The sequence below is a fragment of the Lepidothrix coronata genome, unplaced genomic scaffold (genome assembly GCF_001604755.1).
Source record: "Lepidothrix coronata isolate B3197 unplaced genomic scaffold, Lepidothrix_coronata-1.0 Scaffold126, whole genome shotgun sequence".
In the NCBI taxonomy this organism is placed as follows: Eukaryota; Metazoa; Chordata; class Aves; order Passeriformes; family Pipridae; genus Lepidothrix; species Lepidothrix coronata.
In genome coordinates this window covers 2,509,254-2,637,750 of record NW_016690306.1, presented here as the reverse complement: position 1 = coordinate 2,637,750, position 128,497 = coordinate 2,509,254, and the positions used below count along the sequence as shown (strand labels likewise).

At 42.5% G+C, this 128,497-nt stretch overlaps 5 protein-coding genes across 10 annotated transcripts in view; 4 read left to right on the top strand and 1 right to left on the bottom strand.

Moving 5' to 3' along the window:
- FBXO32 (F-box protein 32) overlaps positions 1-21,644 on the top strand; it is a 24,761-nt gene extending 3,117 nt beyond the window's left edge. Inside the window, exons 2-9 of the mRNA XM_017826427.1 lie at positions 226-338; positions 2,044-2,093; positions 2,754-2,846; positions 9,754-9,847; positions 10,713-10,897; positions 14,383-14,565; positions 15,677-15,820; positions 16,511-21,644. Coding sequence (XP_017681916.1) covers positions 226-338; positions 2,044-2,093; positions 2,754-2,846; positions 9,754-9,847; positions 10,713-10,897; positions 14,383-14,565; positions 15,677-15,820; positions 16,511-16,600 — 952 coding nt within the window. The 3' untranslated portion in view covers positions 16,601-21,644. The remainder of the gene's footprint in view (positions 1-225; positions 339-2,043; positions 2,094-2,753; positions 2,847-9,753; positions 9,848-10,712; positions 10,898-14,382; positions 14,566-15,676; positions 15,821-16,510) is intronic.
- A 12,316-nt stretch (positions 21,645-33,960) lies between these two features.
- Positions 33,961-46,123, bottom strand: WDYHV1 (WDYHV motif containing 1). Its single transcript, XM_017826453.1, has 6 exons — positions 46,050-46,123; positions 45,766-45,865; positions 45,028-45,078; positions 42,876-43,024; positions 42,432-42,556; positions 33,961-34,267 (listed from the first exon to the last, which is right to left on the bottom strand). The coding sequence occupies exons 1-6, from the start codon at positions 46,121-46,123 to the stop codon at positions 34,134-34,136; spliced, it is 633 nt and encodes a 210-aa protein (XP_017681942.1). The 3' UTR covers positions 33,961-34,133.
- A 265-nt stretch (positions 46,124-46,388) lies between these two features.
- ATAD2 (ATPase family, AAA domain containing 2) lies at positions 46,389-77,010 on the top strand. Its single transcript, XM_017826448.1, has 28 exons — positions 46,389-46,712; positions 49,986-50,125; positions 50,641-50,681; positions 52,074-52,227; positions 53,270-53,366; positions 54,173-54,221; positions 54,556-54,666; positions 55,151-55,232; positions 55,953-56,045; positions 56,959-57,067; positions 57,285-57,400; positions 58,175-58,349; positions 59,143-59,231; positions 59,493-59,652; positions 61,062-61,152; positions 61,563-61,877; positions 63,093-63,198; positions 64,544-64,727; positions 66,232-66,417; positions 67,635-67,770; positions 67,885-68,081; positions 69,847-70,006; positions 70,218-70,340; positions 70,437-70,577; positions 71,696-72,046; positions 72,736-72,857; positions 74,518-74,646; positions 76,112-77,010. The coding sequence occupies exons 1-28, from the start codon at positions 46,515-46,517 to the stop codon at positions 76,148-76,150; spliced, it is 3,894 nt and encodes a 1,297-aa protein (XP_017681937.1). The 5' UTR covers positions 46,389-46,514; the 3' UTR covers positions 76,151-77,010.
- A 1,373-nt stretch (positions 77,011-78,383) lies between these two features.
- On the top strand, positions 78,384-106,630 carry ZHX1 (zinc fingers and homeoboxes 1). Of its 6 annotated transcripts, none has more exons than XM_017826423.1 (4): positions 78,384-78,431; positions 79,245-79,350; positions 96,041-98,388; positions 106,263-106,630. In XM_017826423.1, the coding sequence occupies exons 3-4, from the start codon at positions 96,268-96,270 to the stop codon at positions 106,311-106,313; spliced, it is 2,172 nt and encodes a 723-aa protein (XP_017681912.1). In that variant the 5' UTR covers positions 78,384-78,431; positions 79,245-79,350; positions 96,041-96,267; the 3' UTR covers positions 106,314-106,630. The 6 variants fall into 6 exon arrangements, with proteins under 6 accessions (XP_017681912.1, XP_017681911.1, XP_017681914.1 ...); XM_017826422.1 differs by having other exon boundaries at positions 105,764-106,630; XM_017826425.1 differs by having other exon boundaries at positions 102,908-106,630.
- A 7,425-nt stretch (positions 106,631-114,055) lies between these two features.
- CUNH8orf76 (chromosome unknown C8orf76 homolog) lies at positions 114,056-122,597 on the top strand. The gene is made up of 6 exons (XM_017826426.1): positions 114,056-114,197; positions 114,290-114,388; positions 116,716-116,859; positions 117,648-118,165; positions 121,062-121,194; positions 122,315-122,597. Exons 1-6 carry the CDS (start codon positions 114,090-114,092, stop codon positions 122,465-122,467), a joined length of 1,155 nt encoding a protein of 384 aa, XP_017681915.1. The 5' UTR covers positions 114,056-114,089; the 3' UTR covers positions 122,468-122,597.
- Positions 122,598-128,497: the final 5,900 nt, after the last annotated feature.

Here is a 128,497-nt window from a genome sequence, read left to right as displayed (position 1 = left end):
TCTGTTATGGGTATCTTGGCTAGCCCAGAAATGAGGCACCAGAGATTCATTTAAAAATACCATTACTGGATGCAAAAAACTGTGTGCAGACTTCTCACGGGCAGCCTGCTAGGAGGCAGCTTTGGAGCTCACAGTGAAAACCTGTGTATTTTCTCTCCTTGCAGGAAACATAGTGTTCAGCAGACTGCAGAAATAAACAGAATCCTTGCTTTGTGTCATTCACAGCTTTTGTAAAAAGGATGATCACAACAAAGAGAATCTCTTCAACAGCCTAAACTATGATGTTGCTGCCAAGAAGAGAAAAAAAGACCTGCTGAATAACAAAGCCAAGACGCAATGTAAGATGTATTTTTGTGCCTTCTTTCTTTAAACAAAAGTTGATGCAGAAGAATGGAAAATGGTTCATATCTATGGCTTTTGCACAATGCATGAAGACTCTTCTAGAGTCTTGAAGGGCTTTGCACCCATGTTTGACCTAAGCAGAGAACTTGGATACAGTTTAATGTGAAGATTTATGCCCCTGTTAGTAATCCCTGTTCTGAGGAGCTGTGCTTGTTGTGTTCAAATTTTTGTCATTTGTGTTTGTCAGAAGGAGGGTAATTTTTTCCTATGGTACATTCAAATGAACCAGTTCCAGGGTTTTTTTCCCCTGTAGACTTCCTTGTGCACAACGGACTAAATTTATTCTTCCTTCCATATGCATTTTGAGCACTAATCTACATTACTGGAGGCTACAGTCCTGAATGTAAGCTTTGATCCTATCTCTGTGTGCGGAGTGCATGAAAAATGAAATAAGATTTCAGCTCACTCGAAACAATAGAAGTCTTGAAATCTTTCTGTAGGCACAGTGAGCAGCCGGGGTCTCAGTGCACTGTGGGAGGACTCGGGGGAGCCTGCAGGGACAGCAAGGTCTGTGTTGGGCTGATTGCAAGATAGGTACTGGAGTTACATGTGAAGGCTACAAATGTAAACAGACACAGAGGAAATGAGTTACAATTCCCACACTACTATTAGCTCATTGTGCATCCCCCAGGATTTTGGAAACCGATGCCAAAAGTTGGCCCCTTAGTGTATTCGGTTCTCTGAACAAACAAATGTTACCATGACAGTTTTTGGCTGGATTCTTCTGTGACTTGCCATTAAAAAGGGCTTGATGCAGGGTCAGCGTGCCTGTAACTGAGACTGGGTCTGTCCTTGGGTTCACAGTACCAGGCAGTAGCCTCAGTTCGTCGGTTCACAGGTTGCTTCAGGAGGACAATATTTACTTTAAGGAAAGGAGTCTAGCAGGGTGAGGAGGAGAACTTTTTTTACCCTAGCTGTTGAATTGCCAGTGTGTGGAGGAAGTAGGGTCAAAAGCCCGTGTGAGAATAGAGTGGGAGAATGAGCAGCATAACTGCTTATAGTACAGGCTCTTCTGCAAACTGGGTTAGCAGCATGTGGTGGGTACAGGGAAGTTATTTTGGGGAGTGGATGGGACAACTCCCATTCTGAGGGAAGGGAGGGGCAATTAGAAATAGGAAAATTTTGGTCCCAAATAGTTTTTTCTTTTTTAGCAAGTTAGCTGCAAGCACAAGCATGTTCCTCTGAGCCTGACCTCACTGCTAAAAGCTCTCTCCTACATGCCTGGTGTCTCATGACATTTTTGCTCAACTTCAAATTTGACATACAATCCCAAGCCTGTAACCAAGGTAATGAATAGTTAATAAAATCAATAACAACAAAACCTGGCTGTCAGCCACACTTACTGTCTGGGACCAAAGAAGAGGAGGTGCCATGGTATATCTGTGGCTGGCAGATTAAACATTTACAGTCCTGAGCTGTGTCAATGAAACAGAAGCCCTTTCCAAGGCTCAGGGCCGCAGTCTCAAATGAAGCTATATGGAAACAAAGCAGCTCAGCAAGTTGCTAGATTTGGTTTCAAGTGTGGTGGTGTAAACAAAATAACTTCATTTGTACTAAAAGACAGTGAATATTATGAGCAGAACAGAGATCCAGCCCTCTGATGTGGAAGATTAACTGAGCAAAATGTCTTTGTCCAAACAGATTTCCACCAGGAGAAGTGGATCTATGTTCACAAGGGAAGCACAAAAGAGGTGAGTACCTTCATAGGTTCTTTGTTCTCTTTTCTACTGGTTTTTACAAGCAGTGGAAGATCCTGTGCTGATATAAATCAGCAGAAGCTCTTAAGAGATAAGTGGAAGATCTGGCTTGTGGTTGGAATTTCAGTAATGATTTTAAGCCCCTATCAGGGGATCCAGGGCTTGCTGTACAAGGCTTTGTACATGTGTTTAAAATATGACTTGTTTGCTTCCCTCAGTTAAAAAACCCAGCCATTTGCAGGCCAAGCCATAATACTGTTCTTGGCTTTCACCCAGTACAGTCCTAACATGGAAAATCATTGGAATTCATCACAATGGCTCACTTGCACTCATGGAGAGAAGCAGCTGTAGGAGACTGCTCTGAACTCACACTATATATTGAACCCTAGGAATGTGTGGCTCATTTTCACCCATAAACTCATGGGTCATGAGCAGAGCTTGGGTCACTCTTGGGAAACTACCATAGTCTCCATTGAACCTTGCTCACTCTTGATGTCAGTAAGTGCGGCTCAGTGGGAGACAGGCCTGGCTCCTCTGGCTGTCAGCTGCTCCCATGTTTGTGCAGCTCAATTTGAGTTGCCTTGGGTCGTGTCTACCTGGTTCTGTCTCGACTCAAGTCTGCCAAAACATGACCCAGGCTTTTTTCCTTCTCAGCGCCATGGTTACTGCACCTTGGGAGAAGCCTTCAACCGTCTTGACTTCTCCAGTGCTATCCTGGACTCCAGGCGATTCAACTACGTCGTGAGGGTGAGTGAAAGGCCAGGGTTTCTTTTGCTGTGAGGCTGGTGGAGGCTCTGAACTGAGCACCAGTTGGATAATGGGAAGCACTGGCAAAGAAGAGATGTCTGAACATGCAAGTGCATGTGTTGGGCTTTGCTGCATGAAATAATTCATGGAAGTTGAATGGATAGGTGCCTAAAACCTTGTCTTTGATCTGTTAAAATGAAGGTGAGGGGAAGTGGTGATAACGTAGATAAGCTGTCTAGCATTCCTACTACTTTTCAATTGTGTAATTCATTTCTAAAACCCAGAAAGCTTGGCTTCTGAGTATGATTCTGTAGCCCCAAAAGGGCTGTCTGCAGAGGCCATAGGGCACTGGAGACTTCTTTGCACAGGAAGCTTCAGTCTGAGGGCTGTGGGGTTTTGTTTCTGTTATAGTGACACAAGAGTCTCAGAGGAGCTGAGCATTTTGGGAATGAGGGAATGGGCTGAACCTCTTGGAGGCACTGATCTAAATTTCTTTGTTAAGGATCATGGTTGCTCTTAATCCTGTGTGACTGTCAGTGGTTTCAGTGGGTGAAGCTTTTGGTTAGCCCTGACACCATTAGTTGGTAGGAAGGAGTCATCAGCCTCAGATTCCCCATGCTTGGCTTTGCATAACAGGTCAGGGCTTCTGTTTTGGCCTGGGATGGCCAAGGAGGAGGTCATGGTTGGGGGAGCTCCCGTCCCGAGGGCTGTGGGTGCTTGTATGTTTATCTGCATGTGATCTGCAAATTGATCTTGAGTTTCAGAATGCTTAGCAAGATTTGGAATTCAATAAGCTTTAAAAAAATCTGTTATTAACTTGAGGCTGTTTATAAACAGCTCCTTTTCGCATCTCATGAGCAGCTGATCACTGGTGAGGCAACAGCTGTTCAGGTTTTAGGTTCTGGAGCAGGCAGCATTGGTATTGCTTTCCCTTTGAGTCAAATGTCATGAAAAGTGTCTAAGGAAGAAGTGATCTGAGCAGGTTCACCTCGGTTTGTTCAGCTGTTGTCTAGGTGACGAGTCACCTGTGAAAACTTCTGTCACCCTGGGAAAGGGTACAGGCATTGGGGGTGATGACCCACCTGCTGTGCAGGAAGGGCAATCATTAGATATTCCACTGCAGAGGTGGTGGCAGGGAGTGGGGATGCTGAGGGAGGTAAAGCATGATCTAAGTCCATGTGAACTCAGGCTGCCATAGCTCTGCTGATCTTGGGACAACTTGTTTTCCTGCACCTTATGCAGAGGTGATCAGCAGTGCTGAGGTACTCGGTGTTTCCTCATACTGGAGATATATATATAGATATAGATATCTATATATATATATATATACATACACACACACACAGTTGTGCCATCTTCAGGTGGATTATTGTGGAAGAAACAATTCATGCCAAGGCCATAACCATTTAGTCAAATATGAAGAAGAAACATAAAATAAAACTTGCTTTTGGTGCTGCAGGTATCTCTTTGGCAGACTTTGTCTTATGGCAGTGAAGAACTCCAAAGACTCTACTAAGCCTGGCCTCAGGTCATGCTGTGCCACATGACCTCTTCTGCTGCTCAGCCCAATGTGATGGGTGTCTCCTGTGGGACTGCAATGGCTGAGCAGAAGTCCCATTGTTTTTTGGAAGAAAAAACTCAGATTTCAGTGAGGTCAGTGTGGTTTGGTGGGGGAGCTCAGGCTGATCTTGATATGAGGATTTGATACACAGCAGATCTGGGATCCTTTTATCCAAAATAAGTGTTCTGTTATGGAAATTGACGTGTCCTTGTTTCTACAAATCACCTTTCTTCTGAGCTTTTAAGAGTAGCTTCCCCCCCAGTAGTTTTACAGATACAGCACTACTGAGAAGTACGAAACTTTCTAATTGAGGCTGACTTGCGGTTTGGCGGTTTAAAGAACATATTAAATCTGGTACAATGGATCAAATATAAAACTGACTTCTTAAAATGAAAGGCTTGTATCAGCCAAGTCTCCAGTGGATAGTAGCTCATAAAACGCCTTATGCCAGATTTACTCATGAAAAGCTCTGCCTAGATGTGGATCATGTTTATGGTCCTCTGCAAGTCACAGGCCTCCTAGATCACATAGATGAGCAATCTGTCACATGGAAAATGCCTTGAACTTTGGCAGGCAAAACATTTTTCCCTTCCCTCCCTCGTTCTCTTTGGTTCCACCCATTGCTCGGTGTATCTGATTAATGTCACACTACTTAATTCATCAAGCAAATGCTTTTCAAGGAGGGAAGTTCAGAGTTAGAGGCTCAGAAAGAATATGGGGATGTCTGTAGGGAAAGAAAGGAGAGAAACAGCTGCAGGCTTCAGGTTCTGCTGGCTACACCCAAGCTTGTCCTATAGAGCTGCATCACTTGCTGATAGCAAAATGGGCTTTCAGGCTTAACATCAACTTGCCTTTTTCAAACCATTCTTAATTTCTCTGAACTTAAGTGCTACAGTGTCTTCAGTGCTGACTTCCTTGTCACAGAAGTGTCTGCTTCAGATACAATCAAAGTACACTCATAAAATGGGCACCTCCTTCAAGTGAGGAGGAGTTGTGAGCTGCAAGAAGCTTGGCGGGTATGTTTCATGGGCAAATACCATCAGCCGGAGCCAGTGAGTTCACTTAATTGAAGTGAAAGAAATTTTCCTCCAACATTAATCTTGTCTTAATTGTCTGCTGATATAGTGCTGGAAGTGCCAAGAATTGGTGCCATAACTTGGTCCTTGCTGATCTTTCAAACTTGTGCATCTGCCTGTGTGTTACAGGACAATGTGTTCCCTTTTCAGGGCTAGTAAGGAAGTGTGTGGTTGACCCAGAGGACCCAAACTGTTGTTGGTCTTTGAAGCAGCCCTGGTTTCTCTGGTCTTACAGATTTAATGAAAAGACTGGAAGCATTCTGTAAGCATAATTAATGGGAGCAGAGACAAATTGCCTGCAGCCCAGAAGTTGTTGGTTTTCCTTCAGGAACACTCTGTTCAGATGGCAGGTTTTGCACGCTGTTTCCTTCAGAAAGACTTCTCATGTGGTGGTTGTATAGTCTCAAGGGAAGGTGCTGCTTCTGATCATAAAAGCTTAGGTCAGGTTAAGCTGCATGGGCACAGCTCTTCTGGAATAACATGATCTAGGTTGTGCGCAGCCTTCTAGAGTAGTCTCTTAAATTTGTTTCTTAAGTTTTAATAGCAGTTAGCTCCAGGTGTTCTGGATTTATGCTGCCCTGAAAGAATATCAGCTGGATGCTATCTCATGGAGATCTGTCAGCTCCTGCACTGTAAATCGTTATAACTCGCCTTGCTCTTGCTCTACCTCTCAGTTGATGGTCAATGTGACATTTCAGCTACAGAAAGTGAAGGGCTGGGAGAGTAAGGTGGGGCTGGAGAAGGAATTTTTCATTGTGATACTTTTCTCTAAGCAGTCCAGATGTGAGGAGCCACATCCCCAATCCCTGGGACCTTATGGATCCCCACAGTGCAGTCCAGCTTCCCTATAGCTGGTTTGGGGTATTCAAAGGGGGATTTACACTTCAGTAGTTTGAGACTTGTGATTTTAATCACTACACAGCATTTCCCTTTTTGAGTCAAGGTTGCACCCTGCTCAGTGCAGCAGGACTGCTGAGAATTTTTTGGCTCTATATGCTATAAACCTCTAGCAGTGGTTATTTGGGGTGTGAATTGCCTGCACACCCCTGTGTTGAACCAAGACAGTGGCCAAAGTGCCATCTGGCTGTAGCAGATCTAAGCAATGCTGCACACACTAGTCATGGGTGCACAGCAGTGTGCTTTCATGGCCCTGAAATGGGGGCCCTTGTTCCCTGCCACATGCATGGCACTGTTTGCTGTTTTCTTCCTTGTGCTTATGGGAGAAGGACAACATGCTCTGCTCCTGAAGCTGAGAAGCTCGTTGTACCAACTGCTCCAGACCAACTGCTGGTGTGGTTTGAGCAGGAGCCTCATCACACTCATGGGGAAGTGAGCGAGTTATTGCCCTGCTGTGGAAGATGCTGCCTCCTGCCAGCTCTTCAGGGGCTCTGGGATAGCCCACTGCATCTCTTGCCTTTTCTCTGTAGTTTTGGCACACCTCTGATGGCAAACAAAATAGGGGCAAGGGTGTAGGAAGATTTTTTTTTCTTCTTCTTTTTAAGGAAACTACCAGGTCATCCTTTTTTCAACTTCTGAGGAGTTGAAAGAATGAATTGGGATCTAATGCCCTGTTTTCCAGAGGTGTTGTAGACTTCCCAGCTCCAGTTAAAATCAGTTGGAATGCAATTACTTCGTGTTTTTGAAAAGCAGACCTTTTAAAATTGCTCTTAACCTTTCCCTGTGCACTCTCTCCTACCATCTGTCCTTCTCAGTTGAGCGTGGGCTGGACTTAATGCAACTGCATCATAACACATGCTTGCAGCTCTCCAGCCTTTTTACCCTACTCAGCATTAATCTGAATTCATCAGTCTGCTTTTAGTCTGTATTATGCAAGTGGCAGCACTGATTTAGTTTTTTTATAATGCTATAGACCCCAATTTGGCAGTCCATTAACTGAGACCATACTCCAGGCCTGTGCCAACACTAAAAGACCCCCAGTGCACTGGAGCATGTGTTGCACAGATGGACTGAATTGCTTACCTGTTTTTTGTATATGAGTACAGAAGAATAAAGAATGTCTTTTGCTGTGGAGAGCTAGCTAGTCGCTTCAGCCAGCGGTCCCTGGGGAGTGGAGTAGTCCTAGAAGTATTCACAACATAGTTTTCATATGGAATTTCATCCTGTGTTTATTGCTGCAGGAGAAGGGAGGTGACACATGATATCTGAGCTGGTTCACTGAACATAAATTGAACCTTGATAAACACAGACAAGGCAAATTTGAATCTGTTCCTTTGGCTAAATTAATTTTGTACCAATTTAGCACTCTTCAAGGAACTGAGATTTTTATCCTCATTCTTGAGAGGAATGGCCCTGGAGTCTAACCCTTATGGTATTACATTACATGATGCTTATCATTGCATGCATTTTGGTGTTTTTAGTAATGGGCACAATATTGCTAACACTCAGCCTGGAGAAAGCTGTCTCTGTGCCAGTTCTAGAACAGTGCAATCTGGAGACAGCAGTTGTTTGTGCACAGAAGAGCTGATCTGGGTGCATGTGTGGCTAATGTACAGATGGAGTCTGGCAAATTGATCACTATAATCAAAGGTCTGAAGGCTAAACAGTTTAGTGTAAGCAGAGTATTACAGACTATTATGGGACACTGGTGGTTTTTTTTCCTACTTACTCATCCAGTATTTCAAAGAATGAAGACGTTTTATAAACTTTTCAAACATCTTCCAAGCTGCCTTGTTTTTAAGAGTATTTAGTTATTGTGGTCTCATTTAGCTGATATAGCAAGAAGATTCACTGATGCCTGTGCACCAAATATTACGCAACTCTTCTGCATCTCTTGTTTCCTCCAAAACAAGCAGCCTGCCCTTCACAGGAGTTAGCACAGGTCTTTTTTCATCTTGGGATTTTTTTTGATCATGTGAGGTGCAAGATATTAATAGAATGTAAACTCAAAGCCATCTGATGATGGTGTTGGCCTGGATATTAAACAGAAGAAGAGATCGGTCACTCTAGGCGACTTCACTGCTCCTAAGTGGCAGTCACATGCCAGTGCCCCAGATGAGCAGAGCAGGCGAGTGGCTGCAGTGATACCTCTCCCTGAGCTCCCCGCTTCATGGCAAGCTGCCGGTGACTTTTTGGATACGTTCCTGTCATTCTTGCAGCAGGGCAAACAGTTCAGCTCATGACTTATCAAGTCTTGTCAAAAGCCATCTTAGTTACTTGACACAAGTAGTTGCACCTTCTCTGGACTCTCTGTGGTGCCAGCAGTGGGATACTGGAGCTGCAGATGATAAAGGATTAATAAGCCAGTCATGCGGTAATGTGTTGATTGATTTGTAGCATAAAAGGTTTTTCCTTTCCTTTCTAAATTAAAACAGAAGGCTGTGTACATCCAAAACAAATGGACTGACACGTGGACAGTCTGTGCATTTATATAATGCTGGGGGGAAGGGAGGAGGGCTTCTAAGATCCCAGGCCACATGTTCTGCAGAGTATGATCCATAGGAAACTTCCACAGCTGTTCTTGAGGCAGAGGGATGGGGAGGAGAGGGCATCCTTTCCCATGGGAATGCTTCCTTTAGCAACTGCAGCCCAAATTCAGTATTCAGCTTGTACATGAGTCAGGAGGTCAATGAGTCAATCCTAATCAAAAGTAAAAGCAAGATTTCCATTAGAGGGAGGTTAACAAGTAAATAGGACACACAGGGAAAGGTGGTTTGGTGTTGCAGCTGTAATAGCTGAATAGGGGAGGAAATGTTGAGGGAGTAGGGGCTTGTTGCAGGGAGAGTTTGGTTTTCCTACAGTACTTAACCTTTCTGTCATGGTGACAGCATTCTGACAAAACCCATGCAACCCTGGAGTTGACGTAAATTGTGGAGTCTGATTCTCATTAATGCTCCATCAATAATGTCCCCATCCAAACAGGCATTTGCTCGTGTTCCCTTATGACACTGCTTGTTTATGCCCCAGTGAAAGATGGTGACGTTGGCTGTTTGTTCCCTTGGTGTGAATAGCAGCTGTCAGTCTGACCACTGCTCTGTGGTTTCTCTGCATCTCTGAACCATGAAATCAAGTTTCCCCACCCCCCCAAAGATAATTAAAATGCCTCTTCTTTTCCCCCACCTCTTTTGATGTGAGTTTAATTATTTGACCTCTGCTCTCCTCCCGCTTTGTGTTACTTTGCTCTGTGGTTGTGTCTTTATATTCAAGCAGCAAACAAGTCTCTGGACTGTTTTGCTGTGTCATGTGACCAGGAGTCAAGATTAGAAAGGTATCTCTGTGCTCTAAGGCTTGCAACTTCTATTTTTATCCACAGCTGTTGGAGCTGATAGCAAAGTCTCAGCTGACGTCACTGAGTGGCATTGCCCAGAAAAACTACATGAACATTTTGGAAAAAGTGGTGCAGAAAGGTAAGAAACGGAAACAGTGAGGGGGAGTCTGATTTAATCTGATGTATTTTGTGTGAACCACATCCTTGAGAATAGTCAGGCAATGCAAGATGGGTGAAGAGGGGCACCACTGCTTATTTCTGTAGTGCAGTTCTGCTTTCTTTTCCCTCAATGAAGGACTTGAGGGGAGTGGAAAGAAATGTCTGTAGGTATCTGAGAGGTGATTCCTCCTTCTCCAGCTTTCCTCGCTACCACCCCTTCTGCATCCTACTGAGTCCTGTTTCTGTCTGCAGAAGAGCTGGCTGCTCCTGCCCCCGGCTGGGCATATCTGCAGTCTCTGCTGCCGCCTTGTTACCAGCTTGCTGTCTCTAGTGCTCCCACTGCTATGGAGGAAAGGACAGCTTGAGGTGTATCCTCACCTGTTTGGGGGAATGAATTGTGGCTGAGATGTGGCACTTCCCTCATGGAATTTTAGCTCTGGCTGAGGTCTGGGAGTTGAGCGCACCCTGTTAGTACACATAATGAGAGAGAAGGTTCTGAGCTGTCTCCCAGCACATCAGCTGGGGTAGATGGGGAAGAGGTGCACATAGATAACCTCTCGCACAATGTTGGAGGGGAAGACTGGCTGGTTGCCAGTGGCTGGAAATGGGAAGTGCTGCAGAAATGGCAGATCTCATCTGCTTATCCTGGGAGGATCTCTTTCCATCTGCTGTCTAACCTGCTATGCCTGGCTAATGTTTAACTGCTTTCCTCTATAAAGAAAAGCACAGGCTGGCTCTCTTGGCCTGTGAGGTTAAAGCAAATAACTTGGCTTGCCTGAGAAACATGTAGATTCAGGGAAGGATTTTCACAGTTCCCAATTTTAACCTTTCCTGTTCTTCCAAAGTCCTTGAAGATCAACAGAACATCAGGCTAATACGGGAATTGCTGCAGACCCTCTACACATCCCTCTGCACGTTAGTTCAACGGGTTGGCAAGTCTGTCCTGGTTGGAAACATCAACATGTGGGTACACAGGATGGAGAGCATTCTCCACTGGCAGCAGCAACTGAACAACATTCAGATCACCAGGGTAAGCACAAATCCTGAAAGCTAAAAATATTGTGACTCCTTCATGAAACCTTCTCGCGTAGCAGTTCTTGTTTGGGTGACTGCTTCCCACTGTACTCCCAGTGCAAGCACAGAGTGGAAGGACCTCGAGTTGCCAAAATAACTGAATGCATTCCTAGCATTATTTGCGTCTCTTAATTCAAACTCAATGTACATAACCCGGGATCATGCTCGAGGTTACTGGTCACAGACTGTGGCTTGACTCTGTACTGGCCGTGAAGTGCTGTGTGAACAGAGCTGGGCAGGAAACCACCTCCCCCTCTTCAGTCTTCAGAGACAGGGCCTCAGTATGAAGAGTCAACTCAGTCTTTTTCGAATTGAGAAATTGACTTCAAAACTTGTTTATCAGATAGTTGAGGTTTTTAGATTTGTTTAATCTGTAAATTAAATGCAAATTTCTAAATAGCTGCATAACTTCATGCTTCCTGGCTGAAAATATCAATTATTCTTCCAATAGTCTGGAGCTACCTGTTCCAGCTGGACGAGTCCTGCTTTCACAACATGTGTTTTTTCAGCAGCATCTGTGGGGATGGGAAGGATGTGTTAGATAAATTCCTAACCTGGCTTTGCATGGGAATCAAATTTGAACTTGCTCCATATCACAGAAGGTTTGATCTTGGGATAGACCATCTGGTCCAACCTCCTTTCTGAAGCAGGGACACCAATAACATGTTGCCCAGGACTACATCTAGACTTTTTTTTTCCACCTCAAATGGATGCCTGGTGAGCACTGAAATGCTAAAGCTTTTCCTCAGTGCTGATACCTGTGTTGGTGTTCCCTTTTGTAGGACTCTTCTGCAGTGAACTGAACTGTGAAATTCCCATTTAGGGAGACCAAGGCATAGCCCGAGGGAATATAAAAATCACCTCTTTCCCTGGTGGCTCAACCAGAAAGGCATTCGCAAAGGAATAAGCAAAGGGCCTGCTTTCAAAATTTTACATGATTGTGTTCTCTGGGAACACCAGGAAACAATCTTCAGTCCTTCAGTTAGAGTAATGCAGGGAATAAGGTGTAGAAGGTGAACTGTGAGACGTCCCCAGGGAGTTTGAGGAGCTGCAAAAGTAGCAGTGCATTATCTGATGGTGGTCTCTGCCCCACCTCTGCTGTGTCTCCTGGAGTCCCTCTCTTGAAAAGGGCTGCAGCTCCTTTGCCTTGCAGGGGAACCACTGGCCTGTGGTGGGGTGGCTCCTAGGGCTGTGAGCTGGGGAGCCATGCAGTGCCTGGGCACTGCCAGGGGCATTTTCACCCAAGTATCTGCTGCCCTGAGGGCAGCAGAGGTCAGGACCTACCTCCTGCTGCTCAGCTCAGTAGTACAATGTGGGGTTTTCCCTCTTGGGATTCAAAACACAGACAAGCATGCCAAAGAACTCTGCCTATCCAGACAAAAGTGTGTCAAAATATTGCTCGTGAAAGAAACAGCCTTTTATGCATACTTACTTATATATAGGTTTAGAGACACTCTTCAAAAATAAAATAGATGTAGAGCTTGGAAAAAAAAAATTCACGTGTCTGAAGATAACTTCAGGTCAAGCTAGAACAAAACCAGCTGCGTTCAGAGAAAGGACGAACAAGCTCAGCTCTGTGCAGCCAGTTACTTACAGTGCACTGAGTGCTTGTGGTGTTTCTGGATGGGGGAAATGTCTTGCAACACCCAAGACCTAAACCATTTTAAAAAAGAAAAATTTGCAAAATATTGTGTGTGCTAGAGCTGCTTTAAAAAAAAAAAAAAGACAAACCTCTGTACAGAAAGTGACAGCATACCAATCTGTTCTGATCTAATCTGTGTTCTTTCTCCAAAAAAAATAATGTTTGAAAAGTTCTGCAATGGAACTGTGAGAGAAAAGAAGTAGCCGATAAGTTTTTGGCCCTGACTCAGAAAACCTGTAAGGATTTGTTTGAATCATACAGGTTTCCTCAGAAAAAAGGCAGAAGCATGAGCTTTGGGGTTTTTCTGACCCAAGAGTTCCTGAGGTTATTCTTGCCTGTTGTGCCCTAGCAAAGCTTATATGTGGAGAGAGTGCAGGAGAAAGCAAAATACAGGCTGGCAAGGAAGATTACTGGGAGGTGGACATCAAGGATCCAGCGCATTCTTCCCACCTCAAAAAATGACCCAGGCTGTCATGGGAGGAAGTGTCCTCTGGAGATGGTGAAGACAGTTCACTCCTTCTGGAAGGGTTGTTTCAGATCTGCCTTGCTGGTGGAGATGGCCAGAATTGATGTCTTGGTTGAAAAGCTGTGGTCCTTGCAGGCACTGGGCCGTGCTGTGTGGTCCAGGCAGGAGGGAGCTGCTGGTGTACAGGCATACTTGTTGTTCCTATGGAGTCTCACATGCAGTGGGATGGCTGGAGACAGAACTGTATGATTAAAAGCAGCCTCATGCAGTGTTCCCCTGATGATGGCAGTCTGTGTGCTGCTTGTTTGAAACAGTTAATAGCTCTGCCAAAGGCGAGGTGGGTGCTGTGACTCTGCAACTTAAAATAGCAGCATTTCTGTGCAGGGTAGATGATGAACTTGGCACATCTATCTAACATTGTTTCTTTGTTGGGGCCCAATCCTAGAAGCTGCTGTTTGCCTTAATAAGGCTGGAGCTGGTTTTGAAGCAGCTGGAGCCTGTGTTATGGCCCTTGCTGATGCCTCACTCCTCTGTATGCCTTGGATTTCTGCTGAGTGCAGGACCTGCAGATCCATTTTGGTCAATTTTTCCTGGAACTGTGCCCCTTGTGGGCTTGTAAAACAATCCTGTGTAGACCAAGCAAAGGTGGATGGGAGTGGCTTTTGTCTCTTAAGGCTAGGATGTGCTTTGGTGTGGCTGAACAGCATGGAAAACCAGGGCTGCAGCTGATGGGAAGGGGGCAGGTCCTTCAAGTGTTCCCAGAGGAAAAGTTAGCCTTGCCAGCAGTGACCTGAGAAGCCATGCAGGGAAAAATCCTGCTGTGGGTACTCACCAGCCACTGCTGTGGTTACAGCAGGATCCTGTGATGACAAGCTAAAACACGTCAGAAAAGTATGAGATTCCCAGCAATGTGTGTAACTGGAGCTGGACTTGAGAAGTAATTCTCATCTCCCTCACAGTGGAGAGATCTGGATGGTCAGTAGCTGATACCATGATGTCCTGCTGTAGTGAAAGCTGATGGTGGTGCTTCTGGGAGCAGAATTTCATGAGTAGGGAGGTGGGGTGGACAAAAAGGAGTGAAGGAGGCTTGGACTGTAACTCTGCTTCTAACTATTGTAATACAATTATGTGTCCTATTCCTTAAAGATCTCAAACTGTTCTGGGGTGGAAGGTCAAATGTTTTTGTATAAAATGCCTTCTATATTCAGAAAAAGGAACTGCTGCTTTGTTCTTTGTGTGAAGAATAGTGCTTAAAAAGCAGTAACTCTACTGCAAGCTAGGATTTCTTGGTTTTTCAGCTTCCTGGTAACTCAATTTTGTCTGTCTCTTCCAGCCTGCCTTTAAAGGAACCACTTTCACCGACCTGCCATTGTGTTTACAATTGAACATCATGCAGCGACTGAGTGATGGGAGGGACCTGGTTAGCCTTGGTCAGGTGGCTCCTGACCTGCAAGTCCTCAGTGAAGACCGGCTGCTATGGAAGAAACTCTGCCAGTACCACTTCACGGACAGACAGGTACAAGGAGGGATGCATCAGGTCCTTGTTGTACCCCACTAGCAACCAAACACACAGGGGAAGGACACTCTTACTTGACTATCTCTTGGATCTAAGGACTGTGTTGATAATACAAGCTGGCGTGGGAATGGCTGTGAAGATGATTTATATAGAGGATTTTACATGCCACAACAATGATTCCTGAAATAGGAGCTTGAGGAATTAATCTTACAGGAACTTCACCTAATCCAGGTGGCAAAAACTGCAAGTCATGCAGTGGCTCCTCACCCCACGTGTGCAGGGAAAACACGCAGGCAAGCTCCAGCAATCACCCTGATGTCCCAGGGACTGACACCTCACAGAGGGTGGGTGAGGTCCATGAGCTCTTTTGCCCTTTAGAGCAAGAAATCCCCTCTGAGCTGTTTTGTGAGTGACGGAATGGTATGTGGAAAACAGCCCTGCTGCTACCCACGTTGTACCTGTGTAAACATCTCTGGCCCTTTGCAGGCTGGTAATCGTGTGGGTTTGTCTAAACTTAAAAACAAACAAAAATCTCTGTTTATGGGTGAATGTCTGGGGTGTTTATGGGAGATCTCTGCACTTCAGGGGCTATGTGCCAGATTTCTTTACTGACTCGGCTTTATTTACTCACTCTGGATCTGACTTTGACTTTGGGGAAGTTATTCCTATTAACAAGCAAATTCAAATCCAGCCTCTGCAACTAATGAACCCTAAAAGAAAGATGGGTATCTCCTAAGCTAATGTAATAAATCACTGACTCTTAGAGTCAATGAAGAAGCAAAATACTTCAACTTCTGAAACTGTTAAATGCAACTGTATTTGCTGTCCTGCCAGCCAGAAACAGTGGCCAAAGTAGTATGAAATAGCTCCCAGGGTTTCAGGCTTCCTACAGTAAAGTTCATGAAATGGGAACAGACCCTCATAATGGTATGTTCCCATCAGGAAGGTGCTTATAGCTGGATATTCAAAGAGTGAGCTTTCTTGGTGTTACAAGGGAACTGTTATGGGACTGGTGAGGATGACATGTGAGGGAAAGGGGAATGTCATAAGCTGGAAAGAACAAATCATTATTTTTTTGACCTGCTACAATTATGATTATCTTTGCTTTAAGATTCGCAAACGGCTGATCTTGTCTGACAAAGGACAGCTGGATTGGAAAAAGATGTACTTCAAGCTTATAAGGTGTTACCCACGGAAGGAGCAGTATGGTGACACACTGCAGCTGTGCAGGCACTGCCACATCCTCTCATGGAAGGTAAGAGGTGCTGGTGGGACAGACTCAACTGGGATAGGAGCCATGGGGCACCCAGTGCTTCCTCTGATTGCAGCTGATTTAGGGTCCTGCAGTTCCTTTGCCTGCATAGCCTAGTGAATTGTAACATCTTAGTCCTCCCTCAGCTATTAAGACCCTTTCTCTTTTGGGCCTCACAGGGATCCCATCTCTATCTTGAACAAGAGTAGTGTCCATTGGGGCTGGAGGGGAGGGAGTTGGGCATGCTGTGGGGCTACCTGCAAGAAATCATTTTGGCATTGCTAGCAGCTTTCTCCACCCATTACATGGAGGTCTTGGCAACAGGATCAGCTGGAGTGAAAGCTGATGGCTACAAAATGGCCCAGGACAAAAATCTGCTGGCCTCTGTGGTAATATCCAAGGCATGTCTCTAGAGTTAAACTCCTGTAGCTGATGGCAAGCTCTAGCCTCTCTTCCCTCAGAAGAGAGGAAAAGAATGAATTGGATCTTTGCTGATTTCTTTTTTTTTTTTTTTTTCCCCCACGACTTGCCAGTAGCCCCTAAAATATGAAGCCCAGTTCTGAGCTGTCTGTTATTCTGGGCTCTACTCTGTTTGCACATGGGATGTCTGGCAGAGGGGCAGTGCTAAGCTGACTGATCCTTTGGCACCCTTTCTGCAGTCTCTCTAAATGGAATTGTTTTCTCCTTTCCCAGGGTACTGATCACCCCTGCACAGCCAACAACCCAGAAACCTGCTCCACCTCTCTTTCACCACAGGAGTTTATCAACTTGTTCAGGTTCTGAACTTGGGTCACTGCAGCTTATGTGATTCTTACAGGACACTTTATGCCACTGAGCTTGGACACTCCATTTGTAAATAGTGTAAATATTCGTGTTTGTTGGAAGCTCCTGAGTCAAGGAACAAGAAGATCTTGGAGGTGAAAGGTGAAATTGCTCACTGACATGCAGCACTTAAGGAATACAGACTTCCATAGGACTGGTGTATAAATACAGTGTGTTGTACAGAGTCCCTTTTTTATCATCAGAGTACAATATACAGGGCAAAAAACTTCATTTTTTTGTCTTTTAGAAGTTAAAAATGAATTTGCCCCACAACCATTTGAGAACTCTTGGTTTGTTTCTAATAGAGAGAAAGCAATATGAGGCTAGGACTGTTGAACTGTTCCTCCATCTGGTTTTATTTAGCATACATATTTATAAATATGACGTTTTAAAAATATTTATGAAAAATATCCCTGTGACAAGTTTAATAATACTTTTATGCTTTTAAAAGGACACATTCTGAAATACTTAGGATAGAACTCTAGCCTACTTGCAAGACAGAATCGCAACATACCACTTTCTACCTCTAACAGATTGAGTACCTTTCAAACAAAAATCCAGTGTACAATGTGAACTTTTGTATTTTGTACAATGATTTAAAGGGAAATGTTTGTGATAGTAAGCATCTTTTCTTGTACTAGTGCTTACCTCTTTACATTAGTTTTCTCGCTCTACTCAGTGCTTGAATGCCTAGATGATAGGCACCATATAAATACCTAAGACTTTACTCCATCCTCTTTAAATTTGTTGGCTTTATGAAAGACTAAGTAAAAGGGAAAGGAGAAACCACAAGGATGACTATTATCTATAAGGGAGGAAGTTCTATTATAGGGGAAACAAAGGACTGGATTTAATCTCACAAGGTAGATTTGTATCAGCTCCACTGGGCGAATTGCACTGGTTTAAATCCCAAGTAAAGTTAGAGTCTGTTTTTTTTAAGCCTGTGTTTTCCAGCATAAACACTGCTCTGTATTCCCACTGCTGTCAAGTGAATTCAGTCATCTGGGAGCTGGTAAAATATAGGGAGAACTGGGCCATTGAATCTTGTGAAATGATGCGGTTTTTAGTCACTGGAAGACTGGCAGCAACATGTTTATTTTCAGACTATTGGAGTTTAGGGAGTGATTATTTAGTAGTCAGGACTGGGGTCAGCAAGGGATTTCCAACAGGGCGCTTGACACATCTTTGGTTACTTCTTCATGCTAGTGGCAAAGACCCAAAGACCCTAATCCCTTCTGCTTCCAGTGCTGAGCTGCTTTATGGGATCTTCTAACCCTAAACTAGAGCTAAATTTTCAGTCCTACGGAGTAAGTGGCCACTTTGCTGTGGCTGTGATCTGGCTCACTGTCTCCTCTGCATACGATGCTTCACTTTTCCCTACAGTGGAGCTTGAAGCGTCCAGCTCATACAGAGCAATTTGAAAACCTGCAGTGGAAAGTTTTTGCTGTTTGCCAGTAGATGTCCTGTATAGCACTTTCTCTGTGCATGATGTAAGCAGGATACCTCGGAAGGGTAAATATTTAGTGGGTTGTGTGTGATTATGTACAAAGAATTGTGAGGAAGAGGAGTACTCAGGACAATTCAGGAAGAACTACTTGAGTTAATTACTGTTAAATATTCTGTTCCTTTTTTTACATTTTTATAACTGACTTTCAACACTTTTCTGCAACTGTTTGTATTTAAAAATTATAGTATTTGCATTTTTGCAAACTAAATCACTTTGCATACTCTTGGAAGAGACACAGAAAGGGAAAAAAAGCTGCCTCTAGATGGAGCAGTGGGGAACAGGGGAGGAAAACAAGGAAAATGCTGACAAGAACTTCCCTTCTCCTGCCACCTAACAGCAAATCCAAGTTTTTACTCTTCCAGAGCCTGTGCCACCCTTAGCCATGGCCCAGAGCTCAGCAGTCTCCAGAGATAAGGAGAAAACATGTGCAGGATAGGGAGCTTTATCTTAGTGTCGATGCCCCCTCCATCAGTTTGACTGCTGGTAGAAAGCATAAGCCTGCTGATCATACTCATGTCAACTGAAAGTGATTTAAAAGCTGTTACCTTGGAAAAATAAACTTGTGCTTGTCTGGGGGAATGTTTGTGAGTGAAGGAGGCCAGTTTCTGTTTTCATTACTGCATTGATGGTGAGTAGACAAGGCTGAAATCTGGCTTGCTGAGTGAGGACACTAAGAACAGAAACTTGCAAGTGAAGTGAGTGAAGCATTGCCACTGAATTGAATTTGAAGGGTCCTGTAGCTCCTTTTTTCAGCAGTGAGAGGATCTGTCCCTCTTGGCATCTTCTGTTTCCAGCTCTGACTTGGGATTGGTTTGTTTCATAGTTTTGTGTCTGCCACCCATCGTGAGCCAACCTGTTGTGATGGGGAGGCAGGAGTATTTTGGTATGAAATGTTGGGGGGTTATGCCCAGTCTGCACCTGTGCTTAGCAGATGACACCCACTGTGAGATGGTGACACTGAATGAATGTTAAACTCAGGTTTGAATCTGGCCTAGTGCATTGCCTGTACAGCAAGACAGAAAATCTCAGCATTGAGCTGCGATTGGGGAATGTCTCAGGTGTAGCCATCGCCTCTATCAACTCTTCACTTGCCTTGAGCAAAGAGTTTATTCTGTCTTCTGCCCAGAGAGTGTGGGTCGTGCTGACATGTGCAACTGAGGCTCCTATTTATAAAGCTTACCTCAATTAGTGTGTTTTTTACTTCCTAACACTGGAAGGGTCAGAGTGCTGAAGATGATTTGTTAATACATAGACACTTGTGTGTTGCTTGTGTGAGGTCTTAAGATATTGCTGTCAGTGTCCAAACCAGCAGAACACCAAGCAACTACTGTACTGGAGAACAAAACAGGCTAAACAAAAAGAAACAGAATAAGCCTTATTCAGTTACTGCCTCAGTCATTACCCTTCTGCTGCAGTAACTGTCAAAGACGACCTTGGTCTCTTTGGAGACTCATTGTTTCTCAAGTGGCTGGTACAGGGAGATGTTGTGGTGAATTCAGTCCTCTTAGTTTGTATTTAAAACAAAATGCTGTTGCATCCAAATACCTTACTCTAACCATTTATAAACAAAGCAATCAATATTTTAGCAGTGCAAAGGCATCTGCTTGGCTGAGGATGGCAGAGTAACAAAACTGACAGTGATAACAGGGGTTCCAGGCAGAATGGTTTTAAGGCTGCTCTCATGCAAAAAGGACCTCTTTATTTTAAGACAATTGTGGCAAGGCTGTTGTTGAAGGGAAAACAGACTTTTTCTTGTATTTTGGAAATAATAGAATGTTCTTTACAAATGACATTTCACCTTCCAGTTAGTTGATGCATTCCCATTAGACATGGATCAGTTCTTATACTAGAAAAGGAGAGTTTTTCCTCTCTTCGGGGTTTTCTCTTGCCAGCATATCCAGAGAAATCTCATTGTCTTCAGAGGATGTGTTAACTAGTACAACAGCATAGAACATGGTGCTGTGAAGAGAAAAAAATAGATCCATGCAAGGGAGGAGGCTTAGGAAGAGAGAGATCCCAGGGATCTGTTTCAGCTTTCTAGAGGAGGCAGGTGTTTGGAGTTGGTTTTGGTGTGATGGCTATTTCAAGAGGCACAATTTCAGCTGTACATACCTTAAGCCATTTATACTAACTATGGTATGCTAAAGTTTGATCATAAAATGTGTGTACCTCCTCTTATGTTTTTTGGGTTTTGGGGTTTTTTTGTTTTTTTTTTAACTGTGGGAGTTTCTACATCCTTTTATTATGTAAAGTGATTAGGAAAATATGTATTGCTCTGGAGACATTGCTTTGTATGTAAACATTTAATTGCACCCTGCCACTTTCTGTATATGGGAATATATTTTTTATTATTTGTCTTTGCCCCTGGGTTTTAAACTGTTTGTATTCCCATATCTGTTTGACTTCAGTTACTCTTGTGAATCTGTCACCTTCTAGAACATATGCAGGTACTAAACCAGCTTTTCTTGCCCAGAAAATTCCTTGGCCTTCAGTAGCTCAAATTTCATTTAGAGCAGGAACATTTCAAATTCTGTTGTGTAGCAAACAAATCAGGTGTGCTGTTTCACACTGATCTCCTGGTCGGTACAGCAAACCAGCATTGTCCTCCTTTGTTTTTACAAACCTGTTGCACGGCTTCCCTGTAGATCAGCACCTTGCCAAAAAGACATAGCTTTAAATTAAAATGCCCTTCTTTCTAGCTGGCCTGTTTACACAAGCCCTGTGGAGCTAATGGCTGATCAGGTTGGTATAGACTGCCTTGTACAAGGTTTGGGACTCTGGTGTTCTGCTTGTACTGCTTTTCTCAGCTCACTGGTTATAATGATGCTGGTTAAAGGCTCTGAAGCCATGGTCAGCCATTCACACAGCTGTCAGCACGTGGCTGCTGGGCTCTATGAGTGTCTTTACCAGCACCTAATTTCTATTCTGTATCTTCCTCCAGTGATTTCACTGATGACAAATTGGCTTTGCAGGATCTGGCCCTAGGGAGAACAAATCCATCTTGTCCTTGACACATGCAGTCTCTATTACATAAATAGCCTGAACCCCCTCTATTGACCAAGTGCTGCTGCTTCTCCTCCTGAGAGGGCAACTGAGGGTAGAACTTGCATTTGTTTAGCCATCATGTGCTGCACAGAATGCTAACAGGTCTGCTACCAAGAGAGCATTTTAATTCGAAATAGTAAATATGCTCATCTTTAGGAACTAATCTACAGTAATTATAAATATGTACTTATATATGGAAGAGAGCGTGTGTTGTTTTTTTTTCTTAAAGTTGTAACTAGAGATGATATGAAGTGAAAGGCATCCCTTATATAAGACTTCTGTTTAATATTATTGTGTGGTTAAATCCTTCCATTATAAATTTGCACACTTTTTTCCTCTTCCCTTGCATGTTCAACTCTGATTTTTACAGCTGTTCTGTGCAGACAGTAATGTATTTTTGTAAAACATTTTTGACACTGAATTGCAATAAATGTTCAAACAATGTGAACCACAGAATTTGTTGTCTCATTGCTTCCAAGTTGGTGACCTTATCAGCCTTGAGCTTTTGGTGACTGTAAGCAAAGACTTCTGCAGGAACATCCAGAACTTGGCTTGTTGTTGCAGCAGATAGAGCTGTTGCTTCATCATGCCTCAAAGGGAAATGAGCCTTCGTGTCTTAACAAAAACTATGCTCACATGCAGCTTGTCCTTGTGAGTCTGTACTCACCCAAAGCACAGGAGTGATTGCTGGTCCAGAAGAGATTGCCAGTGCTCACACTGATCTGAGACCTTCAGCTCCAACTTCTGGCTTACAAAATGTTTTTTTATGGACATGTTATTCAAGTAACTTTGATTTTTATTTTCCTTTAATCTTTTTTTTTCAGGTGCAATTGCATCTCGTTAGTGTCAGGACTGCAAACAGTCTGACTCAGGCTCTTGCTCAGAAGGAATGTGAGTAGGAGCCCACTGAAGCAACTGCTAGTAAATTGTGGAAAAGCAGTTGAAAAGGCAAATGATGCATGTCTCTATTTGAAACAGGAGAAGTTATGATGGTAAAACAGGATTACTTGCCTTGTGAAAGCTATGCCAGCTATGAAAATAAGTACAAAATGCAGATGTTTTGTTTTCAATCTCATTTGCACTGTCAAGTAAGGTATGCTTGAGTGCTTCCCTAAGTCTTTCTGCAGTTATGCTGTGACTCGGGTCTACAGTTGCCCTCCCCAGTCAAAAGTCTCTGGAAACATGGGATGGCACAGTTGACAAGATCACCAGAGCCTTTTAAACAAGGGGATGAGAAAGCTGTTGTCAAGATACTCAAACTTTCTTGAAAATATTGAATTCTACTTATTTTAATAGACTAAATGTACAAAGACTAAATCCTTTATGGAGAATATGGGATCTTAGGAATATGTTGGGTCACTGAGGTCTGATTATAATTCTTCCCATTTTCATATTAGTGCTGTTAACACCTCCACCCTTTTAAGAATACTCAGGGATAGATGGAGAGGCAGCCTGAAGCATGGATGAGGTCCTGCCCTGATCAATGGTAACAAGTCACCCTGTATAATTCCTTGGAGTGCCCTCACTTTCTGGCTTAGAGCCTAACAAAGAAGTACAGTTAGGGCAAAAAGCATTTTGAAAACTACACAATGAATATTAAAATTATGACTTTGCTTTGCCCTACCTTTCCCTAATCTTCATTTCTGTTTCTCTGCTTTACAAGGTGGGTGGAGTGAACCCCAGTGAACCATGTAGGGGGTTGATTGATTTATTTTTGACAAAACCAGAGCTGCTTCTGTGATCCAAATTGCAGACATTGGAGAGAGCTGTTTTCTAAAAGGCTCTATAAATAACTCATGTGGGTTCAAAGGCCTTCCCTAAGCTGGAAGGACACCAGTTCACCCCTCACCATTCTTGATGTGTAGTATACTGCACTTTCTAGTTGAAAACAAACTAATGTCTTTTTAATATGTTTTCCTTGGATAGTTTCAGTCGTGGTCAGAACAGGCCTTGAATGCAGAAGGCAGCACCCACCAGTTTGTGACCAAGGTGGCAGGTCCATCCCAGCCCCCCACAGAGGTGCTGCTGCTTCCATGCAACAGCTGGAAGTGGGTGGCAGGACGGAAAGACAACCACTCCAAGCTTCAGGGGATAAATAAACAAACCACCCCACAGGGTTTGCGTTCATAGACAGAGAAACGCAGTCAGCACAGGAAATGTGAGTTCTTCCTTGTTACAGCACACCAGGAATTTGGACTTAGTTTAACAGGGCTTTTGAGGATTGGGTTAAGCTAATTCTTACCAGCATTTATTTTTGTTCTTGAAGTGCATAAAAAATTATGTCTCTGTGGGTAATCTCTGATGTGAATGGTGCGTGTGATAAACTGTCAGTCAAGGAGGTGCCTCACTCCCTGTCTGTGCCCTGCACCAGGCCAGGGTGGGCTGCAGTTTTGTTTTCTGCTTGCTTTGCCTCCACAGGCAAAACTCACACTTTTGTGAGGCGTTTAGCTCATGTTCCAAATCAGAAATCTCTTTCTCTCCTTCCTCCCACTTGCTGTGGCAGCCCAGCTGGCGAGAAGTGTCAGAGGAGGATACACACCCACAGGGGGCAATTGCCTGGCTTAACCTGGGGCCAGCCTCCAGCCCAACCACGACCCAGCCTAAGCTGATGGGAGCCCCTTTGGATCTGGTCATGACTGTACAAGCATTTAAATGCTGTCCTAGGCTGGGACCCAACATGCTGTGGCCTTGCCTTCCCAGCATGAGGTGCTTCTTGGTATCACAGCCATGGCTTTTTCTTTGGGGTTTGGGGCACATTTTGTCCATGGGTCTCCCACCAGTATCTGACCATGGTTTTCAACATGGGTTCTCTCTTAAATGACTTTCTCTCGATCTTTTTATAGCTCTCTCACTGAAGTGGAATTTATTCTTTCTTTTTTTAATATAGCAGGAGGTGTAAATCCAGATAAATATAACTCCTGAGGGGGGGATCAACCTGTCCGTGCCGTGGCTCAGCAGCGCCTGTGTTGCTGCTGGTGTATATAAAGCAACCAGCAGCCTTTTTAAACTTCTGAAATTGAAGTAATTTTTATTTTTTTACTTATAGAAAATTAAATGGTTCTCATTTAAAAGAGCTGGCTCCTGGTGGTAGGTAGAAACCTACAATCTTACCACACACTTTTATATTTAAAGCCTCTATTTTTAACCCAATGGTGGGATTCAGGGTTAATGCTCGTTAGATCTGTGTCTAGACAGTTGTGAAAAACAGGAAATGAATTACATTATAGTACGAAAGGAGAATTTAACCTTTTCTCTCCTCACTAACACATGTGACTGGGGAAAATATGTTACAGCAGAGTATTTTGGAAAGTTTAAGGAAGTAGAAAAATGAGAAGGAAAAAAAAAAAAAGCTGTGTTTCCACAAGGCCTCATGGGAATTATTTCACAGAAAATAATGCGCCAGACTCTGCCCTCATCTACACTCGGGCAGTAATTTGTTTCCTCTGGTCCCTGTGGAAAAATTGCATTTTATTATTCCCTGCTTATGCTAAGCATTCAGAAGGAGGAAAAGCCAAGTGAGCCAGTTTCACACACATGCATGAGCACGTGAGGCAGCTGCCAGAGAGCAGCCACCGCACACCACCCGTCCTGGGCACAGGGAACCAGGCTGAGAGCTTTATAACACCTCTGGCCATAACAGCACCTTGCACCCATTCTCCTCAGGCTGCCTAAGGCCTCCAGGCTCTTTAAAAATATTTACAAAGTTATTTATACTTTATTTGAACTACAGACTGCAAAAATGCAAAATTCCCTTGCTTAGCCCTTCAGGAAAGTAAGAGCCTGAAGGCTCATTGGCCTCAAGGCAGCAGCACAGTGATACTGCTTCTGGCTGCTGACCTCCAGGGTAAGACCCCAGCTTTAAAGGGCTGTTGCAATGAACCCAGAGTGTGAATTAAGCCTGAACCGGTGTGGACAGCTGGCCTGCTCATAAAGAGCTGGAAAGCAAAGGTCTGGGTGCTCTTTACCCACTTATCCTCCATTCCCTGCAAAATGGCTGTTGTTTGGACTGCAAGCATCTTCCATACTGCTTCTGAGCTCTTTCCTCAGCCCCCAGTGTGCCCCCAGTAGTGTATTTTTAAGGCATTCTCAATAGTCCCCAGGCCCCAGGAGGCGGCAGAGGCACCAGGCAAGTGCCTGCTCCATTGCAAAATCACTGGCCTCCCCTGGATCCTACATCTCCCTCTGTGCCCACTTTTCCCCAGGGATGCTGCAGGCCCTCACACACAATCCCACTCCCATCTGCCACAGACAGCGCTTGCCCAGTCGGCTGCCACCACAGGGGCAGCCATGATAGCACATTTCTTGTGCCCGACTTGCCTCCCTTGTCTGCAACTCTTTGCTGGAGGCAAATGTTTACGCTCACCATACACACTGTCAACTGGCCAGAAACATTAATATCCGCATGGCAGAGCAACAAAGCCTTCCCAAGGATCCTTCGCGCCGCTCAGCCTGGGCTTTCCCACCCCTGCCCTCCTGGGACACCCACTGGCTTCAGAGCTGCTGGGAGCATAGAGAAAAGGGATTAGGTCCTCCTGAGGACTGTTTATTTGCTTAGTTTTATCATGATTTCTTTTAATTTTGAAGGCACATGAATATGAAGTGTACAAATCACTGGGATAATACTGCAGCTAATTTTATGGCGTCTTTAGCACCATCCAAAATGAAAAAAAACCCCAACCAAGAAAGAGCCCTCCCCACAATGGTGCAATCTAAATAAAGCTTTTTAAGCAATACAATATTTGCTTGTATAGTTGTCAATGTTTCCACTGCCAGTTTGTCTTCCTAACAGGAACCAAGCTTTGGCACAGCTTATATCAGAGAAAAATAACATCTTTAAGTGTTTCCAGAGGTATATGTGATGAGGGGGAATTATGGGAGTTAAAATCACAAGAAGTGTGGTAAAATGTTGGACTAAGAGCCCCAGAAATGAAAGAGCCTTGATTTCTCCAGATTTACTTGCCCATGCTTGTGCCAGGGTGGGAGGGAGCGTAGCAGGACCTCTCACAGCATTTGCACCTGAGCAGGTGCCAGCAGCCAAGGTGTGGGTCCTCCTCAGGAAGAGCCAACTGATAACAGGATATAATTTAATGTTCCCATTGCTAACGCCAAAGTGAGCTTAGCAAGCATGGGAACTGATACCCACTGCAAAGCGTGCTGCTGTGGAAGGAGCCATCTATATCCATACACATGGAGAGGCCCACGGACACACGCGTGCCGAGAGACAGACACCCCATAAAAGCTGCCTTTCAGAAGTCTTGCTCTGGAGTGTAAGGAAGGTCGATAACTTTCTTGTCAGCAGCAGGTCTGCTTGAAGGAGAGGCTTTAGAACATGGCTCATCCGGTGGTAGGGAGGGAATGTTTCTGCATTAACCACTAATCTCTTTTCTGTTTTTTCATTAATATCTTCTGCCTGATGCCAGTAGAACCTGCTTGACAGTCTAACACAGCCAGGAATGGTATTTGATTTACAGAAGATGTGGAAAGCAGACTAGAATAGGATTCAGATATTCCAAGGATCCTCATCTTGGTCTCTCTCCATGACCACACATATCACCCCTGAGGTCTCTTGGCTCTGGAAACTGATGGAGGAACCCCAAAGCTCCTCTTGCTGGCCAGGATGGGTTCCCGTAGTACCCTCTCAGGTGTCTCAGGGAGCCACTTTTACCTCCATCCCATCTTCAGGTTACTAGATGAACTGCATCAGCTGAGATCTTGCATCCCACTTAATATTTAATCACTCTTTGCCCTCATTTTCTTAAGGAGTCAGTGAAACCCTAGCCAGGCTGTGTGCCCCAGCACAGCGGTATTTTGTTACAGAAAGCTCAAAAGAAAGCTTCCAATTGCTAATCCAGCCATACCAATGGCTGTGCCACTGGAGCTCCATAGATCATTCTCCCAATGGCATTAAGCAGCAGTTACAGTGTTATTTGGGAGCAGGTTCTCCTTCTCTATGCAGGCTGGGCAGAGGACCTTACAGTGAGATACAGCGATGCCAGCTCAGAGAAGACCAGGTGTCGGTGAAGATGGTAAGGCCCTTTTTGGACCCCACACGTGTGCTTTTGTCACTTGTTGGGCCTCAGATGTCCTCAGTGCTGGGCAATCTCCACGTGTGTTTTTTTGCCATGGACTCCACCTGCTAAACCAGGGCCTTTGCTCATTAAATGACCACAAATAATCCCCATTTCTGAGGATTTCTGTAAGCCCAGCAAGCATCCCTGCTGGGTTGGATGGGGCTCTTAGCAACCTGGTCTAGTGGATGGTGTCCCTGCCCATGGCAGAGGAGCTAGAATATAGATGATCCTTATTTAAGGTCCATTCCAACCCAAGCCATTCCATAATTCCATGATCCTATGATCCTGAGTGGGGTGGTAATGTCCTGCCACCTCCACCATCTGCATTGTCCCTGCAGAGAGCCAGCAGTGGGGATACCATGGTCCCTGGCAAGAGCTGAGGACCTGTACCCATGCAGCCGGGGTTGGGCTGAGCCATTCCTCAGCTGTGCCTTTCCACAGCAGTTCAAACAGCAAGGCCAGAGAGAACACTGGCAGAAAGGTTCCCTTCAGGCTCTGCATCCTGAGGAGGGCAACTGCTTTGCCCCTGCTCACATAGCCCTTGGCCTCAGCTTGGAGGAAACTGGGGCTTTGCCTCTGCACAGATCCGACCTCCATGCACAGTGTGAGCATAGAGAGGCTGGTGAGCAGAGGCTGCTGAGACTGTGCCCCTAACCTGACCTTTCAGATATCGAAAATACCCAACCTGTTTTTTTATTTCATAATTATCAAATAAATGAGAATGACAATTAAATTAACAACCCACCTAGCAAAGCATCTCTGACAAATGTCACAGAATCACAGAATATGCTGAGTTGGAAGGGACCCACAAGGATCATCAAGTCCAACTCAGTCCTGCACAAACATGGCAGGTAGGGCATTGCAAATCCCCTCTGAGTCCCTTCTTTCCAACTTACTGCTGGAAACAAAGCAGGGGGAGCACCTTGCCAGTGACCCCAGCCAGGAGCAAGGCTGGATGCCACAGCACTGGCTAGTTTGCATCTCAGGGCTCAGCTGTTTGAGCTCCTCTTACTTTGTAGCAACTCTTTGGAGGATGCATTTGAAAACAACTCCTGGCCAGACACATACCTTAGCACATTAAAAGGTATTTTTAGTATCTCTGGCAAAGCAGATCAAACTCTGCTTTTGCTGTACTAAGACAACTCCATGGACTTTGCTGGCAGCCCTGCATATTCATACCGAGGTAGCAGCTGGTAGAGGTTACTTGACTAAATAGTTGCATTTACTTCATGCAAGACAAAAACACAAGTGCAGATAAACACTGGTGGGATTCCTGAGTTACAGTGGGCTGTATTTTCTTCCTAGGAGAGTGACTCTGCCTGATAAATGTTTGAATTGCCAAAGAAAGAACATCACATAGCAAGAAAAAATTACTCTGAATGTTGCCTCCTCGATTTGTGATGACTTTGTTTTTGTACTGGTATAAATATAACTGTGACCATTTCATACAGCAAAGTGCTCTGTGATGAGTACAGTATAAATAGTCAAACTGATTACACTCGCTATAAACAAGGACTGGCAACCCTTGCTTCACTCCAGCAGTTAGAAACGGTGGAGGCGGCAGGAGCTTTACAGCTAAATGGTTAAAAGCCACAGCAGAACATTTTCTCGGGATGGCTCCAAGCTGGTGCTCTGCCATTTCAGCAGCCAAGCTGAGACGGGGGGAAGCACGCCACCACAATTGCATACTAAAAAGAAGGGAAGGCTGAGATAACTACCATCTTCTTACTGTGTAGGCTGTTTGAGAAAAAAAAACCATATAATGATTCCTGCCTTATTGCAGTGTTTGGGTTCCAGATATAGCCTTGCATGGGAAGGCCAGTATGACGCTGAACCAGGCCAAATGAGCATTTCCTGCTTTTAAGTAATATAATGTCAGGAATCCAGCTCATTGGAAACACCCTGCTCATCTCCCTCTGTGCCAGCCAGACATTTGTCACGAGTTTCAGGTGAATAATGCTGCTTCACTTGGACTTTGTCAGTGACAGTTCACAGCTCAGGCCCTTAATGCTTGTTTTTATTACTATAAAATGAAGCTTGGTACACCTCATGCCAAGGAAGTGGCTTAACTTGCTCAGAAACTCAGGGACTTGCCAGAGGCCTTAGATAACTAAGTAAGATTTGTTTTAACTGCCCTCAGTATCCAAGGTATTTCCTACTGTAAGTATAAGGAAACACTGAGGATACTTAAGCAACCATATTTGTTTATCTTAGGTCAAACTGAAGAGATTTTCCAGAACCCTTACTGCAGCTGCACTTAACTTATTGAAAGACTGCATATGTACAGAATGCTTTACTTCTGACTCCAGGATCACAAATGAAAACCTTTCCAGAGACCAGAGCTCCATAGGGAAGTGGGCACAAACCTGGGCAGAAGTTTCCAGACAGTCCCTCTTTGGGTACACTTCATTAACCTTGGCCTCAACTGGGCCAACTCCTGCATGAGGAGGAGAGAGAAGGGAGTAGAAAATCCTGCCAGAAGGGAGAAGAAAATCACCAGCATTCCCTCCCTCAAATCTCTGAGTAGGTAATTACCTGAATGTGTGTTTTACATCCAGACAGGTTTCGCCTCAAGAGGAGATGAGATTCTCCAAGCCTGTGAATCCAAGGTGTCATATGAGGGCAGCCCCACCAGACCTAGAGCCATCTGCTCTGCCAGGTGATGCGTGAACTGATGCTCTGCAGGTCCTCCCCTCCAGCAGCGTGGCTCGTGCCAGGCACAGGGGACAGCCACCCCCTGGGTCATCGACAGCGTCTCGGTATTGGTTCTGCAAGGCACTTGGTGGGAGGTAACTGTGACTACTGTACAGACAGACACAGTGGGACTTTCACACCTCATTCCCATTCCCTGGTACAGCTTTCTCAGGTCATTCAGTCTACAACCCTTGTTTCCTGAAAAGATGGGTGAAAAAAACCATGAAAAATGAGAAAACTTGTACCAAAGGCGTTCTAACAAAAAACGTCAAACAACCAGACCCTAGAGATAGCCATTTTACTGTAGATGCTTGGAGATCAATGGTGCTTCAGAGCACACATGAGGCTCTAGCTGGACAATGAGGGTATGAGGAGGCCATATAGGTCAAAATGTCCCGATCAGGGACACCCGGGTGTCCCTTTGCCTCCTCAACAGTCCAGATCAGTTTGCAGCATCCCAGGTACCCAAGTTTAGCCTCCAAAGTCCATAAATTGATAGCAAAGCAATTGGTCAGACATTCTAAGGTGTCATACACCCATTTTGGTAGGGATTGTGAATGTCCCCCAAAAACTGGCAGGTGGTTTGGAAGCTGGCATATAGCCCTTGATGCGCAGGAAGGACTTGCACTGACCTTACAGGTTCAGGCAGGCAAGGGCAACAGGTAACCCGTCATCCACAACATTGTGAGATACAAATCACCTCTGCAATGCTGTCAGAATTATTTTTTTTAACTGTAACAGCTACTGGCAAGGCTGAGTGTGCAGGAGATCACCTCTGTCCTGACCTGCCCATCCACTGAATGCTGACTGCTCTCTCTGCTGGCCAACTGAGAAATGGGATTTTCTCAAGACAGACCTGGTCACATACAAGTTTGCAAAAATGCATTGACCAAGCAAATGCATGCCAGGAAAAAGCAGCCTTTCTTTTTCTAAAGTCTCAAACAGGCAAATAAAAGAGGTTAGTTACCAAATAAACTAAATTCTTAAGTAAAAAGCAGCAGCAAAGAAGAGGAAGAAGACAGGAGAGATGTGGGTGTTCCATCTCATGCTGCAGTTTACTGCTGCAATAGCCTGATGGAGACCTGTGAGATAGGATGTGCCCCCCATTATAAGGCTAGCAGGGTCTTGCCCTATGACGTCTAGAAGCACAGGTGTTGAAGAATTTCCAGCAGCCAGATGAGATGCGTGGATGAACTGAATCCAGAAACTGGGAGACCATGGGATTGAGAGTAACTGACGTAAAGGCAGAAGGTTTCTCCTTGCTTTGTTCAATGCCTGACTCAAGAGTCACCTAGTCCAGAAAGCCACCACTTAAGGGCTCTCAGCACATAAATACTGTAATAACTGGACAACAGAAAGACATCACTGTGGAAAAGGATGAAGTAAAGAAGGCTGAAAGGGAATGGAAAACTAAGCTGCACTAAGAAATCATTGTACTGAAAGTGCATAAGCAGCATATCTTTGTCTTGGGCACATTGGGACAACATCTGGACACAGGAAAGATTAAAAACCTCGAGGGCTATGGACAGCACGGACTGCAGGTGTGCACATGCTGACCCTACTGTGCCAGTGCACCCCAGCCAATCAGCCTTGCAGGAATGTCAAAGCTTTCATATTATTTCATATCTCGTAGTGGCATAAGCCCAGCCCCCCTGCATCAAGAAATGAGGCTCTCCTCAAGCACCACATCACCGGGGTGGCTGCACCAACTTTTTACAAGAGCTACCAAAAGGTTGTTAATTATAGAAAAGCTATCATCACACACACCCAGCCTGCTACATGTAAAATTAAGCACCTGTTCAGAATGATTAGAGAGAAGAACAGACTCTTCACATTGATTTTTTTTTCTGAACTTGCATATTCTGAATAATGGTTGTGACTTTTCTCCTTCTTATCAGCCTCGATGCTGAAACTAGATTAAACCAGGCAGACTCTTGTGTCTGACCCCCACTAAAGGGAGTGTGCCACGGATTTCAGGCACCAGAAACCAGCTGAGGTTAAATCAAATGACACACTCAAGTAGGGAGGGATGAGAACCTAACGTTCTGTAACAACTTAAAGCATCTGTTGAGCAATGCACAGGAACTCTGTGTGTATGAGAATCAATCACTTGAAGGGTAAGAAGTGCTTGACATAACCCGTTCACCTCAACCACGGATCTTTACATTCTCACTTTTGCCATGTCTAACCCGGGCACTGGGTTGGCATCTGCAAAGACCTGAGCAGGCAAACTGCTGCTGCTCTGCACAGTCACAGCCACTAAGAACATCACCCAAAAATGGCAAGTAACAACATCTTCATTCACTCTGAGATATCTGCCACATCAGTGTCATGCAGAAAGAGCTGCCATTTCATCCAAACATGGCTAAATCAGACCTTTTACTCAGGTGTATCTGGTTAAATCCAGAGCTGTCCCCTCTCAGGAGGGTTCTGTGCAACAGTTTGTCAGGAATTCTGAGATTCATCATAGTCTCTTCTATTGAAGCTGGTTCAGAGTGACAAAAACTGCAGATCAACTCTCTCACTCCATAGATGAGTGCCCCAACAACCAGCCTCCTATCCATAGTCTGTGCTGGCACCCAAGGAATCTGTGTGGCAGCAGCCTGTCTGCATAGTCAACCAGCTGTGCTGCATCTGGCAATAGAAAGTTTAAGTTCCTTATTATTAAGTTAAGCAGCCCTTATGACACAGAAAGAGATGTGTGGATGAAGTGAATCAACTCCCCAGCCGTTCAGTCAGCTGTGCCCACTGTTAACATACTGAGTAAATTCTCTGGAACTGATGGGACATACAGTAATAGAGTATGTATATAACAATACACCTATGTAACAGTAATATACATATAAGTTTCTTTGTAGTTTTTATATTTTTCTGTACTTACAAATAAAACAATCCCTTAATACTTAAAACCTTTACTGTGCTTTTCCTCACCGGGACTGAAGTCCATCACAAATGTTTATTGTAGTCTCAACCCCAGTAGGTTTCCAAGGCCTGACTGGATAAAGTCCTGAGCAGCCTGGTCTGACCTGATTTCAACAGGAGATTGTACTAGAGACTGCCTGACCCTTCTAACCTGAATTATTCCACCAGTCTATGATTCTATGATGTGCTACTGGGCAAAGTAGAACAGGTCCAAAGCTGAGAATTAAATACCCCATCTTAGCCTGTTTCTGTAATTCCATGTTTAGGCCACTCTTCTACTAGGTGGGAGACTGCTTCAAACCCCTGATCGGCATGATGGCTTTCCTGGGATGCCCTGCAGGGATGCAGGTTGGTATCATCTCTAAGAATACTCAGCAGCAAGTGACCCTGATGGGGGAGGCTTTCTCATTCCCTTCCCCCCAGCCATATGGCCCTGCTGATTTCCTTACCCCAGCAGGAGCAGCTGTCTGACCTCGTGGCAGGCCAGCTCAAGGAGCTAAGGCGCAGGAAAAAACCCAACAAACTTTCCTGCTTTCTGTCAGTTGAGCTTCCTACCCTGGATTACCATGGGGCCAGACTAACACCAAGCACAAGATGGAAGCAGGTGAAAACGCACAGCCAGCCTGAGAAGCAAAAATAGCAACTGCATCTTCCAGTAATGTCAGCACTGGAACATTTAACTGAAATGGCAGGATTTAATCCTGCCCTCATACAGCACAGAAACCTGGATACTCACCTGGTTTTACATAGTGCATGGGAGTTCAAGACTGTGCTACTACATCAACGTTCCCTTTAGGCTTCTGCTAAATAAGGACTAATCAGTAAAGCCAGTGAGTAAACTGAGATGCACCGTCTGCTTACATAAATGACAGAAATCATAACATGAAGAAAACACATTTTATCACACTTCTAAAATGTGACAATGTGCAGCAATTTGAGCTACAATGTTCAGTATTTTATGCACATATTTTTCCAAAAGCTTTTCTTACAGCTCTTCTCAATTTGGGCACACTAGCTGGAAAAGCAATATGCTTATGGTGGGATGTCTGCCTTTGATTTGACATTAAAAACCAAGTTCATTCTTACATAATCAAAATAAAAGTTTTTATTCGGTTCATGATATTTCTGACTGGGTATTCTATTTTTCCAAGTACTTATTCCATGTACAGAAATGTAAACCATAAACACCATGTAAAAGCAGCAAAACAAAACACATCCACGCAAAACAGAAGCAGGGAGAACTTCCTTGTTCACTTCACTGTTCTTCCAAGGAGTAGCTGTAATCAGTCTGTCTGCCAAATCGATGCACAAAGTCCGGAAGGGGGAACACTGAGCCCCATCCCACATTGGGATTCATACTGATGAAATCATCCAAGTTCATTTTGGAGTCTAAAAAAGGACCAGAAAAGGGAAATATTTAAGTTCCTGGTGCAGGTTCTGTAGCACAGGTATACATCTATCAAGAAAATGCCCCAAACCCCTCTTTGATAGTTCAGTCCACTCTGGAAGGATATTCTGCAAATTGTATGATGTTACAAAACCTTCTATTTCCAGTCTCTGAAATGTTGCTTTTGCCCTGATTCCTCTTTCTGCCCATGGCAATAATCACATTACCAGATCAGTAAGCATCCTCAGTCATTAGAAACCAGTATATGTAGGAAAGGGTAAGATTTTTCCCTACATCAGCAGCCTAGAAGGGTCAAGTAGTGTCACAAAACTGGAGTGCAAATAACCACCAACCCAGGGAACTGCAATGCAACAGGTGCTCATAGTCTTCCTGCATTCACACAAATGGGATTACTCAAAATCAGGGGAGATACTATTCCCTCTTCTAAATTCTGAACTAAAGTCAACGGAGTCGAGTTTTGCACTGACCACAGAGGAACTGGATCACAACACCAGTCAGAACTCGAATTTGCTTATTGTCTCTTAGAATTGACAAGCCCCTTCTCAAACCTACAATTTGTTACTCCCAGATTACAGTATTTGCTTTCCCTTCAGCCCTAAACTTTGTCCTTGCTGTACACCAGCCCACTGCAGGGCCAGAGTATGCAGAGGGGAGGAAATGTCGATCTAACATAGCCCATGGCCTAGAGGGATGCTCAGGCAAAGAAAGGCACAAACCTAGGCTGGGGGCAAATACTTAAATTTATTTTTTGTGAATCCTGAACGAAAAAAGAAGTCAGAGAGGGAAAAGTTTAACTGCTATGATTTCAAGAAAAAAATAATCATGACTGCTCTTTGACAAGACTTTAATCTGCTTTGTCCCCTGCAGGAGAGGTAGAAACCATTCTGTCCCATTCGTGGAACCCAGAGAGCACATTGTAAAGTGCTGGTGTGAAGTTTTGGGTTTAGGTGCCTTATACATCCTTTTTCTAAAGCTGGCCTGGTATAAGCTTTGCTGACTCAGAACCAGGCTGGTCAGAGGTTCAGCTCTAACTACAAACATCTGACGGCTTGTTGTTTTATGCTCTCACTGATGATGTGTGCAAATAATCTTTTTAAATGCCCATTAAAAGAAAACTGGAAGAGAATGAGTTTAAGGAACAGAGTGGTAAAGCCACTGTTACAGCTTTACAGATTTACTGTTAACAGCTTTTCCACTGCATTAAGTATTTATTTTAACATGGATGTGTGCATTTAAGGATTAAGAACCAAACAAGAGGAGGCTCTAATGAATAGATTATAAAATCCAAAGGACGGAATTTGCTTCAGCTGCAAAAAGCTTGTGTAATTAGGCTTACCATTATGGACAGCATAAACAAGGAAGGGAAGATGATGTTCAGGAATCCCAGACCCGGGAATCCCAGACCCAGGAGCCCCAGCCATAATCCAGCCTCTGTTTGTACCACATCTACATTACAGCACAGCTTTGTGATTTGCCTAATCTCAACTCTCACCCCTTCTGAGGTCTGGCCCCTAAATCTTTTATTGTTAACCTGTTTGAACTTTGTATATGGAAAATCCTTATGTCCAGCCAAACATTGTCCTACTGCTGAAATAAGTCTGGCAGAACATGGACAATTTCTGCCTGTGTGGGAATTTAAAATAGCACAAGCTTAGCAATTTGCTGTCACAGCTCAAGCACAATTAGCAGTGGATAACAGCTCTTGCTTGCCGTTAGACTGGTAAGTCTGTTTTCCAGTTCCAAACTTGACTTTTCCTCACAGATGTTTTTAAGCTAATGTGATTCTTCATATACTTTAAATAAATGAATAATTCTCTGCTTTATGTGCACCGAGCATAGTAGAATAATTTCACAGAACTGTTCTGTGAATGGTAAAGCAGTCCAAAGGGGATTGTTCCAGTAGTTACAAACACAGCTGCTGTTAGCAAATTGGAAGTTGCTGTCACAATGCCTGTAAGAAGTGAAATATCCTCTTAAATTCAGAAGGATTCTGGCAGAGCATAACACAGTCCATCAGAGAAGTTTAATGAAAGGAAATATTGTTTTACCAAAGTAAACAAATCCATTCCCGTGAAGCACAATGGCCTAAGAACCAGTCGGTAGATGGCACTGGAGCAGCACAGGAGATATCCATAGAGAAAAACTCAGTGAGACCTCTCCCGTTTTATTCGTGTAATAACAGTCCCTCTATGCCGCTCCTTTCTCATGGGCTCTATCTGAAGGCCGTGCATGTTGTGTTAGACCTTACAGGTTCAGAAAACAGCTCGGCAAAAATGCACAAAACCACCACAAAGTCCTCTTCCCTAAATAGATGAAGAGTGATGAACATCAGAATTTACAAAAGAGACATCTGGATACTACAGTTAACAAACCAAGAGGATTTCTCCACAAAAGCAAGGAGCACATATTATACAACATTTCTGCAAGATCAAGAGCAGCACAATTATTTTTTTTAACATTTATATTACAGTTGCAGTCCTCCTCAGGCGCTGTAGCTATTACACTAGCTTGCATTTGTGCATGCTCAGAGCTCATCTTTCTCTTTGACCAAACACATTTAGTTACACACACACTCCATCAAAGAGACCTATCTGGTGAATTCTGGGATTCCTAAATAATTTTATTTTTGTTTAAATCAAGTCTGACACTTTTACCCGGAGCAAGGACGAAATAAAAGGCCATGCACTATCTTACAGCATTGTTAGCCATGATACTTGTGGCTTCTGCCAACAGTAGTTAGAAAGCAACGTTTCAGCCAAGCCTCAGCTTGGCTCACAGACCTTGGACTAACTCAGCGTAACGACAGCTGCCGAAGGGCTGCTGGAAGTGAGGAAGTCTGGAACAAAGCCTCCAAGATCAGTTCTGCTGATGCCTAACCTTGGGGGCACCTAAAATACTTAGAAAGTTGGGCTCTTCACAGACTTGTGTAGGTGTCTACAGTTCTCTGCAGATCCCCTTCCCTTGTCTGAGCAGGGAGATAAGTCAGACAGACTCTTCCCACACTCAGCTGGAGGGTGCTGTCCCCACAGCTGAGATATAACTGACTGTGCAAACCGTCCTGGTTGATCTCAGTGTAGAACACAGCTCATCACTTTAAATTATCTTTCACACTAATTTCAATAAGTCACTCTGGGAAATTAAATACTTCTATCCTTAGATGTATCTTAATTGTCTCTATCCAACTTGATTCATTACTTCCACAAAAGCTTAGGAAGTAAGGACCTAATTTAACAGATTGGAGTTTTATTCTCAAATGAGAGGAGCAGAAGGTTCCCATTAAGCACAGAGGAGCTACTTTTACCAGTATCAGTGCTTTCCTTCTCACTTTCACTAGGATCCTACCACCACCTCTCAGAGAGGAGATACAGAAAGCAACTGCAGACATCTGCCTGGCCTCTTGTCTAGCAGCTTTCCTGTTACACAGATGTGTAATACACAGTGCCGCCAGAATTTCTCAGCTGTCCTACTCATGCTCTTCAAAACAAAAAAAAAACCCCAACCCAAGTAAAACCCTATAATTATTGACTACCAGGGATTTTAATAATAATAAAAAGAACAAAAAGTCTTTATAAATCAATCCTGTGAGTGTGCTACCAAACACCTTGGGAGAACTGAAATTCAAACCAATGCTTTTCAGTGTTAGAGCTGCTGCTAACAGTTGTCTGTAAGCTGCACGACCATCTGTTCTGAGTAATTTTGAAATGTGCTGTGCAGGCTGTATTTTACACAGGCTTGCAGTAAGGAGGGCTGATCTCATCACGACTCATAAACTAAGCAGAATCAGACCTCATTAATTTGTGGAAAGAAGATTTAAAGGAAAACCGGAGGCTGGGCTCACCAGCCCTGGAATAATGAATCTGTGCACCAAATCGTGTTTTCTTAATTTTCAGTATTTGAACAAAATACCCTGTTTTCTTTCAACAGGAGGTCACTGGCAACCAGGTGGAACCAGGGGAATCTGCTGCAGCTCAGGTATGTTTATTGCAGCAGAGCTGCTTTGAGGACAGGGCAGGGTGAGAAAGCACCAAGCACCCAGTTAGGTTAGCCAGCTTCTCCTGGCACACATGGCAGGAGAGCAGAACAGAGGCCAGAGCAATGCCATAATAAATAGAGAAGCCTAACTCTGGGAAATGGCTAGAGCAGAGCCAGTTCCGAAAGGCTAATGCTCAGCATGTGAGTTCTGAGGAGATACTGAAGAGCTTGAGGGAGTTGGAGGGAGGGTTTCTTCTGCTGTTTAATTGGTTGGACTGCAGTTGTTTGTGTTTTAAGAAACGTTTTTAAAAAAAAATTTTGCAACCCCATGAGCAGAACAAATACAGTTTTAAGATTTATTCCCTTTGAGTTAGTAGTAGGGAAAAAATGATTAATTGGTCACTGACAGAGATTCCTCAATTCAACTACAAAGGTTTTGGTAGCAGGAGGGGAAACAGGGGTAGCTTCTCTGAGAAGTTGCCAGAAGCTTCCCCCATGTGCTACAGAGCCAGTGCCAGCCAGCTCCAGGAAGGACCCACTGCTGCCCAACGCTGAGGGAGTAATGCCTCTGGGATAATTTAAGACAGAAAAAAAAAAAGCTCTTCCACAGATGTAATTGCGGCCAGAGAAGACCAGAGCAAGAATCTGTGAGAGAAACAACTCTGCAGACACCAAGTTCATTGAAGGAGGGGGAGGTGGTCCTCCAGGCACTGGAGCAGAGATTCCCCTGCAGCCCGTGGTGAAGACCATGGTGAAGCAGCTGTGCCCCTGCAGTCCCTGGAGGAGCCTCATGCCGGAGCAGGTGGATGCCTGAAAGAAGGCTGTGACCCAGTGGGGAAGCCCGTGCTGGAGCAGACTCCTGGCAGGGACCTGCAGACCCATGGAGAGAGGAGTCCATGCTGGAGCAGGTTTGCTGGCAGGACTTGTGACCCCATGGTGGCCCCACACTGGAATGGCCTGTTCCTGAAGAACCTGCAGAAAGGAACCCCCGCAGGAGCAGTTTGTGAAGAGCTGCAGCCCATGGGATGGACTCACATTGGAGAAGGTCGTGGAGGACTGTCTCCTGAGAGAGAGACTACACACTGAAGCAGGGGAAGCTCCATTTCCCATCTCCCTGCACTGAGGGGGGAGGGAGAAGGTAGAAAACTGGGAATAAGATTAACCCCAGGAAGGAGGGAGCGGTGGGGGGAAAAGGTGTTTTTAGGATCTGTTTTACTTCTCATTATTGTGCTCTGATTTTGATTGGTAATAAATTCAACTAATTTTTCCAAGTTCAGTCTGTTTTGCCTGTGACAGTAATCAGCGAGTGACTGAGTGATCTCTCCCCATCCTTATCTCAACTCATGAGCCTTTCACTATATTTTCTCTCCCTTGTCCAGCTGACGAGGAGAGTGATTGAGAAGCTTTGGTGGGCACCTGGCAACCAGCCAGGGTCAAATGCCACAAATCACAAAGAAGACATTAGGAAACAGAAGTAATTTAAAAACCTTACAACTTTGCAAGAGTTTAGGAATTTGGCTACTTTAAATGAAAGAAAAAAAAAAAACAAAACAAACCACACTGATATAAATGTGCCTCAGAAATAAACTGGTATTTAAACAATATTGGGTCAATTCTGTCAGCCATTAAACTGCAGTCACCTCTAACATGAAATATGTAAGCAATTTAATCTTATGCAAACACAAAGCAACATGGAAAGCAGAGTACTCTATCTAAGTGAAACGGCAGGGAGAAAACAGTTATCTGCAATGGAATTTGGCATGGACATGAATATTAATACCCCAGGCTCTTCTATGATAACAAAAGGTCTACCACCCACTTCTCCACCAAGTTAAAAATAAGGCACTTTTACGCCTGATAAAACTGTGCTGAGACATTACAGTTAAACCCAGACTCCTCGCAGACTTACAGCACTGTGCACATTGAAGCACACATCACAATAAGGTATCCCCAGTGAATACAAAGGGAAGACAAAAAATAAAGCTGGAGGAACTGGTACTAAGTGAAAGACAACTTGAACTAGACATTCTAGACATGAGACAATCTATCCCTGTTCTGACTCAGGCCTTGAAATTCCCTAGCAAATGACCTTCCACCTTCATGGGTGCAGGGTAACAGGTTTCTTTCAGCCACCTGACCAGGAGACCAGAGCCTATGAGCACAGAGCTGGAACACTGTGTACATTTGGAGCTCCTCAGTACAAAAAAAACCCAAAACATGGACATACTGGAGTGAGCCCAAAAAAAGAACATCAAGTTTTTTGGGGCAGGACAACATTATATTCAAGGAGAGGTTGAGAGAACTGGGTCTGTTCAGTCTTAAAAAGAGAAGACAAAGGGGAAACGCTACTGCTGCCTACATCTACCTGATCAGAGGACGCAAAGAAGATGGAGCCAGAGCTTTCTTGGAGGAGCCTGGCAAGAGGATAAGAAGTTAAAAAAGCAAGTTGGAACATGGGAAATTCAGATTACTTACTAGGAATTTTTATTGATTTTTTATTTACCACGACAGTCATCAAATATTGGAACAGACTGTCCATAAAGGTGATGGAATCGCCATTCCTGGAGGTGTTCAAGACTACACTGGACAGAGCCCTGAGGAATCTGTTTTAATTAGGTGTTGGACTGGATGACCTATGGATGTTTCCTTCAGCATGGTAAGATACAGAGCAAAGAACTAACACATAAGAGAAATGAAGAGCTATGTATCTTTCACTATCTACCAGTATCACAATCTGGAGGTTGGCTGAGACCTGTGGCTGCTGCTCCTCAGTGAGATAAAGCTCAGCCAAACAAGAGAGGAAAGCGGAAGAGTTACAGGGTTTGTAGCTATGGAGTCATTCACTCAAGCTACAGGTACAGGTACACATCTGCAACTGTTTGAGTCATTCTGTAACTTACTATCCACAAGTAAATGGTTTTTACTCTTTCGATTTCAGTAGAACCTTTTCACTTTCTTGGCCTGTCTTCACCTATATTTCTCACACTTTCATTATCTCTCACTTATCACAACAACAACGTTTCCACAGGCAAAAAGTTCTCAGCCCCTAGGAGGCTTCAGCTAACAGTGAACCATCCACTGTAGTTCAGGCATTCTACACTCCCTACGCTACCTTTGCATAAAACTCTACTGCAGATAACAACAAAGACCTAGAATTTAAGGCATTTCATAACCTGGGTTGTCAAGAAAACACCTGAAGTTTCATAACTAAGACTGTGTTCCTGCTTACTCACAATTCATTTCTACTCTCGTGTGAAACATCAAGCTTTCCTAGAAGCCAAAGCAAAGACTGGGAGTTAACTTCTCAGCAACTGAAAACTACAATACACTCGGACCTAAACACAAAACATGTTTCTTTGACCCTGCCTTCTCTAACATAAACACACAGCAGTACTGCATTATTAAAAAAGCAACAAAACCAAACATGCAGAGGAGTAACATCAAAACTCTTTCAAAACAAAACTTCGCCATGCTTTCCTTGGAAGAAAATGAGAGAACAAACACACGGCAAATGTTAGTCAGCTTGCCAAACACATGATTAGAATAAGCTGAAGTGCTGTGTGATAAGAATGGTTTAAGCAGCTCTATAGAATAGATGGCAATAGATCTTTACCTCTCTCTTTGCCTGGCCCAGAGGCTATTAGCTAGACTACCACCCAAAAGAGGCTTAGGGAAAAACTTGCCAACTTGCCAGTGTGCCTTAAAGCAATCCTCAGGTCCATTCACCTGGAACAGAAATCTCAAACATCTCATCCAGGCAAAGCCATCGTGCTGAGCAGAGCCTGAAAACTTCCTCCTGCCAGCATAGTCTGCTCTGCCAGAATGGGACCTGCTGCAGTGTGGTATAATCAGTGTGTTAAAAATTCACTTTGTGACCCCTAAGCAAGTTATTTGGCCTCTTTGATTTAGTCTCCTGCTGTAATGAGAGAACAGTATTACTTACCTCTCACTCTCTGCTCAGCTTATGAAGATTAATAATTAATGTTTGATAATGGTAAATGCCAGAAGGCATGTTAGACTACATGTCCAGAAAAGGGAGAGTCAAATGTTTTTAAGCCCTAATTTTTCCCAGCTAGCTGGACAAATGTTATGGAAGTATATTTATTTCTGATGTGCATCCTGGACTATGTTATTTGACACTGTAAGCAGAAATAAGGAGTCCTGGGAGCTTACCTGCAGTTTCAATGCAAGGGTATGGAGGGGGAGGTTTCTGCCATTTCCCATTTGCATCCTTCATATGAGATCTGTCTGAAGCAAATGTCTTCAAGTACAAATCTGCTCGAACCATTCTGATTTTTCTAAATAAAAATGCAAAATTATATCAAAAGATGCGTGTATACGATAATGCTTTAGTCACTCAGAACAAGAGTGCTTTCCTCTCATTAAGGAGCATTAATTTCATTAAATACACAAATCAGTAATATTGTGCTAAGCAGTTAACAAGAAACTACAGTAGGAAAAAGGGCTTTTGATGACTAAGGTAAAGAGCTTTAGAAAAATAACACAGTGCCTTTATTTTACTGGAGTAAGCAAAAAACCCTCTGTCACTACACATACCCAAAGAGAACTTCGAGTTCACAAAATACCACTCATAGTCTTTATATTTTATGTCATCACCTGTGAAATTCTGGACGAAGGCTGTCATCCAGCCTAAAGGCCTCCACGCTGTACACATCAAACGGACACGGAAACGGCAACACTGTGTCAAGATCATAAATGAAGTTCTGCTCCCCGCTGGGAACATGAAGTAGAATAACATGGTAGTCCTAGGAAGAAGGGTAATTGCCATTAGTCAAACAGCAATTAATGAGAAACTGGCAAAAGGAGTGAAAAAAAAAAAATGTTTCCTAAAAGCAGAAGTTCAGATTCATTTTTTAAAGCCTGCTTTCTGTCCTTGAATATTAAGCCTGTAACATTTCTGGCACCAAGAGAGAGATTTCCTAACACCTGTCTTGCCCATCATGCTTTTCCAGACACCTTGGTATTTGCCCCATTCCTTTGCAGTCTCCTTTGATTTAAGACAGCTAAACTACAGAGTACACTACTCCTGAGACAGCAAATCTCTTTCGTGTTCCATACCAAAACACAGAAGTTGAATGCAATAAGGACTTTTGTCTTAGACCCAGTCCTAAACAAAAGCTCACAGTAAGATATGATGATAGCTTAACATTAAAATTTTCTAGTGATCTCTTCTAATAAGAGATTTTGTACCTGTTGCAGTAACGTGGTCTGTGAATTTGAGTGCCGAGTGTTCAGTGCCAGAAGCACATGAAAAACCAGCATGTTACTGAAAAACCAGCAAATAGCTCAGATCAAGAGGACCGAAGGACTAAGACAAATTCCTGTAGCAGCTCTTGAAGCAGGGAAAAAACACAGGGGTACTCTAGCACACTTTTTCAAGGCAACTATTTTGTCTTGACACTTGGGTTATGAGGTGCAGTTTTATTCCTTAACTTGTAAGAAACACAGGTGTGGTGGAGGTTTGGGGACACTGCAGTTACTTATGTCAGAAGTCAGGTATGTTCACTGATGTTTTCCAAAATTAAACTGAAGGCAGCTGTTAACAGCTTACTGAAGTTTACATTGAATCCACTCACAACAAGGGTTTAGAGCACTGTCTTTTGACACTTTCAATATTAAAACCACAAAGGGATTTGAATGAAAAGGCTTTGGGAAAGATACTTCACCAAACCAAAATTTACAACTGTATCCAACAGTATTTAGAATAATCTCTTAAAATGTATAAGAAAAAGTACCTACAAGCTTTACATATTCTACAATCCACAGAAACAAAGTTAAAACAACTTTCAATCCATGCAGTTTTATGAGGAATCCACATTCTGCCATGGCCTTTCCTGACTCTCCTATTCCATTTTAGGTCATATCTGTAACACTTGGATCTCTTTTTAAACTAAACCTTTTTTTGTGCTGCAAAGAGACCAACATTTTGGGAGAGAACAAATGATTCAGAAATCAGAGAACTTCAGAAGTTTGTAGATTATTTCATAGAATTTCAGAAACAGAAATTGCCATAAGAAATAGTTTTTTCTGTGCCAGATAACTGAAAGGACTCTGTAATGATACCAAGGAATTCTGTAGCAGCAATTACTGAATTACATTAATTGATCAAATGACACTCCAAAGCCACCATTTATGGGTTAGTTTAATTGCTGACACCTGAATACATAGATTGCTTATATTTTTCTGTCATCTAGCAAGCCTACATAAATATTTTCATCCATCTACTTCTTACAAGTACAGTCATCTACTTATAATTCTACAAAGCTGGCAGTCTTGATACCCAGATAATAATTTTCACTAATCTGTATTCTTACCAATAGTAAGGTTTGTCACCTGTAGATTTTACTGTCTTGCTGTTAATTCATGATGGCTGGTACAAAGGAGTGCCAGATTTAAGTTATCTATAAATCTTTTGTAAAAGAATAATAAAAATTAATACAAAACTATACAATGCTGGAGGTTGGAAGGGACTTCAGGAGGTCATCTGGTCCAACCTGTTGCTCCAGCAGGCACACCTAGAGGCAGCTGCCCAGGACTGCATCCGGACAGCTTCGAAATATCTCCAAGGATGGAGACTCCCCAACCTCCCTGGGCAACCTGCTCCAGTGCTCCATCACCCTCACAGCAAAAAACTGTTCCTTTATGTTCAGACAGAACAATTTCTCACAAGATGCCCACGTCTGATCCTGCAGCTATCAACTACAGAGGTATGCACTCAAAATTACTGAGAGAGAAATGAACGCCTTACCCAGACAACAGGCTCATCTCCATGTCCAGATTTCTGCTTCCAGAGGGGAATCTGAAAGTTACAGGTGAATCTGAAGTAAATAAAATCTTTCAGATTAATACAGATTAATTTCAGGTAAATTAGTTAGTTCTTTGCTAACCTATCAACTTCCTCATTTTACATCTGTGCTGCAGTCAGATTTTCTCTAGTTTCTCTCTCAGAAGCATGAAGTTGGAGATACTGTTCTGGGCCCCATTACAATAGGCTGTCCAGAAAAGTGGTGGAATCACCACTGTGATTCCAAGTGTCCAAAAGACATGTGGAGGGAGCATTTGTGGATATGGTTACATGGTGAATGCAGTGGTGCTGGGTTAACAGTTGGACTTGATCCTAGAGGTCTTCTCCAACCTTATGATTATTAATGGCTCTGTGATTCCACAAAGATAACCATTCTCCTAAACTGACAGATTACAGGGAAGAATTACCCCACAGCTCACAGGGACACCACGCCTCTTTCCCGCTGTCCTTAATGCAGTGCATAATTAAAATATCTCACGCGGTGCGGTTGGCACACCTCTGAGCCAAAGTGAGCTATAACACGGGTTTGGACTGTGTTTCACTTAGAGGTTGGGCTAAAGGCTCACTCACCTACACTGGGCTGTGGCTGAAATCGCTGGGGCCACGTCTCACCTACTCTGGGGCTGCACTCTGAAGGCCCGAGCCTCTCCATAGCTGACTGATCACATCCCACTGACTCACCATCCTCCTGTCATTGGATATGAAAACAGCATAAAACTCTTCTAAAGGGTACCGATCCTGACTCCTGATGTAGTCACAAAGCTTCCAAACATTTTCTTCGCTGCAAAACACACAAATTTTTTTTTTTCTTCCAGCTTTATTTCTGGTGTAAAGAAGAGAGCTGAGAGCATAGCTGAGAGCTATGAGACCAGCCGGCAGCCGCGCCACTCCCGCCGGCGGCTCCAGCCGCCCCAGCGCCTCCCCAGGGTGCGGGGGGCACCCGTCCCCGTCCCCGTCTCCCTTACCAGTAGCAGCTGGTGTAGGTGCAGGCGGGGCGGGCCGGCACCGCCGCCTCGTAGGCGGCCGCGGGCCGCGCCATGGCCCGTGCGAGCAGGAAGCGCTGGGCCCGGTGGGGGCAGCCTCTACGCCGCCCCTGAGGGACCCGCCGCCATCGCGGCGCAGCTCAGGCGCTCCCCGGGAACGGCGGCGACCGCGGGGACCCCTCAGGCGGGGCGGGACGAGGCGGAGCCGCCGCGTGAGCCCCGCCCCGCGCTCGGCGGGCGCAGCGATACGAGTTTTTGGGCGCCAAACGCGCGAGCAGGGGCCGCTGTGCGCCGCGTGTCCTTCCGCCGCGCGCGCCGGCAGTACCGGCCGGAGGGAGAGCGGAGCGGGAAGGAGGGGTCGGGAGGGCTCTGGCGGAGCGCAGCGACTGGGCCGGGCCGAGCCGAGTCTGGTCCGTCCTGTCCCGTGTCCGTCCCCCCACCACCACCATGGTGGTCCTGCGGAGCAGCGTCGCCCGCCCGGCCCGCGTGGCCTCTCGCGACAGCCGCTGCCGCCGGCCCCCCTTCGACCTGCTGGACTCCAGCTCCGACTTCATCTCCCTGGAGGGCCCCGCGCTCAGCAGCCGCGGCGTCTGGACGCGCTCCGGGTCCGCCAAGGCCGCGGGATCCAGGAGAGCCGCGGAGGCCGTGAGTGCCGGGGCGGGGGGAGCCAGGGCCGGGCAGCGCTGGACTGTGGGCCTGGGGGGGCGGCTGGGAGGTGTTGGGAGGAGCTGGGAAAGCGGCGGGAAGCAGGGTCCCGCGGAGGGAAAAAAGGAGGAAAAGGAGTGTTTGGGCTAAGTGCCCGCGGCCGGGTGCGTGTGGAGGAGCAGCCGGGCCGCTCCTGTTCCGGCCGCCCTGCGGCTGAAGGGGGCTCGGCACCGGCCTTGGCAGCGGCCTGAGAGCCGGTCCCTGGGAACACAAACCTGTGCTCTGCCTCTCTGCCGCGACTTTAATAACTGAATCATCTCATTCGGAGATGTTCAAAAGTTGACTGTTTTTAACATAGCCTTCAAAAGCTAAAACTCTTCTCCGCTCTTTCCAAGTCAGGCTCTTCTCTGCAGGCTGTCCTGCATTTCTGTGACAAATAAAAGCAGATCAGATGCAACTTGGAAGTGGTCTGCTCTTGAGGGGAGCCCTGCCTTGGAGTGATGCTTCTTGTGGACTCTGTTTCCTTCCAGCAAAAGTCTTTCAAAAGTTTCAGTTGTATGGATTAATTTTAGGGTTTTTTTTAATTTTTTTCCATTATTTTCAAGATTACTGAACTAAGAAGGAAGAAATCCTTGGGGTGGTGGGGTTTTTTTCTCCCCTTGCAAAGAGTCATGGAATTTGCTTAAATATCACTGCTTTGTTTTTGCAGTCTCCACTGGAAATGGTTGTCAGGGGCTGCCTTCAGCTGCCCTTTGCACTGAGGGGAAGGTTATGAAGCAGATAGCACAGCTGGCAGGTGTTCTCAGTGTGGAGAACAGGAATGAGGAAGCTAAATGTAAACTTATCCCTAAAACCAAAGAAGAATCATTGTTATGAAACAGGGTGTAAGGTTGTTCATTGGTTTGGTGTTTTTTTTTCTTTTTTCCCTTTTTGTAGACCTTTTCCATGCTTTGAGCTATTGAGTCATTACCTCATTTATAGGATGCTGTGCTCTGCTGGAGGTTTTAACTGTAGAGATAATGTAGAAGTGCCCCAGCTGACAGAGGTCATGATGCTGGTGCTGGCTGCATGTTCAAGCCCTAATGCCTATTTCCTGTCTCATCGACATGTGAGGACTTGCTGGTGGCAGCTTTTGCAGTTTTTTTCTGCAGTCATCGTGTGGTTTATCTTTAGTTATACAGCTCATTGCATCCATAGACAGTAAGGAGCATACAGGAGAAAGCGTAAGGTAGACCAACATCTGCTGTGTTCATCCTCTTCCAAGTTTCCAATCTCATTAAGTTTCATGAGTGAGTTTCCCAGTGAGATCCAAAGTGGCTGCTGCCCCTTTGGAACTGTGTATCTCCAGGTCTATAACGCTGGTGTAATTCCCCAAGCTGACCAAGCTTCTTGTCTGGTGACCTATATTTGAGGCCAGTGTGCTCCAGGAGTTCCCTTTTTGTCTGGGCATCCTGGCCTGTATAGAAAATGGTGTGGCCAGCAGGACCAGGGCAGTGATTGTCCCCCTTTAATCAGCACTGGTGAGGCCTCACCTCACATACTGTGTCCAGTTCTGGCCCTTCACAACAAGAAAGGCAATTGAGGTGCTCGAATGTGTCCAGGGAAGGGCAACGGAGCTGGTGAAGGGTCTAGAAAGTAAGTCATACAAGGAGCACCTGAGGGGGCTGGGGTTGTTTAGCCTGGAGAAAAGGAGGCTCCAGGGAGACCTTATCACCTGAAAGGAGATTGAAGGAGGTTGGCCTCTTCTCCCAGGCAACTAGCAACGGGACAAGAGGATACAGCCTCCAGATACAGCAGGGGAGGTTCCAGTTGGACATCAGGAAGAAATTTTTCATGGAAGGGGTGGTACCCTGAGGACTGCTGGTCTTGCTGTTAAAGGCTGAGGCATAGTACCTCTGCCTTTTCCTCATCCTTTGTCATATGTTTGCCTGTGCATCAAGTGAAGGATGGAGATTCTCCTTAGCCTTTCTTTTGTTGCTGATGTATTTGTAAAAATGTTTTATGTTGTCTGTTAAAGCAGTAACCAGATTAAATTCTACTTGGGCTTTGGCCCATGTAATTTTCTCCCTGCATAACCTCCTGACATCTTGTAATCCCCCTATAGTCCTTCCTCACTCTTCTGTCCTCTCCATCAACAAGTAATGGAATTACCTCTTGGTAATATTAGTGTGAAGAACTAGAAGAATCTGGTCAGTTTTCTGCCCTTTTCAGCGTGAGATTTAGTTTGGCATATTTGTAACGAAACTTTGGGTTGTAAACAGAACAAGCCCCCTCCGTGGTCATCAGAGCTTTCCTCACATAGTAAAAGTCAATAGTATCATCTTCCTTGCAGAAACACCAATGCAAACAAGACCAACAACCATGAAGAAGCGTATATTCAGTTCCCTTTGGTTTTCTGTGGATAAATGTCATCCTTCTGAAGCAATTCTTTTTATGTCCCTCTGAATGCCATTATAAATGGAACAGAGACAGGAAAAAACTCTTCCAGGACAAGCCATTTTTCTGTTGCATTAAAGATAGAGAAATTTGGCAGAAAACTAACCCCTTGCATTCCAGCTGGTCCTCAGAGATCAGAGGGGCTGGGTGCAGCTGGGCCTAATTTCTGACTGTAGCCAATTCGGCACTATCAGCCTGGCCAAGTTCAGTAAGAACTTACACGGTCCAGGTTCGTGAATAGCGCAGTTCACTGAAGCAACAGGAAAGCAGATTCTGAATTGCTGGTGGTAAATGCAACAACTACAGAGTGTTTGTATGTGCTGCTACAAAAGGAGTAGTGACAGATCTATTAGCAATGTATTTGTCTATCTAAATGAGTATTCCTGGGTCTGCTCCAAAACAGTTGGGAGGCAGAAAGGTCACCTAAAGGCATCCCTTCAGGGAAGAGGAGAAACACAGTCCATCAGCCGATCCAACACAAGCAGAGAGGCTTCTTCACTCTCTATTGCTTTGGGGGTTTTTTGAATCCAAACCCCTCCTTCTTTTATGGTATAATTTTTGGCCCTTCCTAAAGGGGTAGAAAAATTGCATGTTATAGGTGAGCTTTTGTTTACTGTGGTCACTGTACCAAATTTGAAATCAAAGATTTTGGGGTTTTTTTCTTTGAAATCTGATGTGGGTTTTTCTTCCTGAGAGCTACTTCTTGGTGGAGAAGTGGTTCGAGGCTTACCTACAGTCAGTCACATCACTCTTGAGTCAGGAGTGTAACAGACTAAGCTTGCCCAAATGAGACAATAGGTGTGGTTCAGATAAACACATTCTTCCTTCTTTTCCTAGGATTTTTCCTCTGGCAATGTTGAATGTTTCAATGGACACTGTTTAAGATCAATGAGAAAAAACATGCCGCCCTGTTCAGACTCCAGCTTTGACAAAAGTATGGAAATATTAAGTGAAAATGTCAACCGACACTTCTCCAGGTATTGTATTTCTGCTTAATCTCTGTTCAGTTCATACAGTGAAAAAGAAAAGCGAAAGCATGCACAGTGAGTCTTCTCAAGGTAAATCTACAGCTAAAAATCTGCAGGGGAATATGAGTATGTTAGTGCCAGTGTCTTAGAACTGGAATCACTCTTCTTAGTTAAAGTTTTCAGCTTGTATAAAAAGCATTTTATCTCAATGTCCTTTGAGGTTTCTCCTCCACTTTGGTTACTGAGATATTACTTGCCCTATTGAGACATCCAGACAAGCAAGTTAGGAAATGTCTGTCCTTAGAGAACTGTGTGCATATGGTACACAGCAGACTCGGGATCTGAATCCTCCCTGGGGTCCACAGGCTTTTCTTTGCATGATGTGTAGCACCAGATTATAAACCTGGAGAAGTTCCCCAGTGTTGAGGGGAAACTGTACAATGCAATGCAATATAATACTGCCATACAATACTTGTAATACAACAATTCTGTTCTCCTTTTCTCTGCCCTCTTTCTTAATGTAGGCAGCCGAAATCAGGCGCAAAAAAAGAAGACTATAAAGAAGGTAAGTAGTGATAACTCCTTAGGATTCCTTTTTAGTCTGTTTTCTGAGAAGGATTGCATTTGGTCACTCTGTCCATTTAACTTGGCCCCAAAAACTTCTGAACTCATCAGCCAAAATCAACTGAAGCTATGAGAATAGATATGTCAAAGATAACAATTTCCACTGAGTTCTATCAAAAGAGGTAGGTACAAATAGGAGGAGATATTATTAATTCCTTTCAGGCTTGGGAAGAACGCAGTGTGAATTCCTGAATTCTTAGGCATTAAAGAATCTGTTCCTTAAGTCAGTTTTGTTTTGTGACATGGGTTTTCTGGAGTCTGTAGAACACAGGTTAAGTGTAAATCAGTCTTGTAAGTAGGAAAGAGTTGCAGTATTGTAATACAAGTGAATTAGAAGTAATTCAGTCATAAGATGTACAGACCCACGGGCGTGGGGAAGGTGTCCCTGAAGCTGAGCACTTTACCTTGGAGCTGAATTGCCCTGCTGAGTACACAAGTGCACTTAGTGCCATGAGGCCACTTGGTGGCAGCTGGAAAAATCCTTTAGGTCTTGACAGCATCCTGCCAACTACAGGCTGAACACAGGAAGGGACCCAAAATGCACTTAGTGTGTAGTAACTCAAGTTCTACTTGTGCAATATAAAATATTACTTAGTGAGGTCAAAGTTAGTTTTGTAGTTGGTGATGATGAGATCAAACCCACCTGTGTTTAAACTAACATGGTGATACATCTCATACTCTCTCACTGACCTCTTAACTGTTTTAATGATAGTGCAATGATGTTTTAATGATAAGCAAACCTGGGGCAGAGGATGCTGTCTGGTAAATACTGGGCAAGTCTCTTTTAAAGCAAGCAAGCATTTTGAGTTCTTTTGTATCTGGGAGTTTATCTTGAGGCATTTCTCATCTTCTAGGCCTTTTGTGTCACAACACAGAAAATGGAAGAGATGCATGCTTAAATAGTATACTAAAAACATGCCTCTTTAGAGACTTCCACATAAGCAATTTTTTAGAAAAAACTATCAGATACAATTTTACATGAATGGAGTGAAAACACTTTAGAGGTAGGTATTCGTTGGTTTCACTTTTCCAGAGAGAAGTAACTGGAATAAATTTGCCTTCTGCATGGAACAAAAGCTAGGTGTTTGTTTTCATCATATTAGCTTCCCAGTCTATGAAAAAGCTGCTATACAAATCACACTTTTAAAGAGGTAGTTTAAGCATAAGTACTTTTAAGTTGAATGCTGTGATCACAACAGTAACTTTTAATTCAGTATTTAAAGGCAAAAATCAGTTAAAGGCAGGGGTTTTTACATTTTCCTAGAGCAACAGTAAAATAAAGGGACTGACATATTTTCCTTCCTAGAAAATTTTATGTATTATTGCATTTTAGTGACCAGAACACTGAAGACCAGAGCTGATGCAAAAGCTGCAGAACATGTCCATGAAGAAAATGGGGATTTGGAGGTCCGCCGGAGCTGCAGACTCCAGCAAAGCCGTTACACCTCTACAAATCAGTCTGTTTTGTTTGACAAACTTGTAACAAAGTAAGTAGTTTTTTCTCATCATCTTGCAAAGCTACTACAATTAACCTATATTAGCAACTCCTTGTCCTGTGGCAAAATACTAGCTAGGGACTTCCTCCTTTTAACAAGGGAAAAAGGTATTGTTGTTCCTGGCAGCAAGAGCTAAATGCATTCAGTGGTTTGGCTGAGACTTCCCTGCATACCACTATGTATATGTTAGATCCTAGTGATTAGATTTTAGGAAGAAATTGTTTACAGGGAGGGTGGTGATGCATTGGAACAGGTTGCCCAGAGAAGTTATGGATGCCCCATCCCTGCAAGTGTTCAAGGCCAGATTGTATGGGACTTTGAGCAACCTGGTCTGGTACGTATTGGTTGGGTGGGTTTATGTGTTTTCTTGTGAACCAAAACAATTAGCTTCTGTTGTGACTTACAGTAGATTTAGCTTAAGATGCTAAGGAAGTTTGGATACAGGCAAAGTGAAGCAATCCTGGTGTTTCTGCCAATCTGTCTGTGGTGTAATTCTCTCTGTGAAGCCCAAACTGACATTGTTTTCCTTGAAAGGTTTGTGAAGTGTAACAGCAGTAGGGTGTTTTCTCTAGCATATACAGTTACGTAAAATCAATGCAAAACTTAAATTGCAGTTTAGAGATGAGTATGCAACCTGTTGTCTGAAGAAGGCTGTGAACCACAAGTAACTTAACATTATCATGCAGAGCAACTTAAATGCTATGAAAACCTGTCATAATATCTGCTATCTTACTATCTGCAGAATTCCTTTTTTTCCTACTGAAACAGTTGGGGGTTTTTTTCTGTGTTCAGCAAGAGGGGAAAATAAACCCAAGCAGTGTATGTTTGCAAATCCTCAAACATTTGTCCTTAATTCTTTAAAAAAGTAAACATTTGACCTAATTTTTAAGTATTGTTGAAAAACTTGTCTAAGGGTCAATGACTTGCTTTGTGCATACTATATTAAAATGTCATGATGATTATGTGTGCAGTTTTAAATGGGTTTTTTTGTACTTGCCTATTTTTGCTCTTATATGACAACTTTGTATCTTAGTACTGCAGAAGCAGTCTTGCAAAAAATGGATGACATGGAGAAGATGCGTAAACGCCGAAGGATGGGAGACCTGGAGGTGTTCCACGATACAGAAGAAGTACATACTAATTTATTTTGCTGTTTTTGTATAAGTAGGGTATTTCACATAGGGAAATTATTTAGTCGTAGTTTTACTTTAGCAGAAAAAACCTTCATCCAAAGCATAGTGTTGTCTAAAATAACATTTGGTTTTGCTCTGTAATGATACAATTTAACATCTTACTGTTACGGTCATGCCACAACTATGCTGTAAGGGTGGAAGAAGTAACTTCGGAAGACAAGAAATAGCAGTGAAAGATTGCAACAGATGTCTTATGCTACACTTTCTGAATTGTCTTATGATTTTTGAATGGACACTGTTTACAGCTGTTTACAAACAGCTGGACACTGTTTACAAACAGCTGTTTCAGGGCTTGGATTTTCACTTCAAATCTTACTAAAACCTGAATTCACTGATACCTGCTTTACCTGTGTGGTGTTGTGCCAGTCTTGCCTGTGAGCTCAACTAGTCTTCTATCCTGAGAGGAACTACTGTTAAAAAGATAGCCATCATATTTCCTCTGTCTTAATTTTGCTTTATTAAATTAAGTTAGTCCAATGTTCTTTTGAATGGCAGTCACTTTGTTCTTAAACATCTTCATAGTCTGCTTTCATAAGTTTTTGTTTGGATCTGAATTCCTATTTTAGAGCAGAAATCCTTGTTATTAATCCTGGATGCCAGAATGATGTTCCACTTCTCTCTTGCCATACAGTAATTAAATCTTTTGTGTATATGGAGTGCCTTGATAATGATATTGTACAGGCACCAAATATGCCCAAAGGTTTTCTGCATGTTTGTGACTGGTCTTTGTTTCTTTTAATTAGGAAAGCCTCGATATGGAAAGGACTGATGAAGAAATAGCTGATAATCAAGGTAGCATTGTAGGCTAGTTCTGTTTTAAAATTTTCCTGACTATGCTCTAGCCAAAAGCCTTGTCTTAAACAACTGAGGTCGGGCAAACTACTGGGTAATTTTCATCTATTAAAAAAATCTGTGCTGCTATTGACATTACAAGCCATGGTCACAGGCTCTAGGACTGTACTGTTGTGAGCTCTGAACAGGTATTCAGAGGAAAAAAAAAGTCAGTGTTTTTCCAAAACACAAGATAAAAGGTTGTGGACACATGGGAATATATGTTGCCTAGTGCACTTCGCATTCAATACCATTCACAACAGTACTTACAGTCTTATGTTTCGTTGACGTACAGTTGGTTCATCAGAAGAAAGTGAAGCAAAAGAAGATGATGGTGGAGACACTCGGAAGCGTTACTCCTTTCGGCAGAGGAAAACTGTTGAGCGCTATCAAGCACCATTGCAAAGTAGGTTATAGGCACAGCTTCTCTTAAGAACTAAGGTCTTGCATGGAAGTGGGAGTGTTGTGGGTTTTTTTAAGAAGGAAAACGCACATGCACACACTCAGTGCTATTTAAATGTCTTTCCTTACCTGCAAGTGAATTTTATTAAATGCATGTATCCTCTACACATTCTATTTCTTTGCCATTTGGCATCCTTATTACTGTTTTTCAGTAAAAATATTATCTATGTATCCTTGAAAGAATAGTAATTGAACAGACTTGATGATCTTACCCTTGTGGGTTTTCAGTTCTCCTTAATATTAGGTGTGTGTTTTTTCACTTTTATTGTGCATTGATTAAAAAAAAAAAAAATTCCCATCCCTTCACCCTTGAAACTTCTTCTGAACTTAGAGAGGGGTGATACACATCCCCTTCTCTGCCTCTTTCACTATGCTGCTTTCTCTTAAACTTGTTTGTAACATTATTCTAAATTCTTTTCTTTCAACAGAACCAGGACAACGTAAGATGTATTTTTCGGACCGGGCTTCACCTGTCAGACAGAGAGATTCATGCAAAGGAACTAACTTAAGGTGTGTGTATGGTTAGTGGTAGCTCTTCTTTCTCAGTAGTGCTGTCAGTCACATGACTGAATAAAGCTTTCAAGGGTTTTTGGACTGGTGGTAATTAGAGATTAACAGTATGGTTACTGCTGTGGGTCTGAGGGTATAAAGAAAACAAATATCGAGGGGAGCCCATCCTTTTTATTAGCCATTAGATTTTATTTGAAAATGCAGATTTTTTTCTGGTGATGATGAGGGTTGTGGCTGAGATTGTGTAAGTGATATTTGTTTGTTCTGGAATTGAAGCCAGAATCTCCCTCTAAAAATCATACACTATTTAATCTTGAAGGATACAAATTATTTTTTTAAAACCAAAGACAATTTTGTTAGAGAGGGAGCCTGTTTTAATGATGTGATGATTTCTTTTTTTTTAATCACCTGAATACAGATTCTGGTTTCTCTTTGGAATAAGTTAAAAAGGTTGATGTTTCACAGGGTGGATACATAATGTTAAGTGCAACTCTATAATCTGTGTGAGAGGGAGTAAATGGAGAAAAGGAGTAACTTGGTTAAGAAATTTCTTTGCTAAGAAAATCAAATTTTCTGTCACGAGGAAAATCACATAATGTACTTTGAAATCAGATTCATAAGGAGTACAATGATCTGGAAACTTAATAGATCTCACTTTAAATTTTGATATTACTTACTCTGTATTTTGATTTTTTCACATCTTTGTTTGAATGTTTGCAGACGGAGACACACAGTCCCCAGCAGTGATTCCTCTTCCTCGTCTGATGATGAAGAGGATTTTGAGAGGCAGCGGAAGAACAGAAATTTAAGAAGGTTAATGAAATTGGAGAATAGGGGAGGGAGGAGTCTACTTGGGAGGACTTTACATCTGCCTAACTGTGAAGTGTTGCCATCTTCATCTTGCATGCTTTGTAATTTCTGGCAGTCCTGTCTGTTGGTGCTGCCAACTGTAACTGGACTCTCTGCAACTGCTTTTACACAATTGATTTTGATAAGCAATTTGATTTCTAGGTGGGAATGGGTGTAGGAACACTTTGATGTAAGTTCCTAGTGTAAAATTCTACTGCTCCTGTGCTTTACAGTAGTTGATTCAGAAAGAAAACCATCATAACAGAGAATGCTATAAATAGAGAAAATGATGGAGGTTTCGTTACTTACAAATGCTCTAGAAAAACTATTTTACTAACACTCTAACAAATGAGTTTTCAGCCTGACATCTTTCAGATGTGTGTCTTCTGGCACACACATTCCATAGGCCTTGGGAAGGACCAGCAGTGCCAGGCAGCCTTTATAATGTTAATCCCCACTGAAACGAGTATTGCCTTGGGCTGTAACTAATAAAGTATAGAAGCTAAAAGAATTTGAAAGGTAATAGTGTGCTTGGGGGAGGTGGTTTCTTCCATCACACAAATCAGTGTCAGTCCATGGTCTACACATAACAGAGTAACTTGTTCTAAGCTTGTACTCCTATATGTGTTTTGTTGATTGGCATGGATATTTGTAAGTGCTAAGAGCTATTAAAATAATTAACTGAGTTTAATGTCTGGAGTGACCATTTTTATTTATTTACTCATGGCCATTAAATGTAAAACAGATCAAACAAATATTTAACTATTCAGGAAGTTTATGCTCATTTATAAGACTGTCTGCATTCACTTACTATCATTAGAAAATCAAAAATCTGCATCATAACTTAGAAAGCAGCTTTCTCTTAAATTCAAATCAGGTCTCTTCCTGGCAACTTTCGAAAAGGTGATTTAAAGGGAGCTCATAAGGATCGCATGAAAATTGGAGCAAGTCTGGCTGATGTTGATCCAGTGAAAATAGATTGTTCAGTAAGTATTTTTACTTCATTGTGAGATGTTTTCAGTATTTATGAAAGCTTTCAGTAATGGGCTGTCTACACCTACCCTGGCTTACAGTTTTCTTTCAAGAGATTTGAAAATTTGCACAAACGTTTCCTTTGTGCTGACATCTGATTCCTGGTGGAACCTTACAGAAGTTGCAGCTTTCTTTAACATGTAAAATGTGTTCTGCTGATTTCATCTTTAGGTACGATTTGATGGCGTGGGTGGTCTTTCTGACCACATTTCAGCTTTAAAAGAGATGGTCGTTTTTCCATTGCTTTATCCAGAAGTCTTTGAGAGGTTCAAAATTCAACCGCCAAGGTAACAGATGCTGTTTAAAACTGTAACTGTATTATAAGTTTTCAGGAAAATAGTCAGCTGAGGTATTGTTATGTTTCTATGCTTCAAAATTTTAAGCAGTGTTGATGGTGGGTTTTTGTAGCAGTAGTAAAAAGTAATTTTTAAAAAATGGATAGAATCCAGTGATCCAGAATCCATAGATCCAGAATCTCTGTAGAATCAGAGATTTACTGTGTGGCAAGACTATGCTTTAAATGTGTGTTGCCTTTAAAGGGGGAGTTGGAGTGTTTTTCTTTTGAGTTCTATGTGCAAGTGGACTTGATCAGTTTGTAAGCAGGAAGGAATTATCTATTGGTAGTGAACTGCAGTTTGTTTTGTGGAAGTCCAGTTGTCTCTCCCCCAACTCTGTTTTTTTTTTCAAGAGTTCCAGTATCAGTTTTACAACTGATTGAACTTGCAACTAGAACTTTGCAGTGTTTGTTGTGCTTGAGCTAAAATAAGAATTTGACTGCTTCTTACAGAGCTATATTAGTTCTGTGTTACGAAATGAAATTATAGAGATTTAATTGTTAGCTTTATATTTTCTTGGTCAGCAAAACTCAGTCATGGTATATTGAAATAGGACTTTGGATCCTTTCCTTTCAGTAACTTTAAAAATATTACAAACAGTTGAAAGAAAATTTTATTTAGGCAAGAATAGTTCTATGTTTTAGGGATGGAGGTTGTAACAGGTACTTTTCTATGATGTTTTTTTCTTACATTAATTTTTTTTTTTTACTTTTTTTTAAATTCCAGAGGTTGTCTGTTCTATGGTCCACCAGGGACTGGAAAGACACTGGTTGCTCGTGCACTTGCAAATGAATGCAGCCAAGGTGACAGGAGAGTAGCCTTTTTTATGAGAAAAGGTGCTGACTGCCTGAGTAAATGGGTCGGGGAATCTGAACGACAGCTTCGTTTGTTATTTGATCAGGTAAGGTTGAAAGTGCCTTGTGTTCTGTCTGAGCTGTAACTAATTTTCCGTGGTCAAGAAGAACTCATTCTTTTTCATATTTTGTCAGCTCCTTCCACTGAAATGGGATTGTTAGTGTTTCCTTTGTCAGTGGGGTTTTTAGGGGCTTGAAGTTTTGAGATGTATCGTGAAAGATTAGTAAAGCAATCAAGAAAACCTTCCAAAGCAACACACACCTGCCACTCCTTGCCTTACAAAAAAAAAAAAAAAACAAAAAAGGCTTCAAGATACAATAGATGGTGGTTCCTTTGTCAGTGGGGTTTTTAGGGGCTTGAAGTTTTGAGATGTATCGTGAAAGATTAGTAAAGCAATCAAGAAAACCTTCCAAAGCAACACACACCTGCCACTCCTTGCCTTACAAAAAAAAAAAAAAACAAAAAAGGCTTCAAGATACAATAGATGGTGGCTTTCAATCAGAGGGAAACAGAGGCAGGCTGAAAGCATGATCATTTAAATTGGTAAAACAGGTTGCTTCCAGAACATGTAATTAAGTCCCAGCTCTGTTGTTGGTAGTTGCCAAATAGCTGTAAAAACTGCTGGTGTGATTTGTTTCCTGTTGCCCAGTCTCAGTGAGCTGCCATAGGCTGCTGCCTTCTTTTACTCCTGCCACTTTACCACATTAGCTCAATTAGCAGAGATCCCTGATGCTGCTCTGAAAAATCTAGTTCCAGTGACTTTACAACCATAATGTTGTTCCTGCATTTCTCCTTCAAATAGTTTTCCTGGTGTCAGTATTCCTATGCTTCCATTGTAGGCCTACCAGATGCGACCTTCAATTATTTTCTTTGATGAGATCGATGGCCTTGCTCCTGTACGGTCCAGTAAACAAGACCAAGTTCATAGGTAGGACATGTTTTGTATCTACGTAGAAGGCTGCTTGATCTTTGTGAAAAGAAGACCACAACCTATTTAACTTGATGTGGCACATTCATTTATCCCAAAAACTAGTAATTCAGTACTACTGAATTTCAGATTATCTTTAAACACTAATTAAAAACCATTTGCTAAGCTTGATAGCAGCACACGAGGTCTATGTTACCTTATCTATGTGGAACTCAAGATGATTTACCAAACTGCTGAATGAAAATTGTACTTTTCTGTTAGCTCGGTTGTATCGACACTTCTGGCACTCATGGATGGCTTAGAGAGCAGAGGAGAAGTTGTGGTAATTGGGGCCACCAACAGACTGGATTCTATAGATCCTGCTTTACGACGACCAGGACGCTTTGATCGAGAGTTCCTCTTCAGCTTGCCAAACAAAGAGGTCAGAACTTCAACTCCACCTTAATGCCAGTGGGGCAGTCCATCTTAGAAACCAACCCCTGTAACAGGGCAGCACTGTGGAGCAGCGCAAGTCTCTGTCAGTGTTGTACAACTTGGACAAACGAAGGCTGTCTGGAGAGACTGTGTTGTACCATGGAGGGCAGACCTGGTACTGAATATATATCAGTAAGATGATTGCAACAGGCAGTTAGTGCTCTAGTTTTGGTTTCTCTGCAACCAGCAAAGACTATGGCATTCTGCTAGTCACTGAAATGTTTAAGAATGAATGTGTAAATAAGTTATAAAGTACTGCTATAGCTTTGTGAAAGCGAAAGAAATGCTGTACAGGCAAGAATTCCTTTTTGGTTAACAAAAACTTTGATCAAGGCTGGTGCTGGAGCGAATGAAGTATGTTGGGATGTGACATTTCTACTGGTACTTAGTAATAGGGACTTAGACAAAAATGTCAAGTCACTGCACAGGGGAAGGGCTTGAGAAGCTTCTAGTTCAATGGCAATAGCTAAGCAATTAAAAAAATAGGTATTTAGCAACCAAAAAATATTGGAGGGAGGCATTGGGCAAAACAGGAATACTCTGTGTTTTCTTTCTGGCTACAGCTGATATTTCTTTTCCTTAGTACTTTTTGGAAAGAGGATAAAAGCTATATTGGACTGAAGGCTAGTAAAAGTGCACTAAACAGTGCATTTAACACAAACTTTGTCTCCAGTTTTTATCTGCTCTCAGGAGCAGGAGAGAAGGTGCCATAAAATAGATCTAATACACAATTCCTACTATGAAAGAATTCTAGAAATCTGCCATAATTAGTCTGTGTACTAGAAAATACTTAAATAATTCAGTGAAAGTCTTGTTAAGATCAGAGATGGGGATAGGCAACGTTTGACATTATCTGGATGAGTGACAATCATTTGAGTCATAATTATTGTTCTTCTTGGTAGTAACTGTAGCAACTGAAAATGGAGTGCTAGGACTGTTTTCCTTGGATGAGCTGGCAGAAGAGCAAATCTGATGAACTAATGAGACTGTCACTGTAAAATTTTGCTGAATTTGAGAGAATTTCCTTTGAAAAATCTGTTTCCAGATAAGTGGGGTTTTTTACTACAATTTTTTCCTCAGAATTATTAGGTCTCACACTTGTGAAAACTCATTTTTTATGGAAGATGTAAATGCCTTTTATTTCACTGCAACCCCCAGCAAGAGTTTAATGTAACAGGATGAGAATACTGAAATTTCCTTGTTGAAAAAGAGGGCACATTAACTGACCTTAAGTATTTTAAAGTTTAGCAGATAAGAAAAGTATTTGTATTAGTGTGAGGGGTTTGGGGGTTTTGTGTTGTGGTTGTTTTAAGAGAAAACTTAGGGCAAACTAAAATTCAACTATTTTGTTTTCAGGCAAGAAAAGAGATTTTCAAAATTCACACACGAGACTGGACCCTGAAGCCATTGGACAAGTTTCTTGAAGAGCTGGCTGAGAAATGTGTTGGTAAGTTTGAAAATAGCGTAGGTTACTGCACACAACTTAAGTCATAGGGAACCAGAGCTTGTCCCAGGTAGTGCTCAAGCTCCTGTGCCTTGCAGAGCGAGGCAGTGGGGCAGCTGGCATGTCTTGGAAGCAAACCAAGCTTTCTTTTTTTCTCAGAACACTGATAGGGTTTGGGACATCTTTTCAGGAGCAAAGTTTTGAGTAGGAAGCTGCTGCTTAAGTGCAGGATATCAGGCTGTGAGCCACATAACAAAACTTCTCTGTGGTGCAGTAATTCTTTAAATTATTGCTTATCCTTTTAATTTTTGGCTGCATGCAAAGTCTTCCAGTGTTGCACTTTAGCAATCTTGGCCTTGACTTCGGTGTTGCCTGAGACTGACACAACATGTGCTTCATGTTTTGTTTATTAGGCTACTGTGGTGCTGACATTAAAGCCTTGTGTGCTGAAGCTGCTCTCTGTGCTTTGCGCCGCCGGTATCCTCAGATATACGAAAGGAGCGAGAAACTGCAGTTAGACGTCACTTCGATTAAAATAACAGCAAAGGATTTTGTCATGGCCATGCAGAAAACTGTTCCAGCTTCACAGAGGGCTGTGGCTTCACCTGGGCGAGCGCTATCACCTATTTTAAAACCGCTGTTGGAAAACACATTGGAAAGAATTTTACGAGGCTTGCAGAGAGTATTTCCCCACGCAGAGCTTGCACTAAAGAAGGACCAACAGCAAGGTATAACAATAACATCCATTTGTTTAAAATTCTGCCAATGCAAAAACTTGTGATCTGTTCAATAACATACACAAACCTCTCAACCCTAATGACAGTTTAATTTTATATCTGCACAGCATGGGATGGGAGCTGTGAGTGACTTGCAGTACACAGTAGAGAACCATGTTCTCTGCTGCAGCACCCTGTTTCTGAGAGTAGCTAACATCACATCATTTGTAGAGATGGATCAAAAGTTTAATATGTGAGCACCTCTTTCCAAATAAATGCTTACATGCAAGGGAGATAAGTATTGTTACATAAATGCTTCTACTTCCTGTCTGAAGAATGTCAGAACCATGGTACAAGTTGTTTAAGCTAAATACAGTTTTAGCTATCATGACTTTTAGCCATTATGGTCTCTTAACTGAAATATTTGTGGGTCACAGTGTACACTTGCACATGAGATCAGAATATTTTAGTAGCGTGTACTTTGGGGCTTGGCTTGCATAGCATAAGTGAGCTCATGGTCCTGACTGAGACAGCCCTGACCAGGTTTAGTTTATCAGTTGGTGAGAACAAATCAATATTGATAAACTCTCCTGATTAATGGAGATCTGGGAATAGTTAGTTACCATGCTAATCCCTGGAGAATATCCTCCCAGTAGAGTTGGTAGATTGTTTGCATTGGTAAAACAGGGGCAGAGACCCACTAACACAATAAAAGCATTGGGGCTGGGGGATGGGTAATTGCATCCCCTCTCTTGTCTGCCTCCCATTATCTCCTCCTTTGGCGATCTTTGAGGAGCCTTATTTAGAAGATAGGTGGGTCTTTGTATTCTGACTGACTAGTCATGGACAAATGGAAGCCTGGGGCCAGGTTCACTTCATTTCTCCACATCTAGTGGGGGAACCTGTTCCAAAAAGAAGTGGCCTCATTGTGTTCTTCAGGTGTCTATGAACTACAGTAGTTGTTCCTAATCATCTTTATTCTAAGGGAAAAAGCCTCTCAAGTTTTTGTCAAAAGAGAGATAATACCTTATGCAAATCATGGGATGTAGGACAGCTTTAGGTCTGTGGTAGAATGAACTTTTCAGAAAATAGCATTCAGTGTGTACTCTAAAATGACGGAATACAAGAGAATGGTTTCCTGCACTGATTTCAAAGGTGTATTAATGCAAGAGTGAGATTTGGACTATTTAGGAAAGTTAACAAAGATCTCATGTCTTCCTGTTTTAGGAAATGATGTGATTGACACTGATGAGGAATCACCATCAATTTTTGAAGAGAGGCCAACTCATAAAGTGCCTGATCGTGAAAAGGCAGAATTCCTCACTTTTAGCAGGTCCATGTTTGTCCCCTTTATATTTTTAAGATGGTCAGGTCTGTAAACTGTTTTGTTGTGAGGGGTGCTGGGTGAAGAAGTGATGAGTTCGGAGGGGGTGATCAATATTTGCATGAAGTAAGTGCAAAGATCCAACTAGGTGCTAATGTTCTGAGTGCACTGCCCTGACTCATCAAACTGAATGGTCCAGTCCTATTTTCCTAAATCAAAGTGATCCACAGATTATTAGAACATGTTGATTTAATCCATGGTATTCCTTGAAAGACTTGAGACCCAAAAAATGCACTGTCTGCCCTTTTAGCTTAAAAAAAAAACCCTGTGGATTTATGTAGCCATCTTTTGCCCTTCTGCCTTCCAAGACTGTTAAACCAGTAGCAGATTATGTAGCAGAAAAAAAATATAAATGAGAAATAGTTTGTTAAAACACTGAAAGAAACTGAAACAATGTCTGCATTTTGTACGTTTACCCTACTGAGTTTGTTATTAATCTTTTGATGTTTTCATTTTGGAAGTCAGTCATGTAAGCCAACAGTTGAAGCAGTAGATTATTGTTGTCACTGTTGGGTCAGTTATTCTGCCCCCTTTCTATAGCTGTGCTGTCCAGAAGATGTGACCTACTGAACTTGGTTAGGTCTCTAGGACCTTTGACTTCAGCAAGTAAAGGTACAGCAGTATTGTGGTGGAAGAAACCATAACCCTCTTCACAAGTGTGTTTCATGCTAGTAAAGTGAGGTTATTAGGGAATTAATAGGCAATTCGAAGATGGAAACATTAGAATGAAGGAATAAAATAAATGTACTGCTGTATTTTAACCAATTCAATTGTGTGCTTCTTCAGATACAGCTAACATGTTTCAGTGCCCACATTAATTTTTTTCTTAGAAATGCTGTTCTGTTCTGTGCTTCCCATCATCTCCAGGAGGTATGGCCAAATTTTAGCTACACTTCACAGGTGCAAAGTTATTTAAAGTCAAGACACACTGAAAATGGTTATGTACGGGCAGTGAAGAGATCCAGACTGCTTTATGCTGAGAGAGTTGTATTTCTGCTCCATATCCGGTTAATGACCAATTGTTATGTGTGTATTTGGCTAGACAGTCCCTCTGTGATATTTAAGAGCTGTTTCTTAACCCAGCCAAAGGAGTAACAGACATGCTGGGGACTGGCAGGATTTCTCAGCGGAGGTTTGGTACCAGTTTGTGAGAAAATAGGCTTTGATAGTCTTCCTGATCACAGACCAGCTTATTATTTGGTGGAACATGAAGCGTATTTACAATTTAAAAAGTTAACATCTGTGTGCCTATTAATCACTTGTTTTTAAACGTGTTTTCTTCTTGCTGTTGTAGAAATCCTCGTTGCCAGCCAACATCTTTCAGACCACGGTTCTTATTAGTTGAAGATCCAGGGTGTGGGCAAGCTTTTCATTTGGCACCTGCAGTGATACATGCCCTGGAAAAGTTTCCTGTTTATACACTAGACCTGCCTGCTTTGTTTGTTAGCACCACATCCCCGGAAGAAACATGTGCACAGGTATCTGTTTTTCTCTTTATTCTTGTAGGATTCATGAACTGTATAAAAACTAGTGAAATAAGCAAAATTCATTGTTATTGAAGGTGGCCTGACTTGAATATACTGTTATGTTTACTTCTGTCTGGAAATCCACTTTTCTTCTCGATGAAATGATACCATATAAAGATATTATATATAGCCATGTTTTCCATTTGAAATGAAACAGGGAGGATGTTGCTAGCAGCTCAGAAAGAAGGGAGGTGCTGCTAATAAAGCCCTCTCTGTGGCAAGAAATCCTGTTGATCTCGGTGGGATCCAGAAAGTTTTTATTGCTTCTTAAGGCTCTGTGCTCCCAGTAGATGGCACTGCATCAACCTGATGGCATCATGCACTTTCTGAAGCCTTATCTTTTATTATATTTGTAGGGCAGTCAAGGTTTTGGGGAAAAGAAGTGTTTATTTTTTTACATATACAGCTTCTACTGCTGCAGTACATGCAGTAAAGGCATTGAAATTCATGTACACTGGTGTGCTTTCCTTAACTAGGAAAATTAAACATAAGCAGATTAGTGCTGTTTTCCTCTTTTCAGTTTTAGGTAGGAAATCCGTTTTGTATTAAAATATTTTGAGCTCTACTAGCAGCACTTGGGAGCTGTATGAGTCAGGACAGACACATTCCATGACTGGATACTCGTTTGTCACATAGGAGGAACAATTCCTTTTTTGTTGTGGGATCTTTAGACATGTAACTACCCTCTCTAGTCACTGCCTGGACATACCACATGTGCTTCCCACCTTGCAATAGGAACTCCCTGAATATTTTTAATCTGACAGGGTCCATGGAGAAATTTGTTATGTGAAAGGACTGTTGGCACTTCCCTCATGGAGTAGATGCATGTTGTCTTTTGTGTACTGAGGTGCCATCTGAAAGCAGTGGCTTGTCCTCTTCCAAAGCACATCATCTCATCTGGTGGATCCTTTGGTAATGAGAAGTTGAGTGATTTAGCTCTTCAGGCAGGCTAAAGACTGGTCACCTCTTAGAAAATGTGCTTGAAAATATGAATTGTAACCAGGTGTATTGTACCGTGCCAGCCCTTGTCTTCTCACATAGGTCTTTGTTCAGTCTGTGCTCCTGTGTCTTGGGTATGTGCCTGCTCTGAACTGAAAATGCCGTGGTCACAAGTGTGGCCATTTCTCCAGGCTAATGCATCTTGCTGAAGGGTTAGTCCTGTTTTTTCAGGTACACCACCATGTTGGCTGAGTTCTGAGGCTCTTCAGGAGTTATCTTACACCTAAGTAGTTTTGAAATCAGGTAGAGATTTGGGTTGGTTTCTGTCTGCATAGCAATGTCTATATTTCTGTCAAAGTGAAAATTTTACCTTATTATGAAGGAGTTGTTCATTTACTGTTTTGTCTTGATGTTTTGACATCATGTACTCCTCTTACATAAGACGGTTTGACTGGTAGTTATGTAGTAGCCTATTTTACACAATGTAGTTTTCTTAACCAAGCTTTCATTTCACCAGCTAATGCAAGAAGCTCAAAGAACAGCACCAAGTATTATGTATGTCCCACAAATCCCTTTGTGGTGGGAGACTGTTGGACCTACAGTGAGAGCTGTTTTTACGACACTACTGCAGAACGTTCCAACGTTTGCTCCAGTTTTGCTCCTTGCAACATCTGATGTGCAACACGAAGATCTCCCGGAAGAGGTATTTCTGTCGATACTTTTCTTCCTTTTTTACTCTTCCTTTTTTGCTTGTTAATTTATAACTCCTGGAAGCCTGGAGTACTGTGCCTGTCTGTTATTACTTAGGCACCTAAACCCAGTCTCTTGAAATCTGCTTAGACAAAACAATGGTGAAAGCATTTGTCTGAAATGTTTTCTGAGTAAAGAGATTGACTTTGGCCCAACTCTTTCACCCTTCTCACACATTCATGCTTATTAGACAGATGTACAAATTTGCTTAAGCATTCATTTCAGTGATTCAATATGGTTAGGTGTGCAGTTGGTGAAGAATATAAGGTGCTTGAGATGTAGCTAGGAAAAAGATTGTGTTTCTGAAAACGTTTTTACTGAAAAAGTACAGTAGTCACACTGTTACTGATGGAATATCATTTCAAATTTAAATAACTTCATAAAAATTTTGATTTCTTTATAGGCTAGAAAGCTAGGATCTAAATTCCATCTCAGTAGCTTGGAAATCAAGTTTTAGTTATATTCCTTAACAAAATTCAGTAAGAGTACATGCTGAGCTTCCTAGACATCTCTGGTGGTACAGCTGCCCCCCCCAAGCTGTACTGTGATCTCAGAAAAAACACCTGAGAGTGTGCATTAAAGGAAGGTGTTCAAAATGTGGATATGCTGCTCTGATCATTTTGTCTTGGTAGCAGTAGGTTTTATACTGTTAATAAATGCCTTCTAAATTAAGGAATAAAATTCCTTCCATACCTTCTGGTAATAGAGATGGGAAAATGGAGTACAACTTGGAAGTATGCAACTTTGGACACCTCACTTAAATTAATTAAAAATAAAATTTATAAAGCCGTCTTACCAAAAAGCTGGCACTGGTAAGCTGAACCTTGCCTGTTCCCTCTATTGTTGCCATATTCAAGCTAAAGGACAGCAAGGCAGGTAAATACAAAATAAGCAGCCTTGGAGGTGGTGAATGTGACCCCTTTCTTAGTGGTTTATCATACCTTTTTTTTCATGGAGCCGAAACTGTAGAAGGTGTTTCTCAGAGCAGGTGTTTTAATTTGCTATGTTATGAAAATCTAGCCTTTTAAGGCCAAGAAAGATAACTTTTCATAGCTTGTTTACCCAGATGAATATTCAGTTAAATTTAGAAAGGTACTCATCTTTTTGAAATAGAATATAAAGAATTTGTGTAGCCTTATATCTGAAATACCTTTTCTCCTCATGCTTTAGATAAAAGTATTGTTTAATAATGACTGTGAAGAAGTTTTCAAAATCCAGTGGCCTACCTGTGCTGAAAGAAGAAGTTTTTTTGAAGACTTAGTTATGAAGCAAGCTGCTAAACCTCCTGCGTCAAAAAACAATGCAGGTGAGGATATTCTAAGTATAAAGTTTTGCTAGCTGTAAGTTAACAGTGTTTTGCTTTTTCGTGGATTTGTATTTGAATACCACCAATTGACTAAAATTTTCTGATTAATTGAAGCTCGGCGGCCATTGGAAGTCCTGCCTGTAGCACCACCACCTAAGCCTCGACAGCTGACAGAGGAAGAAATGAGACAGCTGGAGGAGCAGGAAGAGGATACATTGCGTGAACTTAGGATTTACTTAAGGGACGTGACTCACAGACTGGTCATTGATAGACGTTTCAGAGCATTTACAAAGCCCGTTGACCCAGAGGAGGTAAATTATTGTTGATCTGCAATACCATGATAGCTGTGTGTATTCACAGTTTCTCTGTGTGTATGTTCCTTGGTGTTTGTGTGCTCTTTCTAGGAAGATTTATCTTTGTTTTTAGGACTGTAATATTCTGAATTTCCAGGAAGCTGGAAGTGAATTTTGCTTTTACTTTTGTTGACTCCGTGGGGCTCTCCAAGGTCTTTGAGTGTTCACTGAAGTCTCTATGTTCCTTCTAAAACCTTTTTAAAACTTAAGAGTATTTCCCTTAAAAGGGACCAACAAGGATCATCTAGTCCAAGTGCCATTTACACCAAATGCCAATACAGTTTGCTCATGAAAAGGCTTTGATATGTAGGTGTGTTACAGCACTGAAAAGTAGAAATCTTTCTTTTTCTGTGTAACTATAAACAGTACCTCTAGGGCTGTTTTAATAAAGCCTAAAGCTCTTTAATTATCTGTCAGTTGTTTCTGCAAGAACAGGAGTAGAAGCAGCAGTTTGCCAAATAATTTTCAGATTCTATTCTCAGGGAGCTTTCCTTGGTGTAAGATCAACCATATGGACTTGTAGGTTTTTCAATTCCTCTGTAAGACCCCAAGTCTCAAACAACAAGCTCACTAAAGGGGTTTTACTTTAAAAATATACAAGGCTTCAACAATATCTGCCCTCCAAACATATTAGAAGAGGACTTGGTTCTTTTAACACCTCAGAGAGAATGCATAGGAGAAAAGCTGTACACGTTTTCTCAGAGGGTACTTTTACTGGTACACTTTAGAAAATAAGGGAACTTGGCAAAAGTTGACAGGGTAACATACAACCAAAATAAAGCATTCTACAAAGCATTGACTTAGCACATGCTAACACATAAAACTTAGCAAATCCAGCCCATCTGGTCCTAAGTTGCCCAAAATATTAAAAAAGAAGAGTAGGTGAAGAAAAAGTAAAGAAAGAGAGAGAAAGAGAGGAATATAGCTACCATCTCTAGATCCAGCTAAATGAGTCTAGAAAACGGTGGGTTCACCATTCACAAAAAGGTGTGCCCTTTCCCCCCCCGCCCCACACACACTTGAGTCGGTCCGAGCCACTAATGAATATAATAATCCAGTTTCTCACATATACTTTTATTGCATAAGTGTAAGCTGGGGCACCTACTTCAAAGTCAGCTGTAGTTTTGAGATACCTTTGTGTTTCAGCAAAGTCCATTCCCCTAAGCATCCACTGACTTGTCATTACCTTTGACTTGTCATTACCTTTCCTTGTAGCTTCTGAGATGTGAATAATCTAAACAAACATAGATGTCCTCATCTAAACTACCCTTTAGGCTTCTTTTGTGGTCTGAATAAAGAAACTGGCACCTCTGGGTCCAGTTATCTCATTCTAAAGTAGGTGCCCGAACAGGTGCTTGAAAGGTGAAATTCCTGCAGCCTTTCTCTTGCTGCTAACAAAGACTCTCAGGTGACTTTACTGAGAGGTTTCTTTGTTGTTATTTTCTGAAAGGAAGTGAAATGAATACCACTCTGGGTGCCAGTTCCCTTCTCTGCCTCACACATGCTTCTGACCTCTCTGCCTTTTTTTTCCCTGTCTTCTAGTCTGTCTCATTAAAGCCAGGTGAAATTGCCCTTCTGTTTTCAAGAAACTAACTGGGTAATTTCTGCATCTCTGGATGTGTCATATTGAGGTTTTTAAGAAGTCCTTTATTTGACTTTATGAAAATAATTACTCTTCATGGCTACTGCATTAAATCTACAAGCACCTATGTTTCCTCTGTAGGTACCTGATTACAATGCTGTCATTAAACAGCCCATGGACCTCTCGACAGTTCTCTCCAAGATTGACATGCACCAGTACCCAACTGCAAGAGATTTTCTAAAAGACATTGATCTAATCTGTAGCAATGCTTTAGAGTACAATCCAGTTAAAGATCCTGGAGGTGAGGATGTGGTTTTATCCCTAATTTGTAAAAATGTTAAATGTGTAAGTTGATAAACGTTATCTGTGGACAGTAGATGTGGAATTAGATAATTTTAAACATCCTCAAAGAGAATTTCTTGCTAGGTTGTGAATGCATTAAATAAACTATTTGGGAAATTGTGATAGACATGTTGATCAGTAACTGCTGCTTTTTAACTGAAAAATTTCAGATCGTCTCCTTAGGCACAGAGCTTGTGCCTTGAGAGATACTGCATATTCTATAGTGAGGGAAGAAATGGATGAAGATTTTGAACAACGCTGCCAAGAAATTAAAGAATCTCGAAAGAAAAGAGGTATGTTTTGTGACACTGAGGATTTCAAGACTTGACTCAGTATTTGTAACCAGCCACACAAGACACAATTCTTTGCTCTCTCTTATTTATTGCAAGGTTCAGACTGCGCTTCCTCTTACTTCTGTGTAACGCCAAAGGAGGACTCTGTTCCTGCATGTAAGAAAACAGACCCAAAGTGTAATGAAAAATCAAAGACGCCAGCAGTGCCTGTGGATGCCAGTACCCCCTGCTCTAAAGGCAAGATGTGTTTTATTCAGACTTTCTTGGAGAAGGTGCTGAAGGGACTGCTATATTCTCTGTTCTTGTGACCTGACGTGTTCCTGTGATGCTTGATTCTTCATGCTAGAGGCATTAAATTTATTAATATGTTTCAAAACATGGGATAAATCCAGAGGTCATTCCTTCAGTGTGGTTATGAGATTCAAGTTGACATTGTAAGGCACTGGATCAACTGACATTGAATGGCTCTTACATTGCTACCTCTTGAAGTCAAAAATGTTGTACGTGGCAGTTTCTGAATACTTAACTAGTTTTTAGTTACATGGAACAGTGTTTTCCCCTTCCCTGCCCTCTTACCATGATTTTCAATTGAAGGGGGAAGGGTTAAAAAACAGGGGATCAATAATCATTATTTCTTCACTTTCCCCGTGAAAAGGACATGGAAAAAACAAAGGCCCTAGGGTGTCTTTCAGTTAAAACACGTGACATGGTGTGAAGTTTCCTGGTCTTCCTGGCATGTCAGGGAATTTTGCCTCTGACTTGACCCATAGGCTTTGTGTGGTACTCCATGAGTACAAAGAATGATGGGGTTTTTTGGAAGACAAAAAGCGAAGTTTCGAACAAGGTTAACTGAATCAGAAAGCCCATGAGACATAAATCTTTGTGGACAATTTTTTTTTTCCAGCACATATTCCTTTAAAAGTGTCTTTTTAACTCTTCCCAACATATGTATAGCTTTTGAAGTTTACAGATTTTGAGATTTTGAAGAAGGACTCCTCTCCAAATGCTTTTCTGTTGTTCACCTGTATTAGATCACATACTAAGTCACCCAATAACCTTGCTTTGCAGTAATACTTCCTAACTAAAGTAAGAATTTTCTGCTCATAACAGCTTGAAGCTGATAGTTTTGTGCATGAAATTCTGTAGCTGACTTTTTTTTTTTTTTTAAATCTAGTAGCAAATTGACCCCATTAAATTGCAACTTTTTCTCCAGACATTCGTAGGGAGACAGACAATGGTACTTGAGTTCCTTTGGTCATTTTCCTTGTAAGTCAAGTAAGATGAGGATGCTGGATTTTGAAGGAAGAACTGTTATGGTAATGTTTTGGATGACTTTTTCTTGTATGTCTTTGTAGATAAGTCAAGAAGAAAACGCAAAAACAACAGAAAGTCGAGTATTGCAGCAAAGAGGAATGTTCAGTTCAATAAAGAGAATAAAATTCCTGAAGACCAAACTGAAGTAGAGAGTAGTGAAGAGTCTAACACGGATTGCACTGAATTTGCATCCTCTCAGGATGCTCCTATTGAAGAATATGAAAATGTACTTCAAGAGCGACAGAAAAACAGGACAGAAAATGAAAGAGAGAGAGTTCTCCTTGTGACTAAATCTCCTTCTGGAAAGAAGAGAGAACATTCAGACCTAAGAGAGCAGAGTGAAATGCCAGATTGCCAAAAAGCCGGAACTTCTGAAGATGGAGGTTCAAATGGTAAGTGAAAGGTCAAACAGGTAATTTACCTCCTTCTTCTTCCTGAGGAGGGTTATAACAATTACTAAGTTTTAGCCTTTTTGAATTCTGTTCTATCTGCTGCGTCCCTCTCAAATCAGGACACAGTGTTCTTGCATAATGGTGCTGCCCTTTGAGTTATGCTGGCCAAACTTGTGTTTTTCTGCAGCTGCTGGATTTCTGATTCTGCAGTTTTGTTTTTCAAATGGTATCTAATTGAAAAACAATTGTTGGCTTTCTTTTATTGCATGAGAATCTTCCCAGCAATAAGCAGTGTAAGTTAAAAGCTGTACTTCAAGCAGTAAGGACCCAGTCCTGTGTGAAATAGAAGAGATGAACTACTGTTTGCGGTGTAAGATGTGTTTTCTAACCTAAATTACTTTGGAGTTTTACTGTGCAATGCTGTACTGGCAGTGTGACTGGTTTTTTTCCTGGTTTTACCTGCCTTTTTGTCTAGTGCTTTTTTTTTGTGTGTGCAAGTTTCTAGTTTTTACGGAGCAGTGACTTTTGCTAGAAAGAATGTAAAAGTCAAGCATTTATCAGTGAAAAACGGTAACAGTTCTGTCTCTGTTATTGCAGAGAAGTACTCTTTTCCAGGTACAGGATACTTCATTCATACTATATATTACAAATAAAGAGAAATCCCGCTTAAGGAATCTGTGTCGTTCCAGATTCATGGGTACAGCGTGTGACTCGTGCGAGATGTTCTCAGGTGGAAGAAAAACAACTGTGTGTCAGGAAAGCCGTGAAAATTGGCACACAGAGCGTGTTTGTGGATTACTGTGAGCTCAAAGTAAGTCTAAATTTCAATTTTATTAATACTGAAGTAGAACATTTTCTTGCTACATTTAGAATTGGAAATGAAATCAGTTGTTAACCAATGCAAATTCAAACAATTTATGGGAGGGATATATGGTTTGTGAAATAATTCACCCTGTAATAGACTATGACCATTATTTCCACAGCTGGTTAGACTGCTGCTGTTGCTTTTGGTGAACTAAATTTCAGGAGACTGGGTTCTTTCCCTAGTTTTAGTGTAACAGATCTTGTTAAATTTTAAAATATCCTACTGACACACACTGCTAGTACTGTTGGTTATTAATGTCTTGGCAATTTTTATGATGGATTGGGCGTTGTTTTGGTTTGCTGTTTGCACATTTTCATTTATTAGGAATTGGAAAAGGACCTTGATTTTTAGCAGTGATGACTTTTAACCTGAAGTTAACCTGAAGTTTGAGTTGACTCAAAGCTCATCCTGGATAAAATATTAATACCTGCTTTTTCTCAAATGCTTTCAAAATCCAACGTTAGAATTTTGTGTTCATACAGGTACAGTGTCACAAGGCTTTTCCAGTCCCCTGTAGGAGAGAAGGTGTTATCCTAGGATACAGCTGGGGAAAGGGTCAAAAATGGACCTAGCTACATTTGCGTGAATTGGAGAGGGTAGAAGAAGGACCTGGTCTTCTTCAGGAGGTGTTGCAGTGAGGGAGATCTGGGAAATTGATAGGTTGAGGTCCTGGAGGTTGGTCAAATCAGGGCAGGCTGCTGTTTACATACAATGATGAGAAATGGAATGAAAAGAGGAAAACTTAACTTCTTAAGGCTGGCTTCCTAAGCAAGCAAATTTTATGAGATTTTGTTCATAGAATCATAGAATATCCTGAGTTGGAAGTGACCCACAAGGATCATCGTGTCCAACTCCTGACCCTGCACAGCACACCCCAAGAATCACACCATGTGACTGAGAGCATCATCCAAACACTTCTTGAACTGTCAGGCTTGGGGTCATTGCTACTTCCCAGAGGAGCCTGTTCCAGTGCCCAACCACTCTCTGAATAACTTTTTCCTAATATACAACCTAAACCTCCCCAGACACAGCTTCATGCCATTCCATTGGGTCCTGTCACTGGTCATCAGAGAGCAGAGATTGGTACCTGCCCCTCTGTTTCCCATTGTGAGGAAGCTCTTGTTCCTATCTGCCTGTGTGTGTAGAGAATCCACATAGGTTTCTCTAGAGCCAGGGTGCTAATAGCACGTGCTAAGTTGTTGCCGGCTGGATAAGTTGTATGGTACAGCCCTTACAGATGTTCCAGATGTGAGGACAGAGCTACAGTCATTGAAACTTGCTACTTGTGCCAGAAACCTTCTTTGGAACTCACCTGCAGTCAGTAAGCTGGGTGAACCTCCAATCTGTAGCTGCTTGGTTTTGTTTGGGGTGATTTTTTTTTTTTTTGTTTGGGGTTTTGGTTGTTTTGGGGTTTTTTATAGTTTATTTGCTTGGTAATAGGCCTAGAACTTGACGAACACATGGAAGAGCATGCAGTCACCTATATGGCAGCAGTTAGAAATAGTTTCATGTGGGATGTTGGCCATGCACCTGTGCCACGTCCTACCTTTTCTGTTTGCAGCTTATCTTGTGCTATTCTGAACTCATATCCATTTTTTTTCTTCAGCAAGTGTTGCATTCTATCGCCATGCTAACTGAGAACGTCAGTGTATTTCGCATGGAAAAACTATACGCTGTTCTTAGCCAGTGCATTTACCAACACCGGGAAGATGGCGACAAAAAGGAATTAGTGAAGGTAATTTCTTTTGTCTTAGAGCACTTTCTGCCATTATTACGTGTGTGTGTGTGTTACACATGTGTATGTGTGCCCTGTGAACATCACACTTATTATAGCATTACTCTTTACTGCTTAGTTGCCTCTGTTACAAGACTTGTTCATTTCAGTCTGGAAAACATTTATCCATTGTTGCATTTTGCTTCAGTGTTGGCAGTTCCAGGAGGAAAAGTCTTTAAGATGCTGGGTCCCCTCAGAGAGCTGTCTCAAAGTAGTTGACCTGCCTCTCACTAGTTCTGCTCCAGCACCTTTTCGGGGGTGGGGGGCTGGGAAAAGAGGATGCTTTTCTCAGTCTGTCGCTTCCTCGTTCTCCCCTTGCGGAGAACATGGTCACACTTGGTAACACTTGTATAGCATTCATTCCATTATTGAAAAGAAATTAATTATGAAACATAAGGAGAATTAGAGACTTTAGTCTCTAGTCTCACCAGACTTTCTTTTTAACTAGCATAGCTCAAGCATCTTTAATTTCATATGTGGGGAGCTTCCTGCCTATGATGGTTTAACAATGCTATTGAGTCAAATTCTCTAATCTTGTCCTCTAAGAGAGGATTTCTGACTTGTCAGAACTTGTCAGAAATATTTCACAGGAAGCCATGGTCCCAGTCAGGCATTCCCAGTATTGAGTTGATTTAGATAGGTTGGATATTCAGTCTTCAGCTTCAAGGTCCTGGAATCCATTTGTGTTTCAGGTGGTTGTGCCTAAAAATAGAAGAAATTCTTTATGTCTCTCAGTCTTCCTTAAAAAAACCAGGAAGCCTCTTCTCTTTGGCCCCAGTCATCTTGATCCCTTCTTCCACACCTAATAGTTAGAACAGACACTCCACTCTGATTGTGCAACAGTGAGGATTATTTGGATCCAGGGATGCCATTCCTGATAAAGGCACCCATTTCTTCTAGAATAATGATATGTTTTAGCATGAGAAGGGATTTGTTTGTTACCTTTGGGGCTTGTGTGCTTTTGTGACGGGACTCGATTTCTTTGTTCGTTTTCAACTTTTACTTTGAGCTTTAATGAAAAAAAATATCTCCTATTCAGAATAACAGCACAAATCAGTCCAGGAGCAAGTTCTGCTGTATGAAGAGAGAGACTTTAACAAGTATTTATTGAGAAAAGAACAGTTACAGCTTTTAGTTGTGGCTCTTCAGGAACTGTCTCCTTTCTAATTGTTAAAAGCACCATTGATAGAGATCCATAGCCTCTTGGTACAGATCCCTGCAGTTTTTCTAGCCTACACTATTTTGGGTGCATAAGGATGTGTTTGAAGCCAGTGGGTATAGAACGATGTTGTGATGGCAGAAGCAGCTAAATTATTATTAAATACTGTATAAATATACAGATTCTTCCTTCTTTTGATGAAGAGGTAAACAGGGTTCTTAAGCTCGTATTCACACTGACTCCTGATTTGTCTTTTCTTCTTCTTAGGCAATGAAGAAAGAAATTACAGCCTTCAGTGATCCGTGATACTTGACTTCAGATACCTGACTTCACATAGTCTGTAATGTTTCCTTTTGGTTGCATGCTCTTTTCTTTGCATAACTCAATAAATACTAGTTCTGCACATATATTTATACATATATGAAACAAATATATGTTAAAATTTATTAAGAAAGCTCAAATAAAGTAATTTAATGACTTTTATTTGATATTTCCCTCCTATCTGTGTATATTTTTATGTGACGTACTGCTGTGATTGCCTTTAGAACACAGATCTGAATAAATAATTTCAGTACCTCTCTTTAAAAGAAAAACTAACTTGAAACAAAGCAAGATTTACTACTGTAACTTTCTAAGGTAAAGTTTAGTTGTGTTTGTAATAATGGCAATCGTAATGCTGGAGAAAAGCATTTAATATCATTTGTTAGTTGATCAGGTGGCCTGTAGTTGAATTAAGTTGTAAATAGTTTTCTAGTTACCTGGGGAGATTGAAATCTGTTTATTACAAAAAAGTGAATATATTGTTTGCAATAAATATATTGAAGTAAAAGCAAAGCAATATCCTGAAGATGTATTCCTTCTCAAACCAGCAGAGAAAATTTATCTGTTAATTTGATAGTTATTTTAAAAAATGAGACCAAGTTTCACTGTATCACAACTTCTACAAAAATTCATTCTCATAAAATATGTGGCACGATCCTTTGCTGTTCGCACACAGCGTGTGGTGATACTGAACACCGAAATGTGCAATCCCTCTGTTTGGTTTCTTACCTATGTCAATAGTGTTCTTTTTTTGTGTCCTTCTAGTGTGTTTCTTCAAACATTTGTTCGTTATGCACATTTTCTTTTCTCTGTTTGGGTATTAATAAAAAATTAATCTCTTTTTAGTGGTGTGTTGTCTGCTCTATTTTAATCACAGAGTAATTTTGATCATTAATAACCTTGCACTTACAAGCCAGCACAGATATTAAGGTTTTAAAAGAAGAGGTGCGTGTGAGCAGCTTCCTCTCCACTCCTGGTGTATGGGTTATACAACAAAGGCAAGCCCAGGAGAAAAAGAAAATTTACATTGAAAATTTTAATGTAATATATTACACTGGAAATATAAAAAATGAATTAATGTTACTTTTCCTTAACTTGATCTCTATCTTGGCTGCTGTCACTGCTTTCCAGTGTGACTGGGGGTGGTTTGCTGACTGCATTCCCCAAGAGAACTGTTTGGAAAACTGAACAGGAGTGACAGTGTTGAAATGAGGAAGCAGAAACATTCCTGGGATTGAAACTTTTGCTCTTCCAAGCTTTGATCAAATGCTTTCCTGTCACTAGTCTCGCCAGGATACTGTACCTAGGCAGATCTTTAAAAAATGTTTCCAATTGTGTAGATCGTCATTTTCCATGACGAGCTGTGAACGGTTAAAGGCTCCCACAAGCCACATCTTTATTTTTCTCTTTCTCAGGGAAACGGCCACATTTTAATGTCTGACCCAAAACACAACACATAGCGATGAAAGAAATAGTATATGGAAACGTTTTTGAAAAGGGTGCAGCGAGAGTAAAAACCAAACATTGACTAAAATATTTTATATGTAATAAAGTGAAAGAGGTATCCTTTCTTTAAGTTCTGTAACTAAACAAAACAACCAAACAAACAAAGAATGTGGCGGACTCTTTCCTCAGAGCCGCTTCTCTCGTTTGGGGCTCTGACCCTGCGGCCGTGTCCTCCCTCGGCGGCACCTCAGGGCTTGGAGTCGCTGAAGAGCCTTCCCGGGGCTGGAGGCGCCGCTGCCCTGACAGCCCGTCCCGGGCGCGGCGGGAGGGCCGAGCGCGGAGCCGAACTTTGCCGGCGGAGGAGCGGCTACGGCGGCACCGCCGCCGCCCGGGAACTCCGGCCCTGCCGCCCCCGCTCCTCCCCGCCCGGCCCAGGAGCCGCCGGCGCCCCCAGGGCCGCGGCGCTGCGGGGCCGGGGCAGCCCCCCGCGCCCGGTGTCCGCCGCCCGACGGGCGGGGCGGCGGGAGCGGCTCCGCCCCCGCTCGCTGCCAGGGCGGCTGAGGCAGCGGCCGCGCTCCTCGCGTTCGCCGCGCTCCCGCCCCGGGGCAGCGCCGCGCCGGGAGGATGCGAGTGGGCGCCGCGGGGCGAGGCGAGGGCGCGGGCGGCCGCGGCGTTGGGAGCTCCCGGCCCATCCGCCGCCCCCCCGCCCCGAAAGAAGTGCAGTAGTTTGTGGAGCGCAAGATGGCGGCGCGGCTGTGAGCGCAGGCGGCGGGCGGGCGGCGGCGCGGGCTGAGGGGGCGAGGCGAAGCGGCGCCGGCAGGTAAGGGCTTGCTGGGGGGGCTTTCGGCGCCGGGAGGCGGGAGGTCGATCCCCGCTCCCCGGGGAGGCGGTGCTCTGCGCCCGCCCCCGCTTCCCCCGGGAGCGGCCCAGGCGCTCCCCCGGCGGCGACGGGACAGCGCCGCCGCCCCGGGGCGAGGGCGGCTCCAGCGGGCGGGGGCGGGCTGGCCGGGCCCGGCCCGGCAGGGACGGCGCCCGCGGCGTGGGCGCGGTGGGGCGGCCGCGCCCCGCCCGCCTCCCCATTGTCTGGCGGCGGCGCTGCCCCCGCGGCCGGGGGTCATCGCCCGTCGGGGGCGGTGGGCTCCGGGCGGGCAGGGGGAGCCGGGGCATCCCTTGGCAGCAGGCTTTGCGTGTACCCCCGGCCCGGCGCGCAGCGGGGTTAAACCCCTTCGAGCCCGAGCTCCTCTCCCCGTTCTTCCCTCCTCCGCCCTGTGCCGGGAGCCTGTGCGGGGTTTTGCTTGTCACGGAGTGGAGGAAGATCTGTCTGACTCGTCAGTCAGAAAAGAGAGTCAAAGAAGTTCAGTAATACCGGTGCGCCCGGAGGAGCCGGCGGGTTCCCGCCCGATGTCAGCGCTGGGACGGACAGACTGACAGCCAGACTGACGGCAGCCAACAAGCCATGAAGTTCTGGCTCCAGAGTTGTCTCGCATCCCGTGGCGTTGCGGTGCGGGGGCGAGTGTGGGGAAGCAGCGCAGTGTATGTGCAGGCAAAGTTGGGGAAGATGTCTGGTTTGCTCCTCCGGGGGTGTCTGGGTTTTTAGGGGTGCGTTCTCACGCTCGGCTCTCCCCTATATCAGGATGTGCAGCACTGGAGATCAACACCGACTTCAATAAACCATGTAATGGAGGCAGTTCTGGATCTCTGAAAGGGCTCAGAGTATCTGCAATAGTGAACGTCATCTGGTAGGTACTTGTGCTTTATAAGCACAGATTCACAGAATATTCTTGAGTTGGAAGGGACCCACAATTTCTGAGCTGCTTGGGCAGGTTAAATAATGGAAGGGTGGAGAAGTTTACTGTGCACAGAGTGTCAGGTAAAATAGTGAAGGCTGAGGTGGCTGGGTTTGCGAGCTGGATTAGATGCTCCTTTTTAAAATAGAGATGTACAGAGAGCATATTGTGCATGTCAAACTGCATAGAAGCATATCAATAAAAAGTGAATTTTGTTACAAAACTTGTTACATGAAAACAAATATTCGCTCAAACGTGAGAGAGGAATTTTAAAAGCTGTGTTGATGGTTTTCACCAGTGGTCAGTTTGGTTTTTTTCACAAGGCTTTCAGGCCAAAAAAGAGCTTGTGAGTACTTACAGAAACCCTGTTTAAAACGACCTAGTGATGCAGACTAGAGGACTGCCCTGAATTACGACCTCTTTGAGAGAGAATGCATCATTTCGAAAACCCTTTTGTTGCTGTCTTTAAACATTGCCAGGAAGGCAGTCTATCTTATGTTGTTAAATGAATTCCTCTGAGCCGATTAGAAGTAGGTGCCATTTTGTATAACTGAAATTACTTACTTTTAAATTCAGGCTAGTGGTTTTTGTATCTTTGCTAGACTGAAAAGCCCTCTGCTATCACATCTGGATAATGCGTGCGTGTACTGTGATTGTCCCCAAACTTGACTTTGTAAAACATAGCACTTCGAGGTAGATCTTTCTTTTGTGAGGCTTACTTTTCTACTTTCTGTGTGTCTCTTCTGGATTATTTCTTCTCCTGCAATACCCTTGATGACCTGTGAGTGCTTTAGCAGTGTCCTGGTGTCTAGCCTTAATTGCTGTCATTTATAACTGTAGTTTATTATTGGTATAGACAATATTTATCACAAAGTTTGTCAGAATACTTATTGTTAGAGACCGTGAATTGAACAGTTCTGCCTTTTGTAGATTCTCAGTACTGAAGAATTTCTGTCAAATAATGGACTTTGTAATAACGTTTGGATCCCTTTTGTTCCTTTCTTGTGTCTCCTGCTTCACTGAGCAGTCTATAGCGTTTTAGTTAAGCTTATTGCTATCCCTGCGGTGTCCCCCTAGTTTTCCCTCCATTTGTTTATATGTAGTCTGAGGGAAAGGTTTAAGTTTTTGGTTAACTCTCATCTACTTATAACTAGTGACCCATTTGTTTGTATGTGACTTTCAAAGAGTCTTACTTGATAAAAAGTCATATGTCTTTGAAGTCAGATTCTTTCCTCAAATCTGAGTACAGGATTTTTTGCAGCTTTATGAAGCTGGAACTTTAAAAGAACCAAGTACATATGAACTGGATTTTATTCTGTTTGCACATAATAAATATAACCAAGGCACGATCACTTGTAGATAAGTTCTGGCTCATCTTTATTTTGATGATCAGTTTCTCTTTACTTGTCAAGCTGAGGTCTAGTCAAGGTTTCACGGTACCAAATTCAGTATTTTTATGTTTTCTGATTTTTATAAATCCTGAGCCTGCTGTAAAATTTACAGAATGATCTGTACATTTACAGAATGAACAGTATCTGTTAAATTAAAGTCCTGTGTGATAACAGTTTTGGGGTCATGGTGTGAGGGAATGTTATACCCATTTTTAGCTGAGTGCACGGACGTGCTGTTCTATTCTGTATATTAACGGTCAATATTCTCTCTCCTTGTGCTTCAGATGTGGGGTCATTGATCCATAAATGTCCGAGATGGTTTGCCTCTGAGCTGTCAGGGACTTGTAAACAAGTGATGCAATTTTCAGTATAGTACCATTTTCCCTTTTGTTTTCTTGCTATTTCCTAAATAGACAGCAATACTGATCTTAGTGTTCTACTCCTATAGCTCCCCACTACGTGTCAGTAGCATGACCTTTGGTGAATATATAGCTATAAGAATACAATTTTGTTGTTATTAAGTTTCTCATATTGTCAACATCATTAGTTTTATTAGTTCAAATTTATTGTCCTTATTCCAATTCATCTTCTTTCTCTTTTTTTTTTTTTTTAATTATCATGGCTAGTTCATGATCTTTCCAAGTAGTCAAACCATTTTGCTGCATAAAATAGTTCTATGGCATTTCATAGTTCTATGCCTTGCACCACTTTAACTGATGGTGCATTTCCAGTTCTGTGGTCTTTCTGTCAAGGAACTGGAATGAAGTTCAGAAGGTGCACTCAAGTCTTTTTCATATACTTCAAAGTTCAGTGAAGTGGTACATATTTCTTAGAGCAGTGTCTCTACTACCAGTGGATTCTTTCTAACTAGCTTCAGGGATCAGCTCAAATTGAGCAAAAATCTGCTGTTGTCACTTGTTAGAAGATGTGTATCACTCTTTTATCCTCACGTGCTTTGAGATCATAGTAAATGTTACAGTTCAGTAAAATTCTCTGAAAAGGAGTATGATCTAAAAGGGGCAAAAATTTGGATGTAGTGTATGTTTATTAAACCATTAAAATTATAAAAAGACACATTATCATGCTAAAGCACAGAAGCTAGGAAAATTACTGACAACTAAAAGAAGAATGAATGTTACGTGGTTAAACAGTCTTGGGGAAAAGTTGTAAGGAACTTTGAATATGCTACTTTTTGCACTCCCTAAGTGATGAAGTAGCAAGAACTTAATATTGCAAACATCCTTTAGCAACATGACCTCTGCTTGTGCCTGACAAGTCTAAAGGAGCTCAGTATATTCTACTCTGAAAGAACAGGTTTCACATCATGTTTGGAGCCATTTAAGAAAGTGATTTTGGTATTTTAGGTTCATTCTGTGCAGCTTGGCTTTCTCCCAGTGGTGTTTTGCAATGCACTCCTCACCTTCCTTGCTTATTGGTCTCACTAGGAGCTGAAGGAATTTTACATGCTTCCAGGGACCCACAGTTTGAAGTTGTTGCTCAAGCAAGACCTAAAGGCTGGCCGTTTTGTTTGAAGAGTGGGCAGACAGAGCTGTGCAATGAGGCGTGTGTAACACCAGCCCTCGCTGCTTGGCAAAGCCAGCGTCGTTCTGTGAGTGCCAAACTCACTCCACCAGGCAGGAGGACAGATAAGAGCTTTTGAACTTTCTGATGGAGATGGTGAAAGTTCCATGTGTTCAGCACTCTGAATCTTCAAAGCATCTTTGAACCAACTGTATTGGATGGAAAATAGCTGTTAGCTGAATTAATTATGTGAATTGGGTAATAATTTTATATAGATTTTAAGGCTTGAGTCACTGGTTATAGGTTAGGATGTGATTATCTTAACATTGTCTTAGCTTAGAAAGTTGCTAAGAACTTCATAGATGGAAATGCGTGTTTTGTATAGTCCAGGGCAGTCTTGGTAGAGGTTTCTAAGCTTGCCTTTCCTAAAAAATGAGACACACTAATGTAAACAAAACATGGTACTAATGTGGTTACTTTCCTCCCTGTATGATAATGGAAAGACATGCTTTGTATGCCAAAATGCTGTTGATTTTAAAACTCTCCTGCTGACTCTGTGCATGGGTGTAAGGTTCTTGTTAATCAGGTCAGTTGAGATCTAGGAATGTTCTCTGTCCAAAAAAGAGTAAAAGGGACACAATGGGAAAGGAGTCAGGAAAGAACAGTTATTACTACTTGGGCTGTAGAAGACTGGTCGTAATACCTGATTTACAGCTGTGTGCTTCTTCAGAAAGTCCAGATTTCTCGTTAATATTTAGAATACCTTCAAAGTAGAAAAATTCTGACTTCTTATACATGGGTCAGATGCCTTCAGCAAAATCAGGGGAGCTGAGGGCTCTCTGCAAATCCGAGCTGTATCAGGAGGAGTTGGGTGCTTGGCAGCAGTTGCCAAGTGAGTTAGATGGAGCAAGCATGAAGGCTCAGGGGTTCCCGTTTCTCAGGAGGATTCTCCACAAGGTGAAACACATTTGTAGCTTCATTGGAATTTTTGGAGCGTTCAGCACTGCACAATGTTCAGCCTTGTTTGCAGTGTTGAATACTTAATGGCTCTCTGTTCTCCAAACTTCTCGGTGGGGATCTGTCTGACAAAAGGTTTACCATACCTGGAGTGTCACGAGTTCATGTTTTTTGTGCATGGATCAGTGTGAGGAATTGATGCCTTTACAAGATCCCTGCTGGCATTGTAGGTATCTGTTTAAATATGATGCAAACACACACAACTTTACTCCTTGTACCTTGTGAGTGTTTTTCAAATTTGACTTCTTAATGCATTTTACTTAAATTTGTTGGTGAGTAGAGAACTAATTTTTTTTATTTCATTAAAAGAAATAATTTAGCACGGAAGAAGACTATTTTTGGTGAGGTAATTACAACTTTGGGTGCTTTATCTTACAGTCCAAAACCATTCATTTTAACTCTGATTCTTGATAAGTAGCCTTTTTTTTTTTTTTTTTTTTAGTCCTCTATTTCTTGGGTTCCTTTAGGGGAAGTATAAGGCTTTGTTAATATCAGCTATTTGTTTCTTTTGGGGAAAGGAGGGAAGAGGTGGGAGAAAAGAGTAATATTGAAGTAAAGTAAGTTTACTCTTTCCACACTTAGTAAAGAAATAATCACATGAGCACATCCTTAGCAAGATATATCAGTCATTGTGTATAATGTCCAGAGAGGGAGAATTTTTACATTACTGAATACACTGAAATTTTAGTTCAGAATCCATTGCTTTGAAAGCTTTCTAATATATTAATACTTTCATGGATGATGACAGTGTGAACACCATACTCTGATGTCACACACGCTTACTGACAGAGTGGGAAATACTTCTACAGCAGTTTAAGTCAGATGCATATAGGCACAAGCTAGTTCTGAGGGCAGAATTTGCAGCTATATGCTCCTTTATATGAGTGAATATCCTGTTTCCAGATGTAATGCTGAATTACAGATAGGAATTACTATCTGTGAATTACTGAGCAGGAGCCCTCTTCCTCACCAGGCTGCGTTTAAACCCTGTTGCTGCAGAGAGCTGGCAAGAGAGAGAGAGAGGCTGAGGGTGAGAGCTGGCTGGAGGGTTGGGACTGGAGGTTGCTTTGCACCAGAGCAGCTTCTTCAGCACTACTTTGTGCGGAAAGATTCAGTCATTTCCACCCAAAGCAGTGAAATAAAAAGCTCAGTCAGCCATTTCATCTTGAGATACCCCGCCCTCCAAAACAAATATTAAAAAGAAAATGTAGGTTTTGGCCCATGCATATCCTAGTAATTTCCAGTGATTAAGTTGATGCTTGTAATTGGGGTCTAGACAGGCCATGTTATGCAAAATACCTTTTTTTAATTTCTGTAGAGACAGTTACAAGATTTATGTAGTCCCTTTGCTATTTTATTTAACCCAAAAACTGCTTGAAAAGGGAAGTGTTTAGTTTGCCTTCATCCTAGATTCAATTTTAATATCTAATTTTTAAATGAAGGGGGGGTTGATCTTTATTCTTAGTGATTCGTGCTGCCTCAAAGCACAGTGGTTTCTAGTTGTGTGCTGCCTTTCCCACTGGGGGATGCAAACAAAAGAACAATAATTTCAGACTCCTCCTTCAGTTTCCAAGAGAACCTTAGCTGCTCAGGGATAGCTTTGAATTTTAAAAGCATTTTTCTTCCAAATTATGTATTGATTGCACACAAAATAGCAGTGCTCTAATATGCAATTTAAAACAAATGCATGATGGTGCTCATTTGCTTTTAATGCTGCTTTTTCCAGCAGAAAAACAAAAAGTGGGTTCTGTTCCCATAAACCAGTCTTGCAAAATCCTTACAAACATTTATTAGTCTAGACACTAAATATTCTCACCCGGCCTCAGCTCGACGATGACAAAAAAAAAAGAAAAAAAGCAAGCTAATGTTGTACTTGGCTGTCAAAAAAGGAAAAGAAGGAAAAAAAGAAAAAGCTTGCCCCAGGCTAGTGAACCAGTAACATTTTGCTGGGGCTGCCTACAACAACAGATGCATCTTACTCCCATAGGGTTTCCGGGCCTGTCTGTTCTCTCTGCTTAACTTGGACACTCTTATAAACATTCTCTTTGGGTACCACGCCCCAGTCGTATCCTGGGCTCTTCTGATTTGTTTGATTTAATAATCATACTAAACATGTTCATCTTACCTCCTTACCGGTATTTGTATTCCCCTATCTCCCCCAGATAACATTTAACTAATGCATTAATTCAAAAACAATCCTGATATATAGGAAATGGAATAATTAAAATAGGTGATTTGATCACAGCTCAAATCTGCACGTAGAGAACCTCGATATAAATGATTTCTGCTTGCCTTGATTTGGATTTGTGCTTTTGATAACTTAAATAAATGGTGAGGGATTCTCATTGTCTGATATTGTGGTAGTTTGCAGAGTTTTGTTTTGTAAAGGGATACATTATATCGGGGAGTATTTACCTGATCAGTCCTTTATCTCAACATACACTCCAAGTATTCATTTTGGCTTTTGTCATTTTCTTAGAAAACAGTGATTTATACATATCCCGTTTTTCAGTTAGTGATTAGTTTCTGTTATTCCCAATTTAAAAACTACATTTGATTGGAAATTAAAATTTAATTTAAAATTCACCCAAACAGCATAACGTCTGTATTATTAAACTATTGTAAATATAGCCTATCTAAGAACACATTTGGGGCCTCTGGTGGTCTAGTGGTTAGGGTGCAGGACTCTCACCGCTGCGACCCGGGTTCGATTCCCGGCCCCCCGGGCAGATGGAGCTCGTTAGCCCTGTGAGGCAACCCATCTAAGAGAAGGTCACTCTAAACAAACCTACCTCCTGAGACTCTCACTGCCACTGTCCAAGTTTCACTCGGCCCCGGCAGATGAACCTCAGGATTAAAGGGTGGGCTCAGTTCAGCGCACGCTGTGTCTCACCTAAAAAAAAAATCCACTGCGCAGGCTCGAAGGGTTAATGACCTTTCCCAAATCTTCGCTCGCGAAGACTGGCCATAAGAACACATTTATTCAAACGTGACTTTTCTTTCTAAACCTACTGTTTTGTGAAACAAAATATGATACTTTTTTATACTTACTAGATTAAATTTATTATTTCTGTGATGATGTATCCATGTCTGTTAAGATTTTAGCCCTCAAGCTTGAATTGGAGGTCTTACCCAGAAGAAAACCTGTCCTGCTTTTTAAACTTCGAGAGAGGACACTTCTCTCATTCAGAAAGTAATTTCTACCTTCACTGTCTACCAAGTGAATGTCTGTATAAAAGTTAGTCATTAACTGTCATTAATTCAGTGTTTTCACTAATTTCCAACTTAGTTAACTAAAAGTGGTAATATGAACTAAAACTGTGGTAATACTGATTTTTTTTTAAGTGCTTTTATTCTCTTAATAAAAACTTAGCTGTTTACAGTTAGACCTTCAGGCAGTCATTGGTGCTCTTAATAAGTATGTCTGGTTTAATGTTGGTAAATTAAATAGGTGTTTCACATATGAGAGAATGTGTTCCTGAAACATGAATATAAATGAACAAAGTGTTTCTGAGTAAAACTTTTGATTTTCCTACTTGAAATAATTTTGTGGCTTAAACATCATACTGATTCTTTTCCTTCCTTCCCCCAACCCTGATGCTGTTTTGTGCTGTGTAATGTTTTTTAAGCTTTTCTATTGCCTCTTAAATGTGTTTTTATCAACCCATACAGTATTTCTTAATAAAATTTTACTGCTCATTGTCACTTAAATCAGTGAGATATTTATGCAGCTTTAAGCTACCTACATTTTTTAAAACAGAACTAATCCATTTTTTGATGGTGTTTAAATCTAATGCAAAAAAAGAAAAAAGCAGCTCCACAGCTATTAATTTTAAGCGCAGTGTTTTAGTTAACTCCGTATATTCCACTTAAATCCTGTTCTGCTAATTTTCCACCATTATACTTTGTACTTGAGAGACAAAAAGTAAAAGTGGGTAGTCTGTTTTTAGAAATCCACGCCGTTACTTCCCTGCCAGGACTGAACATCGGAGGTTTGTGTTTCTCCTACAAGAGAGACTCACATGACAGGCAGCTCCAGCAGAACAGGGCAAAAGGTGCAGCCTCTGACTTTCCTCATCCGGTGGCTCCCAGAATGGGAATTGTCCTCTTGAGCAGGCTCTGAGCAGTGACGAGAAGGGTCACGGGTCTGATGCAGAGGAAGTCACAGAGGTGAGGTTTACAAGCAAGGTTTGGAGCATCAGCCTGGAAAACAGTGGAACAGGGAACCAGCCTGGTGAAAGACTTGTTGATTTGCGCTGGGTTAGTCTGCTGCTGCAGTGAAGGCCTTCCTTTAGGTGAGCCAGGAGCAAGTGGGACTGTGGGCTCCTGGTCCAAGAGAGCCTGTGGGGTGGAATATGTGAAACATGGTAACTTCAAAACTCCTGCTCCCTGTGCCATGAGCTGAGATACTTGTTCTGTTCTGCTGACTCTTTAAGACCCTTCCTTACTTCATGGTAACTTGAGTACATGGTCATCTCTCTGACTTCCACAGTGAGCAGGGTGTGTTTGAAAGGCTCTGTAATCCAGTCTTTTACCTTTTTTGTCACTGGGCTGATGGGCAGTAAACAATGTTTATCCTCTCTGTGAATGCATGATGGAGAGGCTGGGTAGAGGGTGAGGGAGTAGGTCTTGTCACACACGGAGTAAGACATTATCTCCCACAGAAATCAGTGGGAGCATCCAAGAAGTACAGTACAGTACTCAGCAGGGGAGTGGAGTCAGGTCACTGTTGCAAATACAAATGCTTTGCTTTTCGCAAAGGTTAACTTGGTACACAATGGCATTTTACTAGATAGTTGAGACTGCAGAGTGTTTATGCAGGCAGCTTGGCCTATCCTCCTTCCTATTTGTTAGAGGCTGAAACAACTCAAAACCCTGAAGAGAAACATTAGGGTAGAAGGGACTTTTGAAGATCATCTAGTTCAGCCTCCTGCTCAAAGCAGAGTTATCTGTGACGGTAGATGGAGTTGTACAGGGTCTTACCAAGTTTTGAATACTTTCAAGGATGGAAATTCCTTAAAAGTTCCCAACAGATCTTTATAACCTCTCTAGACAACTAGTTACAATTCCTTGCCAGTGCTGAGGTGCTGTTTGTCCTCCATCACCACGCCCCTAAAGTTGTCTGCTGCAGACCAAGAGTATGTTGGTGTTGCAGGGAGAGGCAAGCCTGAGTTAGCTTGACAGTCACCCTGGTGCTAGCCCAATTTAGTGCTGCACTGGGAATACTTGCACTTAGTGGCAGTGACCAAGTACCCTAAATAGAGAGGGGAACTTATACACTGTATGTGAGTTGTGAATGTTGTGTTCTGTGACCAGCGTTGGTTGTTTCAAGGTCAGAGGATAACATCCTGGAGAAATGCTGTAAGATCATCTCTTCTTGCAAGCATGAACACGAAATTCTTCTGCATTTTTCCAGTATAAAGGAGTCTGTCAGTAGGGACTAGATCAATTCTTTGTTTTGTCTGTCCTTAACTTGTGTGATTCAGCTTACAGCTTTAAAGCTGTTATATGGTACTGGAAATATTCTGGAACCACATTAAAAAAACTTCCTAAAATACCAGCTCCGGAATCGCATTTTTTGCTTCATGAGTGGAGATGCAAATCATGTGCCAAAGAACATAAAGGACTTTTTATGCACTCTACACTCAACCTTCTCACAGAGTGGTAGCAGACCTGCGAGGCTGGAGAGGCTTTAAGAAGGGCGTGGAGTGGGAGGCTGGTGAGTCCAAGGCACACAGGGAAGGTTCTTCTGCACATGTGAGCAAAAGCCCGTAGTGGACCCAGTAGTAGAGGAGGCTCTAAAGAGCAGTTGAAGCCTTGGTAATATGCCTTATAGCCTTCACCTTGACATGGGGTTACCTAAGTCAGTGTAATAGAACTGTGATCTTTTTTGCTTTTCAAGTGACATTCCTAAGTCCTTGCTTTTCCTCATTCATAAAACACTGGTTCATGCAAAGACTGAGTTTATACATTTATTTCAAATATTTTGGGATCTTTTAGAAGTTACCTAAATTATGGGCCTGTATCCTCATATATGCAAGTCTGTGTGTATATGTGGAGCACCAGTGTGTATTAGTGTCACCTGGCGAGGCCACTGTAAGTCCTTGTTTTCAGTTTCTTGTGATGGTTGAAATGGGAATTTCTCACACATTGTTTCTGTCTTGAGGCTGCTTTTGTTTTCTGTTCATTGAGTTTCGGGGGAACATTCAGCTGGTTCAAGAGCAAAATTAACAGAGAGAGGAGGGAAGCAAGGAGAGGAAGAGAAGCAATCTCCATGTAAATGCCGTATTATCTTTCTTTTTCTGAGCAGCTCTGTGCCTCAGGGATTTGACATAGGAACTTGAAATTTGGCAAGGATCTAGCCTTGAGGTCTGAGAAATGCATTCCACTGTTTAAAAAAAAAAGGCAGAATTATGAGACATAATATATCACTACCTTTTTGTATCCAAGGTAGAATTTGCAGGATGGTTTATTACCTGCTCTTGATCATGCTTTTATGCCTGTCATGCACAACTGCAGACTGCTTTAAACCACCTATATTAAATGAATTCTCCTTCCCTGTCTGTCTGGGTTCTTGTATTGCCATGCATCAGTGTAATCCTTAACCTGCAGCTGCTCCTTGGGCTTCTGCAAAGGCTACTGGCCGAGCAGAAGGTATAAAGGTGCTGGGAGCTGGTCAGCCCTGAGACCTAGTCCTACTTTTTAAGGGTAGAGCGCTTCTAATACTCTTAATTACTGTTTAGAAATACATTTTGAACGGTGACAGCCAAATATTAATGAAAGCAGAGAGCAGCCGATGTGAAGTGTGGTTTCCAATGTGACAGGGGCACGTACGGATAGTGGGAATCAGTGGAGGAGGGGGAGAGGAGAGCGAGACAATCTGTGCTGAGCTGTGTCACCTTCAGAAGCGCGGGGGTTCCTGTGCAGCACCAGGGATGATGAGGGAATGAGTCGGGCTCGGTAGCGAGGACACCATCTGTGGGACTGCAGCTTCAAACTCTGAAGAAGCTGAAAGGTGTCTGGGGATACAAACTCCAGGAAGTTAAAGGAAGGTCTTGTACTTGCAGTACTAGACAAGGGCCTGGGAAAATGAATGCCTCTAGAAATTTTTCTTCTGGGAAAAAAAAAAAAGGCAGAATCACGTCGAAAGAACATTTTGTGAAATCATATGTGTGCCAGATTGTTTCGTTTTAAAGAAGGAAATCCCATGAGAATAAAATCTTTTGTTTTGATGTTTTAAGGAGAAACTTTTTTTTATAAACAATTTTTAAAATGAATAATTTCTTACTGGTCTGGTTTTTTTAAAGCCAGTATGAAACATTTTGGGGGCTTGAATTAAATGTTTAAAATTAAAACTTCTCTTCATGTCAGTAATTTATTTCTTTGTCCTTTCTTTTTGCTATGTAAAAACAATCAAAACAGAGCTGTAAATACGTAAAAAAATATCCCTGACTCTGCTGCCATTTTATTGGGTATGATAAGTATTTACACAAGTCTGATACTCGCTTTCAAGAGTAATCATGTAGAGGTGCCTGATGTTAAAAGTACTGAGTGCTCACAATTTGAATTGGGCACTGTAGAGCCAAGAAAATAAAAAATCTGCCTGTGTGAGGTTTAGCTGCTAAGGTGACTGTATCTCACAGAAGATACATGCTTACAAGACTGAGGAGCAGAGACAGCACCATATATGTTAAAGTCTTCATTGGTGCACCCATGACTGTTAAGTGGGACATTTGATGATGATATACATGATGAGATATAAAATCTGGTAATGGCTTTCTGTATCAAAAGCAGTGGCGGAAGTTACTGTGCTCACTGTAGAGGTAGCTGGAGTGTGTTTTGGAAGAGAAAGATAATCTAGGTCATTTAGTGGTCACTTCTGGCATGAAATTCTGAAATTTACTTTGATGGAACCTGCTTGTTACCCATTAAACCAGTGTTGAGAGGAAGTAGCTGAGAAAGCCTAGTCACATGTCCTCTGGCAGGCTCCCTTCAGCCTCTGCTGAGCTTTGTGTCCATCACGGGGCTGGCTTTGGCACACCCTGAAGCTCTGCTTGGGCAGCACAGTTGCTTTTGGTACTCACCTCCCTCATTACCAATTGTACTGGGGCAAGGCCCCCAAGTATGTCCTTATCTTTGTAGCACATGTGAAGTCCTGCTGAAATCAGTGTGACAAGTTTTGCTCTGGTGTTGAATTAGTACCAGACCTTATTTTAAAATGGGAATCAAATGTGAATATTGCAGGATTTATATAGAGATGTGTCTTTGTTTTGTAGTCATGAGCAGTAACACTCTGAACTTGGCAGATAATGAACAACTGAAGAAAATGGCACTGTATAACAAAGTTCTTCACCCTTCTCGCTGAGAGGCAGCACAAATCAGAGCATATTAGCCTGTTTGAGCTCTTTGCAGAATAGTTTCTGACATAGATACATGTACTCTGAATAAATGGTAGTAGAAGGAGGCTAAACAAAGGATCAACAACTGCACACTGTCGTGGGTTATAAGGAGAAGGCAACATTTTCTGTGTTGAGAGAGGTCATAGGCAATTTGTAATCTAGTTGGATTTAAAAGTTAGAAGCAGTTTCTATTGCTTCATCTTCTCCTGAGCCACTCTGTGTATGTTCTTAAAATCACATTACATGGGCTTGGATTTTTTGTTGGCATGCTCTTCCTGCATGCTGGATGGAAGTGTTGTACAGCAGGCAGGAAGCAAAGCCTTTTCGTAAACCATACACCCTGAACACGCAGCGTTTTCTGTAAACTCATTTATTTTCTTGCTGCATCAGCTACTGCTGTTTGGGGGAAGGAAGGAAGAAGTGAGTAAAAAAATTGTGCTGGAAACAGATGCCTTACGTATGTCTTCCACTGTCAACTCTGTCTTTTTGTTCTCAAACTATAATCAAATGGGTAGAAGGTTTCTGCCCCCATTTAGAAAATTTTTATGTAAGTCTTCATCTAAAACTGCTATAGAGACAACTTTAAATGCTGAATTCCACTCTGGAATTAATCTGTCTTCATATAATTATTTATTAATCGGGATTGCTAACTGTTTCTGAAGAACCGTGTCCTGACCAATTTCCTGCTGAAAGATAAAAAATCAGATCCTGGACCTTCGGAAAACTATACCTGCACTTACTGTTTTTATATTCCTAGAAAAATGTTTGTTTTGTGGGCCGATTTGCTAGGAATATCAACTCTGTGAAAATCTGAGGTGAAATTAGAGAAGGAGATTGCAGTGACAAGCATCTCGAGAAATTAAGAGTGTAAATAATTTAAGTTTTTCGTCACATTCTTTTATTAAAAAAATTCTGCTTTTGACATAAAGTAAACACCTTGCTTAATATTTCATTACAAACCAAATTGCACAATATAATGTCAATATTAACAGCGAGGGATAAAAATACAGTCCAGATCAAAATAGAAAATCTTTAACAATATTAAATCACATCTTGGACCCTAATATATGTAAAGGACAAGAGAACACAATCTCTGAACTATTAGTGATGATCTTCAGGAATTCATGGAAAAGAGGAGGAGGTCTTAACAGACTCAAGACAGGCAAGCATAGTATCATAGTACCTACTCTTAAACAAGGGAGACACTTGAGTAGAGGAGGAGAGCACATAGTGCATCACCCATTGGTTAATGGGGTCTTCATTCCCAGGCCAACACAGGAAGAATTTATTAAAAAACAGTCTGTAAGAACCTAAAGAATTGTAACAAGGTTCTTCTTACAAAGGTGGATTTGTCAAAACCCCATTATGTCAAGCCAATCTGATTTAATATTTTTTTTGGAGTCATTGGCCTACTGGAATGGAATGTTGCAAACCTTACTGAAATCAAGATACATGGCAAGGTCCCAAGTGACATTCCTGTAAGCAGTACAGGAGGGGTGTTTTAGAGGAACTACAGGTTCCAAGGGTTATGCATAATTGGTTTGATAAACTACTCAAGTGTGAGTTTTCATAATCCCCTGCTTAACTGAGAGAACATGTCAGCCAAGGTGCTACAGGTGGAATAATCACATAAGCACCAGGGAGAAGGGAATGAAGGTTTCTGTAAAGTCTGTAGAGGAAGGAAGGCTGGGAAGGGTTGCAAGCATCTCACTTTGTTGAGATTTTAGTGAATGCTGTTGTACCACTTCATAGCCATGAATTAAACAGGGTTTTGACATCACAACATCCTTTTAAAAAAAACCCTCATCTTACATATCATAATCAGAAGAGCAGATGCAGCTTTCTTTTTCTGAGACCCGCTTGCATCAAAGAAACGCGTTGCTCTGTTGGTAAACAGTAGAGGGATAGGATAATTTGCCTATGAACTGTGAGCAAAACTGAGCCACAACAGAAATGTGATACAGAGATTTAGCTGAAAGGCTGCAGGTGATGTAATTGCACGTGGACCTGTAGGCTTACAGACACTGTGAATGCTATTGGGTACAGGATGGGACTGGAGAAAAACATTTATTGATTTTTTTGGACAGGTTTCCCATTTTATTCCTTATCTCCAGCCTTATCTTGAGCATGGCTCAACGCTGCACATCAGGTCAAATGTTGCTTTCACTTGCACTCTGAGCCATCCCAGAGCAGGGCCCTTGGCAAGCCTCTGAGCTCACTCAGGCTGCCCTGTGTGTAGATCCTACATGCTGTCCTGGGAGGAGACACTGCAGAGTACCACAGTCCCTTCTTAAAATGCAACTTCAGTCAGCAAAACTAGCTGTGCAGTCACTTTTGAAAATGGGCATTTCTGGCATTTCTGAAATTTTACTCAAGATCACAGAACGATTAGGTAATACCACCCAGCTCTTCCCCCAGAGCATTGCTCAACATGGTCTTGGCAGTTGTCTTTCTTTTGTCAAGAGCCCTCCAGCCCCACAGAGAAGGAGCATGGTTAATAATGCTCTACCTCTCATCCCTCAAGACACTGAGACAAATGGATCCATTTAGCTTTGCTTCATGGTTCTCTCACTGCTGAGAGAAATGAGATCGCCTGCAATATGTATTTTGTATATATATTAAATAGCTTTTGCACTTCTGTGCTCAGTTTTACAGACTGCCACTATTAACTTGTGGAAGAAGGGTATCTTTCTACCGGAATGATGATTACCCAAGATTTATTGAGCGTTGTCAGTGTCCTTAATGCCGTTTAACCATATCCTTGGCATAAAAAGTGTATCATGTGAGGCTGTGCACTTTGGATGTAGTCACAGAAGTAGTGCAGAGGGTGACAGAAACATTTGGGGAAGATATTTCTGAAGAAGTGAGGTGAGACATCCAGTTTCAAAAACAGAGCTTATGAGCAGCCCTGGTGGCGTGTATGGATGAAAACTTTTGTCTTTTTCCCGAAGAAAAAATGTGAAGCTAAGAATTATTGATCTTCCTTCCTATTCTGCCCTCCCATAATCAAAAAAGAACCATCATACAGTGAAAAATAATATTTCTTTTCCCCTTCCCATTTCTTGTAACTGCCTTTCTTCCTTTTACACTGTTCTTTTTCCTTTAAGACTTTGTCTTGCAAAGATGGCCCTCATTTTTTAACCTGTTACATGCTGTTCCCTTTCTAAACTTTCTGAAACAGCTACTTGGGGATTCATTCCTCTTGGACTTGAGGATACCCCCACTTAGGGAAGTAGAAGATGTTCCACTGTCTCAAAGTTCTTGTGCCTATGGGATTTTTGGTATGAGAAATCAGTATCAGATTTTAATTCAAGAAGAAAACTATTACAGAGTTTATAACCCTCTGCAGAAGTTTGTGCATAATTTCCAGCAGACTAGTTGTGGTCTCTGGGGGATAAAATTCACTCCAGTCTATGCTAATTTAAGAATATATTCTTTGAATTTCTGTAAGCCTCAGCTTTATTTGGTGGTACTTCAGTTTTTCTTAGAAATGCACAAAGAATTCCAAGCAGAGAATACATAATTTTGTTTGGCTTCTGCTTGGTATATCAGTCTTTAATGCTCTTTCTCTCTGGTACGTTCACACAATCAGTCATCTCTCCGTTAATGCATAGAGGCATGGAAACAGATTTTAGCTAATTGCCATGTGCTAGCAATCAACTTTTATTGGATTGGGATTGGTCTTCAGTTGGAGAATGATATTTGGGAGGCTAGGAAGAAAGGATAGTTGTCTGTCAGAGTGCCTTAAAAAGATAGTTTTGCCTGTTTTCAGATGTGGGAGAAAGGCCCTGCACATGGTCATGCTTGCATGTATAATGCAGTAATAAAACACTCTAAACCTGCCTTTTCTGGGACCCCTCAGAGCCTCTGACATGAAGGACATGACAGAGTTGGTAGTGGAGATGTCATAGTGGGCTCAAGTTTAATGATAGGAAGAACTTCAGCTCACAGAACTGTGGAGAGCGGTTGTAATAGGTTAGGCAAAGCATCCAAAGGCAAGAGTGACCCCAGCACTGTGCCAAGAAAAAGGCTTCTGAAGAAAGGGAAACAGTCAGGAAGTTACCTGTTTTATACCATTGTGTTGTTTATGTTCTTTCACTGTGTTTACATGAACTGAAACAAATTTCAGCCTGTAATAAGCTGATTGGATTTTGCCTTTCTTAGCTTTGATTATCTCTTCTTGGAATGGGTCTGCTGGTTTCAGGGGATAACAATGGAACCTCAGAGGACTGAATAACGTTAAGCCATAATATGTAGCAGAATAGAAGTTACTCTTTAAATTGAACTAATTTCACTGTCTCTTCTTTGCTACAGGTGGTGGATGTGGACTTTAAAACAGTGTGTCTCAACATCTCATCCTCAACTATCTATTTTAAATCTGATTGCACTACAAAGGAAAAGCTGCTAACGGGATAAATGTTGAGACTTTACAAGAACTGACTTAAAGTACCGAAAGCCATTATTACTATTATTATCAATCAAGAAGAGCTTGAAGCTGAGTCTGTATCTGACCAGTTGGTATCATTTTCACAGTAACAGTCATGGCAAGTAAACGAAAATCAACAACACCGTGCATGGTCTTAGCCAATGAGCAGGACCCGGATCTGGAAATGGTATCGGACCTGGAGGAAGGACAACCTGTGCTCACGCCAGCAGAAAACCCTACAGCAGAGAGTGTAACAAGTGATGAGGATGTTCATGAGTATGTGGATTCAGACAATCAGAAAAATACAAATAAAGTAGAAGGTGGTTATGAGTGTAAATACTGTACTTTTCAGACTCCAGATCTCAATATGTTTACTTTTCATGTGGATTCAGAACATCCCAACGTAGTGTTAAATTCATCCTATGTTTGTTTAGAATGTAATTTCCTTACCAAAAGATATGATGCCCTCTCAGAACATAATGTGAAGCACCACCCTGGAGAGGAGAATTTTAAATTGACCATGGTAAAACGTAATAATCAGACAATCTTTGAACAAACAGTAAATGATCTCACTTTTGATGGAAGTTTTGTTAGAGAAGAAAATGCTGGACAGGCCGACTCTTCTGAGGTCCCGTCATCAGGGATCTCAATTAGCAAAACTCCTATCATGAAAATGATGAAAAACAAAACCGAGACTAAACGTATCGCTGTTTTCCACAATGTAGTTGATGACATTCCTGGTGAAGAAAAGGGAACTGAAAATGATCCAAACTCTGAAGAAGTAGTAGAAAACCCCCCACCAGCAGTTTCTGAGTCAAAAACAAGCCATTCAGTTGTTTGCAGTGCAGCAGATGTGGCCGGTGCAGTGGTGACCCCGGCACCAGTGCTTCAGCCTGGGGTGGCACAGGTTATCACAGCTGTTACAGCTCCACAGAACTCAAACCTGATTCCGAAAGTCCTAATACCTGTAAATAGCATTCCAGCCTATAATACTGCTTTGGATAACAATCCTCTTTTGCTTAACACCTACAACAAATTCCCATATCCAACCATGTCGGAAATCACTGTTCTTTCCACTCAAGCCAAGTACACAGAGGAACAGATTAAAATATGGTTTTCTGCCCAGCGTCTGAAGCACGGTGTGAGCTGGACGCCAGAGGAAGTGGAGGAAGCAAGGAGGAAACAATTTAATGGCACAGTACATACTGTACCACAGACAATTACCGTTATTCCAGCACACATTTCTGCCGCTAGCAATGGTTTACCTTCCATTTTACAGACATGCCAAATAGTTGGTCAGCCAGGACTTGTTCTCACTCAAGTTGCAGGTGCAAATACGTTACCAGTAACAGCCCCAATAGCTTTGACTGTAGCGGGAGTCCCAAACCAAACACAGCTACAGAAGAGTCAGATTCACAGTGCTCAGCCTATTGCAGAAACCAAACAAGTAGCTGCTGTTCCAGCCCCTCAGCCCATCAAAAATGAATCCACAGTGATGAATCCTGACTCCTTTGGCATCCGAGCAAAAAAAACTAAGGAACAACTGGCAGAATTGAAAGTCAGCTACCTTAAAAATCAGTTTCCTCAAGACTCAGAGATTGTTAGACTTATGAAAATAACAGGCTTGACTAAAGGAGAGATCAAAAAGTGGTTCAGTGATACACGCTACAATCAGAGAAACTCAAAGAATAATCATGGGATTCACCTCAACAGTGATTCATGTGCCACCATTGTTATTGATTCAAGCGATGAAATGAATGAGTCCCCAACAGGAGTCACTCCACAGAGCAAGTCATCGTGGAGTGCTTTTCCTGATTTCACCCCACAGAAATTCAAAGAGAAGACTGCTGAACAACTGCAAGTCCTCCAGGCAAGTTTTCTGAATAACCCTGTCCTCACTGATGAAGAGATGAATAGGTTAAGAGCCCAAACCAAACTGACTAGGAGAGAGATTGATGCCTGGTTTACAGAAAAGAGGAAATCAAATGTCTTGAAGGAAGAGGGAGCTGACTTGAATGAAAGCAATGCTGGCAGCTCAAAAGAAGAGGCTGGAGAAACATCTGTGGGAGATGGAGCAGCAGGAACAAAATCAGGGTGTTCCACTTCGAGCAAAGTAGGCAAAAAATCACCAGAGCAGTTGCACATGCTCAAAAGTTCCTTTGTCCGTACTCAGTGGCCATCTCCACAAGAATACAACAAGCTGGCAGAAGAAACTGGGCTTCCAAGATCAGAAATTGTGAGTTGGTTTGGAGATACTCGCTATGCCTGGAAAAATGGTGGATTGAAATGGTATTACTATTACCAGAGCGCCAGTGCAAACAGTCTGAACGGCCAAGGTTTTTCCAGGAGGAGAGGGAGAGGAAGACCAAAAGGGAGGGGGAGAGGGAGGCCTCGGGGGAGGCCTCGGGGAAGCAAGAGGTTAAATTGCTGGGACAGAGGTGTGTCTGTCATAAAATTTAAAACTGGAACAGCAATCCTGAAGGACTACTATATGAAGCACAAATTCCTTAATGAGCAAGACCTCGATGAACTGGTAGCCAAATCTCACATGGGATATGAGCAGGTCAGAGAGTGGTTTGCAGAGAGGCAAAGAAGATTAGATCTTGGAATAGAGCTGTTTGATGAGAACGAGGAGGAAGACGAAATGCTGGATGATCAGGAAGACGAGGAAGAAACGGACGATAGTGATACTTGGGAACCCCCCAGACATGTTAAACGTAAACTTTCAAAAACAGACTGATGTACAATTTGGGATTTGGGGGCCAAAAACCTATGAATTAGGTTTGATGTTACAGTGAAGAGCCAAATGATTTTTCATGGCCTTCAGTTTAGCAAGCAGCTGCTTAGCATCTTTCTTCCACCTACAAGAACATGGGCAAGATGCTACCTGTGGAGGCAACAACTGCTTGCTTCGTTGCTACAAGAGATGAACATCCTCAGGCCCAGCCTAGGACAGGGGGTTATAAATCAGATCAAGTTCAGCTCCTTTTCCACATCACTGATGGGAAGGTTCATGTTCATCATACATGTGACTGCTTCTCAGTATTTAATTGCCTTATGTTGTTTGATTCCAAAAAAACACAGACACCTTTTTTTGTTGATGTAGGAGAACATTTTGCCTGCTCATGAAGGAGGAAAACACAAAAACCTTAGATGTCTTTTTGGAAACATCACTTCATCTTAAAGGTTTCAAGGCCTGGGTTTATTTCTTAAGGAAAGAGTTCGAAACAAAAAGAGAAGGGGAAAAGTGTGACAAAAGGAATCAATGAACCTAGGGGTGAGGATTGATTGCTTTAAGAAAATAAGGTGACATCAGCACCTTTTGCTTATCTTCAGAGTGTTTGGGGTTTACAGAACTTGGACTGAAATGTTCCTTATTGATAATTATGAGCTAACTGAATGAGTCTGATTGATGCTAGAAGATGCTTTTTGTTACAGTTAATCAGTGTATCCTACATCAATTTAATTTAAATGCCTGACAGACTTGATGCAGTTGATAGTAACACACATTTTTAGCTTGTGCATTCTTTCCTTCATTGGAAATGGTAAGAGAAGTATGTATATTTCTAGCTAAAAAGAATAATTTCTTGAAATCTTACACTGAGTTTTAAGGTAAACATGAGCTGGAAACTGCCTAGAAGTCATTCACAGTTGCTTAGGGGTTTGTAAGAGTACACAGATACAGAGATGAAAGGCATCTTTTGGTGTTAGTAAGAAAGGTTTTCAAGTAAGTTGTGGCAATGACATGGTGTTTAATTCTCAAACAAAATGAAGTTATATGGCTATTAGATGCTTAGGAATTATAAACACACTAGTGTTGAATTGTTCTTCAGCGATAGCCGAGTTGAGTGATTTGTGTGCAGGTTTAACTGTACTTTATCCTGATTGTTGAACTCTCCACTGTGCTCATTGCTCTTAGCACTGCTGGGTGAACGCACTTATTTTTAGAGGTGGTTTGAGCTACCTGAACTATACTCCAGTAGTAGTTTAATCTGATACAAAACATCTACATCTTGAATAAGTGTATTTAAAATAGAAAAAAAAAACATTTGGTCTCAAGACAGTTGCATCATAGTACGTTTGAATTATCAACTTAAAAGCAGTGGGCCAAATTCACACAAGTTAGTTTAGGCAGATGTTTGGCATCCTAGAGAACGGGTACTCTGAGGAAGAGTAGTTTGTGTTCTTGCTACTGCGAGCCTGCAGTTTTAGGGATAAGTTACTTTATATTTAGATGTCAAAAGATGATGATGAATTGGTGCTGCTGCCACCGGCATTGTCTGCTTTTTACATTGGCACTAATGGAAAGGATACTAGCAGTCTCCTTTTGCACATCTGTCAGCATCTTCTCTGTAGGCTTCTGCATTCGGTGACTGAGAACAGATTAGTGTAGAGAAAATGTGTCCTAATGTTTCCCCATCTCCAAGAACCTATTCTAGAATTATTCTTTCTCCCATACTGTGAAAAGACCAAGAAAGCCCTTTTAGTCATGATTTTCTGAAGCAGAGGAGTCCGTGTTACATCTGGTTTTCATACTTGATTGTGAGTGAAGCCCAAGTCAAAGCAAGAAAGGGAATGATGTCTGACAAAAAATATTGTTAACCTCCCAGGCTCACCTTCCTCTCTGAACACTTGAACCTGCCCTTCTTACAGATTGAACAAGCTCTCTGAGCTGCAGGAGTATGTTCTGTATGAAGGTCATTTGCTGGGGTGAGCTCTTCTGACTGCTTCAGATTACTGGAGAGAAAAAGGCAATAGCTTATGGTGTGTGTCATGAGTGTGATGATGAAAACTATTCCCTGGCTTCCAAGACTCAAGTTGGTGAGGCACAAAGCAGTCAATGGTGCTAAAGAGGACTAGCCAAGAATCCCCTCCACTGGGGTGGGGGAGGAGCAAACCCATGTTGTCATCATATTTCGTGGAGTGTTTATGACTCTGGATGGGAGGTGGTGCAAGAGAGATCAGGATCTGGCCTTTTCAGCATTGACTGCTGCATGTGGTTGGGAGGGATTCTTGTTTGGTGGGTAATGGTATGGATGAGGCTGTTGTAGATGCCAGCAGATATAAGACTCACACTGGCTTCAAGTTCTGCTGGGAATACAGAGTCAAGAATCTGTGCTTGCTGAGTAGGAAAGGAAAAAGCTGGAATTAAAATAGATGCTATTTTTAAGTTTCCAAAAACATTAAAACAAATCCTTGGGAATATGCCTCTAGCAAGCAAAATCTGCAGTTGCCTTAATCCTTAAGGTTGACCCAGAATTAATTTTCTTTAAAATAAACTCCACCAAACCCCCAAACAACAACCAAGCAATGCATCCAAATAAATATCTCCATTTTTGTTAGCAGGGACTGCATTTAGGTTAGCTGGGAATCTTACCTTCTTTAAAAATGGGACAAAATAGAGATCCAAGTAATTACATGATTAAACTGGGATATTTTCTATTTTGGCACTGTTCTGTGAAATAATTGTCAGCTACAATGGTAGGCCTTAGCACATCTGGTCCCAAAAACACAGGAAGAGGAAATACATTGTTTATCAGACTAAATATAGTTGGATTGGAGGTCTTCTTTCAGTAAAGTGGTCAGAGGCGGTGGCTGATGTACACTGGGCCAAATTTTCAGTTGTTGTAAATATTAGAGTTCTGTGTATTCCACTGGTTATAGTAGTATTTACAGCCCGGTGACAAAACTCTCTCTTTGCAGAATATAAAATTTAAATTAAACCATGTGCTGTGGATCAGCTAATGAGAGATGCAGAGTCCCCATGTTTCCTTTGTGCTGCCTGCACATTTTAAGCCTTTCAGTTGTGCTAAGGATGAGGAGAATCTGGGTGGGTTCAGCCTGAAGACGGAAGTCCTATGCATTCATTATTGCTGACAGTCTGACTGTTATTTGTTTGACCAAGCAGAGTCCGTTAATTACCAGTTTATTTCGTGTTTACAGCATGTGTGTATTTGCACTGCATGCTGGGAGAGAGGGAAACTCCTTCTGGAGGCCTCCCAGGTCAGGCCTGACAGGAGAAGCATTGGAAAGAGCTGTCAGCATGCTGGTCAGTTGTATCTTGATTTGTGGTGGGAACTCAAGGCTACTGGTAGCAGTGGTTTAGCCGAGATTCATCTCAGCCAACCTCAGGCTGCTGTGCTCCTCACCTGGAGGCCCAGGGCACACTATACAGTCACCTGAGATAAACAGAAATTGCCTGGTAGGTTGAAAGGATATGGCACCTTCTCATTCTATTAGTTACACGCAGGAAACTTCCTGAACTTAGCACATCAGCAAGTGACTTAATTTATTATGAATCTGAGCACTGCTGTGCTCATAAGCAGTACACCCCTGCAAGCCCAGCTTCCTCTTGTAGCTTATGCACACCTATAAGGTGTTTTGGAAGCCACTTGGACTGAACTATATTGACAGTGGGAAGGGAGGGGGCAAGAAAATACATCTGTCCAGAGACGACTGCCCATGTGGCTTTTTGTTGATTTTCTTGGCTGGTAAAGGACTGTGTCTAGATGAACTGTGGTATGTTTTCTGTATTTCTGTGGAGCTTCACCTCTTAGGTGTGAGCTCATTATGAGCCAGGCTTCAGTGATTGTCATTGACAATGAGATGAAGAAACTCTGATCTTGCTTAGATCTTACCTCTGGGTGGCTGGTTTCTCAGTATTTGTTGGGATCACTCTTTCAGAATTCAGTTGTGAGCATCAGTTCCTGTAGAGCTAAGCTAGTGCTTTCCTCTTCATGTGCTGTTTCTGCCAGGAGTACCTGCTCTGATGATGCTACTTGTGCTGTCTCTGGAATTCAGCTAAAGAGAGAATACAGATAATCCTGAGCCAGAATGGAGAGGGAAAAGAGCTAAAAGAAAGAAAGCAGTGTCACAACTGGGTGAGACATCCCAGTATTGTCCTCCTTCCTGGCATGTTTTGTGCTTGCTTCTGAGTGCAGTGAAAGAGCACGGTTCCATTGTAAACAGTGCTGTCTTCCCAGTGTCAGCCTCTCAGTGACCCCAGAATTAGTGTTGTAAAAATAAAGTCAGACCTATTCCTCCCTGAAGGTTTGAATGATCTAACAGTGCTGGCTTGTAAGAAGTGTTCTGACAGAAAGAGTAAATTATTTCAATCACTAATTTTTAGCACACAGAATTATCTGCTTTGCTTGAAAGTAAAGGAGAGGAAAAGGTATCTAGTACCTAATGATTAGAATGTAGTGTATTATCTCTAATACACTATAGTAAATGAGGCCATTCCCTTTTTTAACCTTTTCCAGTATGATTTTGAAAGTGGTTTTTTCATTACATTATATGTAATATGGTGTCTGAGTATAACTTTGATTATTGGGAAGGAAACTCATGCAATGTCCACACATTACGTGAAATAATTTCCTGATGCATGATTTGCTGACTTTGGACAAAAGCTGATTTTTTTTTTTGTTCACCAATGAAGTCTGGAGGCAGGAAAATGCACTCCCTTCTCCTCCACAGAGCCGAGAAAGCATTTCTGGATCCCATACAAAGTGATTCATGGCCTTACGCAGTCCCCGTAGGCCAGAAAGCCCAAAGATGCAGACACTCTCCTCCTCTGTTTTCCTCTGAAATGAGAGCACAGCAGTAACTCTGACAACTAGTCAGTCTCTGGCTGCTGAGTAACGAGGCTGTAGTTTAAGGTGGGGAGCATTTTCCCTTTTGCACTTAATGGAGTACTGTGTATTCAGGCTGGATATCAGTATTTGCTTCTGTAAATATGATAGTACCAATTTGCGTCCTCCACCTGAGTCCCATATCTGTCTATATTCATATCTCCCAAGGAGAGAAGATAATCTTTAAGCTTCTGTAGTGTTAAATATCCCTGCCCTAACCTGAAGGCACAAAAATAGAGTGCAATGAACTACAGCTACTTTCTTTAATTTATTTTTTTCTTTGAAAATATTTTTGCTTGCATTCAGTAGTAATGGAAAGATAGTATCAATGACCAGAGAGCAGTAAAACTGTTGGGAGTTGTTTATAATGCCTGGAATGACTGTGTAAGTTAGAGATGGAAAGAGCTAGTAGAGGGCTCAGTTCCCTACACTGAACAGTGCTGGGTTACACCTGTATTCTCCATTAAGCTTGTGATATCCTAGGATAAGTAGATTTACCCAGCAGCATGACACAAACTTACAGGAGAAGTTACTTGAGGTTTGGTGATGTATTCCATAGGAAAATATTTTGAAATGGAACTTGCCACAGAAAGTGAAAAATCCCCTCAATAGCTACTTACACACAATAGCTCAAATTTCTGCATTGTTTCCCCACTTCTAAAAAGGGGGATTTTGAAGCACAGGTGGGTTATAGCCAGTATTTGTAAGTTTAATGGTTGGAGCTCTTGGGGGAGTTTTCTCTTTCTGTGATGAAGAACATCTGCACTTTTTCAGTGGACAGTCATTGCAAAACTGACTCATACAACATTGTAAAACATAGAATGATAACTGAGGATCCCATAGCACTTTTCTTGAATTAAGGTGGGATTCTGATTGCATGTTGATGTTTGCATTGGGGCAAGTACAGCCAAGGAATGCAAACCTGCTCATCCTGGTGCCTGGCATCGGTCGATGCCAAGCCTGCTCCTTGGCTCCCCTGACTTACACGTGGCTTGCAGGCAGCCACTGACGCTGCAGACACCTGTCATGAGGTGAGATGGATCTTCTTCCTGGATTGCAGCACTGAGCTTTGTGTTGTGGTTAGCAATGGTACTTACCTCTGCTTCCAACCTGATGCTTGTTGGGAAGTGAGGCCTTTTTCTTTTTCCTTTTTCTTTTTTTCTTTTTATTCTAGAGCAGGTAGGCACTACAGTGATGGGTAATGTAACTGATCCTTGGTTATAATACTGTGGCATAAAAATGCTTTGGGTTTTCTCAAGTATTTTAGAGATGAGGTTACCATGTGAACATTGGACTGTGCATAACTTAGAATGTGTTAGGACACATAATATTTGTGTCCCAGTTGATGAAAGTATTTCCTTATGCTTATTCAATATTAGATACCTATCAGGAAACTCTCCCTAAAGAGTCTGCTAGAACAACAGAAGATTCAAGTCTTCATCTATGCTACAAAACAATGAACCACAACAGCTCTGCTATGATTTTGGAATGGTGCCCCCACCCTCCAAGTTTCAGCTTACAAAAGTATTTCCAACCCTGCATAGTTGGCTATCTGCATGTGTGCTTACAGTCTGTACAGAAATGCACTAAAATGAGTTGCCCTACCTGGGAAGGCTTTATATTGTATAGAAAATGTGGCACTAGGTACTGCTCTTCATGTGCACAGGAGAGTTAACAGGTGTCAGTCTCGTTTACAGAAATGATGGCGCTTTGCAATTTTCTATAATATATTGCAATATATTTAAATGTCCTGTTTGACATGTGAAATGAAATTAAGTTAATGCATTGTTATGTATTTGAAGTATGAGGAAGATGATTCACTAACGACCAGCAAGGTTTTTAGAAAGGTGTCCAGTATGTAGCTGTCTGTGTGATCTGTCTGGTGTATGTGATGTTAAAGGAAGCAACAATACTGTCACTGTTTAGAATGAAGAGTTTCTTTTGAGTGATGCAATAGCTTACAATGTCTTTCCTTTGTAGCTGCCCAATGTGGTGAAGGGGAAGCAATTCTTGAAAAATTTCAAGATAACTGGTTAACTGTGAATGGGCCTAATCTTTCGTGAAACCAAGAAAATTTTTGGACACACACAGGACTTGAATACTCAAAAGGATTGGAACTTAGTGTTGTGCCAAAGTTAAACTACTGCAATTGGCAGTTCTGCACTGTAAATAGAAGACTGATTAAAAGACAGCTTGTAAAAAAAAATAATTCAAATTTTAATACAGTACGTTTTTATTCTGATACATGATGGAAACATTCTGTTTTAGACCTTTTTTGAAGAGGCTTCAGTGACCACTAGATTTTGTCCTCTTATATTTTGTTTGGCCTAATACTATATGTTCTAGTAAGATGGGCTTTATTGCCTGTGTTCTTTGATATGTGATTAAGCTTATAGCTTTGAGTGACCAAACATTTTACAGAGTAAAAGTTCTTAGAAACAGTATAATGTAACTGATATTTCTGTGTCTTATTTATCAGGCTCTGCACAAACTTGGAAGGTTGTGCTGGACTTGTACAACTCATATATAGGAACGCAGCATACTTCTGGATATCAAAAACCTAAGCCTTTGTGGCCGAATGGATCTTGTCTTTGGATTTATTTTTGTTATTTTTTTGAGGCAAAGAAACGAATGGATGCTGCTGTAAAATATTTGTAATATTGCCATTATTGCTTTCTGTAGCAATTATTGCTTTTGCTTCAACAGATAAAGAAAATAAATCAGAGATAGAAAAATCCTAAAAGACACTAGTAGAAGAAAGGATCATGTGAGAACTTCTGAAAATAAACTTTGTACCAAAAATTTGAAAACAGAAATAATGGAATAAATATCTCCTTACTGAGTGTGTGTTGTTTTAAGAGGTGGTGTGAAAACCAGGAATCATGATTGTCTGTGTGAACATGTCACAGACCAAATCTTCTTGAATATCTTTTTTCTTGTTATACAAAAACTGAATTTCACCAGTTCCTCAGATGCATTGAATTTAGAGAACTGGCTTGGCTGAACAGCCAGTGTGAGGTCAGCTTCATGTGTGAGTCAGTACAGCTGCTCATTGCTGAAGTGTTCTGCCATGTCAGCAGCCCAGGGACGTTAAAGGGATTTTTCTCATTAAGGCAGATTGTCTTTATCATGGCATTTGGGGTGGGAAGAGTTGGGGTGAGTAGGAACCTCCTCCTCACTGAAGTCCCTGTCGGTTGGACATGATGCTTTGTGGCTACTCTGACATGTGCCTTGTCCTCAGAGAAGGAGGGTCTGAGGTAAGAGCTGCTGTTGAGCTCTGCATTTCTGCCATTGCCATCGCTCACAGCTCCCTGCCAGAGGCAGTGCTGTGTGTTCTGCACTGGGTGACTCATCACACCCATCTCCTTCAAGTGCTGTGCTGCAGCTGGAGGGGCTCAAGACCTAGTTTTTCCAGCAGGACCTGGCATTGTGCCTACAGACCTATCCCCCCCAAAGATGTTTAAAGCCATAGAGTGGTTCCTGTGCTGTAGCTCATGTTAGTATGAAACATTACATCCCGAGCTGAAACAGTGACCTACACACACTGCTTTGAGGACAAGTAGTCAGTACAGCTTTGTGCTTGGCCACATAGTTTTACTCAGTTTGGTAAAAACAAAAGAAAGCTTATTCAATAATCCATCAACTAATGAGGGAGTTATGAGAAGCTCCAGGTTATGTATGCAGTCACCCTTTTGTAAAAGTTACCTTTCATTTATAGTGTTACCAGCCATTCCAGAATACTGCAGTTCAGTAGATACTTTCACAAGAGACCAGCTGGCCCTGTGGGTTGTTTCCCCTCTCTCAGCCTCCTCTTCCCAGCCTCTTTCATCTTGCATTTGTTTTCATAACAATACTGTCAACGACTATTTTTACGAATTTAAAATACCGAGCTGCTTTGTTCACTGCTTTGTTTTCCTTTGAATGCCAAAAAGTCCCCTCTATAAATTGTTCCCTGTGGGCTTGGCGTTGCTTTGAAATATTGCTGGTGGTGGTCTTCATTCTCACATGGTGGTTTCTAACATTTTGGTGGTTAAATGACTTGTCACACTTAAAATACTGTAAAATGAAACATTTCAATATATGTTTCTACTGCTATAATGCTGAACTATAATCATTATGACTAATTCCTCTCCCATGTGCGTTTCTTCACAGGCTCAGTGCTGAGCTGATCTTCATTATCTTAAAATATTTGGTAGAAGAAAGAAAAGACGGAATAAGGGAATGAAAGTGTATGTCACACCTAGTTGATTTGTGCCTTTGGGTGAAAATAAGGGTCAGTGTTGGCAGTAATTCTGCTCTTAGTGATTTTCAGTTTTCCTAAATGAAAGCCAAAGAGTGGAAAAAACATAATTTCAGTGAAGCCTGTCTTAAGGGGCTAACATGGAAGAGGGCCCACAAATAGCCTCTAACAGTGATGTGTTTTGAACCGAAGGAGATGGTACGAATAGTATTGCAATTGTAACTGCTCTCAATTCTGAAGTTTGTTTCCAGCAGCTGACCAGAGGCTCCAGATGAAATCCAGCTGCATGGATTTCTGTGCGGGCATCACACCCGGCACCCCCAAAGTGCAGAAATGGAGGCCCACGGAAGCCCTGTGATGGAAGTGGCTCTTTACTTTTCTTAGTGACACCACAGAGTTAAAAACTGCATCATCGATGTATGTTTTATGGTTTTCTTTGTTCTAAATTCATTTCAAGTGCAATAACTGGGGGAAGGGAGCAGTTGTGGGCAAAGTCCATTCTGGATTTCGGCATTTTGTTTGCATGTGTTCGTTGAGCTGTGCTTTCCCTCTGCTGCACCTCACACTTTCTGCAGGCACTAATACTTGTATAAGGCAAATGTGAAGCTGTAGAAGCTGAATTTAATAGCAGTTTCTTTCCACTAGTCCTCTCCAGAGTGCAAAAGCTGCATGGGAAATGAGGCAGTGGAGAATGAACAGTATGGTGGTTTCCCTTGTGGAGGCAGCCTCCATATGGAAAAGGAGAGTGGAACAGAAAAAGCCCATGAATTGTGAGGGTCACTGAAGGCCAGTCCTGAAGCTCTGGGTCTATTTCTTCAGTATAGCATATTTTTTTCTAGTTCTTTTGAATAGTTTCTCTTTGTTGCTGCAACACAGCAATATTGTAGGAAGTCAGCTCAGTTTATTTGATGTTGTTACAATAGAAGTCTTAAATGGTGTCCTAGGATTTAACCACCAGTGGTACTTAGTTCTGCCCAGTCTTGAAAACCACAGGAGTAAAGTTTTAACCTAGAGAGGTAATGAATCCTCTGTGGTCTCTATGGCCTGGTTTCATCACAAGTAGCAATTAAGCAACCAGCATAATGGTGGCCAGGGCAAGTTAATGAGTTTTCAGAAAAACTGATAAAACTGAAAAAAGGGCACAGAAGAAGGCATACAAACTTCACCATGCCCAACAGAGAGTCATAGAATCACAGAATCATAGAATATGCTGACTTGGAAGGGACCCTGATATGGTTTGAAGCTGGATCCCTGCCAAGTCTCCAAACCTTACCACAAGAAGTTCCCCCCCCGCAAACCTCAGGGAGAAGAGGGAGAAAGACAACCAAGAAAACCCGAAATGAGAGAGAGACAGCTAAAGTGATATATATATAAATATATATAAATATATTTACACTTATGTTACAGGTATATACAACTGAAATATATATACAATTTCACAAGGGAACGGGAAGGGGGAAGGGAAAAGGAACAAAACCAAAATAATATATATATATCCCAATTAGCAGCCCAATATCTATCCACTAAAAGAGTTAGCAAAGAAATATCTCACTACTCTCCTTGGGACAACCGAGAGTCACACTAGAACGATCGCCAGCAACCTCTGTCTCCCAAGGTTGGCAAGGCCTAACCAGGCCTCACTCCCCAACACGGCAGACTCAACAGCAGGGAACCTGCACCTCCAAGCCGCTGGAAGGAAAGAGAACGAAGGCCTTTCCTCCTTTCTTCTTATAGTCTGGCTTATGTAAAAATCGTAGGGAATACCGGGTAAATCTGGACCCTTCCTTGGTTACAAACTGGTCACCAAGGAAGGCCTAGCCCAAACCACCACAGACCCACACAGATCATTGAGTCCAAATCCTAGCCTTGCACAGGACATCCCCAAGAGTCACACCATGTGTCTGAGAGCATTGTCCAAATGCTTTTTGAACTCTGTCGGGCTTGCTGCTGTGACCACTTCCGTGGGGAGCCTGTTCCAGTGCCTAACCACCCTCTGGGTGAATCACCTTCTCTAATATCCAACCTAAACCTCTCCTGACATAACTTCAAGCCATTCCTATGGGTGTTACCAGTGGTCTTTTGGGTTTTTCTCCAGTTAGAGCAGTAGATTGGAGATACCACCCTTTGCCATGACTTTGGCATCCACCTTGTATCCATAGACCGTCAAGGTACAAGCTTAGTGCTTGTACAACATGGCTGAGTGAAGCAGTTCAGACAAGACACATGGTCATGTCAGTACTGGAAATGTGTAGGCTTGCACAGGAAGATCCCTGCTCTAGGATTCATTCTAGCATTTGATCACCAGCTTCTTTCTGTCTTTCCAGAAAACTTTTTTCCACTTTTCATCAGCTTTCTGGTCAAACTCCGGGCATGCTCATTCTGTTCACCATTTATCTCACTAGACAGAAAATAGTTGCAAAGCCTGTTAATAGCTGAACACATCTGTGTGCTGAGCATCCTTTTGGCAATAACAACTTTATTGGGTTTTGTTAGGCCCGGGGGGGAAGGATTATGGCCTAGTTAATATAGCTTGCCAAGGATTTGAAAGGTTGTACTGCCTTAAGGTAGAGAAGGCAAATGAACCATCTTTTGGGAGATTCATCTTCTCTTGTCTGTCCTAAGGATCTCTAAAAAGCTTTTGGCTTCTGTTAACAACAGTTTGTACTCTTTGGTTTCCATGATGCACAGCCCCTCACCTCCCCACTCAATTTTTGTTGTGTCTTACTAGAACTTACTACCATCATAGTAAGATATGCTAGAGTTCATGGGAGCTTTAACTGCAGTTTTGTTTGTAGTTTTTAGTAGTGATAACCTCTGTGATAACCCCCAGCCATGAAATGTTGTTATTTGTATTACTCTCCCAGTTAGTCATGGACATCATGCAAAGAAGATGTGTGACATCATGCAAAGAAGATGAAGCTGTAAAGAACTTGCCATCTAAATAAAAGGCATGACACAGTGAGACAAGGACACAGTGAGACAATGTCACTAAATAAAGAGCTACTCCTCTTTTCATGAGTGTGTTTAGGGAAAAGCCTGTGTTCTGACTATTGAAAACTAATCTTCCCTCAAGGTAGAAATATTTCACAATGTCTGAAAGAATCCACTTAAGGATTCAGGAGCCACCCCATCCTTTGAGGAATGCTGCCTGTTGGTCTTACTGCCCTCCTCACTACAGGCAGCGCTCTTGCTTTGAGAAAGGAACTAGTCTCTCTTTTGCTTTCTTCCAAAGGCAGCTCCTTTCTAGCATATTTTAATAAAGCTATAAACCATACGAGAGCTGCATTATTCCCTAGCCAGTGTGTGTGGGTAGTGCCTACCAAGACAGGGCCCTAGTTGCTGAATGAGGTTTCTTTTTTCTACCATGTGTGCTTCATGGTCTCTGAAACATGTGTGATGTGTGTTCTCCTGGCACAAGAGTGGCTGGGCTGTGGTGAGGACCCATGGAGGCTATCACAATACAAATAATAACATCAGTAATTAAAGAAGCACTGGAGGACAATTCTTCTGAATTAATGTTTTCTCACAGTAGACTGGGAAGCAGGGTGAAGAGGGGCTTTATGCAAACCCCGTCTTCCATGCTCCATTATCTTTCCCTGGCCAGAAGACTTGGGCAATAGGACAGCGTGACAAATTCCTGCCTATCACTGGAGTTGTCTCCACCGCCTGGGCTGTCTCTGGGCTCACCCTGACTGCATGATGAAGCACGGTCGCTTGCCCCTGCTCACCGAGGCTGAAGCTGGGTCACAGCCCCTCGCTGCTGCCATCACGAGGCACGCTCGTGTGAACAGCCACAATAGATAGCTTTGCTGATGCAGGAACTTGCTGGAGACCACAACTTACTGGAGCCCATTTGTTTTACTGGTCCAGCGTTCGTGTGCTGAGCTGGTGGTTTAGCCTAGGGTTGGAGTAAGACCTTGGCTGTCTTTTTAGGAAGAGATTCATCTACAGCTTCTTTTTATTCCTGAAGCTGCCTACACAGAGCAGCTGCAGCAGCACAGACTGTTGTAGGGCTCGTGTATCTGAGCCCCCTCAAAGCTGCCTCTTCCAGGGATGATGTTTTCTCCTGCATGAAGCCAAGGCTAACAGCACCATGGCAAATCATGCCATGCAAACTCAGGCAAACAGCTTTACTTAAGTACAGTGAGAATTTGTATTTGGCAGCTACACTGATGACTTGGGTCTTAGGGGAGAAATTGAGCAAATCTCTGGTGCTGACAAGGCAGAGGAATGTCCTAAAGTTGCATTTTTTTATTTCTGTAACTAATACATGAGGAGCTTTTTAAATGTCTTGAGGGGAGGCGGGGGCAGGGGAGAGCCAGGCAAGGGAGAAAAGAAGAAGAGAGGCAATATTATGCCTGTGACTTATGACAGTCAGCTGCTAGGCCCCCTGTGTGGCACTCAGGAATCATGGCTCTCCTATCACTGACTTACCAGACAAAGGCATTCTCTGCATTGCAACACAGAGCCTTTGCAGACCATGTTTTATCCTCAGAAGAAATGATGGCTGAAACCCCCAGCCCTGGAGGACTCTGCAATCCAAGCTGGCAGCCAACCAGCTGCTGTGGGATTTGCCCCTGGGAGTGCCTTGCTCTTTGTGTTTTACTTTGAGCTGGGGCCACATTTCACTTTGATTACTCATGTTTCTTTTTTAGTTTTTCTTTTTGATTTATTCTTGTTTGTCTTTCTGGATTTTTGTGCCTTGTTCATTATATTGGTGTGTTGCAGCGTGACCTGCAGTCCTGGGGTAGTGGGAAAGGAATGTGTGTATCCAGCGTATGTGAGACCTACAGGCGCTGTAACTGTTCAGACACTTGTGCAAACCTCCACAGTCTGACTCCTATGTGCTCTGCCAGTCCTTGCCTGTGGGCAGCAGGAAGCCAGCTGGTTTTGGTGTGCACATACAAGCAGCTCTGTCCTCAACTACCTTGATACTTGTAGCAGAAAGACTGAAGCATGTCAAGTAAACTCCTGATTCTTTCCAGACTTGCTGAACAGTTTCCTGTGTCCCTGAGAGCTTGTTTGCTAAACAGTAAGTTTAAAAGCAAAAGAAACTTCAACATGCATTTATTTTTCTGAGCAAATCTACCTGCCAAAGTTGAGTTTCTACCCTGGTATTTACGTCAGGTCATGCTATATTCAGTCATAGGCTATGCTGGTATGCAAGGGTATTTCAAGCACATAGAAAGAAAGAAAAAAACCCCTAACAACCCCAGAACACGTTTTACATGTCTACTAGAAGGAAACCTTTACAATTATCCATACAAGCAGTGCTTTGGCCTCAAAAGCTGTTCTAGTATAGAGAAGTTCATTAGTCCACTTTGCAGGTTAAGGAAGAACTTTTCAGCTGACCACCTCCAAACCTGTGTGGTGATTAGATGAGATAAAATGGACCTTCCTGGATGGATGGACAGGCAAGGTGGAGAGAGGAAACAGCATTGTACTAAAAACAGCACTGTGTGCATGGTAGCACCAAGACGCAGGGCAGACAGCTGGGACAGGTACAGCCTCACCTGGGCACCCTCAATGAGCAGCCCTGTGCCTGAGTCTTGACATCCTGAAGGTCTAGGATCAGTCTTCACTTGGTCATGTCCCCATCTCCCATAGCACAGGGTAGGGGCCTCTGGGAAAGCCTGTTGTGGAAAGCCTAAGATTTCACAAAATCACCAAACTGTTAGGGTTGGAAGGAGCCTCTGGAGATCTAGTCCAACTCTGAAGGACAGTCACCTAGAGCAGGTTACACACAAGTTTCTCCTTCTGCTTTGGGGCAGAACTGAAACCAAATGGAGAAGTTATCAAAACACACTCCCCCTCACCCCTGCACTGGCACGGGGGCTGAGATACTCACGGAGCAACTCTACAGTCACGCAGTTAATTTATTGAAGCACACGGGGCTCCGGTTCAGCTATTTATAACGTGATCTTACAGCTCTCCCCTCACAGTGCCCGCTGGCCGATCTCTATTTATTACACGATCTCTCAGCCCTCCCCTCACAGTGCCCGCTGGCCGATCTCCTCCCCCTGACCCGGCGCGGGGCCGGCGGAGGGCGCGCTGGGAGCGGCCGCGATGGAGCTGGGCCCGCAGTTCGAGGATTCCCTGTTCTCCCCGAGCCGGGAGCGGCTCTCGGGCGGCGGGGCCGTGGCTCCCAGCGGCGCCAGGCACTGCGAGCCCCAGGTGAGGGGCCGGGGCGGCGGGAGCAGCGCGGGCAGGCGGGGCGGGCGCGGCGCAGCCCGTGACGGGCCCGCGTGTGCTCTGTGTGCCCGCAGTGGTTTCTCAGCGAGGACGGCGGGGACGGGGATGGCGCCGACGGGGTCACGGGCAGCAAGTTCCGGGCGGACTGGGCGTACCGGCGGCGGGACTTTGAGGTATTCCCAGGGCGGGGGCCGGGGGGATATTGTGGGGACATATCCCGGGGCGGTCCTGCAGCCCCTGGCGCGCTGAGCCGGTGTGAGTGTGGGGGATGTATCGCGGCCCGCGGCTCCGGGGGCTGTGCCGTGGTTAGTCCGGCTCGGTGGCTCCTGGGTCATGGTGAAAGGACGGCAGCCCTCGGTCGGATTCCATCCATCCTGGAGCCAGCACGAGCAAACCATGCAGGAATTTACGCTGCCCCGGAACTGATCCCAGCCCGGCGCGCGCGTCTGAGCAGCTCAGCGTGAGCGGAGAGGGTGTTTGCGGCCGTGGGAGTTGTGGTCAGACAGAGCTTGGCGTGTGGGTTTCTCAGCTCCTGGGGATGGATACCATGTCCCACACAGGCTGTCGGATCGCTGTCAGGTAGTAGTAGTGTCGGCCCCATCATTGATCGTCCCGGCTCTCTGCTGCCTCCGCCCGCTCCGGATGGCTGCTTGTGCCTTTGCCGTGCGCTGATGGTGCCCGTTGCTGTTCCTGCCTGCTGTAGTCCTAGACCTCTCCTCACTGGGTACTTCGTGAGCCGCATTCCTCATCATCCATGCTTCCCCGCCGTTTGCAGTCCTATTTGCAGGATCCGGTCTCTCGTTACCTTGTTTCCTTGTTGAAATTAGCAGCTCCTGGCCGTGTTTCAGCTGTAATAGCTTCCTGTTTCAGCCTACGGTTTAAATTTCAGGCTCCCTGATTTCAAAGCCCTCAGCTGACTTCTGACTCTACTCCTTTTGCCTTGCCCATTGGATTTATGGATCTTTTAGAACCTCAATTGGCACTGACCACGCTGACCATAATGTTATTCCAGCAATACTGCAGTCTATTGTATACCTGAGAGATGTTTTCCACTCTCAGCTGAGATGCCCTGAAGGGATTGATAGAAGTGTGCTGAGGGGAGAGATGCCTCAGGCTGCAGTTGGACGTGGCTAGTGACCCTCAGGAAGAGCAGATTTCTTCTTGTGTGCTGTGTTTCCCTCTAAGGAAAGAATGACACCTCTTTAAATCTGCTAAATGGAACAGACTCTTTTTTGTTGCAGTGATCCATGTTAAAAATGCCTTCGGTCTTACTGCTAACCTAGATCACTGTGGCAGAACAAGAACCAGAACTAGACTGCACATAAAATTAAAGATTTGAAAGCACTGGCCTTAGAAAGGGGGCTGGAAATATATAAATGGGGGCAGTAATCTCTTCGCTTTTGTGAATACTTTTTTACTTCAAGCTAGGTAGGAAATGCCAAGGACAGCAGTGATCTAAGCTGTGCCCATCTTTAGGACTGTAGAATTTGTTTGGGATTCATAATGCCTGATCCTTGCCAGGTTATATCCCTTTGTCAGGTAACAAGGCAAACAGGGTTGTCCTCAGCCCTCTGATCTATTTTCACCAGTGGCTGCTGCACACACTGGGCAAAGAGCTCCCTCTTTTGCTTGAGAAAGAATGTGAGCTTAACACCAGGGAAGAAAAATGTATCAGCCATTTTGCTAGGAAGTATTTAGGGTATGTCTCCTGGAAGCTTTTTCTGTTGGAGCCATTAAAGTTTGCAGGAAATAATTAAATATTCATTTTGAGAGATAGGAGAATGAGCACTGCTCTTTAATCTTCTCATCTGAGCATTTACACAACGGGGGAGGAATCAAGATTCTAGAGTTAGCATCACTGAATACTTACTTTAATGTATTTAAATGTTAATTGGAGTCCCAGTGAGTGCCCTGAGCATTAAGCTACAGCAGTATTACTCATTCTTGTCTTTTTCCTTAGCCCAATTAATATTTATTTCATGCACGTTAGAACCACCCTACAGGAATGATGGAGATTCAACTTCCTTGCTGTATTCTCTGACTTACTGATTGTGTGAGGTGAGGTCCTTGCAGGTTCAAACCTTCCCATGGAGAATGTTGGATTTGAAACAAGATCCCCCAGATTTAGGATGAGTGCTCAGATCATTGTGTTGGTAGCTGGTAGAAAGATGCCTCGTGTCACGTATTACCCAGGTCAGTAAATGATCCCTTCTGGATCAAGGCTGGTGGGAGAGAGGTTGACAGATGCATGGTGAATCCTGCTGCAGCCTAAACATGAGTTAGAATTGAGGCTACTCCTCACCATCTAGACTTGGCTGTGTAGTACTGGGACCTCGTCTGCTGCTGGCACAGGTGGTAGCTGAGTCTGGAGAAATGAAAATGTAGACTTCAAGTCTTGAATTCCCTTTGTGACTGTAGTTGTAAACATACTGTCAGGCTTGCTTTTAAATGAAAATCTCTCACTGTTTTGTTTGGCTTTTCTTCTTGTCGACAATCCCAGAAAGCCCTGTGTGAATACTCAAACTGCCTACAGCTCTTACCTCCCGGCAACATTGCAATGAGACGAGATGTCCAAGAGGGCCAGGCTCGGTGTTTATCTCACTTAGGAAGGCACAAGGAGGCTCTGGGAATTGCAGAAAAAATGGTAAATAATGCAGTCTTTCTTTTAGGCTTTGAACTTTAAAACATTGCCAGTAGTTCTTTTATACAGACCATTTTCTGGAAAAATAATTTTCATTTGTATAATCCTTCAGGATGTTCAATGCTCAGAGTATTTGGTAAACAGAGGGTAACTGTCATTGCAGATATAATCACTCTTTAGAAATCAGAACACCCTGTACCACAATGAGCTCCCTGTGCAGGGAAGCTGGTAGTCCTGGAAGGGACTAAATATCATGCTCTGCCAGGCAGAATTAATGCAATGTAATAGGAATTATAAGAAAGGGGATAAATGAGTGCTTAAATCTTTCCACTATAAAAGTGACAGTTCAAAACTCCCTTTTATTTCCATATACTTGCTGCCAAACTGCCACCAAGAAGAGTATCTAGGCACAAATTGAGTTTTTCCCATAAAGGAAAAAATCTAGAGGCTCTGAAGTCTGGTGGAATTTTACTGATGCCGTTTATTTTATATAAAAGGTATTTATACTGCAAAGAAAGGCAGCTGTATAACACTGAAGGCAAATAAACAAATGACAGCATTTGGGACCTTCTTGCCTTCAGACTGGGACAAAGCAGTCTGAAGGAGGGAATGCTGTCAGATCCGTCATGCAAGATCTGTATCCCATTGTATCATTTAAAATTAAGAGCACCATTTGTACAATTTAAAAATTACCTTATGGTGTTTGTATGTCTTTAGGGAGACATTTTCTTAGACTCTGAAGGATGATTCTGTTCTACTCCTGTTTTTCATCTGTTATCTTTTGTTTCTAGAGAAACGGCGCTACCAACACAGATCACTTAACGACAGTTCTCAACCTGCAGTTTTCCATTTACCAGGGTGTGGAAAATGTAGAAAAAAAGATCTTGTGTCTGCAGCAACTGATCTGCTTACATCCTTTCAACCCCTGGTTCTGGAAATTTCTTGCTGAAGCTTATATGGGCCTTTTACAGAATTTGTCTCCATTAGTCGTTCCAGGAACAAATCTAAATCGTTCTGAAGAGGTTAGTGTAAGTGACAGTCGTTTCAAAACACCGACTGGAAGAGAGATTAATTTGCAGCCTCACCGATCAGATGGCCAGAAAGAAGGCCCTTGGTCCAGCCTTGCTGCAGAAACAAAGGGGGAGAATGCAGTGACTTGTAGCAGCAGCCAAGTGGTGAAAGAATTCCTCTGCACTTTGGGAGAACTGGAAAGGACGGACGAAGGGAAATGCGCAGACTCCAAGTCCTGGAAGCAGAACATGTCGAAGAAAGTTGGGATAAAGGCATGTGCCTCGTTTATTAGAGCAAGGTAACCATACGTATTCTTAGAATAATGTTAACTTCTCCCAGTCGAGAACAATGTAAAGCATATTTTTCCCAGCCTTATTATTTTCAGTTTACATTATCAGTTTAAATGTTTGTTTCAGAGTTGGCAACAGTAACTTAGAAGCACCCTGCTATTGCTGCAGATCTGAAAAGCAAAGCCTACTAGCATGGTAGCTGTGAAGAGTCTAAATCTGAGTGGAAAGAATAAACCGGTGTCATGCACAGTTGAGAAATAAAGCAGTTTTTAATGAGCTTCTAATGTGAATCTTTTCAAGTAATTATGTACAAAGGGATGTGTTCTTCAACAAATGCTCCTGTTAGATCATGGCTGATCCCTGGTCTGATATTAAAGATGCAGCAGCAGAAGTGCCCCAAAGGGAAGGCATAGCCAGTCCTTCTGCAAGTGCCACCTGTCTTATTTACTTGAAGCCTCATGCTTGAGTGAAAATGTATTTCATAATAATACCCCAATCTGCATAATGGATGAGGTTGAAAAATGAACTCTGTGACAACTGATTGACAGGGCTGCATTAAAATGCTCTTTCCTTTTCTTTCCCCTCATCCTGAAACTCTTGCACACAGCAAAAATCCCCAAAACATAATCTTTCAAAGAGATAATTAAGAACTGGTTTTGTTAAAATAATCTTGGATATTTTGTTCCCGCTCTTACCTCTCAGTAATGTATTAGTCACTGAATGTATTTGAAGGCATCTTAGGAACTTCCACAAATGTTTACAGAGAACACTTTATAACTGCCCTGTTAGGGCAAGATTTAGGAAATATAAAAAATACATGCTTTTAACTGTACTCAGACTAAGAGATGGAGACTTTAATTGCTACTTGGAAGAAGTTAACTGATTTAATACTGATATTGAATATTAAAGCTACATTCATATTAATAATTTGTTTTGCTTGTTTCAATGTGTATGGTTCAGGATTGAGCCAGTTATAAATGGTGGGATTTCCTTGCTTGGCTGCACAGTATCACAGAGTATTACTGTATTTGCAGATACACTTGTTCAGGGTAAGCTTCTTCCCTGCCCAGGGCTTACGCATTACATAGGCTGTCTAACATTTTCAGGTCTGCTGGATTTTAAGTGGGATGTAAATGTTGCATAAATATATGTGCAGGATAAATTGCACCTGGGAAAGGGATGTTAGTATTGCTTTTTGTAGAAAATAAGGTTCTGTTTTAAAGCATCGTGAATAGTCGACTCTCCTAGTTTTGAAAAAAAATTGGAGAAATTGTTTTATTTAATTTTTAATGATATGTCATTCTTTTTTACATTGTTTTGATGCAAATTTTGAAACATAAAATTTTATAAATTAAAAATACTTTCCATTTTCACTTTGAATTTCCCAGTCAAAACTTTATTGAATTTACAGATGGTTCGTTGGTTCAGATTTGTAAATTTTGATGCTTATAATGCTCAAATGAAAGTTTTCGTCTAAGATCTTGAGTCTTCTCCATAAAAAATGCACACCATTATTATAATACCAGCTTCATTTAAATTCAGTAAATGTGTTAAAAAATTTGTTGTTGTTCTTTATGCATAAAGCTTGAATTAAACACGGTTTCAGCAATAACACAGCTAAGTTCCAATGATCCCTTGGTTGAATATTGTAGAATCATAGAATACCAAGTTGGAAGGGACCTCAAGGATCATCTAGTCCAACATTTCTTGGCAAAAACGATCTAGGCAAGATGGCCCAGCACCCTGTCTGGCTGAATCTTAAAAGTGTCCAACACTGGAGAATCCACAACATTCCTGAGGAGATTATTCAATGACTGATTGTTCTCATTGTAAAAAAATTTCCTCTCATATCCAGTTGGAATCTCTCTGGAATTAACATATACCTATTACCTTTAATTTTTTCCGTGTGGCTCCTTGTAAAAAGGAAGTCTCCATTTTCTTTGTAGCCACGCTTTAAATACTGAAACACGGTGATAAGGTCTCCCCTCAGACTGCTTTTCTCAATTCTGAACAAACCCAGTTCTCCCAGCCATTCCTTGAATGGCAGGCTTCCCAGTCCTTTGATCACCTTTGTAGCCTTTCTCTGGACCATAATAAATTCTCTAAAACTAATATTTATCCCTACAATAATGCCCATTGTGAATTTCAGGGAGTTCACAGGAAATACAATATCTCTGAATGTTCCTAGAAGTGTAAAATAAGCACAGTACCTGTTAATCCACCTGGCAGGCAGATGTGAGACAAACTTACAGATACCTAAGTATTTCCTCTGATGACATGTTTTACACAGTCCTTGTGTGAGGAGGGCTCTGCAAACTGCCACTGCTCTCTTTGGTTGAGCAGTTGATGATGGGACTCCGTGACATGAAGCCGTGTCGTGAGCACAATGTCTACCCTTCACTGAATGGTGGTGGTGACTTCTGGGGCACTTCTTGAACATAAACTGTGGCGAAAGCTTTTAGAAAATATTCCAGGTTTGGCCTGTGTGGGGAGGATGTTTGATATTTGTCTAAAACCCTCAAATTTCTAGCTTTTCAGGTTACAAAGATAATCACTGCATAGGAAAAAAACGTGCTGCTGTCTTGTTAGGCTGCGGTAAGGACGTTATGATCACAGGTCTGAGCCTCATTTTGGAATGGTGTGACGAATATATGGGGAGAAAAATGTTTGTGCAGAGCAACCAGAGATACTTGGCATGTTGTTTTCCAAAAATACTTCTCAGCAGGTCTGTCATAGCACAGATACACCGTACCTGTGGTGGGTTAGTACAGGTGTATTTACTTCTTTGCAGTCGGCAAAAGTCAGGAATGGCTGTTTTAAAGTACTACGTTTTGGTTGGTTTTAGGTCTGCCAACTTACTCTTTTGCCAGCCGTGCCAATTTTTAACTGCTTTTCTTTTTCCAGGCTTCTATTTCAGCTTACCCAGTTGCAACAGTCATCCTTTGTGCTAGAGACTAACAGAAAAGGTCAAAAAGAAATCGATGACAAAGTGGCACAACTTGGTTTTGATGAAAACTCCTTGCTGTTGATGACCAAGGTAAGGGGATGTTTTGCTGTGTGCAAGCTCTCAGCTCTGTGTAGACTGGTTGTCCTGTAAGCATGACACTCACTCCCCTGTGCTATTGAACTGTGCCAGGACAGAAAGGAAATTAGCTGGGGCAGGCTGCTGGCAGTGTGTTACCTGGATCTGATAGGGATGCCTACAGAGCTCTGGCCTGCGTCATGGGTGTCTCTCTGATCTGCTGAGATTCTCCTTTCAGGAGTGTTCAGGGTTGTTAAGTTTCTCACTGGACCTGTATTTGCAGGTGTGTCATTGCTGTGCATTTCCTGGGATGCACATTTTATCTCAGGAATTTTAGGTGCCCCAAAGTGAATCACAAGTCTGAAATGGAAGTGGAGATTACTTTGATGGCCACTGCAATATTAAACACTTCCAGAAAATGTATATACATATTTTCAGAAAAAGCCAGAGATAATATTTTACATTTCTTTGTTCTGTTTGAGGTACTGGTTTCTAGTTTAAAGAAATATAAAGGAAGAGATTAATATTGCATTATTTTATTCATAGAGATTAAACATTTTTAGTGCTGTTTATGGAGCTTCTGACTTCTGTCTTAAGGAATAAAAGGGAGCCAGTGAGGTTCTAACTTTGCTCTCAGCATTACAGCTTTAGTTAGTGACAGCCGAGCCACTGCCGGGCTGGCAGTCAGTCTGTGGGCCTGCATCCATGAGAGGGCAGTAGCATGCAGGCTATCTCAGGATTGGAAAAGGCGAAGGAAAGAAACTTCCCTTTGCTCGGACACGCCCCAGGAGGAGTTCAGTGTTGATGCTGATGCGAGATGAGCACTGAATGCAGAGTTGGCACTGAGATTTCCGCTGCTGTTCAGAGTGAACGCCCCCACACACACCCCGTGCAAGTGTAGCCAGAAGCCTGGAGGGGTTGTGCAGCTGTGAGGCCTGGGCTCAGCTCTCCCTGTCCGCTGCAGAATTCCACAGGCAGGCAACTTGAGCATGACCTGGGAGCTTCTCCAGGATGGTGTGTGGTTCACGTGACAAGGGCTTTGCTCATAAAGATCTGTTATTAATGCCATGTTTGCTGGTTTTTTTCTGCAAGTTGTTTTATTGTTTCCAATCTTCTTTTTTTACTCTTTTTGCAGGTTATGGGGCAGGATCTTATACCAGAAAAACTAAAAGAGGAGTTTCAGGGTGAGGTAAAATGCATAGGCCCTTCAGCATTGTCATCATTGGTAAATGTGTCAGTCATGGAATTTGAAGTGAAATGGTTCGGTAATCTCCAAGATGATTTATGACACTTTGACAGTCAATTCTATTCAGGTATATATGTCCCACCTTTAGTAACTTAAAGGTTTGTTGTATTTATTCTTGTATCTCCAAATGATTATGGCATGATACATGCAATAAAGTTCATATTGCATTTTTTAAGAATTCTTTTTGTGTGTCTTTTAAGAATGGATATAAATCTCTGCATTTAAACTCTTAACCTTGCATCATTTTCTGTGTTAACTGATTGTTTGTATTTCAAATTATGAGGAATCCAGTATAAAATCAAGCTTTCAATTCAGCTTTCAGAGGTAGCTTTCCATCATAAACCTCACCAATTTGTGTTTGAAACACCTGTGATTTTTTTGAGGCCTGCAATGCCAGTGGGACGGAAGGCTTCCTTTATGATGTGCAATTTGAAATTTCTTGGTATCAAATTCAATGTTGTTGCATTTAGAACCAGGAAATTAGCCATTTTCTTAGGTAATTTAAGTAATAGTAATTTTCTGTTCAGAGATGGATAGCTAGAAATCTTAAATATATTTATCCTGAGAATTTGTCGATAATTCCATATATTTTAGGAAGAAAATCTAAGTAGTAATATTTCACTTAGAAGATTTTTTTTTCTTCAAAGCTAAGTGTTTTTTGCAGGTGTAGAACAAGCTATAGTCTTGTCTTCAGAGTGCTTCGATGACGGAAGAGAAAAACTGTCAAGGTTGTTTATATGTGTACTGAAGAGTGTTTAGTCAGATCATATCCTTTGTAAAAGCCTTGCAAGGAAGATCTTTGCTGTGAAAACTGGCAGTGTTGTTTCTGCCTCATACGGCTCCTTCTGTTGTGCAGTCAGTTGATAGTGACACCACTTTGCTTTGCTTTCTGAAGCACTGATACTGCGTGCTTTGGGTTTCTACAGAAAAGGGATAAGATTCTCCTGTAGTTTGTTCCACTGGAAATAGTTTACATTCCAGACATATATGGTGTGCTCTTCCCCCATCTTCTCTTAAACCGTGAGACTTAGATTCTTTGTACCTTTTTATAAAAGTGTTCTATAATGGATGTAACTTAAAACTAGGAATCTTCTAGACATATTTTGCTGTCACTTTCATTCATGTTTTCCTGTGTTTTCATTCTGAAGTAGTAAAGAGAGATGAAAATTTAAATAGCTCACAATTGAATGGTAATTCACTATGCGTGAATTGTTTCTGCGACTTCTAGGTGAATTTTCAATCTTGAAAATACTGGTTAGGGAACCTGTCACTAAGGGTTTGGGTTGGAAGAAACATTAAAGATCATCTCGTTCCAAGCCCCTGCCATGGGCAGGGACACCTTCCACTAGACCAGGTTGCTCAAAGCCCCATCCAACCTGGCCTCGAACACTTCCAGGGATGGGGCATCCACAGCTTCTCTGGGCAGCCAGTTCCAGTGCTTCACCACCCTCACAGTAAAGAATTTCTTCTGTATAACTAATCTAAATCTGCCCTCTTTCAGTTTGACGCCATCCTTTCTTGTCTTGTCACCACATATTCTTGTAACAAGTCCCTCTCCAGCTCTCATAGCCCTCTCTTGTACTGGAAGGCTGCAATAAGGTCTCCCTGGAGCCATCTCTTCTTCAGGCTGCAGAGCACAACTCTCTCAGCCTTTCCTGAGAAGAGGTGCTCCATCTCCCTGATCGTCCTGGTGGCCTTCTCTGGACTTGCTCCAACAGGTCCATGTCCTTTCTGTGCTGGGGGCCCCAGAGCCCCATGCAGTGCTCCAGGTGGGGTCTCACCAAGCGGAGCAGAGGGGTAGAATCACCTCCCTCGCCCTGCTGCCCACACAGCTTTTGATGCAGCCCAGAACACCTTTGGCTTTCTGGGCTGCAAGCTCACATTGCTGGCTCATGTCCAGCCTCTCATCCACCAGCACCCCCAAGTCCTCAGCAGGGCTGCTCTCCATCTGTTTCAGCCCCCAGCCTGGATTGGTACCAGGGGTTTCCCAACCCAGGTGCAGCACCTTGCACTTGGTCTTGTTAAACCTCACAAGATTCCACAGGCCCACTTCTCCAGCTTTTCCAAGTCCCTCTGGATAGCATCCCATCCTTCAGGTGTGTCAACTGCACCACTCAGCCTGGTGTCATCTGCAAACTTGCTGAGGGTGCACTCAATCCCTTTGTCTATGTCACTGATGAAGAGATTGAACCCTTGGTGTGGTGTGGCCCTCTGCTAAGTTGACTGAAACCTCTCCAGAAAAATGGAATATCACCTTCAGCCACGTCAAATTATCTTTGATAGTTTGGTGAGTTAAGGTGATTAAACCACATCCTGGTCAGCTCATTACGAAAGATGATGACTTGGCAAGTACACTTGGTGAGCATTAGTGCACTCATAATGTACTACAGAGTATTTGGTTTAGTCATGCGTGTGCTTTGCTCGGTGGAGGTTTTTGTGTGCGTTTGTGCAGCGCTATGGTCGGGTGGCAGTAAAGGCCACCTGAAGGGCTGGGAATGCTTTTAAGACTAATTGGTGGTGTAAGTTTTCAGTAGGGACTGTCCATAACATGCTGTAAATTAATTACAATGTTGGCATCAACAGTAGAATATTGCGACAAAGACAGCAAATACAGAAAGCTTAATGCTAAATATGTCAGCAAAAAAATGAAACAGGGACATCTCCCAGTTTCTTCTTAAACTTAAGGTCATGAGTAGCCACATGAAAAGGCTGTAATTTTTTCTGCCTCAGCTCAGTAGGTTCAGTAGTTAGGACACCAGAACACAGCTTTTGTGGAATCAGGTCTGTATAGATATTTAATGGGAACTTGCCACATGATTTGGCTCCACAAATAACATTGGAACTGTTTTAACAGCAAATTAAATACTTGCCAAATGTCATTTTGTGATGGAGGTGTCCAAAATACACGGCATATTTGGAAACAGATACAGAAGATTTGGAAACTTTTTGGTGTATGTGCAGGTTGTTTGACTTGAGGTTGTCTCTCAGGCTGGGAACACAGTGGTTAACTCCCCACTGGCTCCAGGAGTGAAAGGCAAGTGGCATTTCTTCAGAACAGGCAGTATTTTCTCATAACAATAAAGCAAAAATGTTGGGTTTAAGTACTGCAAAGAAAACAAGATGAATGTTGTTCTGAATGTGTCACATAGTTACTGTTCCAAATAACCAGTGCTTATTGCACTGGGGCTATAAAATATTCCTTTGTCCCACTTGTGCCTGGCTGTCTCTCATCTCAGCTACTTCAGTTCGTCCTTTTTTGGCCTGCTTCTCACTTTTTTGGCATGCCTCTTCTAACTTAGTTTTCTGTTTCTGATCATGTCTCAAGGGGGTCTTTGTGTTTCCATCTTGCATTGAATGCCTCATTGTTGCTTCTACGTTCTGCATAATTTTACATCTGCCTGTAATAGATTTCTTCATGTTTTGGCTCTTATGATATTATTGTTGGTATTTGTACATGCAGCAGTACTCCATGCTGAGTTAAATAGCAAATTTTAGTGTTGCACATTGCAAGTGAGAATCCTTTAACAGTTACTGAGGTTTGATTTTGTTATTTCCGTACTTGCTTGTGGCACAGGTGCTTTGGGAAGGACCCTCCCACCCTGGTTCTGATGCTCCTGAAATGATTGCTGCCTACAAATACACTCTTAATTATGTGTCTTACTATTGAGTGTATGCTGCTGGCTTGGAAGCGAGAGAACATGTTAGTGCTGTAACTTGTAATGTGTACACAGTTTTCTTCATCACAGAATCATCAAATGGTTTGGGTTGGAAGGGACCTTCAAAGGGGATCTAGTTCCAACCCTCCCACCAGGGGGGTTGGCAGGGAACCTTCCACTAGACCATGGGGCTCAAAGCCCATCTTGATGCTCTACCACTCCCTCCTTCGCCAGCACCACAGGAAAGCAGAAAATAAGATGGAAAAAAAAGGACCTATGGTTCATGATAAAGGCAGTTTAGTAGAGAAGAAGCAAAGTCTGCGCAAGGAAACAAAGGAAAACGAAACTATATTTATTTTCTACTTTCCAACAGAAGTCAATGACATTGTAAAAACGAGGACGTGAAAAGTCTTCAGACTTGCTTGTAAGGAATCAAGAGTTGTAACATGGGGTCCTGCTTGTGCTCCCAGCTGAGAGCCACCTTTATTGCTGGCAGTAGCAGAGGGGTTTTAGGTGGTGCCAACTTCTCCTGCCCTCTTTCTGGTATACACACTCAAAAGCTAGATGAACAATGCAAGCAAATCCATTTTGGTAACAATTTGGCAACCCAGGTGGGACTCTGTGAGTTTCCAACCTAGTGAGCGTGGTGATGGGATATGACACAGCCGGTACTGGGTGCGTTCACCCCATTTTCCTTGCAAGATTCACATTCCCAGGGAAGGTACTAAATCTGGGGACAGCATCAGTCATTGAGGGGTTAAATAGGTAAGGTAAAATGGGGTTTACTGGTGAGAGAAATTCTGGGAAACTGGAAGAAAATTGATGGTACTTCAGGACTCCATCAAGCTTTGTGTAGTTTTGTGTCGGGGTGAGCGCCTGGAACTCAGGAGAGGACACCCTCCAAGTGCTGGCCCCAGGGGGGTTCATTTGATATGAGAAAGCTGACCTTCCTGTCTCATCTGTGATACAATTGGCTTTCTGGGCTGCAAGCGCACATTGACAGCTCATGTCTACTGTTTCACCCACCAGTATCCCCATGTTCTTCTCTGGGTTGCTCTCAATCCATTCATCCCCACTCTGTACAGGTGCTGTGGATTGCCCCAGCCCAGGTGCAGGAGCTTGCACTTGGCCTTGTTGAACTTCATGGGGTTCACATGGGCCTCCAGCCTGTCCAGTTCCCTGTGGAGAGCATCTCATCCCTCTAGTGAATCACCTGCACCACTCAGCTTGGTGTCATCCCTGAACTTGCAGAGGGTGCAGTGTGTGGTAGGAGTGTTTATCTGAGCACATCCCTTGCCGCAGATGGGTGCAGTAGGGAGGGAGGGAGGTGGATAGGTAGGTCAGCATTCTGTCATGGCCTTCGTGATGGTTTCTGCAGCTGCCTGTAATCATGTTGCCCTTCATCACTAAGTGATTGTGCTTGTGGGGGCCTGTTTTTAGCATAAGTCATTGCTGAAATTGTAAAGTCTTCCATCAAAACTGAAATTTCATCCATTTGATGTTCAAGTTCAGATGTTGCCTGAACCAACACAAGATGTTTCACTGATCCCACCAAAATTAACTCTTAACTCACAGTGGCCCTTCTAGATTATTAGCTTGACCCTTATCTACTTTTCATTAGCTGTGTTCTCCAAAGCTTCTGCAGGCAAACTATCTTGCCGAAAGAGATGAGAAGAGCTCCTTCATGGACTTCATGGGTCATGGCCTGAGAAAATGAAGGTTTCAGAAGTAGTAGTCTATAAACTTCTTCCCACACACCCCCTCTGTACCACCCCCACTGGGCCACAGGAGGCTCAGTGAACTGAACTACATTTAGAAGAAAAATCCTAATTAGACTGGTGGGACACCTTAATTCTGTTCCTGTTGATTTCAGAAGAAATAAAATGTGTTTCCTCTTCACCTGGGCTCTGACTGTATGGGACTCCTTCAGCTTTTGGAAGAGAAGAGAGTAAGGTGCACAAGTCAAGAGAATATGAAGAAACAAAATGATTCTCAGAGGTATTTTAATGAAAGTCTTCTCTTTTATTTGAATGGTTGTTATATTCAGATAATTACGTAGAATTGTCATAACAATGAAAATCAAATTTCCCTTCTTCCCAAGGAATCAAAAAAAATGTTGCTATGTACAGAATTTACAATTATATGCAATAGTTTATTGTTACTTTGGACTCCAACATTTGCTATCACTGGTTAAAACACCCATACTGAAGCTAGAGCAGGATGTGTCCATCCTGTACCTTTCATAATGTTCTTTAAACTGAATACTCTTCCAAGGATGAGTTACTTTCCTCACTCGAGATCTTGTTGCTGCATACACTTTTCATCATCCACAGCCTACATAATTAAATTGTATTCCTTTCTGAGCAGGTGAGAAGTTGGGGAAAACAGGCCAGATGTGCAAGTGTGTTTAGGTTTC

What these genes read in the sequence shown, in the direction of transcription:
- CUNH8orf76 (XM_017826426.1), top strand. Translation starts at nt 114,090, where the DNA reads ATGGAGCTGGGCCCGCAGTTCGAGGATTCCCTGTTCTCCCCGAGCCGG. An exon ending in CCAGGCACTGCGAGCCCCAG is followed by an intron (nt 114,198 to 114,289) that starts GTGAGGGGCCGG and finishes GTGTGCCCGCAG; the next exon opens with TGGTTTCTCAGCGAGGACGG. An exon ending in CCTTGCTGTTGATGACCAAG is followed by an intron (nt 121,195 to 122,314) that starts GTAAGGGGATGT and finishes CTCTTTTTGCAG; the next exon opens with GTTATGGGGCAGGATCTTAT.
- ZHX1 (XM_017826420.1), top strand. Translation starts at nt 96,268, where the DNA reads ATGGCAAGTAAACGAAAATCAACAACACCGTGCATGGTCTTAGCCAAT.
- WDYHV1 (XM_017826453.1), bottom strand. Translation starts at nt 46,123, where the DNA reads ATGGCGCGGCCCGCGGCCGCCTACGAGGCGGCGGTGCCGGCCCGCCCC. An exon ending in GAGATGAGCCTGTTGTCTGG is followed by an intron (nt 43,025 to 45,027) that starts GTAAGGCGTTCA and finishes CCTTCTTCCTAG; the next exon opens with GACTACCATGTTATTCTACT. An exon ending in CTTCGTCCAGAATTTCACAG is followed by an intron (nt 42,557 to 42,875) that starts GTGATGACATAA and finishes ATTTTTATTTAG; the next exon opens with AAAAATCAGAATGGTTCGAG.
- ATAD2 (XM_017826448.1), top strand. Translation starts at nt 46,515, where the DNA reads ATGGTGGTCCTGCGGAGCAGCGTCGCCCGCCCGGCCCGCGTGGCCTCT. An exon ending in TTCGTTTGTTATTTGATCAG is followed by an intron (nt 58,350 to 59,142) that starts GTAAGGTTGAAA and finishes CTTCCATTGTAG; the next exon opens with GCCTACCAGATGCGACCTTC. An exon ending in TCCAGTTAAAGATCCTGGAG is followed by an intron (nt 70,007 to 70,217) that starts GTGAGGATGTGG and finishes GAAAAATTTCAG; the next exon opens with ATCGTCTCCTTAGGCACAGA.